This window comes from Numenius arquata, chromosome 5 (assembly GCF_964106895.1).
Source record: "Numenius arquata chromosome 5, bNumArq3.hap1.1, whole genome shotgun sequence".
Classification (NCBI taxonomy): Eukaryota; Metazoa; Chordata; class Aves; order Charadriiformes; family Scolopacidae; genus Numenius; species Numenius arquata.
In genome coordinates this window covers 54600983-54745161 of record NC_133580.1, presented here as the reverse complement: position 1 = coordinate 54745161, position 144179 = coordinate 54600983, and the positions used below count along the sequence as shown (strand labels likewise).

The following is a 144179-nucleotide window of genomic DNA, read 5'->3' as shown; positions in this document are numbered from 1 at the left end:
CTTAGTAAACTGGGCAGAAAAGCTTAAGAAGTATTCCCCTGTTGAACTGTCAGTTTACTGCCTTGTGATCACAAGTTTCTAAGATTTGGTAACCCATGAGTCATTTGAGAGCTCCACATTCAGCGTCGGAATAATCACTGGTATCATACTGGGACATCAGGTCAGGTTGGGAAAGTGTGGGGCCAGGTGTATTTCCAGTGCTATAGGCTTCTGGCAAACATCTGGGTTTCTTCTAATCTGCTGTTGAACAGCCTGACCTTACTTAATTTATGAGCCCCACTAGGTTGCAAAATAGTGTGTTGTAAGGCATTCAGGACTGCACAGCTGAGCCATGAACAACTTCTTTTCACAGGTGAATGCTGTTTCTAAAATACAATAGTAATTTTTTTTTTTCTATAATGTCTTATTAAATCAATGACACTGTTATATATACCAGGATCATGCCAAGCTTTCTTTGTCTGTCTTCAGTATCTTTAAATGATTTGTTCAGAATATTGTAATGATAATAATGACAACTAATGAAGTACATAAGAATTTTCTCTGCTGTGTTTGTGTAGAATTGCCTAGCTTTGGGTGATGCTATTATATCATAGTTTTCTGTACATCACAGATTTGTATCTGTGCAAAAAAAAAAAATCACAGAATTGTAGAAAGGATGATGTTGGAAGAGACCTGTGGAAACTGTCTAGTTCATCCCGGTTTCTCAGGACCATGTCTAGTCAGGTTTTGAACGCCTCCAAGGATGGATACTCCTCAACCTCTGTGGGCAGCCTGTGCAAGTGCTCAGTCACCCTTACAGTGAAAAAGTGTTTCCTGATGTTCGGATGGAATTCCTTGTATTTCAGTTGTATCTACTACCTCTTTTGTTCTCACTGGATATCACTAAGACAAATCTGTCCCATTCTTCTTTCCACCCTACTATCAGATATTTATACACATTAATAACACCTACTCTGAGCCTTCTCTAGGCTAACAGTCTCAGCTTTTGCTGTCCTAATATGACGAATGTTCTGAGGCCTGAATCATCTTTGTGGCTCTTTGCTGGACTCTTTCCAGTATGTTCATGCTTGTCTTTTACTAGGGAGTCTAGAAGTAACTTTTTCCATAGTGTAATGGTTGTGTTCGTATTTTTTTGTTTGGTGTGCTTTTGGTTTTTTTTCCACCTCCCTGCCCTAAATGAGCTCCCTTTCCTTTTTTTTAAGTACTTTCATAGGCTGTGTTTTTTGAAACCTCCTATTCTTGTTTCTTTACTGCTCCTTCTCTATTTTGAGATGTAAATCTTCTGTAAAACTTGATAGTCGGGGCTTCAACTAAGACAGCAAGAGCGCAGTATGGACTAGAATGCATTTCTGTGGAAGCTTATGTGTGATCTTGTTTTTATTGTTATGACATTGGCTTAAATTCGGTTGATGTTATGTTGTAATTAGCTGATCCTTCTTTGCATTCCTCATTAATTAGAACCTGTTCTTCATAAGTACTTTCCACTTCGCAGTTTTGTAGACTACCATCCTGTTGTTTTTTGGAGGCTATTGTTAAGACAGTGAACTTGATGTGATGATGCAGTTGACCCAATCTTACAGCATGCTGTGACCATTTCTCACCCTCTGCCTTGGTCCCACTGCTTCCCCAGCTTTGACTTTGGCATTTGTTGGAGCCCCTGCTGAGCTGTCTGAGACTAGAAGATAACATTGTGGGGATGTGTAAGGAGACCTGAACTGACCTCTTTTCCACACTCCTTCCTGCACCTTGGAAAGCTTTTTTCCTTTGTTTCTTTTCCCTCCCTCCAGATTTGCTGATTTAAATCAGTTTGACAGTGAAAGGCCAGATGAGCTGTAGTCTCGTGCAAGAGCTGAATAGTAGCCAGCCAGGTATGTAGGAGTGGGGGAGCAGGATTCAGAGAAATGGGGTTACTCTTTTGGCAACAGCAGGTCGTTAAAGTTCATCAGTGAAATTGAGTCAGTTAATTCAAATGTAAATTCTTTTCCTGCTTTGCAAAGCATTTTTCATCCCTTAATGCAATTCATGTTTATGTGGACTTCATTTTTTAAAGTTGTTTAGAACAAGGCCTATGGCAGCAGTTGAAGCATGCTCAGATTTTAACGCCAAATAGTGTATACTTTAAAATTACACAAGAAGTTAAATGGTCTTTATCTCAGGGCAACTTTATCTAGATTGTGTTCCTTTAGTTTGTTAATAAGAATGTCACATTGGGTCAGCGTGAAAAGTTTTAGTGAGGTAAAGAGGTGGTTCTTCTGTCTTCACTAGATCAGTCTTGAGGTAGAAGAGAGTTGAACTGACTTCTGTCCTTAATAAACTACAGATGTTATTTTCTTCCATTAACTTACTGTCCTTTCCAAGCTTACAAATTTATGCTTTGTGAGTGTCTCCCCCCATATTTTTCTACGCTTTTTTGAATCTACTCGGTTCCTCATGTCAGTGAAGCAGGGTTTTTGACTTTTGTTCCTCCTAGGAAAACTCCTAGAGTTTTCCACTCTTCCATGAGTTGATATTTGGCTCATTCCGTAAGTATTCTAAGGGAAATTTTATTTGGTACTGCTGATATGAATAATAATTGGTTTTAACACTTGTTTTGATAGGCGTTTATTTCAATACCAGAAATGCACCTTTTCCAGGACATTAAGTTTCTCATTAGAGGTAACTTGTTAGTACTCTTCCATTGTAATATTGGGAAATGAACATTTCTAAAACTATGGGTTCATGAAGTCCTTATAAAGTACAATTAAAACCTTTTGCATTCTTCCATATTGAATGAGATTGCCTCAGGGCAAAAGCAGAAGATGAGGATCTGAGGGATAGCCTAAATACACACGAAGTATTGAAAGCTCAAAGCTATTGAATGATGCAGTAAAATTAATATTTTCACTTTCTTTTTAAAAATGTCAAAATCAAGAGAGCAGTTCTGGGTTGTCTTTTTTTTTTTCCAGATCCTTTATTGATGAAGGATGGGTTTTAACATATTCATATTCAGTAACTGAGACTTGTTATCAGACCACATACCTTGCAAAAGTGTTGATTCTGTTTCATTCCAAGTCTCCTTGCCATGTTTATGTGTGGGTGCATGGTGTGGGTTTCTTTTTGTTTGTTTTTATAATGAACATGAGGAAACATCAGTTTTGCTGGGGAAAATTCTTCTGGGAAAATAGCTTTTTTTACTTAGAAGCTTTGACTCTGGGTCCTTTGAATATTGCTGCATTTGCTGATTTAGTTTGTGGTCTGCTTTGGCTTCTAAAATATCTATTTGCAGCATCCTGAAGGGTTTTCTTTTCATGAGAAGTTGCATCGGCTTTAGGATGTTTCTAGAAAAGTTTGAGAGGAAGTTTTCCTTGAAGAGTAAGTTATGGCTTGCTCTCTATAATGCAAGTAGCTGAAGTCCAATGTGGAGCTATTTGTTCTTATGAATTATTGCAGTAGAGGTTTCCAGAAGGTGCCCATAAGTTGATGAAAAAGCAATATAAGTATTCAGCCTTTTTGTTGGTAGTTCCTTTAGAGATGCTTGCATGTGGTGAGAGCCTGGGGCGGGGCTGCTGCTGCCTTTGCCAGTCTTGTGTGTAATGTCTATGTGCTGCTGCTGTAGAGCATACCTTGAACAGCCTAAAGCTTTAGAACAAAACGATGTTGACTTTTTCTGTCTCTTCCATTTGCAAACAGTTTGAGAGTATGTGCAATTATGTGGGCTTTACAAGAGTTGCAGGGAGGGAGGAATATTGTCTCCTTTTCCTAAGGGAAGAGGTATTGCAAAGCTATTTGAAGGTTAACTTTAGCCTAGTGAAGCTAGTCTGCTTCCCACATCAAGGAAGTGAAAGACGCTTCTGTGGGAGACAGTCTGTAGCATCTGTAGTTAGATTTTAGTGTGACTTGCCACTTAGAAGAACCCTTCTCTCCTGTTCTTTCTGCTGACTTCTAATCAGGGCAAGTCACATTCCTTCAAGTCTGGCTTCTGTGAATCCTCCTCTTGGAATTCCTGAAGTGAGCTGAAGAATCTGCTCTCAGCATTTGAAGTAGTATTATTTTCTCTGTAGAGGCATTTTTGGGTTTTGCATATAAAATTATTTTATTTAAAATTTTAGAGACTTTGGAAATGAATCCTGGCAATCAGCTAAGAGTTTGTATATGCTATATAGCATTCCTCCAGTTTTTGGAGGAAAAATTCAAATAAGCCTGAAAGACATGCACACAATACTCAAGTTGTTTTAGTCTTTTCTCTTCTGACCTCATCCTTTTATCTTATAAGAACAGTATCAACTACCTTGAATCTTTGTTTTAAAGGTATTATGGCTTCCAAGAATAAAAAGAAAAGTTTTTTTGGAAGAGCTCTTCTAGTAAGATTTGCCACAACTTGGTTTATGTTTGAGTGCTTTCGTGCAGCTTTAGTGCCAGAATGCTGCGAATGGTAACAACTGCCTCAAGCTGAAATCAAATTACTGTCTCAGAGAATTCACACTTCTTATGGCTTATTTTTTCTTTGATGACTGGAAAATATTGCATCTATTTTAAGCTAACTTGGTTTACTTGGATGGTTGGAAGAAAATAACTTTCCAGGATTGGAATGTTGTATTTTAAACATAATACTTAGAATATATTTTGGCATTTAATTTTACAGGTATTGGAAGATAAAATTTTGTTGGTAATTTTATCACGTCTGCAGAGAAAGTTTGAGAAAGAGATAGAAAACAAAGATAACAATCCTATGCATAGTTTCTCACCCAGAGTACAGAATCACAGAATCGTTGAGGGTGGAAGGGCTCTCCAGGGGTCTTCTGGTCCAACTTCCCTGCTCAAACAGGGCCATCTAGAGGCAGTTGCCTGGGCCAATGTCCAGGCAGCTTTTGAGTACCTCCAAATGGAGACTCCACAATTCTCTAGGCAAGCTGTGCCAATGCTCAATCACACTCAGAGTAAAAAAGTTCAGCGGGAACCTCCCGTATTTCAGTTGGTGCTCATTGCCTCTGGTCCTGTCACTGGGCACCACTGGAAAGAGTGTGGCTCTGTCCTTTTTGCACCCTCCCTTCAGGTATTCATATACATTGATTCGTCCAGGCTGAACAATCCCAGTTCTCTCAACCTTCTCTCGTAGGAGAGATGCTCCAGTCCTTTCATCTTTGTGGCCCTTTGTTGGATTCTTTCCAGTCTGTCCATATCTCTCTTGTACTGGGGAGCCCAGCACTGGATGCAGCACTCACCAGTGCTGAGTAGAGGTGAGGTATGACCTCCCTTGACCTGCTGGCAATGCTTTGTCTAATGCAGCCCAGACTACCATTTGATGCCTTTGCTGCAAGGGCACATTGCTGGCTTATGTTCAACTTGTCTACTATGACCCCCAGGTCCTTTTCTGTGGATGGTGGCACAACCCCCTGGTGTATCACCCACTTCTTGCAGTTTTGTGTCATCAGGAAGCTTGCTGAGGCTATGCTCTGCCGCATTATTGAGATCATCCATGAAGACATTTAACAGGGCTGGACCCTATATTTTAACCCCTGGGGTGTACCACAGTTACTGGCCTCCAACTAGATCGCACCACTGGTCTGGCTGCTGAGCCAGTTTTCAATCCACTTCTCTGTCTCCTCATTCAGGGTGTACCTCGACAGCTTGTTTATGAGGATCTTGTGTGACACAGTGTTAAAGGCCTTACTTAAGTCCAGGCAGACAGTATCCACTGCTCTCCCTTTGTTGATCCGTCCAGTCGCTTCACTGCAGGAGTTCATCAAGTTGGTCAAGTATGGCTTCCCCTTGATGGATCCATGCAAACTACTCCTGGTGAATTTCTTCGTGTTCGTCTGCCTGGAAAAGGTTCCCAGGATTAGCTGCTCCATCGTTAGATTAAAAGGATTTGTGACAGATTCTTCTTAATACTAGAAGCAGCCAAAATAACTTTTTGAGAAAGGTATTTATGGTTGTCGGGCCCTATACAACATGCTCTCGGTTGTCATCTCTGAGCTCTTAGCAAAGGAAAGGGATCATTGTAGTATGCCTTATAGCATGAGTGTGGAGTTCATATGGGTTAAAGTAGTTACCAGGATTTTGTCCAGCTTCTCCTGGGGTTTCTAGTCCTCAATATATTCATTTACATTGCTTGTGGTTGGTTTGGCTAAAGCTAGCAAGGGTCTGCTGATCTATTGCACTTACCTTTTTGATCGTCATCTGTGTAGATGAATGTCACATAAAAAGGCACTTGTAGACATGGCCAGCTCAAGACTCCTGCACAACTTGGGCCTTTTCCTAAAAACAAAATGACCTGAAGTTGTCTTGATTTCAGTATTTTACAGTACTTTGTGTTCATTTAACTTGTAAACCTTGACGGTAATCACCCTGGGGAATAATTCAGATTGTGCGAAGTGGCTGGAATAGCCCCTGTTGTATCCCCACTGTCTCACTCTTCTGAATATCAGCCATGTTTGAGTTCTAACTGATATTTTTAGCAGCAGCTTCTAAAAAATTGATGAACTCGAGCATAAAGTCTTATGAGAATGGGACACAAAGCTTGCGTTAGAGCTTGAATTAACAGTATGGTAAGCCCTCAATTTGTCATATGAAAAATGCAGAAATTTGCCTCTTAGATGTGAATTAATCTGATAGTAGATTACTAATTGCTACCTATGGGGTCTGCTTCACTTCTGCTTTCCCCCTCGGTAAATTTAGGGTAAAATGTAGTTCTGTTTTTGCTTTAGGAATGTCTTACCTACTTTTTTCATGAATTTAATTTTCTCCTGAATGGCTTTAAAATGATCAGATCAGCCCTTCTTAATAAACGCAATTTCTTAAAGAATCATGGCCTATTCCTTTCTTCCAACAAGACTAGATTTACCCTAGTATAGCACGGGATTAGTGCTAAATTGTGCTAACAAATTAAAAACAAAACCACAGAAAACAAACAAACCAACCAACCAAACCAAACAAAATTAAAAAGAAACCAAAATAAAAATCAAAACTGTTTTTATTCAGAGTGATAATCCTGCTCTTCTTCCAAGTCAGAGGGAACTGTTACTCGCTTCACTGGAGGTAAACTTCATACCCAGCTGTTGCAAGGTATTACCTAGGCTAAGACTTTCAGACAGAGGTTGTTTGTTATTTTGTTTTATTTTATTTTATTTTTTCCCGACTAAACTTTTTCCAATGTGACTAGTTAAAAAGCAGTAACAGAACATTTGGAAATGTAATCACGGGGGTAATAACATCTTTTCCTATATTTGGGCATAAGCATGTCTGTCTAGTGTTTTCTTTATTCATTAAAAAAAAAGAAAAATAATAAGAAACATTTGTATGATCTACCTGCCCTGTCACTGAGTTTTCAGTAGCCTTTCTGTCCCTTACATGATGTCCCTCACACAGCTCATGGGAGATTTGGTTCAGCCAATTGGAGTATTTTGCAATTTAGCAATTTGATAGCATCAGCTAGTGGCGGTGTGATGTGGAGAAACAGATTCTACAAACTGTGGCAATTGAACAGCTTCAGTTACTCTCAGAGGTGTTTTCTAATAATTGATGTAATAAATCTCTTGGGTAGTTAGCCTGCAGTATAGTAATTAATTTATAAAATCACTTAATATGTAAACTGCACACCTTAAGTGGAGGTTACTCTGACAACTGGACATTAAATACTTCTGAAATAGTTCAGCCAGTAATAACACTTTAAATCAAACATTCCAATTGTTTTCTCACTGCCTGTAGTATGTAGTTGCTCGCTGAAAAGCACTGATCCCATCACCACTTGTCTGAACAAATTTCCCTAGAAAGAAATTTTAATAACTTGTAAAACTAGAACATTTGAGTGTCTTGCAAGAGTTTACTTAAGTTTACATGTTCTTTTTCTCAATATATAAATGGCAAAATTGCTTTCTTGTTGCAACATATGAATTTTAACATGAATTTTTCCTTATAATTAGTGAAAGAAACGTTATACATCCAAATGTATATAAGCCTTTAGTGCAAGGGAACCAGGTAACTTTTGGAAACAGCTGAAAACTACTTTTTGCAATTTTATGACTTAGAATTTTAAATACAGATTTTAGCAGGCTTTAAGAACGTGTTTTAATACAAATATAATACAGCAGGTAGAACCTTGAATGTTGCTTTGGTGTTTTAGCAGAAGTTTTACTAGGTACTATAAACAATATAGAGTTTTAATACAATAACCTCATTGAAAATCAGTCAAACATTTGGGGTTTTTTGTTGGCTTGTGTTTTATTTTATTTGAAATTGTTTCAGCAACTTTTCATAAGTGAATCTCTGCATGAAATTGTTTTTGTGTGGAATTAATACAGGCAGCAAAGACTGCAGGGGAGTGGATAAAGATTTTTTTTTTTTTCTTTGCCTTCAAGGCTTTACCAAGTTTGGTATATATCTCATTATTTGTTTTAATACTATTCCCAGGTATAGAGGTGTCTGTGAGTGATAATTAAATAAGCAGCATAACCTAGCAAATGATAATCTGCATATTGCATTGCTTAAACAGTTCACAAAAGAGTTAGGTAAATTAAGATTCATAAATGTTTAAATTTATGATGAAACTGATTTCTGCTACTCTCTCCTGGTTTTTTTCTTTCTGAAATGTTTAGTTGAGCAGCAGATGGAGATAAAGAGTATTCATAAAGATAAATTATGTCTTCGTTATATTTTTTCTGTCTAAATAAGCAGCGTATATTTTTATAGCTGGTTAGAATCAAAAATCTGATACATGTGCAGTGTTAAAGGCCAGCTGTTGACAAGGTCAATGTAGAATGCGTTTTTGTGTGTTGCGTTCTCATACTGCATGATGTTTTTAATAGTGAAATTAAAGAAACCAAAACATCACACACACACACACCCTGCCTCTTCACCCTCTCCCCAATCCTTCATTTGCAATTTTTCTCTCTCAATTTTTTTCTTTGGAGAGCTCAATTTGAATTTTGTTGATAGCTCCTGAGTCTTCTAGGCAAGCTCTACAAAGCGTCATTATATGCCGGACTGGGCCCCAAAACCTGGTATCACTACAGATAAATATGAAATATCACAAGTGACTAAAATGACACCTTACATTCCGATGTTTGAGGGACCACAGTATGCCTGGAATTTTCAAGCACATGGTCACAGTGTAACCTGTGGCAAAGTGCATTCTTCAACATCAGCCTTTTTTGCTCTTTTGTTAGCAGTAAGATAAAGCTAGTGCTGTGGCAGGGTTTAAAACACTACTGAATTTGTACATGGGCATAGAAATGAGGAATTCTTGAACACTGGTGTTGCGTCTTGTAAAAGATGTCATTACTTGTAGGCGAGTCATACAAAATCACTAACTCGTGTAAAGGGATGATGATCTAGCACTTCTGGGAAGAAAGTTTACTAAAAAACCCAAACCAGATGAGCTGTTTAGACTTTTCTCCTTAACATGTTCTAAAAGCTTCTGTTGAGCAACAAAACCGCAGACATAAGATCTGCCTTTCCAAAATAAATAATAGTGACTAGGGAGAATCCTACCTCTGAGTAAATTTTATATGAAAATTTTTGATAGAATAGGTTTCAGTAGGTAAAAAAATAAATCGGTTTTGTTGAGATGTGTGCAGAATTTTTTTTCTATATGCTTTCTGACTTTGTTCTTTTTGGCTTTCTCTGACCTTGCTTAATTAATAATTAAAGCTTCTACCTGTTGATGGTTGGTGTCACATAAAAGATGACTTGATATTATTAAATTAGAACCACTGAAAACTTTCACAGTGTTATCAAAGCCATTTTTCTTCAAATGTGCTCAATTTCAGTTTAGGCATTTGTTTTGGGTGGTCAAACCCTCATGCAATCTAGGCATGTCTATTTTACTTCTGATAGCAAAGAAAATTGCTACAATACTCTCATCGTTCCATTTTCCTCTGGATTTTAGGTCAGACTATCTTTGTGTTTTGTGGAGCACATTAAGAAGACAGTAATTAGTTGTAATTTAGTAGTGGGCTGTATTTTTGACACAGTATACAGGAGCTGTGTATGACACTTGAAACAGCTTGTGGGAATTTGTACTTCAGAGCACCTAATGGAGCTCCTGCTTGAGCCTGTGCTTAGCAGAACTGCTTCATATGTGATGGACCAACTTCTAGAATACTTTCAGATGTTTTCATACCAGCTCATTATTTGGAAAATGTCCAAGTTACTATTTCACTTAAAATGTGCATTTTCTTTCTTAACTTCGATTTTAATCTGGAAAGTTGATAAGAAGATAGAATCATTTAGGTTAGAAGAAACATTTAAGTTCATCAGATCCAACCGTTTACCTAGCACTGCTAAGTCAGCCACTAAACCACGTCCCTCAGCATTAAATCTACCCGTCTTCTAAATACCTCCAGGGATGGTGACTCAGCCACTTCTCTGAGCAGCCTGTTCCAATGCTTGATAACCCTTTCATTGGAGAAATATTTCCTAATATCCAATCTAAACCTCCCCTGGCACAACTTGAGGCTGTTTTGTCTTGTCCTGTTACTTGTTTGTTGGGAAAAGGGACTGACCCCCCACCTTGATACACCCTCCTTTCAGGTAGTTGTAGAGAGTGAAGTCTCCCCTCAGCCTCCTTTTCTCCAGGCTGAACAACTCCAGTTCCCTCAGCTGCTCCTAATAGACTTGTGCTCTGGACTCTTCGCCAGCTTCGTTGCCCTTCTCTGGACACACTCCAGCACTTCAATGTCTTTGTTGTAGTAAGGGGCCCAAGACTGGACACATCGTTCAAGGTGGGGCCTCACCAGTGCTGAGTACAGGGTGACAATCACTGTCCTAGTCCTGCTGACCACACTTTGATACAAGCCAGGATGCTGTTGACCTTCTTGGCCGGCGGGTCACACTGCTTGCTCGCATTCAGCTGGCTGTCAAACAACACCCCCAGGTTTTTGAACATTGGATTTTTTTTTATTACAAGAAAAAGCCAGAGGTTTTTGATGCAACTTAAATTCTTCACAGTTCTAGTTACTAACTCTGCGATTATGCTACTGTGGTTAAATCAGTGACTATATGGTAAAAAGTTATAAGGGACAAGGGTGCAAGGTGTTTTATAAAATAAGCCATGGTCTATTTTGGATCTTAAAGTTCTATGAACAATTTCAAATACTACATTAAATATGGACTCTAACACAATTTCAGTAAAGAACTTTAATGACTTATGTGACAGCTGTTTCAGTATATTGGTGTGTTTTCCTGCCTAGAAAACTATAGCCATTTGCCTCTATGTGATTTAATTTGACTTTTATAACCATACTTAGTTTTTCAGAAGTGATGGAATTTTTTGTACATGTTAAGTGTGATAATTCCCTGTCAAGAAATCTAAGTTTGAATCCTGCTGTTTGAAATAACACTGTTCAATACAGTGTGTGAAGCTGCAGGTAGGAATTTGGTATGAAAACTAACTTACCTTTTCTTGCCTGTCTTAGGCTCATCTGGGATACTTCGTAAAACCTTAATTGTGTTGCAGTTGCCTTGCAGTGATACTTCCAGTATGGAAGCAATGGAAGAACAAATATGATCTTTGATCAGGAAAAGACCAAATCTTTCTGTGTTGTAAGGGGATACTGATCTGTAACAGTGTCCGCTTTTTTCTTTAAATCTTAAATATGCCTTTTAGGTTGTTTTATGGAGGAGCAGAAACTAGCAGTGTTTCAAAACTTGAAAGGATAAAATTTAAAGTGATTATGAGAGAAATAGTTCTCTTGGTTATTTAAAGAAAGAGCACACACATACAAAAATCATTCAAACGTAAACCTGATTGTTCTTGTGCTTGGTTTGTGGCTCAAAGGTGTGTTCTTGTAAATTCTGCTTTAAATGAAGATTTTAAAATGGACTAAATAGGAAAATTGTTATATCTAACACAGTTACTTTTGTGTAAATAACTTTAATATTATCTTGCTATTTCTTAATGTTGCTCATGCATAGTGTCTTGTATTTATATTGTAGCAATTACTGTGAGGGGTTAGAGTTGTTGTATTATTTATGTTGTATTTGACTTGTATCCTGAAAGTAAGTTAGGAAACTAAACTTTGAGTGCTGTGAGCTGCAGAGATGCCCCTTGCATGGTGAGATGCGCTGGTGCTGCTCAGCCCTCTCTTGGAGGGTTGTCCGTGCTCAGGGTGAATCAGGTCACAAAACTGAATCAGTGAATGACTCTTCAAAGGAATGCCTTTTGCAAAAGATTACTTGAAGTAACTGTAGAGAAGCTGCATTTTTTTATGGACATGCTGTCTGTAAAGTCCTACCTTACCACTGTTGTCAGTGACACTGCAAGCCAGCACATACTGCAACTGAATGATTAAACTCAAGTCTTGCAGGAAGATACAATCATTCATTTGCAATAACTATTACCTACCATTTTAACATTGTGAAGAGAATTTTTTGCCTTTTTTTCAGCAGTAGCTTAAAGACTTTAAATAGCTTTTTAGTTCTGAAATAAGCCTTGACACTATGTTAATGTTTTCTTGCAAAGGTTTTGAACCTTCCACATTTTTCTGCTATTGCATGTTCTGTGCTTTCAGTGTTTGACAAATTTGACAGACTTGGTCTGGAAGAGAAGCCTTGGAATCAGCAGAACAGAAATAGACCTGTTATATGCCTGTTGGAAGGTAACATATGTAACAAGGGTTTGCAAGGGTAGCCTAAAAGTATCCTGCCATTCTGAGTTTTGTGTGCTGAGAGATTGCATCATGGAGCAAGGAATAGCATGAGATTGGTATATTTTTTCTTTACGGATTAAAGTATGTATTGGTTACCTAGTCTTTTTCTAATTTTTATTCTTAATGTCATCACTGAATTAACTTTAGTAATGTTTTTTCTTGTTTACTAAAGCAGGTGGATGAGATAATGTGAAATTTCTGGATCATTTCTATAGTGCACTAAAGCATAAAACAAAATAACTGTAGTGTACCTGCAACTTAATGGAAACTATTATTTGAAGTTTTTTAGGCACATCAGTTTATTCAGCACTGTACTCCAAATGTTGGGATAATAGGCACATCAGTGTGGCCTTCATTTGATTGTTTTCAGTCAGAATTTAACTTAAAAATGTGTGATATGTTTCAAATGTATGAAGGGAAGGGCACAAGGTCTCACTGACACTATATTTGCTAAAAGATGGAGCAGAACTGTCAGGGATAAATGACTTTGAAACCAATGTGAGGCGGCTTATTAAGGCTGACAGCACCAAGAAAACCATGTTATCCTTAGGCAAGCTATAGTTTTGATGTGTTAATACAGTATCAAGTAGTCTAGGAGATGCTAAACCTTCTGTACTAGTTAGAGAAAAATATATCACCATAATTCTGCTGCCCAAAGGGAAATGACCTGTGAATACTCCAAGAGGCCGTGGTTAAACTTGTTTTTAAATCTTTATTTTTTTTAAAATGTGTACCATATGGTGCACTGAAGGCTTGCCTTGTGTCAGTTGTTAATCTGCACTTCTGCACAGCTGCAAAAGGCGTGGGCTGGAGGCTTCTACGGGGAAGGATAAGTTCTTGAATAATGTGTAACAAAAGCCAGTGGAGAAAGCCAGCATGTAATTACCAGCAGGCAGTGTCCTGCTTGCAGGTGTTTGAGAAGGATGGTGCATTCTCCCTTAGAGAGGTTTTTAATGCTGTTCTTCCTATAAGAAAAAAGTGCTGAAGTTTCTACTTTCTCAAATGTTGTATTTTTATATCTTCTACAGTTTTACTAATTATTAGGTAGATTTTTATGAGATGTTAATGCTCACTCTTTTATGATATTTAGTATGTCTAAGGCATTATCTATCCAGTCACATTAAGAACAGTTGATAAAATTAAAGGTGAGAAATTAATGCCTGAAAGTTCAAGTGCATTATGCCCATTTGCAGAGGAGAAGATGGCCTTTGTTTGAATTTTAGGTTGACTTTCCTGAAGGGAATGTCCTTACAAGAGTTTAATGTACTTTAATTTATGTGTGCTGATGTAATGCCTTTGGCTAAGTTGTCTTTCTCTTGACTCTCCCTGCTTAGGTGATCTGTTAGTCGTGTCCTCTCAAGGCCAAACTCAGGAAAATAACAGCTTGGCTATCAGATATTTCTTGTATTTTAGTTTGTGCTATTTTTGAGAACATTTTGTACCTTTTCATTTATGCTTAGGGCTTTCTACGCTGTTCTGCTCACTTCCAATTTTGTACAACATGAAGAGTGTGGGAAAATATGTAATACTGCCTTATGTTGGTCATTTGTACTATAATAATTCTGATCTTTTTTTCTTCTTGCATTTGTACAAGTTGGTCTTCATGGCAAGAAGTCATGTGATGGAAAAACTATTCTCCAAACCAGGAATCAACTCTATGGCTGTCATTTGCTATGGGAAGCTCTTTGTGGATGTGATTGTGTGGTTCTAAGTGCCAGCTGTATTCTGCAAAACTCCATGAGCCCAAGATGTGCAGCTTCTCCTTGGAGCTACTTCGCTTGGTTGCAACTGGGATACGGGCTCCTCTGCAGAGTTCCTTCTCCTGAAGGCTGGGCTTTCCAGGAAGAGACCCTGCCTTTGGGAAAATCTCTGCATGTGCTGACAGGGATGCTTGATGCATGGCTTCAGTCTGCTCTGATGCTGCAGGAGGAGGTATCACATCTCACCAGCTAGTTGAAACCTCTTGATTGCTGGTGTGCTCTGACTCTGTGGCATACTTTGTCTCTAACTCTCACCAGAGGTCCATTCTGGAGCAAGAGAGCTTGGACTGATTGCGTTCTATGAAAGAATTTGCTGACATGCTTAGCTAAATATTTTAAGTCTTTTGAGTTTAGCTGTTGATATATATTAATCATTGCCAGGAAAAAGCCCCATAAAATTAAAGGGAAGAGAATATAATTCAGAGCAGTGAATGTCATAGCTGAAGCTTCCTCAGCGAGTGAGTGACAGCACTAGGAAAAGGGTATAGATAGTTTGGCTTTGAGCTCAGTTTTCTACTCAGCAGACTTCTTGTGTTAAATAGGATTAGAAGTGGAAGAATATCTGTGCCCATAAACCATGTAACCTAAAAATGCTGTGCTCTTTTGGCATGGTTTTCTTAAACTTTTCTTTATATGTTTCCTTTTTAAAAAAAATACATGCGAACTATAGACTGGGGGGGGTAGGGGTGAAAGCGACAGTTTGTCATGAAACTTGAGCACCACATTGCATGCTTGTAGCCACCTTGCTTGTAGCAAGGGAGATGGTGAGTACGGTCACAGCCACTCTCCTCATGCTGCTGTTTCACTGTCTGCTGGAGAGTATGTTTAGCAAAGTCATACCAAAACAGTGTTGATCATCTGCATGGTTTGAGAAGCTGATAGCTGCTGAACTTTGTGTTCTGTTCCCACCATAGATAAAAGTTTGAAACAGCAACTTTAGAGAATTTTGTTCCTGTTGATACCTGGTATCGGTAGTGGAGATAGAAAAATAAGTTATGTTTGTGGTCACTAGTCACTTATTCTAGAAAGTAATCCATCCAAGACCTAAGAAGAAAAAAACTGATAGGTAGTGTTCATAGGAGTTGATTGCGCTGCCCTCTGTTCCTTTACCTAAGAATAACTTAAATTAGTAGTACAGTGTCGTTCTGGAGTAGGTTTTCTGATACAGTGTAATTTTTACAAAAGTGTGATAATGGTAAATTCTGTAATTTGGAATTTTGATTCCAAAATATGCTAGCTGTATGTAGTTTATTGAAATATACATATGGCCTTCTTGGTTTGACCTGAAGTATCAAATTGTATGTTCTGATGGAGTACAGAGTGGGGTGTGCCCCATCTAGAGCTTGTCTCCTGTTCTTTAGTGAATATTAATACAGATCTGTTAGCAATTTTTCAGATTTCTTTTTGTATACCAAGGAACTTGATGTCAATGCTTGTATAACACTGGTCGTTCTAGACGATGAGAAGTGATATTACTTTTGCCAGGTGCTATACTGAAATGAATACTGCCCATCTCACTGAATGTAGTTTAGAGCTAGATCACTTCATCCCAACCACTTAGTAATTGGTATAACACTGCTTCCTAGTGGAAGGAAGCTGAACTCTTCTACTGGCAAGTTCTACTTTAGGATGTTGTATTGGCTTATGTTCATGAGGTTGTTCAAGATTGGGGAGTTAGTTGGTCTTTCTGCTGTGTGGAAAAGTGTTGGAGGATTACAAACTCTTATTTTTTCCGTTCAGATGTTAGTGTATCTTTACACATACTCAGAATTTCTGTTCCTAAGGCGGTTTCAGGGTCTCGTGTTAATCACGACTATTTAACCTCCTTGTATTTTTATCTTCCCTGCACCTCACATCTCTCTAGTGATGTTGCAGTTGAACTGTGCTGGAACTGAAGTTGCAGAGCAAGAAGAATGGGGTGGGTGTTGAAGAAGAAACCAAGAAAATAGTGAGCAGGAATATTCCTTAACCTGTTACTAACTTTGAAATTATAAATTCACACTAGAATCTAAAGGTATGTTAGGCATCTCAGGTAGCTTTCCACCTGTGTTCTGGTTAAAATAAAAGATTATAATGTCTGCTTAAGTCTTAGTTTAAAACAAACAAAACCCCAAAAAACAATACCCCAACAAAAATTATGGTTTAAAAAGTGGGAATCTCCTCATAAAATTCAGTGCAGTCAACATACTCGAGATAAGTACTTGCGTACTGCTATTACTACAGTTTGCAGCAATTTTATATATATTTATAACTTGTTTTTTGCATACCTGATGGCATGTTTTATTCAGAAGGTGCTAATGCTGTTGCTAGAGCTCAGCTCTGACACATACCACCTCTTGCCGGTTTTGGCTCAACTGCAATAGAAGCTTGGATGTGAAAAATATTTGACCAAAAAGCCACCCTTCAATTTTATACTTGTAAATTACAAATGAAATTATTAACACTAGTTAATAACACTGTATTTCATCACAAAACAAAACTTTTTTGAAGAAACGGGGTTTTTTCATAGCCTAAAATTTCACGTGGCTGTCAGAATGGCCTTACAAGGAATCATGTGAACACAACTGAGAAATCTAATTGCTAATTTTCAAAATAGACTAAATATAAATAAGAATAAAGATACTTCTACAGCATATAGCTCCATCAGTATTTATCAGAGGTGATCCAATATACGTAAGTAACATTTTTAGCTTTTGCTTCAGTGATAAAAGGCAAGACCTTTATAGATTGTGACATTGAAGAATCAAAAGAAAAATAGGGATCTTGCTCCAACTGGAAGTATTCCTCTTAAAGAAGGAATAAGATAAAGTGTTATAACATCTTTTTGATTGAAGATTTGGACTGTTACTATATACTTTTTCTTCTAAAATTATCCCTGGGGGAGAAATAAATTCAGACAGTTATAAGTACCTCATTAGTGCTGCTTCTCTGTTCTGCGTCCTTACATGTAGAGATGTGCTTTTTGCACACTAGTCCCTCCCATGGCAAAAGATGACAAAAATAGTTCCCTAGGAAAGGAAATTCCATTGTCTTCTGTTGAGATTTACTTCTTCCAGTGGAGTGTTACCTCTCGTTTGCACTGTATTGCTCAGTTCTGGGGGTTTGGGGTTATCCTTGGCATCTGTCTGCCTTTCTGTTTGCAGAGCTGCTTCTGTTGGTCTGGGCATCCTTTCACTTTGGTTGTTTGGAAATGCCATCCAAAGTGTTGCCTTTCTCTTGTGTCTTCCTCAGGTGCATTTGGTTATAGACGTGTGTGTATAGGTGTACGCACTTATCTATAGCCATGCCGTAACTACATTGTTAGTTTTGTACTAAGGGTGTAGTACTTGGACTGCTTGTGGAATTGTGAGGCACACTTGAGGTGGACTATCTACTTGAAAGCCTTTTCCAACCCTAAGTAACTTTTACCTAATGATCTGTTTCATTTATAGCTGTATGTATAATATACTGGAATTTTTTATTTCTCCTCAACTGGAGTAGTTCCACTACCATCAGATGTCATCATGCTACAGTACTTGTTATCTTTTCAGTACATGTTTTCAGAGCCCATATTTTTTGGGAAGCTTAAGCAGACAAGTTAATCAGAAGATTAAAAACCTTGGTATATTAACTGTTCAGTATTGACTTTTGAAAAGTGGACAGCATGATTTCAGGAAACTTTTATTTTTCAAGGAAGGAGTTCTCATCATGGTTAAGAAATCGTATGAATCTGTGTGAGCTCTGACCTGGACTGTTTCAACAGTGGCCTCTTAGGGGCTCTTCATGGCCTGTATCTGTGGCATTTGGTGCCTGGGCTGAAGGAGGTGTCTGACTGGATGAGTAGTAACCATCCCGTGCAGGTGTGTCTTCAGCTCATGTGGAAAGGGTGTGTAAGTGCTTCAACTCAATGAAAAAGAACTTCCCATTGATGCAGTTGTTACCAGCCAAGAAAGAATGTTCATTTTCTCAGCAAGAATAGTTTTCGGTATTGTTTTTCTGCTCAAATAAGAGGGTTTCCCCTCTTCTGGTTTCTCAGGTCCAAGTAATAGCAATACAATATTGCACATGATCACATTTCTAGTAATTCTGGCAACAGTGAAGTTATTTTATTTAGCTCAAGTATCTTATATTGAGTTAATCTTTACCTCTGCCTGGCATTTGCTGCTGGCAAAGAGTGTGCACAGAGGTCACGGTAAGCCAGATGAGACAGTAACTTGTTTGTGTCCCTAAACTTTCAGCTGCTGACATGATTTTTATTTTTTTTTCCTTTTCTCTTCTGTTATGGATCATGGAACCACATCACAAATTGACTGTAAAAATTCCAAAAGAGAAATTAACAAATACACAATATTAACATTTCACTGGTGACTTGTTTTTTTTGGTTGTTTGTTTTTTTTAGTCTTTTCTTTAAAAAGCTTAAAAATAATAATAGGTCTGTGAAATACTTGTGTTTTTAGTCGAAGGAGATATATGTATTGTTTAGAAGCTTTCATTTCTGCTTGTAGAGCTTATGTTCTCTTGACTGAAGTTACAATTTGCTGTTGGGAACTGAGGATGCTTCGGGAGAAGCAAGACAGGAGAAACCACTTTAGGGTTTATTCACGACTTAAAAGAATGTGGCTTATGTGGTGTGTTGGAGGCTTTGAAGCAGTGACTCATTATGCATCATCAGTATCAGGAAAGAGTGCTTTATATAACATTGATTTTTGTGTCTTGGGTAAAAATTTCAGACAAGCAGACTAGATTTAGAAACAGTGAATGTGATATTTGAAGAAACACCAAGTTGGAAGTTTAAATGATGCACATTACAAGTAACTTCAGTAAGCGGCTTTACAGGAAGAGGAATTTGTTTTTTTATTTATTCCAGCTTTGACTATTATAAGCAATTTGTACTTTCATAATGATTATAATTTTGATATGGTTTAAGTACAAAACAACGGTTTACAATATTATTTATGTCAGATTCTGTATTGGATTTATCGTGACTGTTACAGTGACCGCCTTTTGCTTAGCTTTGTGTATAGCACGAACAGCATAAAGCTTCATAAGCTGGAGCCGCTTTGGGGGATTAAGTGCTTTGTAAGACTGAGACACAGAAGACAGTTTTAATTGTGAAGTTGCCTCCACTGAAACTCTGACTTACCCAAATTTGTAGTATAATAGGAGCTATCATCAATGTACTATATCATCACAAGGGTGTTTTCTGTCATTCTCACTTTAACTCTTCCTATGCTTTCTTTTATTAAGAAACAACATAGCTGTGACCAAAAAACCCAAAGCAACAAACCCCAAACAAATAAAAAAACCACATCACCCTTGAAAAACTTGTGAAATTGCCGGATACTTCAGTGCCGCAAAAGTGCAACACAACAATGGAATAAAAATAACATTTTTGGAATCCTGAAACTATCTGTTGGATGTGTTCAGCAAGTTCATAAAGAAACTTACTGAGTCTCAAGCAGATGTAGAAGGGTAGTGCAGGAGTTGTGGATCCCCATTCAGGCCATACATGCGGTAGCATAATGTTTATACCTGGTACATTTCCTGTCTTCTGTTCATCTGCAGTTAATGCAATTGTTCATAAGGACTCCCAGAAACAACTTCTAAAATAAAAATTATTTGTGTTATAGTTGTAACAGTACTTAAACTTTGGTCTGACTGATCAGAGATCACATACTTTGAGTATTTCCTGTGGTTTGTTTGGGTATTTTTCTGACCTTCCACCATTACTCTTAAAAGTGTTTAAACTGTGATGCTTGGGAGAACATCATGCAAGGTATTATCCCATGCTTTTCTTTGCATTCTAGGTCTCAGAAAAGTCAGGTGTGGTTCAGTGCTGGTTATACCTTCCTCTGCATCTTGTTCTGATTTTGGCTTCCATGTCACCACTGAACCTCTGTCCTGCCTTTGTGTTAAGGATTCAGGGGATTAAAAAAATCTTGTTATTGATATAAGCTGTTCATAACCTTAACTTTTTTTTTATGGAAAATTTCTCTTTTTCAAGAGAAATAAATGTGTTAAACAACTAATTTCAAAAGGTAAGTCTGCAGTAAAAATAAGCAGGTATACAAAATTCCTGAAGTTAAATGGGTTTTTTTCATGATTGATGTTGGCCTGCCTGGCTTAATTGTTTTAGTTCATGCTTTAAGGAAGAATGAAGTAGTTCTTTATTCTTCCTTTTCCTTAGTGGTCTGATTTAGTAGGATCTGCTTCTTAGGGTAAGAGAGAAGTCAGCAGTCTTTTTATAAAATTCTATTTTGTGTATTGAGACTTCAGTTTGGAGTACAAATGCATGCAATTAGATTTGAAGAACTGAATCCCGTTTCTTGTGCTTTCTTAATGTACTTTGGAGGAATTAAGTTTTAAACTGCACCTTATTGATTAAAACCTATGCAGTATGTCTCCTGTCAAGAGCTTTCATATCTACCGGTGAAGATAAACCTAATCTCCAGTGGAAAACTGAAATGGATGTTAAAGGACTTGCTAAAAGCTGAGCTGAGACTGTAACCTGCTTCTCTCAACCCAGTCTTGCTCAGTAGTTACTCTTCTAAATTGACTAGCAATCTAACTTCCTCCTCTGTGGGTTGGCTGATGGAAGAATTCCTCTGGCTAAAATCTTGTGTGTTGCTTGATAAGAAAAAGCCCTTTGGTAGGAAAAGCTTTTTTCCTTGGAATTTCATATGCTTATCTTACGATGAATTCTATGAACACTAAGGTCTTTGTGGAACATACACATTGCAGTTAGTTATAACCATCTCTTTACAATAATGGTGCACCATATGATCTTTTTCATTACATCTGAGACCGTTTTTATGGCTACCTTTTTAATGTGTGCGGTGTTTTGAATATTGAATAGGAGGTAAGTACAAAAAAATTGACCCTCATTTTAGGAAGCAGGCTGGTAAAAGTTGGCAGACTCAAAGTACTTGTAAAAAGTCCGTGACATTACTATGGCCTGAGAAAAAAAAGATAAAATTATGGTTCCACTGCAAGTATTTAATAAAATAGTGTTTAGAATCATTCTAAGACAATATACTGAAAGGCTTGAAAGTCTCCTTTCCTGCCTTTTCCATGTCTCTCTTAAAAATAGCCATGGTTACTTTTTTGAGGGAATGAGAACGTTTGTGAATGCTTGGTTTTATGTTGGGTTTTGTTTATAACTAGCTGTGAGAGGGTCTGGAAAGGATACATTTGGTCCAGTGAATAGGCAAGGAGATTACAAAGGCTTATGAAAATTCAGGTATATTAATATATTGTATGCCTGACTTAGTCTTAAAAAGATCCTGTTCTCTAGATATGTGTTCATCTTGATTTGAAATAAAGTCCTTTTAAATACGTCAGAAGTTGACCATCAAAAAATAGAGGTTTCCCAAGTCACCTCTTCTGAAAACGCTCGCTCAATGTGTTGAGGATTCAACTTCTCTTCATTTCTTTATTGATTAAAGGTACTTCTCTAAAGTATTCAGGAGCTCATTCTCATATTTTGATTTTTGTATTGTGACAAAGTAATCTGTGCTAGCAATTGTTTAAAGGGTTTGAATTTCATAGAAATATATCTATAAGGAAACTGGTATCTTTAATAGAAGCAATATCCATGAACCTTGAAATGTGGTTTTGATGAAGTCCAAAAGCCAGGCAGGTTTTCCCTTGTAGGTGCAATGTGAATATGAAAGCTGCAAAATACTGTAAATATTACTGTAAAATAAAGCTCAGCTTCACAGTAGCTTCTGCTCTGTGCTTTTAAAAGCATACGGTTACAATAAGTTGTCATAAAATCATCATAGCTAGCAATAAGCTGGAGATGTTTGTGGAGCAATTTGCTTGTCTCTTGACTTTCCCAGAGGTGGATATTAGCATGCCAGACTTCATCGCTCAGTTCAGAATTATTACTGCTAGAACTGCTTGTAATTGTTTTACATTTTAAGAATTCCTTTTCTTTCTAAAATTTTTTTTCTTCCTTGCTTTAATGTAACTGAACTCCTTCTGTTTAAACCTATTTTTTGGGGGTGCAATGAGATTGCTTACTATGAGAGATGCTGTCTGAAAAATACTGATTTGCAAGTTTGCTCTGGAGAGTTGTGATAAATTGAAAACACCAGTATTATAATGGAAATACTCCTGAAATTCCCTTAACACTAGCAGATAGTGTGGTAGGTACTCTGTAGTGTAAGGTGGAGTTAGTCTTTTTGAACAGTCCAATTTCTCTACCAATACAAAATAATTTTATTTTCTCTGATTTTCCATTTGTGGTTCCTGGTACTATATAGTTTCTTGTATGCACCTTTACAGGAGTTAGGGGTATTCTCATCTGCAAAGCTCTATTTTTCTTAGGTTCAGCCCTGAAGGCATTTTAGAAATATACCTGGCACGTTATACTCAGCTATAAGGAGGAAATTTGACTGTATTAAAAAAACCCTCTTGTCTTAACAGCTTTTTTCTTTAACAGTTTTTTTATTTTTCAGTTATTTTATTTTACAGTTTTTTTATTTTTCTTATATTTAACAGTTCAATTCACTGAAAAGATGCAGTTAAATTGATTGATAATTGATTGTAGGTGAGATGTGGGGACAGCCTGCTCTGCTGGAGAGCTTGGTGGTGGCATGCCTGCCCCAAGCTCTGAGCTGCTGGGAGAGGTGGCACAGGAGGCAGCTGGCCCAGGGAGGTTGATGCTAGACCCACCCTTGCTCTCTGCTGGTAGTTGCTTTTCTTTTTTTTTTTTTACAGGTGTGAGCACCATTAATGAAGAGGCAAAGAGACACAGGCAGCTGTGCCACTTTCAGAAAGATCTAGAGCTCAGATTTAGGAGATAAGTCCAGAAGCCACTGTGTTTTGTGGCTGCAATGAGGTTGATACTATGCTGAATGTGAATGCTGGAGATAATCTGGAAAGGAAGAGGATGTCCTTGCTCTAGTTGTCTATTGTCTGTATCTTTTTTTGTCCTGGGAAGAGGATGAGTGAAAAAAACTATACTGAGAAAAGTTTCTTAAGCATTTCAGTTCAAGTTCAACATGTGTCCAGTACCTTGCAGTGTTTTTCTGTGTTAGCTCTTGCTTACCATGTTTCTTGATCTTAGTCCCAACAGACTTAGATAGTCCCACCATCTTGATTTTTTCCTTTGATTCTCTCTGCTGTGCCATTTCAGACTCTGGGTAGGCTTTGCCTCTAATGTGTGTCTCTTTTTGCAAGTGGTTTTGGCATATCATCAGTATGATACAGCCTTTCTGTACATCCATGGGTATAAAACACCTTGAGCAGACTGCTGTCATATTTTTCTCTTAATTCAGTACTTTCATTGACTGTACCAAATTCTTTTCTCTCTGTGTTTAGATTCATTCGGTCACTCAAAGTAATACCCTTATTGGTTACTGTGACCATGTATACTTATTTGGCGCTGTTTTCCACTGCCTCCCTCTTCTCTGTCATAAGACACCTACGCTATTTCCTTCATTATCTTTGTTTTCCTACCTGAGCTACATAACCTACCTAACTCCAGCATATGTAGGAGGTTTTGTTTAATATGGAAAGGCCAGCACTCTGCAGTTGGACAGTAATACCCAGCTTGTGTTGTTTGTTTTCCTCCCTGCTGCTCCTTGATGGGGACTCCTGGTTGTTTTTTTTCTCCTGCTATGTAATCATAAAAGAACTTGGCTGTAGCTAACCTGCTCATGGGCTGAATTAGCATGCTAGACATATCTTGTTCTCCTATTTATTAGTGGAAATCCTCAAGCTCTTTCTCTCTCCAAGTATTCCGGAAGCTCAGATGAATGTACAGCAGCCGTTGGGTGGATGATAGGTTGGGAGAGAAATGGACATCCTGAAGAGGTGAGAGATGAGCACAAGCACCGCAATGAGACAAGTACTGTTAGATGGGAGAGGAAATTTATTCTGTGTTTTTGTAACCCAAGTTATGGAACACGACCTGAGTGATGTCCAGGACAAAGGGGATGCTGATCTTTTAAGTGAAAGAAGAGACCTTGCTTGCTTTATATATTTCCTTTTCCTTAAACAAATAAACACAAAACCCTTGTGAAACTTAGGTGTCTGACCGGATAGGATCTCATAGAATCATTTAGGTTGTAAAAGACCTTTAAGACTGAGTCGAACTGTAAAACTAACACTGCCAAGTCTACCACTAAACCATGCCCCTAAGGGCCATATCTACCTGTCTTTTAAATACTTCCAGGGATGGTGATTCAGCCACTTTCCTCGGCAGCCTGTTCCAATGCTTGACAACCCTTTCAGTGAAGAAATATTTCCTAGTATCTGATCTACACCTCCCATGGCACAACTTCAGGCTGTTTGCTCTTGTTCTATTGTGGGTTACTTGGGAAAATAAATGAACCCTCCCACCTTGTACAACCTCTTTTCAGGTGGCTGGAGAAGAGCAATAAGGCCTCCCTGAGGCTCCTTTTCTCTGGGCTAAACAACCCTGTTTCCCTCAACCACTCCTCCTAAAACTTGTTCTCCAGGCCTGTGATGACCTTCATTGCTCTTTCTTGGACGTACTCCAGCACCTCAATGTCTTTGTTGTCATGAGGGGCCCAGAACTGAACACATTATTTGATGTGGGGCCTCACCAGTGTCAAGTACAGGTGGACGGTCACTTCCCTAGTCCTGCTGGCCACACTATTTCTGATAGAAACCAGGATGCTGTTGGCTTTCTTGGCCACCAGGGCACACTGCCAGCTCTTACTCAGCTGGCTGTTGACCACACACCCCTCTCTCCCCCTCCAGTGCCTTTTCTGCTGAGCAGCTTTCCAGCCAGTCTTCCCCAGGCCTGTAGTGCTGCATGGGGTGGTTGTGACCCAGGTGCAGGACCTGGCACTTTGTCTTGTTGAACCTCATGCCATTGGCCTCGGCCAGTTGATCCAGCCAGTCCAGATCCCTCTATAGGGCCTTTCTACCCTCATGCACATCAACACTCCTGCACAACTTGGTGTTGTCTGCGAACTTACTGAGGGTGCTCTTGATACCCTCATCCTGATCGTTGATAGAGATATTAAAGAGAACAGGCCCTGATGCCAAGCCATGGGGAATACCACTTGTGACCAGCTGCCAACTGGATTTAATTCCATTCATTACAACTCTCCGGGCCTGGCCATCCTGCCTGTTTTTTAGCCAGCAAGGAGTATGCTTGTCCAAGCCATGAACACCCAGTTTCTCCAGGAGAATGCTGTGGGAGACATTGTCAAAGGCTTCATCTTATCCCTTCTCATCTCTCCCAGTGTAGCCACAAATATTTATGAAATTTTGTGGTTTTTTGGTTGTTTTTTTTTTCTTTGAAAGGGTAAGATTCTGTGGCGTCTTGTATCATGCTAGTAATACTGGTATTAAGATATCGCCATTATAGTAGTTTCCTGAAGCCACGCACATTGTCCCAGTCATTTTATTTAATGCTGTTTCAAAGAAAAAAAACTGCTTTCCAGTATTCTCAATATAGACTGATTCGTACTAAGTTATGAAGGCTGGGAGATGATCGTAGATGGTGATAGTTGTTAATTGTTGTGTTTCACATAAAGACAAGAACTTAGGTCTTGTAATGGATAAATACGCAAGTCATAAGTTCCTATCAGCATTTTGCTCATGATGCCTAAACATGTAGAAAGGTAGTAAAGCAAGATGGCTGTTAGCTTTTTGTGTACATTGCAGGTTGTTTATTCTGAGTACCTTTATCCCTAGTTATTCTGTGTGGCACACGTGTATGTTTTTAATTGAGAAATTTGATATCCAAATATTTTTTGGTGGTTTCTGCTGGTGCCCTCACCCACTTCTGACACCAGTCCCTGTGAACTCATACATCACTTCTGAAACCAGCAGCACGATGTTTTGTAGGAAACTAGTCTCCTTTTCTAATCTTGGATGAGTTACTATTTGTGATAATTAACGTTTTTGTGAAGTCTAATATTTCAGTTATTTCATGTTGCTTTGGAATGGGGTTTGAATAATTTAATTTTAGTCCTCTAAAGCAACTTATGAAGATATATTTAATGTAATTTTAGTTAGATGTTATGTTTTTCTCTTTTACTTGTAGATTATAGATACAATTGAAGTATCACAGTGCATGTAGATGCCATTAGGTGAAAATGTGCCATTTAAATCTTTTGTCCAAGAAGCTTATGGTATAGATTCTGGTTTCTTCTCTTTAGGTTCTTAAGATGATGATAACTGGTGTTTTCTCTGAGCAGGACTGAACACTGCCTGTTGTATCTTAAATGATATTTTTCACTGTCAGTGTAGGCCTGGTTCTCTTAGGTCAATAGAAGATAGAAAGTAGATGCAGTGCAAACCTGTGAAGATGAATGGAAAAAACTAGTTTGTCAATATCCCCTGTATTGGGGGAAAGCTATGGATGCTATTTTTATTTTTACTGGGGCACTTCAAGGCTGTATTCCTTCCCATGGCACTCCAACTGAAATAATTTGGCTTGAAGGTGAATGATATTCAGGAGAGTATTCTCCAGTAGTTCCTTGCATGGCAGCCACAAGTTAAACTAGATGATCCTTATTTTTAATGTAAAATCACCATTTTAATTTTCTCCTATCACTCATCTGTCTCTGATAAACTAGCGGTTCTGCTTTCCTCCAAGCTGTCAGTCAACTTGGATAAGCCTTTCCTTTTATATTTTAAATGGAAACCAGTTAAATTTTATTTATACTGTTTGCTCAAATACCAAGGCAGGAGTATATGTGAAGTTTTTAATAACAAACTGTCCCTTTCATGATGAAAATAAAACCAAGGAAGGATATTCAGAACATCAATGGAGCAACCTCTTAAATCCTACCCTATCTTAACAAAGAAGATCAAACAAAAATTGGTGGGCTCGTTCAATTTTTGAAAGATTATGCTTGACTTCTTTTAGACTGACAAGGAAGGTAATTACTGTGTGCAGGTTCCTCCTGAGCATGTTGCCTGTCACTAAGCATTTGTATTTTGGAAGCCCTGGTTTGAACACCTCACTTCACCCTATTACTGCAGTGTGGTGCAAGAGTAGTAGCAGCCTCCTGCAGTAATAGTGCAGGGCTCTGTCAGTGCTTTGAAAGTACTAGGCAATAAATAGGAAGTCAGGATGTGTACCTAAGAAGTAACTTATTACGTAGTTGTTGTAATTAATGTCACTAGACGTGTTCAGCTGTGCTTGTCTTGCAGGGGTCTCCTTCAGTTCCATCATCAGCTCTTCACAGATCTCATAGCACGGAGCTTCTTCCACAGAGTCAGGTTTGTATCTTTTGCAGGCTTCCTGTGTCAAGTAGTTTGAATATCAGGTTCACACAGATGGCTTCTGCATTGCACTCCCGTTTGGCTGGGCTGCGATATCTGTTCCTTTCTCAAACCTCGTATGATGCCAACCAGTGTGTCTGATACACAGGGCTGCAGTGCAGGGAAGAGTCAATTGCACCCTGGCACCCCCTCAGGTAGCCTGAAGGCTTACTCGGAATCTTTCCCATGTATCATCCCTTGACTGTCGTGCAGCCTAACATATGATACCACACATTAAAAGTGAAGGCAATTGAAGATTGTGTGATTATTTCTTTTTATTTTTTTTCCCCTTGACTTTGATCTTGTATGATCTGACACTGTTCTGATGGAAGGCAGAAAAAGAAAAATCGAGTTAAATCTATTTTATAGAAGTAGTCCGATAAATACTGTTTTGAGGTACTGAAAACATGGGACTCTGCATGTTTAAGTAAGATTTCCCTCAAGGTTTATTTTGTAGCTCAAGAATTCATGTTTTGAGATTTTATTATTAACACAACATGTTCAAAAATGTTTTACTTCTACTTGTTATTGCTAGAAAAAGCCTTTTGAATTTTCTTCTTTATATTGAAAGAAGTGATACTTTCATTCTCATCTTGAAACACTCTGGCTTTCTTTTGAGTAATAAAACCAGGCTGGTTTTGTTCATTTTTCCCCTTCTTGCTTTCACCAGGAGTTAAACAAGTTTTCGAATTTCCTTTTAGAATTCCACTTTCAGAATTTCCTTTCCCTTTCTTTCTTTCTTTCATGTCCCTGCCCCTCTGCTTATCTCTGTTTGACCTTATAAGCCTTTTTCACTCTGTTCTATAGTTTTCATTGTTGCAACATTTTCATTCTTGTTTCCTTAAGAGCTAAATAAACCCCCAAAAGGCAGTTGAAATCTCTGGGAAGGCTCAGGATATGAACTTAATGCACAAAAGCATCCTACAGTCTAAGTTGTGTTGTCCTTTTTTCTTCTACAGGTTCACTCTGTCTAGTTTTTCTCCTGTGAATTTGCTTAGTGAACTCCTCAGAGAAGGATCAGTTTAGTTTTGCAAAGTGATGAAGCCCTCCCTGTATTTTAAATCGAATATAATTTTAAAATAAATATATCTTCATCAGTAAAATAGTACTAATCTATATGTTGATATGAACTAGATAAGTTGTGCCTCATTTCTTCGTTAAACTTCAAGGAGCAACTGCTATATGCTTATTGCAAGCTTTTATATTTATTTGATTTAATGTTAAAAAGCAGTTCTTCCTTTACTGTTTACAGCTGCTCAAGACTGTCTGATTTTGCTGGGCTGGAACTTAAGGGAGTGTTTGGCTTGCTGCCTGGTTTTCAGCAGCTTGTCATGGACAGATGTTGTGCTGTCTCCTTCCGAGTATTTTAAAGCTGCTCAAGTGAATTCTTCAGACAGCACTTATAAATCCACATGCAGGCTAATAATTTAAACTGTTAGGGTAAAAATTTAAAATCTCAAGTGGCATATTCGACATGCTATTCAGTGAGAGCCCACATTAAAAACCAGTGTCAGCCTTTGCTAGTTTAAAAAATATACTTAGGGGAAAAAAACACAAATTCTAATAAACTCTGGTAATTAAGATTATGAAACACGAGAATATGTAACTCCTCAGTGAGAGGAGCATGTTGCTCTACTTTGCAGTGTGTCCGTAAGATATAACTTTGAATATTCACATTTTGAATGTGCGATTGTCATAGATTGACTATGCCTAGTTCACATAATTCCAGATTAATCCATATAATTGAAAAAGTAAAATGATTTGCATGTCCATAACTACTAGGAGAAATTTGGAATATAAATCAAGTCTGACTGCCATGTCAGTCATAAAAGCTGTCAATGTTTCATGTAATTATAACTTCAAAAAGAAATTGCTTGACTCTACTGTTCTATACCATACTGGCATAAGGATATTTTCAAATGAGTAGTAACAACTCTGGTTGTTACTGGGCTGAAAAAAATTCCAAATAAGACCAAATCTACTTTTTTATTTCATATCTGAAACTTCTCAAGATGTGAAGTTGACCACAGGTGTGCTTGGTACTTTTTTAACCTTTTGAATTCTGCTCATCTAGAGAAATTGCTGTGTGACAGAAGGGTAAGATATATAAGTAGTATTTAGAAACAGTTAATGGCTTAAAGAATGGAAAAATTCACTTAGCCAGTTTTGGTACTAAAATATTCAGAAATGAATTTCCTGTTCCATCTCTCTCATCCTATTTTCCTTCAGTGGCACTTACTGTCCTGATAACGTGTGTTTTATTCTGGAGGTTGACTGTAGCTGCACATCAGCTGCTAAAGCAAGGCTCTTGTCAAGCTGTATATTGAAAGGACCAGACTGTTTAAGCTAATGTAAGTGCAGAGGCTCCAATAGAACAGAAAATACTTTCATTAGAAGTTACAGCTTGTTTTTCTTTTTTTTTTGCCACTGGTATGCTTCTTGAGTACATCTTGTTTTCTGTAGCTATTCCTTTCTCTTTTTTTTTAACCCAATCATAGGAGGTCTAGGATTTTATGTCAATGTGCTATGTGTTCTTTAGTGTTCACTGGAGGCTGCAGGAAAAGAAGATAGAAGTGATCCCAAACATCCTTTAATTTGCTTTTTGTGTGTGAATAGACATGAAAGATGATTCTGAAGTTGAACTAAACTGAGTAATGTGGATTTGTATTATGTGTGGTCCCTTAGAGGGATTTAAAGGTACTTGTGGGTTTTAAAAAAATGCATTTATCCTTTAGCAGTTTTGTTAGTGGGCTCTTATTGCCACTGTTGCCCATGAAGAACTGATGTATAAAGCAGCACAATATTTTGGTTTACCTTTTAGCAAGTTTTGGCACAGTGCATTGAATTGCAAGGTTAAGCTTTAGTGTGTTTACTAAGGGGTGATCCAGAAGCCCTGCAACAACTTATGCAGAGACCAGAATATATGTAGCCTGCAAACAAAATAAGCTGTTAAACACATATTTGCACTGATTTAGCATCTATCTTTATGATCATGGTCTACTTAATTTGTGTTTGTTTCATTATACCTGAGACCTCAGGTACTGAATACTTGATGGCTTAGAGGCGAGATGCAGATATTTTTGTAATTGAAGTCCAGTAACAATGCTGTTACTGAATGAGGTGGAAGAAAATCCTGTTCTCTATCTCATAACTATAATTTTTTTAATTTTTGTGATAACATAGAATAAACTTTTTCAGTTAACATGTTCCTTGTTAGATATGCCTGTGTACTTTTAGGTATACCAATGGATCTGTACATGGAGCTGAGGAGGAAGATAGGAAATTTTTAATTACTCTTTTTTAAAACACTTGTGATGTGCTTCTGGGAGTTGCAGGATATGTAGGTTGTGAAGGGGTGTTTGGTGCTGTTCCTACCCCAGAGCTTAGTGAAACAGAATGGGGGGACTCAGACTACCACAAAATGTTCGACCATTCCGACTCAGACTACCACTGGTGACTACCACAAAATGTTCGATAAATTTATCTTGTTTCACTTTGTAGTATGTTCCTTTTTCTTGATATTACTCTATGGAATGTACAGAGCTTTTATTTTTCAATGTACAAACTCAGGTCTGGGGCTATGTTATTGGTTATGTGAACATTCTATACAACCTATAACTTTTATAGTACTTTAGGAGTTTGTAAGTAGTCACTGCTGGGATAGGGACCTGTTGTTGTGGACTAAAATGTGTATCTTGCATCTCTTCCAAATTTTCAAATGCTAACTAAATTTGAATTGCCTCTTTTAATTTATACATAAGAAAGTTACAAATCAGAGTTCATCAGTTTGAGTCATCCTCTACTCATTTCCTGATTTCCCCTAAGAAATCTCTTTCCCTTACATACTTCTTTGTGCCTTCAAACTTGTACAATTACAAATGTTGTTGATGCACAATGAGATGTATTAATGCAACGGTACGTTTTCCTTTACAAATGTAATCCATGTAGGATAATGAAAAGCACAGGCTGATCTCATTCGTGATATATGTGGTCTCTCTGGCAAGAGATCATTTCTTCTCCTGTCCTTGATGAAAATTAGGCTGTCAGATACTAGCTGTCCCTGTGTTAGCAGATGGGTTTCCTTGGCTCTAAATGTCACCAAGTTTTATTATGGTAATGACTCAAGGAAGAAATTGTGGAGAATAGGTTGTCATTAGCTAAGCAGAATTTAATAATGAAGAACCATCCTGACAAAATTTATTTAGAAAGAAGCCTCATCATCTCACAGTTTGTCTTCTTTAGGGCTTCACAGTTCTGTGGAAGAAAACAAAAGGTACAAAGATGCATTTAAAGTAAAACCCCCACCTTCTACTTCATCTTTAATGTCCATTATAATGAAACCTGCCTGAAGTTGGTTAGTTTTTGTAGCAGATAATTGATAGTTTTGATTAAAGAATTTTCTTCCAAATCCACTGTAATTAAAAATCCTGGGAATTAACTAAGCCAACTGATAGCAAGTTTGTTGATATAATTATTGTAGTTTAACATGAATATTGGCAATAAACAGTGGGGTTCACTTTAAAATTAAATCTGTCCTAGATTCATAGTAAGATGTTTATTAATTCTGATCTTAGATGGTGCATAAAGATATTGAGATATTCGAGGTGAAGCTTGACGAGGCCCTGGACAACCTGGTCTAGTTGGGGGTGTCCCTGCTGACTGCGGGGAGGTCGGACTAGATGACCTTTGGAGGTCCCTTCCGGCCTGGACCAATCTATGAATCTATGAATTGTCTTCCAAGTTTTGTTTAATTTTTTTAATTAACATATCAAAATATTCTAAGGTGACTCTGAATCTGAATGTTACAGATGGTTGAGTCTCCACATTCCTCCTATCATGTAGGAAGCATTAATATGTAACTTTAGTATTGAATACAAGTTCTTAATATCTTCTTCTGAACAACTCCTTCAAGTCGGTGACAGCAGGCAGGGTAGCTGAATCTGAGGAACAATATGTTTTGAGAGCAATGTGTACATAACCAAATAAGACTGAGTGTGTACATCAGATTCTGTCATATATATAGGTCCTCTAGCCAAGAAATGCCTGTACAAACTTTTTTCAGCATTCTTAGTGCAGCACCAATGAGGGCATAGATTTGCAACCAAATAAATACACATCTGGGGTGTCCTTGCTCCCCAGAGGAGGAGCATTAATGTTAAAAAAAATGTCTCTAGCTTTGTAACTTTACTGTTGCCCTCCTGCTTCCTCTAAAACCCAAAAATACAACCTGAAAGTTGTCTGAACTGACTTACACAAAAGTGATAGGACTGGAAGGAATGAATAATGAAGCTTTACTATGCAGTATCTTGCATTCCTCTTTTGCTTTCTGCCAAGTAATGCCTAAGTATCTCTTGATGAATTTCCTTTATAGTTTATCTTTATGGTGGTGTTTTGGTTTTTTTAAACTAACCAAATAACTCCTCCAACAAAACAAAATACACACACAAGAAATCATGTGTTACTTCTGTGAGCCAGCTTTTTCTCTTGAGCCTGCCTCTGCCATTTGGGGTCCTCTGGTCTCTGGTAGGCAGGACATGAAGTGACTTCAAGAAACCATAACTGACTTTTAGCTAAGGAAGTCATGCACAATTAACATGTTAAAAAAATTTGAAAATGCCTGTCTAAAGATGGGGAGACCATTTTAAAGGTCCTCGCTTCCCTCTCCTATTTTTCAGGATAATGATGGAAGGTAATTTTGTAGTCAGGATTCTGGGACTGAAGAAACTGGTCTTACGATGGTATTTGGAACCTCAGAGACATCTTGTAATAACTCTGTACTGGGTCTGGCTGGGATGGAGTTATGATACTAACTTTCTGCAGAGCAGCCTGTATGGTGCTGTGCTTTGCATTGGTGGCTAAAACAGTGCTGGTAAGGCAGCAAAAAAGGTGAGTAGGCTAGGGATGGGCAAAGGATTGGGAGGGACACAGCAGAGACAACTGACCCCAGCTGACCTAAGTGATAGTCTATGCTGTATGACATTGTGCTCAACAGTGACAGACAGCTCGGGGAAAGGAGAGGAGGAGGGTGTTTGTGGTTATGGCACTTGTTCTCAAGCAAGCATGACCTGTGCTGAGGCCTCACTTCCCGGGAAGCAACTGGACATCTGCCTGCTGATGGGGAGCAGTGAAATGAATTCCATTTTGCTCCTTCCAACCCTATGTCATTCTGTGATTCTTACTGAAGTATTATCTTGATTCATGAGTCTTTTTGCCTGCCTTCTATTTTTCACCCCATCCCCTGGGAGAGGGGAGTGGGTGTAAGGCAGAGTGCCTAGTGCCTGTTTGGCTGCTGGATGGGGTCAACCCCCTGTAGACTCTTTTCATGGGACAGTTGATATTGGATAGGCTCAAAAAGCCATTGCAGGTGGAGGATAAATATGAAACAGGCCATACCTGTTTTTGTGAAGTAAGAGGACCTAGTGTGCTGCTCAGAAGGAGGGATTTACCAAGAGTGTTGCAAGGTAAAGGATGCTTAAGCATCTTCAAGGGGTTTATTTAGCTGTTTAGGATGCTGGTGATAGAAACCAGTATGTGTGACTTATTCTGTGCTCTCCAGCCCTAGTACTGATCAGGCTGGTGGTGGTGAAAGTGCAAGACAGGGTTTTAAACTAAGTTCAGGACCTCTTTGGAAAAAAAACAAAGTGAGGCTGTGGGTTTTTTTAGAGCAACTATGAAAAACAGGTGGCTGATGCTAGTGGTATCTGCTGTTGCTTTTTGGAAAGGGTTTGTATAATGAGCTTATGTCACACTGACTTTCAGGCTGTTCTTGTGCTCAGCTGAATGGATAAACTATTGGAAAGACTATGTTGTAAGATTTGGAAATTTGTATCTTTGGAATATTGTGTCTATGTAATGTGTATTTAAAGTGAGTTACAGAATGAAAGAATTCTGTATTAATCTGTCAGTGGAGGATATTATTATTAATTACAGACTTTCGTGAGCAAATTGATATAATCTGACTGTGGAACTGTTTTTCTGCATGGGTAAGCAGAAGCATTAAACTATAAACAAAGATGTATCAAGGCTTCTACTTGAACATGGGAGAAATTAAAAGTTAAAGTTGGTTAGCAGGTTCAACATTAAATAAAATTACCCGGTTGTCAGATAAATGTTTAATGCAGAATGCAGATCATCTTCATCACTCAGTGTCTTAATGCCTCCTGAGATAAATAGGATGCATTTCAGTGCTCTGTTCAAGTTCCCTTTATAATGAACCAGATGCAGCTTCATCAGTTTTTACTTGAGGGAGTTATGGTACCATATTGCTACATATCAGCATAATTAGAGATGTACATTCAGTGAAGTTAAAATTGCATATTTACAAGACGTAAATGCAATTCTATAGTCACAAAGTCCAGGAATTAAATAGCTGAATTAATCTAGCAGAAGCAGAGTCAAGAGAAATTATTGAAAGCCAAAGTATGCAGAACACTTTCTTTATTGCTTTAGTTATAGACAGCCTGTCACTGATTGGCAAACAGGGCAGTTACAAAGGCTCCGATTAGCCAGGGGGAGGGCTGAGAGTTACAGTGAACAAATCTGCTCATCAAATGAGTCCATAACAGCTAAACAATAGCATAAATATTTTGCTTGTGTTTCTGCTATTTACAGTCAATATCTTTTACATATTGATGAAAAAAGTCACTTTGCAATCTGTAATCTCTGGCAGGTTTATTAGTGCTGTAGTTTAAAGGTGTGTGTAATGAGAGCATCTGGGTAGAATGTTAATAGCCAGCCCCAACAAAATATCCCTTATCAAGTGCAGTGTTCAAAATACAATGTTTTATGAATGTGAATGATGACCTGGTATTTTTTTTAGTGACAATTAACTCATAAAGCCAAGAAAAAATTCCTATTAGATACTGCAGTCACAGGTAATACTTAAACATAGTCCCAAATGAATCTTGTGACACTTTTGTTCAGACTTGGACTGTTCTACCCATCCTAATAGCACACAGAATTTAAATGTTTACTGTGAATTAGGAAGATTCTCACCTGCTCTTGAGCTTTCTCTTTCAAAATGGTATTTATGCCATCAGTCAGCATTAGTTCTTCCTCTGTCAAAGGGTTCTGCTTGATAGTGTGTTGACCTGCCTGAGAGACTGTATCTCCGGATTTATATTTCAGTTTAGAACTAGTTTTGACAAATGTCATGTCAGTGGCTTTGGATGTGTAACTCTAGGTTGAAAGCCTTTGAAATGCACAGCAAATACCTAAACCCTATTTGACACCTTAAGGAGGTACTAACAGCAAGAGTCATGAACTGATATTAAGAAGGTTTAGTTTGCTTACATAATTACAGTGGGAGAAAAATTATGGAGATATAAGAGTTAAGATAATGTGGGAATAGGTTGCAAAGTGTCTGAAACTTTTCAGGCTTAAAACAATCTATCTTAAAAAGTGGTAAAGGAACTTTTAATGATGCATCTATGCACGTGGTCACTATTCTCAAAATGCAGCAGTCTGCTTTCGCTCCTACCTACTTTTTCTCCTCCTTTCAGAATTAATATATTAACTTATTGGGAAAACAGTATTTCTGTAAACTTCATGCCTTTGTCTTAAATTTTTATGAGTTTTCGTGGTTTATTGTAAAGAGATCAAATTAATAAGATTCTTTTTGTGGCATACTTGTAACTTTAAAGATTTTAAAAGGTGGTGTGTATCTGTGCCATATGGCTGAATTTCTAATTATATAATGGTTGCTAATTTCTAATTATAGAATGATTTTATGGATGTTGTACAAAGATAAAAGAAGGTAGCAAGAAGGCACTGGTCTTGGACCAGTGGAGCTGCGTTTTATCTCATATCCACCCTTGTTTAACACAACTCCCAGAAGCTTCAGGTGCGTTGTGAGCTGTCAGTATTCCCCTGTTGTACCTAGTAATTGTGCTGTTTGACCATGAGCAGGATGCTTAATGATTGTGTGCTGGTAGTTTCCTAAATTTGATAGCTCTGATTTTTCTTTGAATGGAGACCTGTAGATACCAAAAGTTCAAAATATTGTTCAAGCTTTTATTACACAGATGCTTTTTTTTTTTTTTTAGAACTTTAAAGTCATTAACCAATTACACCAGAGCTCGGTACAGCTTGGCTCATTTAGTGTGTTCCCAAGGCAAAAAAAAAAAAAGCAAATTGCTGCTCATGCATTCAGCTGTAGTTGAGTGTGCATTAAACTCTGCTTCACCCCCTGTATGCTATTCTGAGCTTCTGCATGCAGACACATACGGGGTTCAGCCAGGTACAGCAGCAAAGCCTGTATGTCCTGGGGATGATGGCTGTGATGGGATGAAATCACACACCCTGCTGTTATAACAAACACCAGAAAAAACTTTCTAAAGAGTTTGGAGAGGGTTTCAGGGGAAGAGCTGTGCTGGTACAGCTTATGACCTTTAGTCTGGCTAACAGAAACAGGGCAAAGAACATTTTTTTTTGGCCAATGTACTTGCGCTTTTATTACAGGAATTAGCAAAGGCTGAAATACAAACTCAGTGTGAGAATGACTGTTTGTAAGTAATTTCTGACTCTGACCACTTCTAGCCAAAAGCCCTACTGGCAGGTGTTATATTGCCACTTAACAGCTGCAACCACAGACTGGTGGTTGAACTATGCTATTTGATTGCTTTAAGTGTCCCAGCAAATGATAAAGTGTATTCATAGACACAGGAAAGCCCACACCTATGGCTGTTAAATGAGTTGACTTGTATCTGGGAATAAGAGTTTCTTCATTACAGATTCCTTTCCAAGTGTTCTGAAATAGTCCTGTGGTGGCTGTAGGTTTCTATGACTTAAATATGAGGGTTTGGTTTTAATAGCATTTTGCTAAACTTGGTTAGATGGGAATTGGTTTTATTTGCTGAGTGTTGGCTCTGTGAGCTTTCAGAAAGAAAAAATACACCATGCAAGTTACCAAATTACAGGATTTGATTTTTATGGCCAAATGCCAATTATACTGAAATCAGGTAATTAGATCAAGTATTTTCTAGTACTTCATGTGCCCAGCAGTGACTATGTAGTATTTATAGGCGAAAGAAAGTAACTGATGAGTCATATGATAGGATCCATATCATGTATTTCCATAGCTGCTTCTATTATAAATATATTTTGTTTTTTAGCATAGAACATAATTAATTTTGTAGTCAGTTTTTATACCAGTTTTCAGTTGTATACCTAGTAGTTAGTATTTGGTACATGCTTTAACTATTTTCTTGTTTCTAAGTTCATGTAGTGCTTGAGTGCATAAATAATCTGAGTTTAAGGCAGTTTGAGAGGAAGAAGTAGTTAAAACTAAACAAATGAGTTGGTAAAACAGTGAAATATGTTTAGCAAGTCTGATCTTTTTCTGAAAAGAACAATGAGGCATGTTTGAAAAACATAAAGCATAACATGGAATAATACAGTATCCAAATAGATGCAGTATGCAGTAGATAATCACATACTGTGCATCCTTTGCTATAGTATTGTGTAGTTTGGCTATTATAAATTCTATTTGTACCTAAAGGAAAGATATTGTAAGAGTAAACACCAACGAAAACTTATAAAATTCCTTCTTCTGCAGTCCTTAGCCAGGCTTCCTCAAGTTGGGGGTGGTTTTGGGGGTGGTTGATATTAATGCTCTGATTTAATGGGACCCAATGAACATGCACATGAAGTGATGCACAGTAGAAATCAGGAGGGAAATGAGCCTTTAGATTTATGCAACAAGGAATCTAAATGCTTTGACTGGTCGAGACCCTCGCACTGAAAAGCTGCCCTTTCTTTACTGTCACTGCAGGGGTGTTTTAGGAAAATGCGAAGCTGTGAGTTGCTGCCGGCAGTTTGAGTGCAATGGGATTGTGTCGTGTTTCCGACAAAAGCTTTGCTGTGCAGCCACATGACTGCGGCATCCAGAAATAATCACATAATCTCGCTGCTAGAGGGCCTGCATTAGACTCGCAGCAGAACTCCGTGTTTGGAGCCTAACTCATCTTTTCTTTATATTTTTTTTAGCTGAAGATGGAAGGAACTTCCCAAATGCACCAGGCCCCTTATGTTACTTGTCTGTTTTTTATCTGCCAGACATTTTAGAAAGTGAGTTGTATATTTACAGATAATTGAAATTGTACAAATGCATAATAATTTTTTAAATGGATTTTTGCTTTGGAGGGAGCATCTTAAAATTGAACATAATTCCAGGTTATTGCTTGTGAAAAATAATCTATCTGGTAAAAGTTGCAGATAATTGAATTTCCATTTTGTTCCTAGGGTGATGTTTGTTACTTCTGGTGGCATTTCTGAAAATCTCAGTAATTCTCTTATGTAACTACTGGCAACAATAATATGCTCTTGAAAAAGCACAAGCACCCCAGTTAAGGCCAGGATAGAATTTAATGCTTTAAATAGGGAAATCTACTGAGCAACCTGATGTGGTGAAAGATGCCCCTACCCAGGGCAGGGGCGTTGGACAAGGTGTCCTTTAAAGGTCCCTTCCAACCCAACCTATTCTAAGGTTCTGTGAAATGTTAATATGTTCAAACTTTTACCTGTTTTAAAACACTTGCTGTAACTTTGGTACTTGCCTTTCCTATTTAGATAATGAAAGGAGGAAGATGTTATTTGTAAGATCTACCAGGTTTTTACCTGAAGTGTGCTGTTTGTTTTTTTTTTTCGGATTCACAATTACATAACATTACATTTAAATAGGCTTCTGTGTTTATTTGGTTTGTTTGGGTATTGTGTTTGGTTTTTTTAGTTCTGTATTCAGCATGCCAACTCACTTTCCCTGTTGTATGCAACCTTTAGAAGACTTGGGAGGGATGCTTTATTTAGCTTTTGTCAGGGTATGTTTCTCTCGTCAACAGAAATTAAAAAGACAGGCAGTTCTTTTGTTTTGGGTAACCAAAAAAGCAGGGAGGCAGACAGGCTGCCCAGAACCTGGCTGTGTAAAAGCTGAAGGCTTTTGTGTTTGTGCAAGTCTTGCAGGTTCAGTTGGGGTGGGGTGGGAAGTCATAGTGTAAGGCTGGTTAGAATTGCCACAGTTTTATGTGGTCAAGTGTTACCAGCTGACTGACGTAAATCAGTATCTTCTGTCTTGGGTGGATTTTCTGCTTTCTAGCATCTAGCTTGCTCAAGTCAAACACACATTTGTGAACACTTACGGCTTGAACCATGCAGCCACTGTTGAAGGATGCTTCATAACCAGGTATCCAATGCAGTTAACTAAATGTGGTGTGGCATATGTAGCCATTGCTCCCTAGGTTATCGTATTATAATTTTGCCACCTTGTTGCTCTAGCTCCAAGCTTCTAGTAAAAGTGTAGAAAAAGTGTAGAAAAAGAACTTCCCCATTCATTTCCCCAGTTTCCTGTAATGTTTCCACTGAACTGATTGCTGAAGCTGCTATTTTTCAGACACCTCTTGATGATGAAGGCAAGTTAGGGATAACTTTTGATGCTCCCAAATTATGCGGTAGCTGATGTGTGTAACTCCTATTTTCATTTTTATCATTGTCTTCCCCATATTCAGTAATACCAAGAGTCCCATTTTAAACATAGTTGTAGTCTTTCTAGGACAAAAGGTAATGTGTGTGGATAGTTGCACAATAAATTCTTGATGTCAGTGCCTTCTTATACCCATTTTTCTTTCAGTATGGAGACCATTACAATGTGTTTATAGAGTTTCAGATGTAGTGGACTTTAAAATGTGAAATATAGCTCTTCTGCTGTATAAAAAGGTTGCTGAATACATGAAAAATTATTTCATAAAGCTTTCTGGGCTCTTTTAACTTGGGTCACAAGTAATAAAAACCAGATGATAATAAAAACCTTGTGGACAGGTGTTCACTACTTTATTTGAATGTCTAAGTAACCTTTCTTACTGCTTAGTCATGATATTTTTTTCTGCAAATATTGATTGTTTAAAATTATAAAAAGTTATGGTAGTAATACTTAAGCTCACTGAAGCGTTACCATATTGATTCCTAACCTAAGCGAGGCTGAAAGTTTCAGATCTAGTGTGTCTCAGCCTTAGTTAAATAAGAATGCTGCATTTCCTCAGCCGCAATAGTTTCAGATTTGTCACTTCAGGCAGGGTTGGACTTCGAAATTAACTTGGATTCTGTCCCTGCAGGCTCGTGAAAGTGGGGAGCATTGTAGCGGTGGTAATGTGTGTGGGGTATGAGCTCTGTTAGGGAAGGATGCAAAACACCTCCAACTAGTTCAGAGTCACTTAATTTTTAATAAAAATATCTTTTATCCAAGAATCTCCAAGTGCTTTGTAAACATGGCTTTGTTCTCACAATGTTCTTCTGTATTGTGTTACTTTGCAATAAGGGAGTGCTGTGAAAGTGAAATGTTACCTTAGTTTTCTGTGTGTGATGGGCGTGTTACGGGTCCAGCGCAACAAATGTTCATGATAATGTCTTGTGTGAGTCATAGGGCAGACCACAGTTTTATTAAACTTAATCATACAGTTGCAGGCTAAAATTAAAGGCTGTAATCATATTGTTAAAGGCCTAGAACTGTTTCATGGTCACAGAGGGATTTAGCGGTAATGTTGGTAACAGATATTCATACAGCAGTCGGCAGTGTTGCTAGGCCCAAAGCTGTGATAGTTTTCTCATCATTTGCAAGACATGAAAATTAAAATAGAATTAGGATCAGAGAGGCCATTCCTTATTTAATCCAGTTGTTGACTCATTCCACTTTTTCATCTTTTGATTTTTTTAATACTGTTTTGCACAGCTTCTGAGTAATGAAAAAGTTTGTAAAATGGCTTTTTGAGAGCTGCAGTGTTTAATAATTTGAATAGAAAATAAAAAATGGAAAGAAACACAGTGAGAGAAAACACACAAATAAAATGAGGCTACAAATCTCAGCTGCAAGAACTAAGAGGATGCAAGTTGTGCTCTGTCCTTGGGGGCCTCCTCGTTTCTCTTTCTATTTTCCTTTTTTCCATGTCTTATTTAATCAATATAGTTTTCAGCTTAGTGCTTTTTTATATCATGGCTCCCTAGCAAAATGTCACTACCCTAGCAATGCTTCAGGTTACAATCTGTATCACAGCAGCAGCCTAAAACTGTAGCTGGAGTTACTTGGTTTTGTTTGGTTTTGGATTCTAATTTCCTTTACCAGATCTGGTTCCTCTTCTGCCTTTAAACCTTATTTTCCAAATGTGTATGCAGACTTCTCTTAGCCTTTTTGCCCAAAGTATTTTCTTTTTTCAATTCTTCCTTTATAGTCACATTCCTCAGAACGAGTCCAGGTTGTTTTGTTTTTTTTTCTGGTTTGGCCTATAGTGAGGAAAATGGGATTGTTCCAATTCTGCAGTTTGTTGGCAATTCTCAGTTTCACTGGTTTCTGTGCTAAAAATGCAATTTTCTTAGAATGTTAGATGTCTTGAAGGTCCATTTCAATTCAAATATGTGATCATGGACCAAGATTGTGCATTAAACTACCACACATTAACTGTGAAAGTCCACTTCTTACTGTGTTTTCCCGAGTCGTGGTTTTTATTTCACACTTTGAAGCATGTAACAAATGCTGCTGCAAAACACTCAGTATGATTGCTAATAATTTGTTTAAGTGCTACTCAACTCCAGGGGTAAAATAACCAAGGTGTTAGATTCATGGTGGTTTCTGGTGGTTCATGCAGGCCTTGCTCAGGTCTTTCTGTGGGCTGACAGTCTGGCTGGGACTGCTCTGAACGCTCCAGTGAAGTTAGGCTGAATGGGCATCATTTCTCTGCTAAGGCACTCAGACTTGTCCCTGCTTAATTAAAGTTTGTGTGTTGTGTGACTTGGACTTAACTCAAAGTTGACATATGCAATGGCCCTTTGAGTCACGAATTTTTTCTTCTATGTGGATAAAAATCTTAATGGGTTCTATGCTTTGTATACTGTAATCTGTTGTCTTGATTTCTTGTTTTTTTTTTTCCAATTTTTAGTTTGCGAATAAAAACCTGTCTAAGTGTCAGAGGGCATTGGTAAAGATAGGTTACCAAAACAGACACTCTCATTGTTCTTAATTTTTTTGGCATTTGGCCCTCTCCAGCCAATAATGAATGTTGTGTGTGTTGTCCCCCTGTCTGTCCCGTGACCCATCCCCCCAGTACATAGACATTTACAGAAAATTTGTAACAAACTTCTGGAGGAAACCTTGAGGCTCAAGGATGCTCATTGATATGCTGAGCATGCCAGAGAGCCTTTTAGGCTATCATTAGTCACTGGAAGATGCATCTTCATCAGCAAGCGTTGCTGCTTACACCTTCCGTCCCCTTTGGCACTTGTCTCTGTTTCATTGTGAAGATCCTGTATGCTAACAGGCAAACTCAATGCAAACACCTAGGTGAGGCTAATCTGTTTAGCTCATCACTAGCTCTAAGATTTGAGGCAAAACACAGGAAAGAAGTGACATAATAAATACTTCTCTGAGAGTCTTGTGGTGAGCGGGGAAGACATCAAGATTTCTTCTCGTAGTACAAAAAGTAAGGGGCATTGTATGAAGCATGGTCAGAACAAACCAAAGATTAATGGTTTTTCTTTAACACATGACTGACCCATGGAGCACCTTCCACTATGAAGCTGCGGATGCCCAGTGTTTACAGTATTTTCAGGAAGCAATGGGACAAATGGATTGTGATGAAGTCCTAGACACTGCTCTAGTTCAGAAAGTTGCTTAGCCTGCAGGTAAATGCTTGTAGTTTTCAGCTATCCATGTAGTCTTTAGGTATCTGCTATGATCCGCAGCTGAAAATGGGACCCTGGGCTAGATAGACACTTGTTCTGTCTGTGCGTCACTGCTTATTATGGGATCAAAGCTTGTCCGTGGCATTTGGAATGGGAACACACTCATTTACAATGCTCTAAAAATTCTGTCAACTGACATGTTTGAGTGAACCTGTAAGAAGATGCTGAATTTGTTTGCAGAGTTCGTAACTAATAATTCTCAGCTGTTAGTTGCGGTTTAATGCTATGCATCACGGGTGAGTACTGGGACTGTAGACAGAACCTGTTAGCAATGAATGTTTTCTCCCTTTCCTGTGTGAACTGACTTACGTAGTTATGCTGTTGTCTTGTCTCTAACTTGCTGATCATCATTGAACCTATGAACCTGACATCAACTATTTGCTAAATGCAACAGGAATACAATGTTATATTTGGGTTTTTTTGTGGAGAAGTTTGAATAAGAACAGAGGTGATTAACTCCAGGCTGTCTTTTTTTGGCTTGTTCTGCTTCACTGTTGAATGTTGAAAGAATAACATGCCTGTAGCCACTTGATGTAGAAGTCAAATCCAAATCGTTACTTGTTGATCTGCAAAAAATTGTTGTGAAGACTACACACAAGCAGAAGCCAGCTTCTGAAAACAAAACCTCTTATTAGGTTTCAAAATATGCTGTTATACCTTACATTCATATGTCATACAAAAAAAAAAAGTCTATTTCTGAAAAGGAGGTAAGAGCAAATCTGAATAGCTGAGCAGGTAGATATGGACTTCTACCAGTATTACAGAAAGGCAAGGGAGGGAAAGCAATGTGGGGCTAAAGCCATGTTACAGGTCTATTGAGCGAGATTGTTGCTCACCTTCTGTGTGGAGTTCTCCCTTCTGTTGGTTTTTTTTTTGTTCCTTTTTTTTTTTTCTAAAGGCTGCTGTGAGTTTGAAGTCTTGAGGCTAGAGATGGTTTCTCAGGATGATTTGGGAGCACTGCAGCATAACCAGATCATAATGAAGCCTGTTTAAAACTTTGGTAATACAAATATTAAGGTTGGTTATTAAACTATACAAAGGGACGCAGCAGTCTTTTGAAAACTGTAATTACTTAGGTTATTGCCAAGCTAAAATGAAATTAGGCTTTTTGCTAATAACCAAGAGATGGAAGATAAGAATTATGAGAGGTTGCATAAACCCCATGAATGTCTGCTTTTTTGCGATTAAGAATTTGTTGGCATGTCTACCTTAAATGTGTTGAGAGAATTGTTTTTAATGCCAGTGACTCTTCGTCACTCTCTCAAGATGCCACTGAAAAAGTAGTTGTTGCAAAATCATTTTGTTTACATGAGATAAATAAGATAAGCAAAGAGTTAAGAAAAAGTTTTATTTCAACTTTTTAAGAGGATGCATTCTGTTTTATCAGTTCATTATCAGCAACCAGTTCAATCTGTCAGTTTGGTGCTTTATGTGAACTTTTCCAATGGCAACCAGCAAAGATTTTCTTCCCCCTTTGTATATAAATCTCCAAATCTGTCAAATTCTGCCTTCAGCCTGGCTGTTCATCCATATGCTGCAGAATGCTGAAAGAACAGGAATGCAGCTATTTCTTATAGGCAGAAGTATTTTACTGTGCTCTGGAATGCTGGATGTGAAAGCTAATTAGCATTTTTTGGAAATTTTTTGTTGTTTATTATTACTTGGTGTAAAATTTCTGCATGTATGCAAACAAGTTCATATTTATCTTAGCACAGTACTATGATGTCTGAATGGCAATGGCTAACAATTTAAAAATGGGATGCGTTTCATTTTCTAGCATCTTACAAAAAGTTTCTCTAAGCAGTTTAACCTTTCCTCTGTAAAGCAGTCACTGGAGAACCGTATGTATAATTCTACGTTTTAATATGTTCTTACACAGAAACCAACTTTAAACACTTTTTTTATTGTGCTGCAGTGGTTCAGTAACTTATTTTTAAACTGAGCCAATATAACCATAACAGCTCTTTGTGGGTGTAGAAACCAGATGTCGAGATTCTCGGCAATGTCTAAATGTCCTAATACTAGTATTTGAACTTCTACTGAAGCAGATGTGAACTGTGTTAGGATTAGAGGGTCATCTCATTATCTAAAATGAAATTGCAACTATCAGACTAGAAATCTATATGTTAAAATTTTTCTGCTTTTTATGGACATGTACATTCTGATAAGAATATGCTAGGATTTTGGTTTTAAGGAAGAAATCTTGGGACCAACAAAAGAATAAACTTGATGGTATGTGAAAACTCTCTTCCCTGTTAAACAGAGCTGGTCCATTTCTCCTTCCTTCTCAGTGCTCTGAATTTGCTGGAGCACAACTTTTGCCATCATGTCCAGGAGACTTCAAGGCGTTGAGGAAAAAAAAGAATCCATCACCATATATGCTCAAATGAATGCATACTTCAGTATGTTACCACTGAAACTACTTGCACTTAGTGTAAGTAGCTAAAGTCCACTGACTAGATTTTTTCTCTCCTGGATGGGAAGTGTCCTTTTCACTTTTCTGACTTTCTGATAATAAAAGCAACCATAGGAATAATCATGGCCTGTTGATTTTTTTTTTTTTTTTTTTTTTTGCTTGATGAAAGAACGTTGGTGTTGTCTTGAATGAAATAATCCCTACTTATATGTTGGGAATAGGTTTTTTGGAATGCATTTAGTATATTTAATGGAGCTGTATTACAGGCAGAATGGAGTTTTAATCTAATGTTTTCCCATCAGTCCTAGCAAAAAAAGAAAGATAATTCTTACCTCGCTGCCATAGTAGATGCAGTTTCCACGAGATCCTTTTCTCTCTGTTGTTCTGCCCATTTCTCTCTGTACTATTGTCCTGCCAGTAGTTTGATCTTGATTGGTTTGATCTCAATTCATAGGCGTCTTATTTATATTTGGTGCAAAGCTACCAGGGCAAGTTTATGGCATTGGCCAACAAATCAGGACATCTCTCTCCTTAGGAAGTGACTACTGATTCTTCTTGAAAATAACCTTGGTTCTTTACATGGGAAAATAGGTAAGATGTAAGGTTTTTTGGGGGTAAGTCAAGGCTGCTAATCCATGTGTAGTTTGGGGCCATGAAGTATGATAACTTTTCCACTTCAGTCTGACATGTCAGCAGAGGACTGCTTCAGCAGCCTGGTCCTAGAGGACAAAAGGGGGAAATCAAGTAGCATGAGCTTCCATGAATGAATGCATCTTGTATTTCAGAAGTATTTTGGTATAGCTAAGCCATCCGCTGCACAGAACTGAAAGGTTTTGAAGGCAATATTTGCATATGTTGGTTCCTGGCTATACTTTACCCTTGCAGAACTAGTTTTTTTACTTTGTGATCTTGGTCTCGCATGGGGCTGGGCAGCCTTTCTCTTGCAGACATGCAGTGTCTTTGGATATGACACGTGAAAACTAGTCTGGATCCTTAATTCTCAGTTCTCAGGGCAATGTGGCATGATTTGACTGTACCAAACTTGATTTTTCCGTTGGACTGCTTACTGTTAAGCTTTTTTCTCTCTCTCCCTGGGGTTCTGTGGCTGTTTATGCCTAAGTGAGATTTTTGCTTGGCACAAGCTGACAGATAAACCTAAGAAATAGTCTGTAAAAACTGCTACTTTTGACTCTCTTCCCAGCTAGGAACTGAGCTGACTTTATGAATGGGGAGAAAAGTCCTCAGAGCATGTTATCCCAGTCTGGGTGTGTTTCTGGACGGGCTGGATAAGGGTCTAGAAACTTCTGCAGGGACTCAGTAAGTCAGATGGGAACACGAAGCAATAAACTACCAACTGAGTCAGGAGACCGACAGATTTAATTTCTCACTACCAAGCACGTATATTCATATGTCTTCAAAGTATGTAAAGAATATTAGTGATCAAGATGGTAAACTTGTGATAATCTGTGATTGAAAACTAAGAGCTTTGTAGAACATTGAATCCAGACTTTCTTTTGGCTTAAGAGAAAGGGGCACCCCGTGTTCTTTAAACAACCAAAGTATAGATACTAAAATTTTAACAGTATGCTGCCTTCTATTCTCTGTATGTCAGTGATGCTCTGACATTTAGGATGTGTCTCTCCCAAAGAACATCTTACTTATCAGTTCCTGTACAGGAGATGTACTTAGTGGAAGGCCACTTTTGTGTGTCTAACTACCGGACTATATTTTATTTTATGGGATTGTGCAAGCTGCTGTCTCTGGTTAAGCTTGTGTCTCCCTTAGGAGTCAATTCATCTTGTTTGCTTGCTTGTTTGTTTTGAGTCTTTCTAGTAATTTTGAGATAACTGGAGAGAATAATACAAAGCTTGATACAACCATATGTAATGATGTGACAGAAATTGGAGAGAACTATACTGTTTTATGTTTTGTTTGGGGTATTTTAAATTGCAAATTACTGTGTTATTTTACTTTGTCAAGTCCTTACAGTACAAATGCCTTGTTTCTTTGAGGAGCAATATGCTGTGTGTTGGCAGGGTGAAGAAGGTTTGGAAAATAGAGTGCCATAGAAGGCCTTGAAGATACAGTCCAGGAAGATGCACTTCATACATGCAGAGGGAGATGGTTCTGTGAGTGAGGAAGACCAGTCTGCCCAAACCAATTCATGTGTGCTGTGGCTGCATGTAGTCTAGTTGCATCTGGCTTCTAGCAGCCTGAGAGAGACTTTGTGGTGTTCCAAAGAATGAGAGAAAAGCCTTATATAGTTTCAACTCTTTTGCTAAAGTATTACTGTTAAGCAATAAATTTTAATGATGATTATATTCTGGCTCCAGCATTTTTGTAGAAGCTGATGTGTTTGAGTTGGTTTGGTAAGGGCAATGTCTCTTTCCAAATTGCTGTCTCCTGTATTGAGTGATGCTTGTGGTGAGGTACGCTAAGGCAAGGCTTCATGGTAACATCATCCATTGCAAGTCAGAGTAGAGCCTTCAGTGTGTGAAATGAAATGTGTGAGAATCACATTGTCTTCTGCTACAGTTCATTGCTGAAGTGTCTAACCATGCTTTCCTGGAGAGTTTTCCCACTTGTTGCAGAGGATGATACATGGGTACGAATATTGAATTGGTGTTGGCCTGGGCAGAATGACCTTCTTTAAATTCTGATTTTTTTTCAGATTTTTTCATACAGTGTGTCTTGCTCTAAGTGCTGTACAACAAGTTTTTATGTAACAATATGTCCAGAGAGATATTAAGTGTATAAGAGAGTTCTCCCATATACTGGGCTGAGTGCAGGTCCAGGTGGGCAGTAACACAGAGCCACACGTGTACTACATGAGTAATGAATGGCACCCTGATAATGGTGGGGTGGCAGACCACAGCCTGATTGGGCTCCTTGGTAGAAATTAGGGGTATATAAATCAAGTTTTTAACGTACATGTCTGCTCTTCACAAGTGATAACAGCTTTGTGGTAAGAAACATATATAATCATTAGGAACTCTAGGAGTCTCCTGTTTTTTCATGTTTTGTCTAATGAAATTATTTCCTGGGAAACAAATATGTTTGTAAAGGCTCTTCTGGTAATTTGGCAAGTTTCACTTCACAGGTAATGCAGTTTTTCCTTTATGGAATAAAATAACTTGCATAGCTTTCTTGAAATTGTCTTTTACAAAGGCAGTTATATATATAAGGGCTGTTAATGTAATTTTTATAATTCAAGTTGCCTCATTTACTCAAGGACTTATCTTGTTAGGAGGCCTGCATTTGTCATAGCTTTAGAAGTTAGCTTTGGGATTTGATGCTCAGAAGTTACCTGTGAGGAGAAGGGCTGGGTTTACTATGGAACTTGAAGATGGCTTTCAAAGAGGTGAGGTTTGTGTTGGGCTTATAAATCCATTTCTTCAATTATATCTTTTTTTCCTATATTTGTCCTGCTCTTAACACTAGTACTGGGTTTAGCTTCTGTCTTAGCCTGGGTGCTTATGTTTGTGCTTTTTTTGTATCCTGTACTTCATATTTTTGTTGCCTTCCTCATCACAGTACTTAAGCATTCAGTGACATGTTAAACAATGACTACTATATTCCACATGTGGATCTTGTGTAATTTAAATGCAGAAACTGCCTGTCCCAAACTGGTCTTTCTGAAACTATCTGCATTCGTATACCTTGTGGAAGTTAATTTTTGCCATAATTTTTAGTAGATGATTTTGCTGTATATGGAATAAATATATAAATGCATATCCATGAAACGAGTCATCATGTTGTAATCAATTAGTACCTGTACCATCTTACAGGAATTATACAGACACACACCCCCTCCCCTGTATTCAATGGCCTTTCCTTTATCTTAGGTTGTATTGGGATGTGACTAGTCCTTAGACTGTTGTAGGTAGTAACATGAACAATCAAGTACTAGAGCTGCTTGGAAAGTAGAAATACAATGCCAGCTTGATTTACATTGCTATGTTTTCAGTCCATTTCAAAAACAAAATTATGCTTTGCTGAATATAAATAATATTTGATACCCCTCCAAAATATGTTCTTCTGCCTGTCATCTCCAGTTGATAAATTCTGGAGTTTTTTTCTCTCAAATAAATAAACAAAAAGTAAACGAATAAAAATTGTTTCTGAACACATACTATAATTATGGATGTTAGTCATGATTTTGAATGGTGTTTGTGTTCACAGTGCAATTTTGGGATGTGACAACATCATCCTCTGAAGTTAATGTATCTTTCTGAACAGAGCCTTTAATATATTCCATTTTAACCTCACTTGTAATGATTTTCTATGTATATCGTTGATAATTATAAATAATATAAAAACTGTATCAAGGAAAACAAATAGGTACAAAAAAAATATCTGAGTTATGTTACATTGACATAGTATAATTGCAGTTGAAAAAAATCCCTATCAGTCCCTAAAACACTTGCTTTGGAAGAGAATGCTTTATTTCACCTATAATTTTGATAAAGAAAAGTAATGTATCTTTAGAAGTTGTAAAATATTCAGTACATCAGGCAACTGTTGCCCGATATGATAAGTTAACTGCTTGGAGGAATAACCTAAAACATTTTACTGTAAGACTTTGCAATTAATTGCTTTGAGTGTGTTTGCAAGTTGCCACAGAAGTACAAAATATGATTCTCCTTTATCTATTTTTCCACAGTTGCTTGGATCATATATATTAAAAGCTTGTTTTCTATGTTTAGTAATGCCTTGAGATTATTTTTTTTTTTTTAGATCATCTTTGGTAGTCCCTGAAGTTCTGCAGGCATTGGTGTTGGGGATATGGTGTAGGGAAAAACTTTGTAGTGTAGGGTAGATGGTTGGACTCGATGATCCCAAGGGTCTTTTCCAACCTGAATGATTCTATGATTCTATGATTTGCAGTCTGCAGGCTTGCCCATTTCATCCATGCTGGGTATTGAAAATTAAAGCAGAGCTGTGGCTTGAGTCTGGTGCAATGGTAACTGCTACTGCAGGGAGCAAAACTGAAGAGGCTACAGGTACTAGAGCTAAATTCATATGTAAGAAAGATTGTCTCTAAGGTAGCAAGTAAGGGCAAAAAAGAGATTTTTTTTTTTTTTTTTTTTTTTTTTTTTTTAGTTCAGTAGGTGTAACAGATGTCTCTGACCTTCAGAAGGAAATGGTCCCACAGTGCTCATGGCCAATCTGGAGGGGTCTTTCTGCAGCTCCTCTCTTTGAACCTGGAATGGAAAAACAAAGTATTGATTGGGCTGGAGGGAAACTCGTCTGGTCAGAGCAAAGACTGCAGTGAGAAAGTACTTCTAAGTTCTGACCTCGGCTTTGCATTTGTTACACAAAACAAAAAGACTTGAGCAGGAAGAAACTGAGGAGTGGGAGATAACTATTTTCTAATCTGTTTTAGAGCAAATTCAAATGTTTTCAGCAAGTAATGTGATCACAGCTGTCTGACTTAGTCACACGTAAGTCAGGCTGGATGTAGCTGTTACCATCGATTTTCAGAGTAGTCTTGAAGTTACTGATTGATTTCAGAAATGTCAGAAAACTTTTTTGACACCTTGATTTCATGATTATTTTCTTCAGAAAAAAATGAAGTTTCTCAATTGAAAGGAATTAATAGCTTTGATCCAAGACTGCATGTACACTAAACCTTCTGTTCAAATGCAGTATTCATAGTAAAACCAATGTAACTTTTTAACCTAATATGCCATTGCAATGTAAGCTAGAGCTGCTCCAGCAGGAGTTCTTCCCTAAGGCTTTGGAAGTGCTGCAATTCTTTGCCCCATTACATGCGAGAAAAGTCCTGAGTCTGCCTCTGATTTTTGTATGGACTCTAGTTAGTCTTCATTTATGGAGTTCTACTGGGGTGTGAAGCCATGGCGGTAGAGAAGGAAGTTTAGCTGTGGTGGAAGATAAAGGTTACTATTGTCTCCTGATAAAGATGTGCAGGTGTCATCTACATTGAAAATGAAGTTAATTGTACATGTATGAGTTAATAATTTTGCATTACTTCAGCATCCTCCATTTTTCAAAGATTACATTTTTCTTTCCTTACTTGGTGTCTCTCTAGTACTGTTTTTGATACTATTATCAAATATAACAAAGGAAAACTAGTTTGAATCCTGTTCTTGCCAATGCATTTTAAATATTACAATAAGCATTTCCTTGCTTTTAACAGCAGTTTTGCAATTAATGCCTTTGTCTCTTTTTTGTCATTTCACATACTAGAAAAAATATTTGGCATTGAAAAGTTTGCTGAATGGATTTGGGGAGAACCTGAACATGTATGGTTATAATGTAAAAGTGATATTGCTGGTCAATAAAAAGTAATGGGCAATAGGCTGTATGCGTTGTAGCTTTTCTGAGAACTGCTTTTGGGAATGTGGGAAAAGAAGCATCTCTTTATTAAATAGGTAGTACCATAATTGTGTTGATTTTTTTATATTTACCTAAACGGGCAGCAAACAGGTCTGAGTAACTTGATCTTGCCGGAAGAGACAACAAATTATTTTTTTAAATCTTTGTATGAATCACTAATACATGTGACTAGAGGTTTGGGGGAGTTGATTTTTGTTTTTTAATTTTCCCTCTCAATGAATATAGAACTGACTATCTTAGGAAAATACATATAATCATAGAATCATAGAATGGTTAGAGTGGGAAGGGACCTTAGAGGTCATCGAGTTCCAACACCCCTGCCATGGGCAGGGACACCTCCACTAGAGCAGGTTGCTCAAAGCCCCGTCCAGCCTGGCCTTAAACACTTCCAGGGATGGGGCATCCACAACTTCCCTGGGCAACCTGTTCCAGTGTCTCACCACCCTCACAGCAAAGAATTTCCTCCTAATATCTAATCTAAATCTCCCCTCTTCCAATTTAAAACCGTTACCCCTTGTCCAAATATATATATAAAAAATATTATATATAATAATATATGTTATATTATTATAATATATAATACACATATATAATAATATATATAACACACATATGAAACACATATATAATATCTATAAATATATATAATATCTATAAATTTTATATATATAAAAATATATACCAGAAAAAAAAATATACACACCATTCATGTTTATACTTCTGCTTAGTTTTTGTCCCTTCTGTGTCTTGATTTAAAAGGAACTGGGGTAGGGGGGCAGGGAGGGGATAGCTGAAGACTGCTACAGCTTGTCCAACATGCATGATGATGAGAAATGGTCAAACTAAAACTGTATGCTGATCTAGCACAGAAAACAGGAATAGCTGTACAAACCCATTTGTTTCCCAGGAGAGATTTTCTGCGTGACCAGGAAACCAAGGACAGACCTTGAGGATATTGTCTGAAAAGACCCAGGAATGCCCAATTGAGCAAAAAGATTCAATTCAGCAGGGGGTGGGAGCAGGGATGTGGGTGAGCCTTCTTCCATGCACTGTCATGCAGTTAGTTTACTGTTTTCCAGAAAATACATGCTTTTTGTGTACTTGAATATATTCTTTTGTTTTTGATGGAATGTTTCAGAAGTTTTGAGTTCTATGCAGTCCTGCTCGTTTTCTGTCTGGTGCCTTTCTCCTCTCTCTTCTTGGCCATCTTCTGATAATTTTCAAAGCCACTATTCATGTTCAAGCATGCCTGGAAAAAGGATACTAATCTCAGTATCAAGTCCTTAAAAGCCATGAAGTTTCTAAAAGTTCCCTAAAACTTCAGGTAGGTTCCTACATAAAGGGAGGTGGGAACTTTCTGCAAAGAGAGGTGATATTAAATGCTGCGACTGAAGGACTGTGTCTTGAGAGCGTTTCTTATTAGATGAGTCTCCAGAGATAGGTGCTGTGGTGAGCACAGAACAAACATCAACTGAAGCTTGCTATTATCTGGAAAACAGAATAGGAAACCCAGTTTGATGATGGCACTTGGAAAGGCACTTGTTTATTTGGTTTAGCTGAGATAGTGGAAATAAGATCAAAAGATTTACTTACGCAGACATTCATTTGAAGTTATTGTCAGAAGGCAGGAGCTGGGAGAAGTTTCTGTGCTGAGGGCCATAAGAGCGGTTTCTTTCATCACTAGGCTTGAACAGATGCATTTCAGAAAAAAGTTCTGATGAAATCTTTGTTGCAATGATTGATTGTGCTTGTGATATGATGCCAAGGTAGTTAAATCCTGAACATCTGCCAAGGTGTTCAACCTGAGCTTATTGAAAGCCTCCTACAAGGCAAATGAGGTTATGTATGAGCAACTTCACATAGATGACAGTGCTTTTACTAAAATACGATGTGGAACACCTCAGACTCATCATAAGCAAGTTTGCTGAGGAAAAGAAAAATAAAGATGCAAGATGAAGGAACCTAAGGAATGTGCTATGCCTGTTACTACCTGAGAGACTATGGAGTAATTCTTATCGTCAGCAGGCTTGAACTCATTGCTGGGTCAGGTTTCCTTCTTGTTAGTTTTCTTTATGCCCTGATTAACTAAGACATTTATTTCATGATCCAGAAGTAAAACGCTGTATATGGCAGATTGTTCAAAAACAGGTCTGTACTGAGCAGCAAGGCAAAATTGGTGTTCTACCAGGTCTGCTAAGCATGAGTAAAATACTGGAACTACAGATCTGGAGGAAAAAAAAAAAACCTGTTGGGATATGTGCGTGCTAAAACAAGGTGGAGCTGGTAAGAGCCTGCAAAGCAATCCTTCAATTGCACAAAGTGGGGGTTTTGAGGTTTTTCTTTGGTTTTTTGTTTGGGAGTTTTTTGGTGCAGGTCTTTTTCCTTAGAGCAGATTTATTCTGAAAGGAAGAAAGGATATAGGAAACTAAAAATTGGAAAGACATTAACATTGAGGAGATGTCTAAGAAGAGGTCATTGCATCTGTGTAGGAATTGTTATAAATATTTAGACTCATCCATAAAACATGTTACAACATAATAGTGGATTGAAAAATTCCTCTAATGCAGAAAGTTGTGAAGACATGCAGCCTAGTAAGATGCAGGGTTTGCATTATTGGAGGAAAAATAGTTGGGTGCCATTTCCAAATGCCACACCATTCCTCTGTGTAATGGGGAGCTGTGGATCTGGAATTGAACATATTCAATCAACAAGCCCAGGCAGCTAAATTTGGCTATTTTTCCCCTGATAGATAACAAAGCACTAAAAACACTGCAGAATCTATTTTGTTTGAAAAGATACTTAGTGTAATGTTTAAGTTTAAAAATCTAGGCAAATCTGAAGCCAACTGCATAAAAGCATTTAAAGAGTGTTTTGTTCATTTCAATATGTATCCTGACAAGCTGAATTTGCTGTTTCTAAGTCAATATTTGTCCTTTAAGCTTGATGTTCTTGCAGCAGCTGAGAATAAAATATCTTAAGGTCAAACTCTTGAGAGATTAGCTGCAGGAGGAGTCTTTCGGTAAATGTTTTACATGTTCAGTGGGGTGGGTTGTCCTTGGCTGGCTGCTGGGTGCCCACCCAGCCACGCTGTCACTTCCCTGCTCAACAGGCTGGAGGGAGAAAATAGGACAAAAAAGCTTGTAGGTCGAGGTGGAGACGAGGACATCACTTACCAATTACCATCATGGGCAAAACAGACTCAATTTGGGGACGATTAATTTCTTGTTAATTAAAAACAGCCTGCCATAGGCTGAGGAAGAAGGTAGCATTGCAGGTTACCCACTTTTCACACGGAAGAAGTGGCTGCTCCATCACTTCTCATGCCTGCTTACCATGTTGACTTACCCACAGCAAAACCTCTTCATCTTCCTGAAGTCTAACTTCTTATGTAGAATTTGAAGCTGCAGTTCAGCTGCAGGCCATGTGTGTTCAGCAGAGTGCATGGCTGAAAGCTTAATAGCATCTGCCTATGTACTTCCCCCAGAAAATAGGGATTTGGGCACGTGCTTTTCTAGATTAGTATTATGAACACTCAAAAATAGAAACTCGGTATGGTGACTTAATCCATGATGAGTGAAAACCAGCTGCCTGGCAGTCTCAAGTATTTGCTACTCTAGTTCAGCATAACCACTATCAGATTTTCCTTTCTGGGGGGTTGGTTTTACACCCTTCTGTAGAGGAAACAAAGCACGTAAATGTGTTTGGGGAGAGTGTGCTAGTATTGCAAAAACTCATCCACCTGACTTTCGTTGTCTAATAAATCATTATCTCACTTTTTTTTTTTTTTTTTGCTGCTCAAGGTGCTGATAGCATTTTACTGTGTTAACAACCTGTTAACCTTTCTTGCTTGTCTAATGATACTCTGTAGATAAACACAGAGCAGCTGGCAAAGCTTTAACCAGGCTGTAGCTTTTCTCACAGTGCTGTTTTGGTGTTTTGTTTGTTTTTTACGAATCGTCATGACCAATTACCAATCTTTGTATTCATGTTGGAGTCCTTTTTCTCTTTATGCATGTGCAATGCCAGTTTGAGACTTAATTACATTCTACAAAATATGAATGCTGATGGATTTTTTTTTTTGCCTTTTTCCTTAATTGATAGCACTTCAGGTAGTCAGTAGATTAAAAGAAAAAAAAAAAACCAAGCAAAAAAACAAAACCAGACAACAAAGCCCTCAACTGCATAGTTGGAGTGGCAGAGTTACTCTTTCATTTAATGTGAAGATATATTTTTGCTAATAAAAGCCATGACATTTCAATTTAACTATCAGAAATTTTGGCTCACTTGCCTTTTAGAGAATGATTGTTTCTTATTGTTATTTGTTAGCATTTTGAAATCAATGGAAAATTCAAAGGACCTGTCCAAAGGAAGGATGTGAGTACATTTGCTTACATGGGAAGTGAAAAATGAACTGATCTAACAACTTGCAGCATCCTTTTCTGAAGAAATACCTTAAACGTTTAGAGCTTGTCATCTGCCAGTTAAGCCTACTAGTGCAAATGTGACAGGTGTAGGCAGTTTTCAGTTGATGTAAGTTTGTCACTGTAAGTCCATTATTTTTCACCCTGGCAATGAATAAACCTGGGACTTTGTGCGTAAATCCTATTACGTTTGAACAAAACATTTTTTCCTTCTGATAACGTTATGTAAGTCCTAGTCAAGTTTAAATACCTTAACGCTAGTTACGTGCCACACCAGTTGTAAGCTTTAAAAAGACTATATTGCCTAATCGCTGACTGTATTTAAAATGCTTAGAACCTAATTCCACCTTGTGGTGCACAGAACACGTTGTCCCCTCATACATGAGTTGTTGTTTTCCAAAACTGTTGGGTGGTGTTTTCTGTACACTTCAGAGTAGGAGCGAGTTCTTAACCTGTAACTTCTCCAAATGCCCAAATGAAAGGGAATGTGCTTTCACTTGTGAAGTCCCTTTTCTGATTTCTGTGTAATGCAGTAATTGTTTGTATTTGGCACTGTCTAAAGGTAGCATTTATTTCAGGGAATGGAAAGTTTGAGGTTGACTGTCTTTTGGTATGTGATGATGTGCTGCTGCTTCCTTTTCCTTGAAAATATAGAAAATACATATTTAAACTGAGAACAACTAGGCCCTCAGTAATAGAGACATTTATACCACTCTTTCCTTTACCCAAGGGGGAATCAAGGAAGCTACATAAATGAAAGACAGTTCCACTGATGTGAATGCCACGGCCTTTATCTAAAACTTTTCACTTTGGCCATTAGAGTTGTAGCATCAGTTGTATCAGAACGGGAATTGTTGAGCAGGCAGTTGATGTTTGTTAACCTTCCTGGCTAAGGAAGAGTAGAGACATGGGACACCTGCAGCAATTGAAACTCTCGCATGTAGACTCATCACTGAATATTGTTTGTGGATGCAGTTGCTGCAAAGTATAATAAAATATATGTACGTGGGTAAAAATAAACTTTTTACTGTTACCAAGTACTACATGAAAAGTTACCCTGATAGATGTAGGTTTACTTTGTTCCCTTGTCAAAAAGTGATCTGGATTTACCATTGGCAAAATGCATATAATTAATACTTTTCTGTATAGTTTCTTTCCGTGGGGATCAGGTTAGGGTTTCTGAGTGTGTGGGAGAGATGTAAATGCTTGTTGCTGGAAAAATGCCAGCGAACAAGGGAGAACTGGAGCCTTTCATCTCAGGTCCATGCTTTTTATTTTAAGCAGGGTTGGGGTTTAGCTGTTTTTCTGAAGCTGTTAGTTAGATCAGCAATTCAAAAATGATGAATATTTTCCAGGGGATAACTGACAGGCATCAAAAGATAATTATATCACTATCTGGAATCTTGCTCATCTGTATGATTCCCTTGCTTCAGTCTATTCTTTGGCTCATTTGGGATGATGATGTCTTCTGACTCTCTAGTGGTGGGGGTGGGCTCTGTTCCTGTTGCAATGTCAGCAGAAGAAAAAGCCTGAACAGTTTCTTTACTTCCTTACAAAGGATCACTGGAACCTGGGAGAAAAGTTCCCTTTTAGTGTTCAAATTATGGGCTGCTGTCACTTATAGGATGGTACGTATTTTATGTGTTAGTGGAAAAAGAAGCAGTATTGAAACTTAAAAGCTGCTGTCAAAAGTCACAAGACACAATTTTGTTTCAAAAGGAGAAAATCCTCCTCTAGAACAACCCTTATTTCTGGATGTGATTTTCAAGGTGATAGTTAAATTCCAGGATTACTGAATGGCTTGAGATTGATCTCTTGCCACCCTGGCTTCTCTTCGTAGTATCAGTTTTTGGTCTAGTTGTTTGCTTCTGTCCTGTGTTGAGAAGTCGGTGCTAGAATTTCTTTGTTTCCCAGTTAATTGACACTCTTTTAAGTAACAACTTCTGGTTTTGATAGACCAGCTTGTTGACAGGATGTGAGAACACCATCTTTTTATCTCGTATCATGCAGTAAGTAATCTTATAGACCTGTTATTTATCTGATAACCTGTAGCTAACAGGTCTTTTAAGATGTTTTATTTTAACATTCTCTTATAGTCTGTATAAATCCTGTTTGAAAAATCAAATCAGAATCATTATGGCAACAAACTGAACTAACCGAATCCTATTCATTGGTAGGACTTCCTAGGCAAAAATCAAGTGTAAACAGTTCAATAGTTAATGCAACTTCTTCACATGGACAGTTTTATATTGACCTTGTGTATGTCAGGTAGTCTTCTGATTTTTGATCTCTGACCTAATGAGAGTGGTACCTAATAAAATGTAAAAATCATTAAAAGAAATACTCAGTGAGCGATCTTTCATAAAAAAAGATTAATGATGTGGTATTACATGACATGGCTAAAAGTTTTTTAAAAAAAAAAAGACAAGTAAGTAACTGATGATGTGCTGCTTCCTATGTTTGTACTGACTGGAGTGATAGTCAATGTATATCTTACAGATCAGGATAATAAGTTATGACCCACATATGAAGTGATAATTTAAAATCTGTGGAGAATGTGCTCTAGTGGTATGTTAAATTATGCTCTATTGTAGCTGCACAGAATAACCTGGATCATTTGGTGAACTGGATCCTTTTGAATGTTGTAGGTGGAATATAAAATGTTAGAAGGGAGCTTACAGAATGAGACTCCTACCTGTATAACTCACATGTGGTAGGGTGTTGGGATGATAACAGATTTAAAAAAAAAAAAAAAAAAACACCACCACACGCACAAAAAAATCCCTCCCAAAACTGACCAAACAAATCTACCCACCACCCCCAAATCTGCAAACCATATGTCCATCATACAGTGGTGGTGTGGTACAAGGGGTACTGCACTCTGGATACAGAAATAGGTCAAATAACATAAGTACTTGAAGCTTTAGTGGAAAAAGGCAAAACAAGAGCAGTATCTAGAAGTTGAAGACCAGCAAATCCAAATGAGATTAAATGCATTGATTTGATGGTAAATGTGATTAACACCTGAAACAAACTACTAGGGTAAGTGGTAGGTTCCCTGTTAGGTGCTTTGAAATGAAGTCTTATTTGAGCAACTGAGGATGAGAATTACTAATTCTTATTCTGCCAAAGAGTAATAAGTAATTTGGGTGGAATTATTTGTACCATGTTTTGAATAAACTGAAAGCAGAAATTGGCATGAGCATGGTGCATCTCTTATTTTCTGCTATCGATTGGAACAAATTGAATTTGAAAGTTGTGGCTATTTGCTTTAAATGACCCCCAGCTAAGAGATTTAGAGTTTCATGCAGCTTCAGTTTACCAGGGACTGCATATGATTGACGCAATTAATCAAAGATCACGCTGCTAATCCACACCAAACATAACACAGTCGAGAGAACTCAATTAAAACTTTTGTTCCTCCAATTTAAAAGATCAGCCATGTGGGAGCTAAGTATCTCAGTATCTCAGCCTTACTTGTTTTGCTTGAGACCAGCCTTAATAAATTGCCTTATTTTGCTTCTGCACTGCAATTTAGATGCTTATAATTTGGCATTCATGCTTTGCCACAGTTCCACACATGAACTCCTGCATCTTTGGTTAAAAACTTTGTCTAGAAAGTTTTAATGGATGTAGGTGAATGCTGAAGGAAAACATAAAAATCAGAGATCATCTAATTAATTGGGATGGGGAAATGCTGAAAGAATTGCTTTACTAGGCCTTACTTTATAAGTATGGAAATTGAGAACTTAAAAAAAATAAATAAATTAATAGTTCAGTTATAGGTTCTCCCTCTTATAATTAATTTTGCATTTGGTTTTTTCCCTGACCATGTAGTGCAAGCTTTATCCTTCTCCCTGGATACCTTTATATCAGTGCTATAATGAAGACATTATTCAAGACTGTAAACTTTTGACGCCTTAGACTAAGGATATTGAAACTGCTTAATAAAAGACAACATTGAAAGCTTATGATTGGAAAGGCTCTGTATTTTGTAGAAAGTGGTTGTTTAAAGAAGAAAAAACCCTAAGACTTTTATTACTACACTTCAACTGCCTGAAAAGATGTTTCATTTCTGACTTGACTCAGAATTTGGGTGGTGGGAACTAGTGATTTAAGAAGCTGCTGGGCAGCGTGACAGCTTACAGCACTGTTAAACGTAGCCTTAAATACACTATATTCATGCACAAATAAGGCATATAGGAACACGAGTCAGTGTCTGTTTTTGTGGAAGACTGTTGTTAAGTTGCTGACTGAGAACCAATCCAGCACCTAACACTGAGGCAGTGTTTAGCATCACTTAAAACACTAAATGTTTTTCCTTACGTCTTATGGCAGTAAAACACTTGCATTAGTTAACTCATTGATCCTGTCAGGTGTGGAGGATGTATACTGCTCTCTTCAAAAGGTGTTGGTGCTCTGTTGTTCCTTTTCAGGGACTGAACAGCTGTGCAGGTTTTAATGCTGTTGTACTATAAAGGCATGAAAGAATTTTTTCTGCAGGAGGTGTATCTTGTGGAGAGAACAATTGGGAGTTTAACAATATTTTGTGATACCGTCTGTTGAAAATAATTTTTTTTAAGTATGAAGCAAAAATAACTGCTTTTTTCCAAGTATTCCTGATGGGCATTTATTGTGCTCTCACCACTTCTGAGCCTGTGTTGCTTTTGGCAGAGGTTTGCTACTGATCTTTATATGTGATTGCAAACAACTTGTGTTTTCTGGGTGGGTGCTGCAGGACTGGGTGTACATGAGGCACGAGGTTTGGCTATCTGGTGTACCTTTATCATCTCTATTAGTGCTTTAAGCCTGTGGTTTGCTGACAGTAGCACTTCTGATCCCACTGCCTCCCTATACCCAGCCCTTAAGAACTTCAGGATTCTATCCTTTTACAGTAGTGGAAATGTTTTGTGTTTCAGATGGAAAATGTTATGGTTTGCAACATAAGCTTCCTCATTATATCCTCAGTGTTTTTATCTTTTGCCATTTGTTGCATTTGGTAATGTTGTCTTTAAAATTGTCTTTTCTGTTTTGCTATTGATCAATTTCTTCACTGTATTACACTTGTTTCTGTTGGTACATGTTTTGCTCTGATGTACTTATCTTGTACATCTTAATTAGTTGTAGTTTAAAATATGTTCTTTCTTGGTAATTTCTGTTTTTGCTATTTTTTTTTTTTAGCTTACAAAAGCAATGCTTTCTTTTTACATGATAGTTTTCTTTACCTGGATGTTCTTTTCTATATTATTTTTTCCCCTGATGTTTGAGACTTTAAATTATTTCCGCGCAACTTTGTATTTTCACTAGTTGTATATATAACCTGGCCCTTCTGAAAGTATTTTTGCGCTATTTCATTCTTCAGTGCACTAAGAATCAGTTTCAGATACTTTGCAGCTATTTTTCTGTGTTATGAGGTGTTTGTTCTGTCATCTAGTGACAACTAATTCTAATTCCCAGTCTGCAGTTAGTGTTGCCTTAAAGTTTCTTACACAGTGATTAAACCCAACTGTTTTCATTCTGTACCCAACTCCTGCAAATCTTGTGTGTGTTTTACTGACTGCTTCTTTCTAAAGAAGCATATAATATGTCAATATGCTTAATATTAATAAATAAAATTATAATAATATAATTATTAATAATTATATATTATATATTAATATATTATATCATACATTAATATTATATATTAATAATAAAAGTATAAATAATAGAAAAATAATAAATAATTAAAATATATTAATAATTCATATAATATTAATATGAATAATATGTTAATATTAAAAAAAGAATCCCCTTTATGGGGTAAATTTTTATTATTAATGTTTCTCAGTATTTTTTGACAATACATTCCTTTATTCTTCTGTTCTATTATAATTGCTGGTTTGTTTTAATGTGGCCAAAAATCCATTGTGATAATTCTGTTCTTTGCCACTTGCAAGACTTGTGGTATAGTTTTCTGTCTGTAATGCCGTGTTTAGTCATATTATTTGCTTTGTGAAATCTTTATATCTGTTTGGCCCTCCTAACGCATCTGGTAGACTCAGTACTTTTTCCCTTCTGTGACTTGATTCCTGTGATCCTTTAAAGTGGGGGTTCTGACCAGATAACAATGTGCATCATGTTGCAGGGGTTACCACATTGCTTGAGAGATTATCACATTGCTTGGTAGGTTTTGGGATGTTTGTTTTAACTTGGAAAGCAACTTTGTGTTGTACAGAACTGAAGTATACTTCTGTTTAATAAACAAAAGTGATTCATTTAACTCAGCTGAATAATTATGCCACAAGTAGTGAGAATGCTGGGGTGGTTTTTGGAGGTAATGATAGCTGAGTAATGCCCCAAGTTTGTTACATGACAGATTTTTTTTTCTTCAAGGTAGAAAAAACTTGTAAGTACGCGTAAAAGTCTCGAGATCATTCTTTTCCATGCTGCCACACTACTTTTCTAGCTTAAATGTAAAAATTCACAATAAATATAATTAGCTGCAGTGTGGGTTTTTATTTGTGAAAATAATGTGATATTATATATGTCTCTGTCTTTAATGCAGAGAACAGACCCGCAGCTCCTTGCTCAATTCTACTACGCTGATGAGGAACTAAATCAAGTAGCGGCTGAACTGGACAGTTTGGATGGAAGAAAAGACCCACAGAGATGTACACTGTTAGTCAACCAGTTTCGCTCTTGTCAGGTAATCATCATGGCACCTTCCTGATTTCATTGACATTTTTGTGTACATAAAATGTATTATTATTTATTGTATTAATTAGTTTTTATTGTCAAATCCCTTTAAAATGAACTAAAATGAGCCTTTGGTAGATACATGCCTTTCTTTGGTGTAAAGGGTATCTTTTTGAAAATACTACTTAAAAATTAAATCTACTACATATCATTAAGTGTGCTAATGCTTTTCCATAAATAAGAACATATATCAAAGACTTCATTTCCTTTCTATAAAATAAGCACACAGAGCTTACTGGAACATGAAATATTTCAAAATTTCAGGCAGTGTAAAGTAGCTGTGTCTCTTGTAGATGCTCAGCTTTCAGATCCCATGAATCTGATAGCTTTTCCTTAGTAAATGAACTATGTGAAGACACCTGGTACCTTTGCTGATTTTTGAAAAGAATATTATCTGTTTCATGTGAATTGTCTTGAAGATGAGTGGAACTACTAAGGAACCAAGCAAAAGAGGGGTTTTATCTGTAAATTATTTCAAAAGTATCAATCTGTCTCTAAAGTCCTGTTGTATAATAGAGTTCACCTAAAAAATATTTTCTGAGAGTATTTGATGGAACTATGACTGTGCTTTGAGAGAGACTTGAAGGCAGAAGAACCAGAGACTGCAAAGATCAATTCAGCTAAGTATAGCTCTCTAACTTGGATGGTTTTGTGATTTGATTTATGAAGAAAAACAATTCCGAAATTGAGAAACAATCTTTTCAGACTGTTTTTTTTTTTTAAAGAAGGGTTTTCTGATAATAAGGATGGAAGGACAATATCGTGGCTGCAACATAATCTCCTTGTTTGTTGCTTTAGCCCTGGAGATGACAATTTATTCCCTGTTTCTCTGCAGGTGCACAGGCTTCTGGTTTGTTACTTGTAGTATAGGCACACCTGAGGAGCTGTTCTGTTCCAAAAGTAGCTTTTCTGAATGTTTCACCTCTAGTAATGCAAGAAATGCAGACTCAGCTCCTTGGTCAGTTTGCTTGCCTTGTTATATGGTGACTCACCACCTTGTGACTTTCAATACTTTCTGATGCCTGGTAATTTCTTCTTTTCATTTGTCAAACAGATTGTTTTAGTAACAGCAATCTGTTGCTATAGCTGAAAGAAAAAATGAAGATGGTTTTATTTTTTCATGTAGCTATTTTTGCAACTTCTAATTTTCCAAGTTCTGCAGAATAGGTCAGATCATCGTCAAATGTCATGTCAAAAATGGCTTTGCTAATTAGGATTTACGTTATTTTATAGTACTTTGTGTAAAAGCCATGTTTTTTGTTTTTTCCTTTTATGAATTTGCCTTGTAAATGCCAGACAAAAGAAGGAGCAGTATTTTAGTAAGGATTCAGACTATAGGTATTGGCTAATCAGATGGTAAGAGGGAAAATAATTTCCAGCCTACCATATGGTAGAGTTTGAGAAAGATAGAGAACCAACAGGGTGGGGTCAAAATGGTTGTAATGGAAGGTTGTGTGTGTGAAAGTAGGATAGCAGCTACGTTGTGCCATATCTCTGTGACATCTGCAGCACTCTCACAATTCTGAGACCTTTTTGTTTTTAAGAAATGTGCTCTTTATGACTCTTGAACCGAAGCTTTTGAAAAGGAACTTGTGATCAACGAAATCATTAACCAGACTCCCAGTCTTTGCATGATGTCTTTATTTGCCTATTTTGTCCTTGGTTTTCCTTGTTATTATTAAGGTTTCCGGATTTTTCCCAATTTTTTAACTCCATAAAGTTTGCAGTGGCACAGTCCTCCTATCAGCTTTCAGTGTTTTCTAGTGGAAAAGACTTCTAAAATCCCTTGACCTTCTGCCTTTTCATCTGATTTCAAAATTAACTGATTGTTCCTGGGTTGCTTGTTTTCAGATGATTTATTGATAGTATCTAAGGCTTGATTAACAAGTGATATTTTCAAAAATTGTATTGTTTTATTAGAGGAGAGAAATGTTTTTAAGTTAGCGTGATTTTTCTGAAAGGCCAAGGAGACATACAAACTGTGATCCTTTTTAGAGAGGTTATATTCTGCTGGATTTCAACTATATCTGAAGTGCTAAGTTTTGTATCTTTGTCTGTTTTCCACTTTTGGTACTATTGTTAAAGAGCTCCAAGTTTACTGTGGTATGTGAACAGATTCAGACAAAACAGAAGGACTCTGCCTAAAGGATGTAATGCTTTGTAGTGGAAATACTTTGTTTTCTATCTTAACAAAACTGGCAGTATTAGTCAAGGCAAGTTGAAGGTATGGTGCAGTCTGGTGTTCCCATGGCTATGCAAAGAACTTCAGTCTTCAGGACAGTTGACGCTTCCTTAGTAAAGAACTGCAACTCTGAATGTTGTCATATACTGTTTTGCCTTAGTACTATTTGATGATAAAAATCACACTTTTAATACTAAATTAACTTTTCAAAACTTTTGAAGATCTTGCAACTTGGATTTCAAATGCTGTGAGCTGACTGTATAGCATGATGCTGAGTAGTATGTATCTATGAGTAAGAGTCAAGGTAATGGTTTTGAAAGCTTCCCTTTCCACTTCCACATTAATGCAATATAACACTTTTTTCCAGTTGTGGTAGCCTGTTATAAAGATGACATCCCTCATTTTGCTTTGGTGTTTGCATGTCAGTGGTAGAATATTCTACGAATATAACATTAATACAATATCTTGGATTTATTGTGTGGTTAATACCTATCCAACAAAATAAACCACTTAACTCTAGTGGTTTCTGTTAAAATTATCAATCTAAGTGTGCAGAGAGGTGTGATGAAATGATATGTAAGTTTTTCTTAAATGAAAAATAGGGTGGGTACTACCTAGGTCATACTGTGGTTTGCTGAACTTCATTGATGGTAATAGAGGGGAAGTACTTTTTTTTTCTTAAGAAAAACATGTTTGCATCTGTGCATTTTAAGTAACATGCAATGCTAGTTTGTCTGGGGTTTTTTCCCTGCAACATGAATAATTCATTGAGGTATTATTATTTTAGGTCTGGGGTTTTTTCCCTGCAACATGAATAATTCATTGAAGTATTATTATTTTAGGGTTATAATAAGGTGTCCTTTTCTATGCTGCTCCCAACATCACATGGTATTGAATTTTATAAGAAGTAATAGTATTTTGTGTATGCTTAATTATTCACTTGTATTTGTGATCATTCTCTAAATTAATTTGCCTTGATCATTGTTATTTTCACATTGATTAATATTTTGTTACTTGTTGATTAACTGGTTTAAAACAATTTTTCAGCCAGTTAAATGGAATTTGATTTAATGTTACATACTACAGAGTTTAATTGGTTTTGTTTAAGAGTAAAAAAACACCTTTGTTTCTAACCCAGAGATTTTGTCAGGACTTGATAGGTAAACACTGAACCTGTGTCTAAGTGCTTAACACCATGAAAGTGTTTTCAGGATCATAGTATTTGCTGTTTCAGTAGGCTGAGAATAGCATATGAGTCAGTTCCCAACCTGGTTTTATCAAAATTATTCCTTGAACTGCAGATTGTGTCTCAGCGATGTCATTTGATCTGCGAAAGTACACTAGGAAGGAATTTGCCCCTGTCAGAGCACTGACCTGAAGCAAACTGCAAACTGTGCCAGAGTATTAAAATGGGGGATTTGTAGTATTTGTGAAACATGATTGTTTCTGGCTCACTGGTAGGAGAGATTGACACTGCGTTGACTGACTGGTAGCATATTATACTGACTCTTCATTCTTTTCCTGCTATTTCCTTGCTTGGGAAGCACCTCTTGAATTACTGCAATTGGCAGTCCAGCATTTTCAAGTCAGCTATCAGTGTTTTCAGTTTGCTGTAACATTAGGCTTTAAAATGTAGCCTTAATGGGCTGCTTAATGCATAAGTCGCTCCTCTGTATAGTGGGTGAGAAGCAAATACCTATGAATCTGAACCTTATTATCTATCACAGTGTAAGCTAATGCTGCTGAGGAAATGGAGCCCTTAGAGAAAGCTGAAGCATATTTCAGTGTAGTGTTGTTATCACTTGTCTGTCTCAGTTTCTGTAGCAATATCAAATGTGGTGAATGTTATAAAAAATGCTGGGTTTCAACTAGACTTACCTCCATATTTCTTCCAGCTCAATGTATCAACTGAAAGCATGATGAGATGAGATTCAAATGTCCATGAAAACAAAGCTTTGCCTTTACCATAAAGGAGTACATTTTAGAGTGGTTTGAACCTACAGGCTGGAGGAGCCTTACCCCGTAGGGTGTGGAAAGAGGGTAAAAATGGGCTATGGGAAACACTGAGTAATAAGATGGAAGAGGGTAAAATACTGCTGGGAGCCCTTCTGGGGAAACTCCTTTGTCACAGTGGCATGCTAAAGTCATAGAATGGTTTGGGTTGGAATGGACTGTAAAGATCATCTCATTTCACCCACCCTGTGGTAGGCAGGGGCACCTCCCATGAGAACAGATTGCTCAAAGCCCCATCCAGCCTGGCCTTGAACACTTCCAGGGATGGGGCATCCACAGCTTCTCTGGGCAACCTGTTCCAGTGTCTCATCACCCTCCCAGTGAAGAATTTCTTCCTAATGTTTAATCTAAATCTATCCTCTTTCAGTTTAAAACTGTTACCCCTTGTCCTATGGCTACACTTCCTGATCAAGAGTCCCTCCCCATCTTTCCTGTAGGCCCTCTTTAAGTACTGGAAGGCTGCTGGAAGGTGTCCCCAAAGCCTTCTCGAGGGTATACAACCCCAGCTCTCTCAGCCTCTGTTCATAGGAGAGGTGCTCCAGCCCTCTCACCATCTTTGTGGCCCTCATGTGTGGACCTTCTCGAGCAGGTCCATGTCTTTCCTGTGCTGAGGACTCTAGAACTGGATGCAGTACTCCAGGTGGGGTCTCATGAGAGTGGAGCAGAGGGGCAGAATCACCTCCCTTGACCTGTTGGCCGCACTTCTTTTCATGCAGCCCAGGCTGCAGTTGGCTTTCTGGTCTGCAAGTGCACATTGCCAACTCGTATTCAATTGTTCATCCACCAGTACTCCCAAATACTTCTCCTTGCCCAGCCGGTATCCGTGTTTGAGGTGCAGGTGCAGGACCTTACATCTGGCCTCAATGAATCAAAATTTTAATTTAAAAATAAAAATTAAACTCTTAATCTTTGAAATACGCTTTTTGTGGATCTTAAAAGCTTAGAAACGTTCTTTGCTTTCTGAAGCTGGAGATGGATGGGTAAGACAAGTCTAAAAGTGAGTATCATCTGATAATCTTTAGTGTCTTGTTGAAGCAGTGATGATGTTTGGTAATGAGTTGCTTTAGGAGGTGGTTACCAATTTCTGCCTGATACAGGGAAACCAGTCCAGTTGCCTTTCACCTCAGCTTGCACCATCTATGTGGGTAGACTAGATTCTAGATTGCTTTTTTTCTTTAAAAAAAAAAAATCAACCTACAAAACACCACCACTACACACAATGCTGAAGTATTGGCAGGGTTTGCAAAATGCCTAGTACAGTTTCCCAAGGAGAGGAGAACCATAACTGAGCTGCAGAGAACTGTCATAGAATATGCATGGATTTCTCTGTAGTGGGAAATGGAAGGGATCTTCAGAGTGTGACTTTTGATTATTTTTTTTTTTTAATATATATATTTTAAAAGAAACAAAACTTGGTGTAGCATGGAATGACAACACAGGTGGCAATCAATTATGCACGAGGATGAAACTCAAGCTGGACTGACAAGTCACTAAATAATGAAAAGTGAACTTATCTTTGTGTACAAAATAAAATAAATTTTTTATCAGTGAAAAAAGATTATACTAAATAGTGCATACTGGGGAAGCTATAGGTTGTTATTGAAGGGACTGTGATGTGAGGTTATGCTGCACCATCTGCTCACAATGACCGTATTCATTGCTTGCAAACTCCTATGGAAAAACATGGTCTTTGGATGATGAGGTAGTCATCCATTGAAAACATGAGGAGCTAACAGGAGAGCAAGATTAATATTTTATCTCTAGTTCAATTAGAAAAGTATTTTTTTTTTGTCCAGATGTCACGAGTTCTGTTCAAATTAAAAAAATATGATATTTTCTTCTTTGTGAAAGAGGAGCCGGCTATTGAAAGCTCTTAATTTCGGAGGTTATAAAATCTTCTAACATTCTATTTAAAAAGATAAGATGATGTTTCATTTCTTGATGCATTATTATCCACCCTAGATCATACTTTTATGTTAAGAAAAATTGACATGTTGGTGTCTTGACTGAATATTGACATAGTGAACCTGAGACACACTGGGGTAATGCCCAGAGCATTTGAAGGCTAAATGAGGACAGTAGAGCTAGGTCATTTTAAAACTGACTTTTTTTCAGCATTTGTGAAGTATGAGACTATATCAGACCTGCTTCTGTAGGCATTAATGTAATGTGACGTGTTTGACTATCAGGGGCTTTATAGTTCTTCCACATTCTTCAGCGGTGCCATCAGAGGATTCGTGTCAGCTCTGCTATATTTCTCCTTTTTAATTTTTTTTGCTGTTGCAAAGAAGGATAAATTCTAGTATCATCCACTGAATTGTTTATGTAGTCTCATGACTTAAATATGCTGCAGTTTCCCTTCTTTCCTCCATATGCATGTGGTACCACCATGTTAGCAAGATTAACAATACACCAGATTATTTGGTGATATTTCCATACGTGGGAATTAAGTCTGTCTTCTTCCGTTAGAAGCTTTTTCACTTAATCACATAACCAAAAAAAACCTCTTTCTTTCATTTAATTTCTCTTTAATGCTGGGGAAGTATGATAAGAAAGACAAGAAGGCAAATTATTTTTTAAAGACATTTTTAAGTGGTGGAATTTAATTTTCATTGTGACCTTAACATACTTAAAAGTTAAAATAAAGGCTGACTTTTTCTATATGAAATAATGAATAAATCATTAACTACTTAATTTATTTTCAACGGATATAACACCAATATTATAACACTGTGTCTATATATGTATTTCAAATATGAATAATGGATCATTATGAAGAATATTTTGTGGAATATTGTGCCACCTTCTTTTCTCATGTTTCAAGTTGTAATAAATAAGTTTTCATTAAACAAAAGGAAGTCTTTTAGGTGTTTATCTACATATATATATATTATGCATATCATGCACTGGGCGCAACAGGGCCTTCTACATATTAAAAGGAGGGATTACAAAATATTTTGGAGTTTGAGAGGATAGATGAATTTCAGACTGCCTTATTATATTATTAATTATATTATTATTATATTATTATATTTCAGACTGCCTTATTATTATACACTGTTAGTGTATAATTTAACAGTAAACTACTAATTGAATGGCTGGAGTTCAAGGTGATGGGAAGAAAAGAAACTGTTACCCATTAGGGTAACTTGTTCAGTCATTGTAACTTTATAATTAGAGAGAAGAAGCAGCTTAAATAGTTCAATCATAACTCCCAAGTTCCTTTTTTGGTGTAAAGATAACAGTGACTGTCCTCTGTCTCAAACTTAGGCTTTGGAAAGGATTTGTGTTGGCTCATTGCAGCACAATGTTCTTGGTGGAAAAAATGCAGACTTTGAGAGTCATATAAAGAAAATTGTTCATTTTCGAAAGAATTTACGTGTATTATCAGGTTAGTATTGCTTCAAAGAAGTTTGAAATGGTTGATATGAAAACAGCTTGTGATAAGGAAAGTTTGTTGGAGAGAAGGCTTAGGAAGGTAGGTTTATCACTAAGTGCTTGTGCACTACTTGCACACATAAAAATTTCCCTATTTAAAGGTTTTGGGATATAAATTCTTGTGTGAAATGAATTGTGCAAAAATTCTGCTGTGTTGGTTAAGAATGCTTACCTTTTTGTTTATGCCATCTACTCTGGATGGACAACAGCAATATTACCACATGTATACTGTTCTTTCTGCTGTGAATCAAATATAGCTAACTTTTTTATATGCGAATACTGGTCCTTTTTCCATAGTTCACAAAAAAGCCCAGAATTTAATTACAAAAATGTAATGCACTTGATATAACTATGATGTACAAAACATAAATTCTTGTATTTGCCTTGAGAATACATTGTAATTTCGCAAGGTGTCTGTGCATGAAGATTACGTAAGCAAATACCAAGCTACCAAGATATTTGTATTCTTTGATTTCTCAGGTGCCCCACGGTATCTGTAACTACTGCTGAAGTCGTTGTTCCACTTATATAGGGCTCATAATACAACAGCGTAGTAGTTCATGTAGAAACAAAAGTGATCATCTTCAGGCTGCAAAGCTTGTTGAATTGATTGTGCAACTGAGGCACAGAGATGAACTGTCTTATTGATGTAAGATCTTGTAATTTTTACTTTATAATTGTTGTGATATTGTGAAAGGTCTGGGGTTTTTTTCTGGTTAGGTCTTATGTGGTCTCATAAATAAACAAGGCTTAATTCTACCAGGCTTGCAGAGTCATGTCTACTTTCAACTTGCGTGATAACTGGGATTAAAAAACATTTCTTATTTTTCAGCCATTCCTATAAACCTATGGCTTCTGTGTCAGCCCTGTTTATTATTTGTACTATTGTCCTTCATAGGGATTTTGCAAATTTGATTGGAAAATAATTTCACCCTGTAGATTGAATGTGAAGAGTTCTCTCAGTAGATCCAATTAACATGTTTGTGGTTGTCTGCCTTATTCTGCAATGCAAATAAGAGTCTAAAAGTATTTTGTAATTGAGAAACTAAAATGTTGAGGTCCTTCCTCGACATGGAAGGCAGCATTATATTTATGGAGATTTTTTTAGGACATCCTTAAATCACTCATTTAAAACATACAGATAGTAGAAATGATCCTAGGCCTGAACAGAATAGAGATCTCCAAAGATTTGGGCTCTGCTGTTTTGAGTTGAGCTATTGCTGAATATAACTCTTCATTGGTGGTATAATACTGTATCGGTCTGTCTTTTGTCTACAGCTGCAGAACTCCAACATAACTCTCCCAATTAACTCTGTATTCAGTGAAATCAGATTTTCTGTTGTTTCTTAATGTCAGGGGTATTCTTTCTCTCCTAGCAGGTAAAGGCTTTTAAATCTACCAGTGCTCTGGGTTAACACTGCTAGGTTTTCTAACTGTCGTAATGGAAATGCACAGAGTGATTTCCGGGGGGGAAAATATTTATTTAAATTTGGGTGGTTTTGGTCGGAGTCCTACGATAACTTTAGCAGCTGTGCATGTGGATTGCCCTGTCTTGGATTCCAGCAAGCCCTTGGACGTGTGGTAGAAATGTTACAAACATTTTAGTTTCAGTAAATCTCTCCGTTTTATTGCTTGCATATGTGGTTGAGTATGGGCAAACGAGGTATACAAACTTTGATTTCATTTTAAAATATATATCTGCACAAACATGTATTTCTGTGTTATCACACACAGTTCCTTAGGCATAACTCCTTTGGCAGTGTCAATTTAAAGGTTTTCCATTCCTAGTTTATGCTATTCTTGTCCTTATAGCCACCCTTCAGGATGGCACCCCCCTCAAAGCTCAGCTTCTCGTTAGCTTAAACTGATTTGAGACTGTGCTGCCATCAAAAGAGGTAGCCTTGCCTGTCTGTCTGGAACCCGGCTCCTGTTCTAGTAGTGAGTGAACAGCCACGGAGTGGGTGGGATCACCTGGAAGCCTGGTTGTAGAGGAGGCTTTGGTGGGGTCACTCTCTCGGCCAAATGGTCACATCGATTCCCTGTCCATGTGGGTGCACGATGGCATGAAGTGCTGACATACAGCTGGAGCAATCTGCAGATAGGAGCAGAGGGAGAGGGGTGGGTATATAGATCCTTATCCATAGCCAGCTAAAATAAGCTGTGGTCAGCTTCAGATCTCTAGGAAAGCACATCTTCAGCTGTACTGCTGTGTATTTGCAGAGTCATTCTGTGAACTTTAATAGCAAAATGACCTGGATTACTGTGGATCAGTGCACTGAAACCGTTCATATATGCCCTCTGTACAAGTAAGCGGACAGTGCTGCTGAGGCAGCCTGTGACAGCCTGGAGATGGGAACAGAAGCTGCGAAGTAGGTGAGACAAGGGTCTAACTTCTCAGCTTGGCCTTGCTGCCTAACACTCACACTGCAAAATGGCCTTATGCCGTTTGCTCTCTGTCTTTGAAAAGTGGCTTTCTGTTTCAGGTGTCAAAGAAATTTGTCTGAAGGTGTCTCCTGTTCCTTGATAAGTTTAAGTGTCATGAGAATAAGGAATCTCTAGGAAAAAAAATATGCCCTTTTATTCTGTCCTTTATCTGAATTGTATCCATGCTGAACAGAAAGCAATTTTTAAAGAGAAAGTCAGCATTAATGAGCATCCGTTGATGAAGAAGGTATCTGTGAAGAGCTGTTAAATAACTCATAGGACAATGCCGGTGTCATAGTGGATTGGCAGTGAGTTACCTAAGAAATACTAATTGTATTCATTAACATTCTTGACAAGAGCAAATTGGGAGTATGTACCATAATCACTGTGAACAATGAGGCAGTTCAGAGGTGCGCCGTTTTCATATTTGATTGCATCTGTCCATCGAAGAACATTTTCTTGTAAAATTAGACAGAAATAGATCTCATTAAAAGAGATGTTAGACTAGAGCTGTAAGAAACTCGTCGCTGGATTCTGAAACCTAGTGATTGGTTAGAAGTTGTCAAGAATCTATTCCTGATGTTTTGTTAATTGATATTATGGTTAAACTGTGGATTGAGCCAGGAGTACTTTTAGCTAAAGTAATGGCCAAGTCTTTCTAGCCTGCTTAATTTGCAACCCTTGAGACATTATATTAATTGTGTTAGTGGAGGTCAGTGAAGGAGACAGCAGTGTAATTATTGAGGGAAGAAGTTGACTGAACGAAACCTTTGTGTTGCTAGAGTTTAGAAACTGTAGTACACAAAGATGTTTTTTAACAGTAGAGGGGGAAAAAAAGTAGGAAACAAAAGCAGATCCTCTGCAGCCCATTCAGTTGTATTGGAATGCTTGGGTGTTACTCATTGATCTGCAGTGAGGAGGGAATCATGCTTGTTTTCTGAATTGTACCAGTTTGTGAGGCTTTTTCTAAAATATAACAGAGCTGGTGGGGTCTAGAGAACTTCTCAAAAGGCCTATATTTAAGGGACTTGACGCAGATGTAGGAAAGCCAGAAATTTGTGTCGGAAGGGTTGGGCAGTTGACTGATGGGAGAGTGAGCCAAATCTTATTTAAAGAAAATTATTGTTTTCTATACAATCTCTTTCAATTTCATTTAAGTGGGGACAATGCCAGTTTAGAAAAGAAAGTGAAATTGAGAAGAAAAGCTTTTTTAAATTTAAATAATGATGTGAAGGTAAACCTTAAATTCCAGACAACACGCATTTCAGCTGTACTGGTTGTCTGTGATAATAGAGCTTGTAAGATGGTGGGGTTTTTTCTATAGAGTTTAATCTCCATTTCAGTTGTTTTACAATTGATTACAACATTTGTCATTTCATTACTCCTAGTAATGATTAGTTGTGTGAGTTGCATTGCTCCAACAGATGTCTTCTCTGTGCTGCCTGACATCTTCACACAGTTGGTGTCAGGTACCTGTTTGCTGTTTGGGTGTGCAACTGAGTGAAACGTCATAGCGGTTCTTTTGAAAACACACATGCTTGTCAACACTTCCATATGTTTTTATTGTTCTTCAAAGCACTGTGAATGAAGAAAAAGAACCTGAGTGTAATTGTGCTAAATATGCTAAACAGCCTGTAACTATCAGAAAAGTTGATTTTTTTTTTTATTTTCTGTTGGACTCAGGCTATGAATGCTGATTTTAAATTTACCTTTTTCCCTCCAGAAGTTTTAAGTCATCAGTGGAAAGATATAGCTAGGTAAAAAACAAATGTCCAGCATTAAACGTTTCTGATTAGTAACTAATTGTGTCTTTTTAAGTCTTGTCTGTTTAACAGCTTTTCTTCATCGTTGTTGGGAAACTTTTGTCAGTTATTTTTCACTATGGAATGATTAGCATGACGACTAGAAAGTATAAAATGCTTGACTGTAAGTTGGGCCATCAGTACAACTCTATTGACTAACAAGAATTTTATTTCCTTTCTGCATTTTGGATTCATATTGATTCCAGGGAGTGATTAATATTGCAAGATATTTTTTCTTGGAAAAAAAGGGTCGTAATAGCATGTCCTATTGTAGTCTTAAATTGTAGTTTCCCATGTTAACTAGGTTTTTTTTTTGTTTCCACTTGCTCATATGGATCAAATAGGTCATTTGGAGAAACTGCCTATTATCTAAGACTGGGAGCAGAGAGGATTGTAAATGCTGTGCACTCTAGGTCAGGGAATTAATTTGCAGCGGAGAACCATAGAGAGGAACGCTGGCTGCACGCCAGCTCCGCACTGAATGTGTTGGGGATGCAGGATGCTTTCACTCCGCAGCAGGGGAAGGCAAAGTGAAGGTGGCAGTAAGACACCATTACATTGCCTCCATTCTGCTCGTGACCTCAGGTGCGAAACAGCTTCGGAGCCATATGAAGAAGGTGCTGCCAGTTCTGTGCCAGGCTGAAATTCTCTCATGCTTGGGAAACCTTGATGTACATTTTAGGGTAGTTTTGGGATCACTGCACCATGGTGGGAAGGTAGTTGCTTGGTACTGGTGGAGCAGAAAGCCCTTTTTATATTTATCACAGCAGATACCCATGTTCAAAACTAGTGTCTCTTATTTTTCTGTTGCTCTGATACTATGTAAAAGGATCTGTTAGTGTATTAGTTAGTGGATTATTTTCGAGTGTCTTTTAATATAAAACAAACATTTTAGAGTCTCTATAGAAAAGGCTTAAGTATGCAGACACTGCTCTAAGAACATGTCAGTATTCACAACGTTTTTCTAGTAATATTTTGAGTCACTGTGGACAAAGTTCTTAAGTTACCCTTAACTGATAAAGGGAAGCCTGGCTGAAAAGCTCTCTACTGAGAACAGTCTTTTGTTACAAGTTTGGGTATACTTCATTTTCAGTAAAGACAGTCATGTCTAATATTAGTTAATGGCTTTTTGGTGTGGAGGAGTAAAACAGGGTTGGTTTTTTTTTTTTTTTTTCTGATGGTAGCAAAAGGAACATTTAGATTTTTGAGACCTGAAAGTGTTGTTTTCTGCTGAGAGAGGATTATGCCCTGTAACAATGTTGTATTTCATGTAGTCTCTCAGGTTGGTATTAGTTATAAACAGCCCTTCTGTAAATGAGGATTCCTCTTTTATTTACTGAGAGCTATATTTGGGCGGGTAGTAAGAAAAGAGAGAAATGAATTCCATGATTAGGTCTTTGTGTTATGGAGATGGAGATGCTCAGAACAGATTTAAGTTAAATTTACAAGTAATCTGTCAAAAGAGTGCACACTGGCTTAGTGAAAAATATCGTTTTAGCCAATAAATAAATCCTACAACTTTTAAAAATATTTTTAAATATTTAAATTAATATTAAAATATTATTTTAAAATATTTTTAAGTAACTGTTTTTATTGGAAGCTGTGCTCAAATATCTGTGACCTCTTTTGTTTGAAAATTGGTGGGCCAGTGTTCACCACTTCATATGTAACAATTGCTCCACTTGGGGAGATGTAATTATTCATTGTATGCATAATCAATTTTGAATATATGCAGGAGGTAAGATTGAAATTTCCATTAATAAATCTGTGATATTTGAAGTGTTTAGTGCCCTCATGAGAGTGCATGAGAGTTCAGGAAGAGAAGTCTTGATGCTGCAGTTCAACACAAACTGCAGCAATCAGTGCTGCACTTAAATTGCTAGAGATCCAAGTTGCCTTTAATTCCTGATGAATTTTGGTACTGCTCTATAGTGGGCAAGATTAAACTAGGATCTTCCGCCCAAAGTTCATACACAGCAAAATCTTAAGTTACTTTCTGAAAGTGGAGCATTTAGAAGTTGGCAGTGGGAAATAGTCAAATCGCTGATCATCAGGCAGGAAAGAGAGACTGAAAGCCCAGCCTTTGGGATCTGTGCAAGGTGGGCTGGAGGAAAAGAGGGGGAACTTGTTGCTGCCTGGAGAGAGACTTTGGATCTCTGATGGCTGAAACAGTCATCTGTAGAGACCCTGCTAGGTTCTGAAGCCAGGGCTTTTGGGTTTTCTTTGAAATCCTGTTACTTATATAAAAGAGTATTTCTCCTTATTATTGGTTTCTTCTGTTAATGAAAGAAACCCATAAAAACCTGACTACTAGCTAATTGTTTTAATTACAACAAAATACTCCTTTATGTTTGGCCTTAGTGCTCATCAGTTGCTTCTACTTGTCATAAATGTGTTGTTGGAGGTCTGCAACTTAATGTTAAGCCAGAAAAAGAAATTAAAAATGTGAAGGATATATTTAAATGAAGAGACAAAAATATCCTCTCTTAAGCTCGTGATATCATCAGAGACTGTGTTACCTGGACTAGATTTTACTGATTATTCAAAAAATGGATGTTTAAGAGGTACTGAGCGACTCGGGAAGTTATCTTCCTCTGAAGAAATCTTGCAAAAGACCTCAATGTTAAATTTAATAGCATGGAAGAGCAACATGGATTTTATCAAGGACATGTGCAAAAGGGTAGATAAGTCTGCCTTTTGTTGATCTAAATATATGTTTTAGAGCATAAGTAAGATGAAGTTACTGGCTTTTCTTTTTGTACCTATTCAGAAAGCTAATGCGGCAGTTGCTGTTAGTTTTATGCTCTGATTATTGAGTATGTGGCCAATTACTGCTGGGCCAAAAATAAACCAATTTTTTGTCCTCTGCTGTGGCTGACTATATACATTATCTCACTACCACTCATCTTTCCTATCAAAATAAAATATAAGTGCCCTCCGTTACGTGAAACACTGAGCTGTGTTTTCCAGGAAATGAGGAACTTGGAGTAATTCCCAAAGCAGAATCTCTGCCGCAGCTGCCTGTTGTGCTGCTGAAGAACCTAAACAGAGCAGCTGAAACAAAACTCTGCTCATCCTGGTATGCAAATAACCGAAAGATAACGGATAAATCCAGAGGCTTTTATGTAGAAAGATGGATCAAGTGAAAGATTTACTACTTCAATTCCAACTAATTGATTTCTGTTGCTTAAATTAGAGCAAAACCTCAATGCTGCCATGTATCTGAACCTATTCGTTCTTAGCTTACAAAGCAGAATACTGTAATTAACTAAATTGAATGTTTCTTGAAGCTCTTTTAAAGAAAAGACTAATTTGCTTACAATGCATTGGATAGTTGGTCTAAATTGGCTGGCATCCTTCCAGTTTCAAAGTAGCTGAGATTTGAAATCATTATGGGAGCAAGTATTCCAGATTTCCTTTTTAGATTACTCTGCTCTGGGTGTCATAAGAAGGAGGAATGGAAGAGGGAATGAAAGTGATGGAGAATTGTTTTTTTTTTCTCTGTAGTAGGATAAAAGAAACCCTGTAGAAAACCAGAGAATTTGGCAAATTGCACATCTTAAAACAGCAAAAGCAATTCAACTTCTAGAATTCTTTCTGCATTTATACATTAAGTGGCAAAGTACATCAACTATTCTTTCCTTAATCCTCCAGTATCACTGACAGATTATGTAGGAAAAGTTGTTCATTTTTTTAATTGGCTTTTTCACTTAACTTTTTGACAGAATGACCAGCTGCCTATGTGAAGCCAGGTAACTCTTTACAAACAACTTCTACTAGTACAGAGATTGAGCTATTGTGATTTATCTCCATTGGGAAGTGTATGTTAAAATTTTAATTGCCTATGGTTTAACTTGCTAGTACTCCACAAATTACAAATAACTTTTTTTTTTTTTTAAACTGACTCGGTAAGTTTGGTGTACATGGAGATGTGCTGATACATCTTGGGTGCTCTGGAGCAGAAGCATGTAGAGATTGTAGGAATATTGAAGACATGAGGAAGAATATTAGATGTCATTTAGGTGGCAAAAAAATGATATTCAGAAAAATTAGTATTATACTTGCATTGTAAAAAGTTTAGTTATCTTTATATTATATAGTATTACCTTCAGTTGCAATATTTGATTTGAGTGCATTAAGGTACAAAATTTCATGATGCTTATAATAATAATTGTCTCCTGTGATGATTTAGACAGAATCTTGGTACATTTCTACAGATATAATAAAGAACAGAACAAAAATACGGAACAGCTGCTTCGTGCCAGCTATAAGTCCTGTTGCTTTTCTCTGCTTGCCTAAATTGTTCCTTGATATATCAGGAATTTTGAGTATGTATGTAAGTGATTATAAAAGGGGAATTCAATCTGTCTTGTAGCTGGTGGAAAAAGAAAAAGCTTGCATTTGAAAAATAATGTATTAAAGTAAAAAAAAAATTCGGGAGGAAAGCTTTTCAATATGGGCCTCATCCTATTCTGTGTAGCTTTTTAGAAAAAAAGAGATTGAAAATTAGTTTTTTCCATATTCAAGTTTGGTGGCAAGTAAAATAAATTGGAATATCATGTCCAAAAATAAAATGGAATTGGATTATTTAAAATCTGATATTAGATTCAAATATAATTCTTAGGGTTCCCAGCCTTAATATTTCTTTGTATTTCCTGCAGCTTTTGTAAAATTTAACTGGCAGGATAACTTCTTAGCACTACCTCTCCAACACTAAAAGATCTTTGCAAACTTTTATTAATTCTCTGAAAACAAGAATCTGGCTTTTTCATCCCAATGTGCCAAACTGTATTGCTCTGGTGATAAAGTGGGAGCTACAGGCAATGCATCTGATCGCAAAATAGATCAGTAATAACTAATTTAAAATATATCGTGTGTGACTTGTGTCCTTTTACAATTTAAGTATTTGAATCCTTATTTTCGTTCTTTGCTCTGTAACTTTGGGTAGGAATTAAGTGGTTTATGAGTTGATTTTCTTATGGGACTTACATTCAAAATATTTTGGTTCCCCAGCTAGATTTATCTTAAATAATGATGAGAGAAGTATACTCAATACCAGGAATTAAGAAGTGAAAGGAAGCAAAAAATAGGAAACTTGCTGTTAGTCTGCTTTTTCTCACCCTAAAATGTCATACTCATTTTCATGTGATTCCTTCACTGTCTCCATTTTAGCCTGGAGAGGGGAGATGGTGGCAGTGAGTGGTTCAGGATGGCAGTGCCGAGACAGAGTTTGGGCATCTTTGCTCTGATGTGTCTTCTTCCAGGATTTGAACTTAAGTTCCCCTTGTAGTTACACTAAGGGTTATTGAGAGGTTGCTGTTTCTCTCCCTTTCTGCAATGAGCATCTCTTTCAATTCCTAGGGATCCAGGTGCCCCACTCATCCTGGCAGTATGTTATACCCAGCAGAGTGAGGGGTACCTCTCTAAAATTAAGTATTTTATATGTCGGTTTTCTTGTCTTTTCTTATATTTGCTGGCCAAAGTCTGTGATGTCACGGAGGACCTGCAGAGCATTTGGTTTTCAGATTTGTTTCCAGAGAAGATGGTTAAATATTATATGTGCCAGTGTGTTTTAAATGTATTGGGTGTTGTTTGTTTGTTTTTAACAACTTTATTGAAATGAAATGTGTTACCTCATGACAGACTTACAAAAAATGCACCTATGTAAAAATGTTTTAATGTTAAAACAAAGTACCTTATACCAATGTGTAATAAATATTGCCAATGGTTTACTTATTTATTTGGGATGATAACTGTGATTACAGCCTTGATGTTAAGATTATTGTGTGGCGACAGCAGTTACAACAGTCTGCACTGAAATTACAGAAAATGTGAATCATTTTTTGTACCTAAAACAGGTTTTGTCTTTCTCACTGGGGAACATACTGAAGGGGCCAGGTTTCTTCAAAATTCCTGTCTTCTATTATTTTTTAAATGCAGAGGAAAATAAAAACAGTGAAATGTAGACTTAAAGCAATTCTGGCTGTTAAACAGTTCTATACAGACAGATTTGTTTTTATTTGTTTTAAAAATATTTTAAATAGAACATGAATTCTGTAAATAGTGGAAGAAGTATGAGACAGACAAAACATCTTTAATAAAAGCACTCAGCCTTTTTCATGCTCTGAATCTACATTTATTATGTTAATCAAATTCCATGCAGTTCCCAGCAGGGGTATGTGAAAATTATCTTTTCAAATAAATGAATACAGATTATTTACTGCATATCAAGGAGCTGGTTATAGGTCTTTGATCTTTGTCCTGGTGAAGACGTAGATCAGAGCAGTACTCTAACATTAAGACTCTAACTTATCCTCCTGGATGACTGGAGGGTGGGATGGCAGGCAGATGTGCCAGCCTTTGCCCACTGGGCACTCAAGTGTGGAAACTACCTGCTTTAGATCCCCAGGATGAGTTTAAGTCTGTTCAACTCCAATGGTCCCAATATAACTCAATTTCTAAAAATTTTTAACACCACCAGGGTACTCTGTCAGGTATTCCTTTGGGAAAGAATGAAGTGCATATCTGCACTTTGGGGCTGGTGAGAGGAAATGAGAGAAATCTAATTTACTTGTACTTCTAGCTTATTTACTGATATTTTACAGACAGATAGCTGGAGGTAATGAGCTCCAAATCGTGCCTCCTCATCAGAAGTCCCACTAACGTAGTCAAAGTGCAGTGAATCTGAGAAACAGTCTCTAGGAAAAATAGAAAAAGTGAAGTTTGTCACTCTTCTATGCAGTATTATCTTTTTCTCTGTGTGTATGATGACCATAAGAGTTAAATACTGCATTTTCTATCATAATTAGTTGGTGCCTCACTATTAAGTTCTTTTAAAAGTTAAAAAAAAATAATTGTGGGATTTCTGTGGGAACAGTATATATGCTATGCTATATTTTGCTTCAGGATAATGTTTTGAACATCATAAATCAAATCATGGATGAATGCATTCCACATGAACGGGCCAACCGAGATTTTTGTGTTAAGTTTCCAGAGGAAATACGCCATGACAACCTTGCAGGACAGCTTTGGTTTGGAGCAGAAGTAAGTCTCTCATATTTCTGTTTTTTGGGGTTAATGGATAATTTTGTGGCATAAAGCCAGACATTTAAAGTACGTCTTGAGACTTTTCTGAAAATGGTACATATAATTACAGAGCACAGTAAAGATTCTGAGAACTTGTTCCAGATGCTCAGTGAAAGGGGATTCTTTAACTATGGTTTTGGTATTGGTTGGGCTAACGGCATACAGGTTTATTTTCATAATTGACTGCTGTCATTATGACTGCCTTTTAAAAACTATTCTTTTGTGAATTAACATATGATTAATATTTTTATGTTTTTTATTCTGATGGGCCATCTTGTATGTCATGCTTTGAAAATCATAGAAACAAAGATACGTAAGGGAATTTTATTAAGATAAACTTTTATCTCCAGCAAATATAAGTGCATGCTCTTTTATTTTAATGGCTATATTATGCTATAGCTCATACTAAGCATACATAGCTTTGTTGAGATGACATCTGTTGCACATAATTCACTTGTTCCATTTGTATGCTAAAAATATGATGGTTTCTGTGCAAAACACTGAAGTCCACTCTTTGCGTACCTGAATTATCTCAAAGACCTGCTTCTACAGCAACTTGTAGGAACAAAGGGTTTTTTGAGTGAATAAGCTTTAATTAGTTTAACTAAGGGAAGCCTGAAGTGTCAGGAAAGAAATGATGTAATATGTAAGTTATTCATTAGTACTGATGTCTATTGGCTTAAAGAAATAAATCATTGTGGCATCTTTAATGATACTTAGTGTCTTCAGGTTTGCTGGCCTGAAGGTTACTAAGCACCATGGGTTTGTTTAGTGTTAGAGGGGGGAGTACTCTAGACATCCCACCACACGAGAGCTTGTTGTGGTGGTGTTTTAAGCTTTGCCTCTCCTGTGTGTGAAGCAACCCTTTGGCTCCTGTTGTTATCCATTCTTTTCTCTACCAGTTCCTCTTTTCTTTTGAAAGTGCATCAATAGTTCTGATCGTGTTCGGTCCAATGTGCCTCCATGTGTTCTGTTTCTGAAACTGTCTTTGACAGTTGCTAGTTGTAGGCTCCTCTGAGACAGGAGAGTCCTGTGTAGAATTTGCAAAATGAATTTGATAATCCTGTCCTCAGCAAAACCAGCAGCAACCTTTTTTTACTATTGTGTGACCTTCACTGCTGTTGTCCAGATGACTCCAGGCTCTGTTCTCAAATGCTGAGAGTCTGACACATGGGATTTAATGGTGCTTCCTTGGTAGTTACACAGGAGAAGATGGGATAATTCTTTGTGTAACCATCCATAATGAATGCCTGTGAATTCCCTTACCCTTTCTTACTCTAAGGGACTAACAAGCTAGGATTACAGCAATGAGCAAATGGGAGAAATGCTAGTCAGTGGAGTAACTTCTCCTTGCATTGTGGAAAATGCTTGAGGGAATTATTGAGACAACCAGTATCTTCTAGGAGAAAATAAAAATGCTGCCCTCTAGCTTATGTAACATAAACAGTGAATTATGTTTTTACTGTCTCCAAATCAAACCAACAGGCTGAAGAGACCTGTTGGTTTCAGAGGAAGTAGTGTATGCAGTGATGAAGTAATGCCAGCTCATACTACTGCAGACACTGTCCTCCTGTAAATTCCTGTAGTAAGGAAGACTGTGTGGACTGTTATGAATATACACTTATGTGTCCTTGTCAGTGCAACCACTCTGAGTTTTCAGATTAAGAGTACCTATCAGCAGGTAAGGCATGCCCTATCCATAGTTTTGCACAAGTTCTCCTTTGGCTAATAAGAGTTAAGAACGTGATTTTCTCAGAGTGCCCTTAAAATGTGGATCGGTGCATCAGGCTGCTAAGCAAGGGCTGAGATTGCAGGTCACAGAATCACAGAATGATATGGGGTTGGAAGGGACCTCTGGAGATCTAGTCCAACCCCCCTGCTAAAGCAGGTCCACTTAGAGCAGGTTGCACAGGAATGTGTCTAGGAGGGTTTTGAATGTCTCCAGAGATGGAGACTCCACCACCTCCCTGGGTGGTGCAGAGCTGCAGAAATGTTTCGTTTCCAGGGGAGTGCAGGAGAGAGGGGATTGATACAGAGCATAAATGGAGATTAAAAGAATGTTCAAGTCTCAAAGTTCTCATTTTTTTTTCAATCTTGTGTATTTTCAGTTAATAAAAATATTTCCATTAATACAGTGAGTATGATTTATATCAGTGCTCATTGTCTTCTGAACGTATCCATAAAGGAATGAAGTGAGCAGCAGAGATTATTAAATAGCTTGTTTTTAAAAGCAAGATTTTTAAAAAGTTTATGATGTGCTACAGTAAAAATCTAGTTTTAATGCCTTTGTGAGTTGGTCAGAGGGAGTCCAGTTCCCTTCTGAAAGGGAAAAATCAGTCTGTTACCTGGTCTTTATGTTCTTTCCTATAGAGTATATTCACGGCTTCTGTGGGAGGCAGGATACTGGTCTAGCTGGATCCCTCTTCTGTCTAGTGAGTGTGACCAGTTTTGATGGAAAAGGCATCGCAGTTGCAGAGTTTCTGTTCTCTTTGTACGAAATGGAATTATTTTTACAAAAATCAAGCAATCCATCCTGAATCAAAATGGTCCCTTGATCATGCTATAGCTAGTTTCACATACCTTTTATGCAAAAAAGCCTTGCACACATAGAGTATATATTCTACCAATATTTATTGCCTAACTAAAAGAAGAGCTTTAAGTTCTTATGTTAGCCCTGTGGGTTTTGCACTTGACCCTTCCACTGTTCTCATGTGTCTCTGACCCAGCTGCTCCTTGACCTTTTACATGAAGGCTTATGACTCAGCAGATCAGTCTTAAATCTTTCACTTGTTTAATAATTTGCAACAAACTGGGGCTAAGTACTGCTCTTGTTCAAGGTATTAAATATCACATCTTGTGCTTTTTTTTAAATATAAAAGTAACTTTGTAAAAATATTTTCTGTTAATCTATTTCATAGTGTTTGGCTGCTGGTTCAATTATTATGAATCGTGAAATTGAGAGTATGGCTATGAGGCCGTTGGCCAAGGATCTGACCCGAAGCCTAGAGGAAGTTAGAAATATCATTCGTGACCAGGCCTTAAGGGATTTGAACCTCTACACAGAAAAAATGAAGGAGTCACTCAAGCATTTTGATGTCCTTTTTGCTGAATTTGAATTAAGGTAAAAGATACGAATGTGTTATGAGCATTGGCTACTACAGCTGTTGTGTGGCTTGTTCATTTTTGGAAGTTGACTGTTTTGTTCTGTTTTCTTTTTCTGGAAAAAGTATGTAATTTTTTTATCATGTATTTGAATTCTTCAGTAATTTGTTGTATTGTTAGATTTTTTTTCCCTTCCAGTGTAGCAATAATGAAAAGAAAATTAAAGAGCTTTTTAGCAATCAACATTTGCTCTCTTCAACTAAACTATAATCTTCCATTTGCATACTGGCATATGGCATTTTAGGGAGGCTTTTCAAGACACAAAAGGAAGCTGTAAATCTCTTCCCTTAATGTTTTCTTTGTTGGAGGAAAGGCGGCAAGTAAGAGACATTAAAAAAAAAAAAGTGTGATAAAAATAGTCTAGAGATTATGAGGTTTTGTTCCCTTGTGCTTATAGATAAAAGCAAGATGCACCCAGCGAATTTAAGAAGGCAAATTGAGATTTGATGAAGGAAGTGCTTCTACAGAAGCCATAATTAACTGCAGGAACTCACTGATTTAAAAACTTGTGATTGAAAAATGGCTTGGAGGTTTATAACAAAAATAAAAATAACTCCTTTTGGGGTGCGAAAAGTGACTGCTTATTGCATCAGAGCTCACGTTGACCAAGTCTTGCATTGTGCTTCCAACTTAAAGCCAGCTTCCTGCATGTCTATTAGATATTTGTGGTGCTAAGCATAGTTACAGACATGATACTGGACAACATTATCTACAGATCTAATATAATAAAGCCATTTCTACCTTCAGTAGAACAGGTTTCTTAGCATTGAACAGTGTTTTAAATTTTTCTTGGGAATAATCCGTAGACTGTCTTGTCTCCCATTACTGTTTACCCTTCCTTGATGTTCTTTTCTATTATTTCACTCAAGCAACTTTTCTGATTCAGAAAACCATAATTATACTGGTACATTGAAAAACATTTTCATTGAGAACATTAGTTAAAACCATGTTTTTAAGTGTGGCTTTGAGTGCGCACTCCAATGACAATCAGTAACTGCACTGTGGACAGTGCCTGGGCACAGTTTCTGGCCTGTCCGTACCAACTCTGTGCACACATTTTTCTTTGCCATTGTTTTGCAAACAACTTTTTCCTTTCTTGTGTTACCTGTAGTCTACAAATAACTAATTAAGTAATACGGTGACAGAAAACCACTTACTATACCAGTGTTTCTTACCTTGTGAATTAGTGCTTTTGCATGTAATTCCTTATATAAACAAGGCCAACTTTTAAGTCTCCTAAATTGTCTCTGCGGGGTAGTTGAATTTCACTAATACAATTTAAGCTAAAACTTTTCTAGAGAAAATGTACATTTTAGTCGGGTTTTTTTTTCCTTAAGGAAATGCAGAGTTAACTACTCTATCTTCAAGATGCAGCAATAAAGATCCTTTTAGGACGTACCTCCCTGTGCCCCACAGTATGGAGTTCTGACTGCTAAATGTGTGTAACGATATTTCTAAATTACTACTGAGTTCCACTGCCTCAGTCTGCAATAAGTAAATCAGCTGCTTTTCTTAGAGATTTTTACACTGTACAATTTTCATGGCGAGTGCTGTCAAAATAAATACAAAATGGTACAGGCATGGTTTGGATTCTAAGATGATTTGTCTTAGGCTTGTTTTTATTTATAATCTGAATTGTTGAAGCATGTAAAATAGTATGTTATTTTATAATCTTTGTAGTTATGTGTCGGCCATGGTACCTGTGAAGTCTCCAAAAGAATATTATGTACAGCAAGAGGTAATCGTACTTTTCTGTGAAACTGTGGAAAGGTAAGCATTTTAGTTAAGTACTAAATTTTAATTTGTGTTTGCTTTCAGTCTGAGCTTTTGTAGAAATACTTTAACTACAGTCTTTAAGAAGCATAAAACACCAGGTATTTTGCTTTTCTAGTAAGTATCCAAGTACAGAGTTGAAAAGCGTTAAGCATGCTTGCCAGGCAGAAGCCTATGCTCTTTTGTTTTCTAAACCAAAAAAACCTCAAAAGTTAATAAACCAACAATAACTAGGCATACAAAAATGTTGTTATAGATGTATAAATGAAGAATAAGCATTTAAATAAGCTAAATCTGTTTAAGGCATGAAGACTTAATCATATTTCATTCAGGAATACATGGGGAGATGATTCAAATAATCTGTGAATCTCTAGTGATTACCATAAAGAACTTGTAAAGGCCCTTTAAAATCTTAAAGGGCTGGAACCATGACTTCATATGTATGAAGACATGATGTTAAAAAAACCCTGACAATCCAGCAATTCATAAGTTCTTTTAGGAGTATAAGGTGATAAGAAAAACGGGAATTTGTTTGGAAGTACTATGTTGAACAACTTTACTTTTCCCCTGTGACAGAGTAACTAGCCTAACAGCTGGCCAGTAGAGGGGAACAGCGTGTCAAATACCCAGCTTGAGTGAGTCTCTCAGCAGTGCAATACTGTTCTCTAGAGGAAACTCTTGAACTGTAGTCTGGGTGAAATTATTAGAGACCAATTGACTGTGGAATGCACTTGGACTAAGTGTTGAGTTTACTGTCAGAATACGAAAACTTGTGAAGTAGGACCCTGGATCTAGTGTAGTCTGAAGAAAAGGGAGGTCAGGGAGCATCTGTCATTTGTCTCAGTGGCCAGTCTGGCCCAAACCACCACAGCTTTCATTAAGGAGTGAAGGAGTACAGAGCACACTGCCACAATCTGTAGATGACACCAAGATCAGAGGTCTTTCAGGCACTTTGAAAGACAGGATTACAACTCAAAGTGGTCACAACAAGTAGGAGGAATTATTTTCTATCAGTTAGCTGCTTCATATACACATATTTGTCCAATAAGAGGAAAAAGATAGTTTCTCATTTGCAACTTTGGATAATCTGGCAGTGGACTCTAGGAAGGAACAGGGAGTGATAGTGGGACATGCACTGATGACTCTATCTACCATTGGTACAAAGCTGTGCTTGCTTTCTGGTCATTTTGCTGTCTACCACCAGCAGTATTGGCAAGACAAGTATTGACAAGGAACAAGAGAAAGTTATTTCCATTCTTTTTGGGACCAGTCAGATCTCAGCAGGACTAGTGTGCAGTTTTGAGTCTTATCTTAATCTTATGCACTGATACAGACAAATTGGATAAGAGATTTGAGGACATTATGAAACTTAGGAGAATATTAAGAAATTGTGAAGAAAACTGGAAAACATAGCTGAGTGACAAGCCTAAAGAAATTGGGTTTTAGTCTAAAAGGGGCCTAAGATATTTGAAACATTATAATAGGACAATGGAGTGACCACCAATTACTAAATCCTTAGACTTCAATAATAGTTGCTGTGTAGAATTGGGTTTTTTTGTAGTTTGATTTGTTAGTTTAGGGAGGGTTGACCTAGATGATTATAGCAAGTTTTATTTGAAAATGAAACCAGATACTTTCCTCCATTACTTTAAAAATGTTTCTTTTAGTTGAAAAACTCTAAGCATGAGTAGTTTTCAGTAACAAGCTGAAGCTTGGCATGGAACAGTAAATAAAAAGGGAAAAAGGCATAAAAATGATGTTGGTTTTAGATGGCTTTAAAAGCTTTAAGTATTCAAACATTTCTTTTTTCCTCATGTTTTTTTAAAGCAGTGACTACAGCAGTCACTTCTATACACAGTGTTTTAGATTGTACAAAAATAGTTCATGAGTTAAATACTATCAATTTGGTTTGGCTTATAACACTTTTTTTTCCAAATTCTTTCCTATTGAAATGTATTCTTTGAGAGTTTGATCTCTAACTCTATTGTTCTGCTTAGAGCCTTAAGGCTTGGATACCTCACTCAAGATATGATAGATGACTATGAACCAGCTTTAATGTTTACAATTCCGAGATTAGCCATTGTATGGTAAGTAATTTTCTTAACTACTCTCCACTCTGCCTCACTGAAAGATATATTGAAAATCTCAAGCTTTTTTCAGAATTTTGGCATGTTTTCTTTTACCTGAGTTTGCTTGTACTTTATTTAAAAAAAAAAAAATTAAAAAAGAGGATTATGTTTTGTCTTCCGTTTTAAATCAGTACCAGTTTCATGTAGAATATCAAGAGGGGAAAAAGAAAAGAGAAGGCAGAACTCAAAATATAGAAGGAAGGAACCTGGAACAATTGATCAGTCATCTTCCAGAAAGAAACTAAAAAATTAAGAACATCAGTCTATGGAATGTCACATTGTCAGAAATATTTTTTGAAAGCACATATTTTCTGTCACTTCAAAAATAATATGACGTAAGGATACGAGTCTTGAAACCCCAAAATTTTCAACAGGAATTGTGTTTTTTTTCTTAATGACTCTAGGTTCAAAAGGAATTGTTGTGACAAACTGCATTGTGACTACTGAGTTAGGCTTAAATCTTTTTCAAGGAAAGTATTAACATGTATAACTTATGTATAGATTTGTGCCCTGTATTGACTATTCAAGACAATTAAACTAAAACATTGCTTTTGCTTCATGCAGTTTTTGCAATATTGAAGAACTAAGATGCATTTTTCCTAATGAGTCTTCATATTTTAATTTAAAGACAGCAGTTTCTCTGGAGTAAAGCCATCGTATTTTTAATATTTTACCATTGTGAATGTTTTAAAGTTAGCTAATGTAAGTAGTATAATTGAAGGAAATAAAAAAACCTCAAATCCTGAGTGTAATACGCTTCTCTTCAGGATATCTCTGTGGCCCATTGTTCCTGTTAAATAGCATATTGTCTGTAACTGTCATTCTAAAAATAATAACAGTAATTATCTGATTATCAAAAGACAACAGGAATGTGAGAACTCAATTTGAAACTGCTGGAAGACACAATGAAGTACAATATGTCATGACTAACTGGAAAACCAAGGAGACTCTGGGAAATGCACCATGTCAATCCCAAATTACAAAAGACAGAAGGTGAAGAGAAAAAAGTTTAACTACTCCCAAGTATCCAGTGGTTTGAAAATAAATCACTGCTGTGTGAAGTTCCACAGGAAAAAATACACCAACCAGATATAGTGTTGTCTGGAAGAAATGCAAGCCTTTTATCTGGACTGTGAAAGGAGAAGCCTTTAAATGAAAGATGGATGCAACGCAGAGTTGTTGTGTTGTTCCTCTGTATCTTAATGAGAAGGATGGGTCTGGGGCAAGGAGATCCCCTCGGTCCTCTAATAGCAAAGCTTTAAGCAATCCTTTTCAGACTAATTTTTGTCTAAGGTTTCTTTTCAGACATGAGTTTACTATACATGTTACACAGTGTATGTTGCCTAGTGTGTTAACAGGTGTCGGCGATCTTTGACCTAGTAGGAAATACTAAGACACACTTTTCCAATTCTTAGTTCTTCCCATGTTACAACTATATTCAAGCTTTGATTCAGAACTCTTTCAAAGGTCATACATATACAGAGGCCATTTCATAATTGGTTTTTTGTAGTGCTCTAGCCCGCTTCTCTTTTTTTATTGAGAGTTAATCTTTATGGAAAGCAACCTACCTGAAAGCCGAAGGTATGGTGTTTTTTTGCATCAGTTGGAAGTTTGGTGAGAGCATCCACAAGCTCAGTGAAGAAGTAACGTTTGTTTAGGCAGAATATAGGACATGAGTCAGCAATAACCACTTCATGGCAGCCTGCTTGTTGAAGCCCATAAAGCTTAGAGAAAAAAACACAAACGTATCCTTGGTAACAGCACAGTTTGTTTTAAGCCACAAAAAAAAAAAAAGTTGACTTGCAAGAGTTTCTTGGACCCTCTGTGACCTTGACAGTTCTGAACTTTCTGATGGCCATCTGTGGTGGGTTGACCCTGGCTGGATGCTAGGTACCCACCAAAGCTGCTCTATCATTCCCCTCCTCAACTGGATGGGGGAGAGAAAAAAAAAAAAAAAAAAAACAAAAACCAAAAAGCTTGTGGGTTGAGATAAGGACAGGGAGAGATCATTCACCAATTAAGTCATGGACAAAACAGATTTGACCTGAGGGGAAAAAAAAATAATTATTTCCAATCAAATTAGAGTAGGATAATGAGAAATAAATCCAAACCTTAAAAACACTTTTCCCCCCACCACTCCCTTCTTCTCTGGCTTAACTTTACTCCCAAGTTCTCTATTTCCTCCCCTCAAGTGGTGCAGGGGAACAGGGTATGGGGGTTGTGGTCAGTTCATCACATTGTTTTCTGCAACTCCTTCCTCCTCAGGGGGACTCCTTGCACTCTTGCCCTGCTACAGTGTGGTGTCCCTCCTGTGGGTACGGTCTTCCATGAACTTCTCCAGTGTTGAATCCTTCCACAACTACAGTTCTTCACAAACTGCTCCAGTACAGGTCTCTCCCATGGGGTGCAGTCCTTCAGTGACAGACTGCGCTAGTGTGTGTCCCCCAGGGGTCACAGATCCTGCCAGGATCCTGCTTCAATATGGGTTCTCCATGGGGTCACAGCCTCCTTCGGGCATCCACCTGCTCTGGTGTGGGGTCCTCCACTGGCTGCAGGTGGATATCTGATGCACCGTTTACCTCCATGAGCTGCAGGGGGACAGCCTGCCTGACCATGGTCTTTGTCACAGGCTGCAGGGGAATCTCTGCTTTGGTGCCTGGAGCACCTCCCCCTCCTTCTTCACTGACCTTGGTGTCTGCAGAGTTGTTGCTCTCTCATATTCTCACTCTTGTCTTGGACTGCAATTGCTCAGTTTGTTTTTTTTTTCCCTTTCTTAAATATATTGTCCCAGAGACACTACCACTGTTGCTGATGGGCTCGGCCTTGGCCAGCAATGGGTCTGTCTTGCAGCTGGCTGTTGTTGGCTCCATCGGGCACAGGGGAAGCTTTTAGCAGCTTCTCACAGAACCACAGCTGTTGCTCCCCTGCTACCAAAACCTTTCCACACAGACCCAATAGACTATCTTCCAGCCCAATGGGAGACTGCAGTACTATCTTGCTACCAGTGCATGAGCCAGACTCTGGGTTTATAAACAGAAGAAAGAGACCAGTATTTCCCAGATAGTAAGCAGAGTCTTAAGTGGTTCTTTCTGCGTGCCCTCCCCTTCCTTGCCCCCTGATACTTCGGTGGGATTAATATAACTTGTGACATCAGCCTTGCTGCTGTGTCTCAGAGAGCCTTTGGTGGTCACACAGGGCGCTTGCTAGTGAACAGCTGGTGAGCAAAGGACATCAACAGTCCTGTTAGTCAGCTGAGGGTCCCCATTACTCTGGATGATTGGGACCCAGAGAAGCTAGAAAGCTCTCTGAAGCAACATTTATTTTGAGTGTAAGAAAAGGAACATACCTTTGAAATACCTTGGGTAACTGAGCACTGACTGTAAGGGCAGGAAGGGGAAAATGGCCTGGGAAAAATAAAACCTGTGTCATCTCCAGTGTGAGAATGAATGATCCATTTGGCTTTGAGAAATGTATGTTGTTTCTGCAGTGGGCAGAGAATTAAACGGTTTTAAGCAGAGTGGTGCCTGGTGTGGGTGGAATACACTCTCAGATACAGTGCGCTATGATGCAGCAGATACGGTGAAGAAAGTGACTTTAATTAAATTCCTGACGCACAGGTTTGGACAGAGTGATTTGATCAGGAGGAACTATCAAGATATCTACAGTGACATACATGGAGGCTTTCAGGGCCATGAACTAACCTCTTTTCAGGGAAATTCTTAGAAGTGCTGAGTTGATTTAGAAGCACGGTATTATCAAAATGTGTTTTATGGGATTTAGCAAAAAAGAAAGAAAAAGCCATTTACAATCTCTCCCAAGTCAGTGGAGTTTCCCCAACTTAGTTGATAATCTGTTCCTTGGGGTTTTTTTTAATGGGTCAGCCACAGCAATGAAATAAATGTGTATTCTTCCCCTATGCTTCCATTGCCTCTTCTCCCATGTCTGTGCTGGGGGGGGGGTGTACGGAGGGGATGATCTTGCTGTTGCTTTAAATAGCATTTGATTCTGACTGTGGGTGAATAGGACAAAAATAAGATAACAATATGTAACGAGTATAATTCTAATGTTTATGTGGAGTTGCTTTTCTGACTCCTTATTCAGTAGTTGCTCCATGTAATGTAAATTTCATTTTTGTGTGTGTTTGTGCCTGTGTTTGAATTACAGTGGCCTTGTTGTCTACTCCGAGGGACCATTAAACTTGGACCATAAACCAGAAGATATGTCTGAACTCTTCAGACCTTTTCACACTTTGCTAAGAAAAATAAGGCAAGTAATAAGATGGTTGTAACTGCTTCTCTTCTGAAGTAAAAATCAGAGGCCTAAAAAGAACACATAAATGCTTAGAAAAGTATTTGTTGTGTGTTGTGGTTTAACCCCAGCCAGCAACTAGTACCACACAGCCGTTTGCTCAATCCACAACCCACCCTCACCCACATCAGTGGGATGGAGTGAAGAGGGAGAAAAAGAAAAAAAAAAAATCATCTCGTGGGCTGAGATAAAGACAGTTTAATATAACAGTTACAAAAGAGAAAATAATAATGGTAAAAGAATATACAAAAGGAAGTGATACAACACTTCACTCTCACCACCTGGTGAACAATTTCCCAGCCCACCCAAGCAGTGGTTGCAGATCCCTGCCTACCTTGGCCAACCCCCATTTATATACTGAGCATGATGTCTATGGTATGGAATATTCCTTTGGCCAGCTTATCCCATCTGTGCTCCCTCTCAGCTTCTATGGGAAGACAAAAAAGTCCTTGACTTAATACAAGCATTACTTAGCAACAACTAAACCAATCTGTGTTATCAACATTATTCTCATACGAAATCCAAAACACAGTAGCTACTCAAGGTAGAAAATAAGTTCTATCCTAGCTGACACTGTTAACCATTCTGTCCCAGAACACTGTTAACCATAAAGTGCATTTTCCTCTAATCTGCCTGATATACCCATGAAATAAGTAGATGTAGGTTTTAATTTGATGGGAGTTTTAAGAAACTCAAAGATATGAAAAGTTTATTCTTTTCTGAATATCATTTTATTACATTTCATATTTTCCGTATGGTTGGATGAGGCCTGAAATACTAAAGTTGAGGTTATTTAGGGAGATCCTGTTTCTAATTAGCATCAGTGTTTCTGTTTAACTAGGCTTATTACATTTTCTCTGTATGTTAAGATGCAATACTCGGATCATTCTTACTCTAATATAAATGATTATGAGTTTCTCATATTGTGGATCTATTTGTACAGGATGGATCATTTTATATATACCTCTCTTTCACAGTGCTTTCAGTTCTGGTAACCATTGGAGATCTGGGTTTTGGCTCAAGTTATGTATAAAGGGCAATCAATCTTCTGTTTTTTCTTAGTTGAGGTCTTTTTGAAGACTGATCTGTTGCTTTGGAGAAATTGAGCTATATCTTTAAAGGATCTTTATATCGAGTTTATTTTATATTCACTGTTAAGGTATTTTCTCTGGGTGTTAAAAAAGCCCCTATTTTCTAAATCTGTAAGCCCTATTATTTTCTTAGAATTCAAATGTATATACCAACTGCAAATTGTGTTCCTGGAAGTGTCTAGAGATAATTTGGCTGAACTTTTTCTTTCCTGTGTTTAATTTTCACCTGTTTATCACCTTCCCTGTATGTCATGATGATGGTTTGATTTAAGAATAGTTTTCATGTAGATAAGTTTATCCAGATTAATCTCCCCTCAGCCGTTAGAGGTGAGGCACCTCCTGAGGGAAAGTAGGAGGTATGTTTCAGAGAGGAACCTATTTCTGAAGTTAGCTTTTATGAATATCCAGATGACATCCTTTTGTGTCCCTTGGAGATTTCATAGTATTTCTGTCTAGAAGTGATAAAGTTGTATTTTTAGGTACATTAATGGAATTCATATCGAAATCTGAGATTTAAAATTGACACATCAACATGTTTGGGGTTTTTTGAGTGATTAAGGTTTTATAAAACACTAAGTAAAAAAGGAGGACATGAACTGAGGAGCAAAACTTAAGCTAGAGGAGAAAAAAAATTTAATGATACTGAAGCTTAAAAGGTTCATGAAGTTAACATTAAAATGTCTTATTCCTTATATATGACCATCACAGAATTTTTCACCAGCATTCCACTGGGTGACTAAAGCCAAAAGAATATTTAAAAGCTGAATTTCACTGAATTTCACTGAATTTTTTTAGAGTTGGAAGGGACCATAGAGATCATCTAGTCCAACTCCCCTGCTGAAGCAGGATTGCCTAGAGCATGTAGCTAATACAGTTCTCTTAGTCTGTACTTTCTGCTTGCTCCTTACATTTCACAAAACAGAAAATGAAAATCAATGAAGTCGGTTTATTGCTTAATCCATTTAATTTTCTGTTACTCTGAACTTAATGTGTGGGTTGAAAACACAGTAGTGAAATGCTTGTTTGTTCAATAACTACAATTTTCAATGCAAACTTCAAAAAAAGAAAAGACACTCAGATTTGTGTGTTGAAAAAGTTCTGATATACTTTAAGACATATATTAAGAAATGTGATTTTAGTTGTCTAGCAGGCAAAGTTTGAAAAGTGTTCTTGGTGAGATAGCATCTATCAGACCAAAAATTTAATGCAAGTTAAGATGGCAGTCTCTGAAAGAATGTCAAGGGACTTCAGTATTTGAAAGAACTGGGCTCAAAAAGATCCATTAGTAATATTCTTGAATGAAAAATAACATTGAATGAAAACAACGAGATACATGAACTACACACTTAATTGTAGGATAATTAAATTACTTTTAAAAGTACCTAAGATTTCTAGATTTTCAATTTTTTTTTTTTTGTATCACAGGTTAGTTTTTTTTTTTAACTCAGCAGGCTACAATTCCTACTCAGTGAAAATGTTCACAAAAACCTGTAAGGGAAGATGGAATAAGATATTTGAGCTCATCCCCAGCAAAAGGCGATAATTTTTTCTGGGAGTCTTTCTCCAGTCTCCATCACCAATAATTAAGGCATGAAAATAAATTAAAGGAGTCCTTTGGGGAAGGAGTCCTTTCCCTAGGGAACTACTGGAAAGAGTCCAGCGAAGGGCAACAAAGATGATTAAGGGATTGGAGCATCTCCCTTATGAAGAAAGGCTAAGAGAGCTGGGACTCTTTAGTCTGGAGAAGAGAAGGCTGAGGGGAGACCTTATTAATGCCTATAAGTATCTCAAGGGTGGGTTGAAGGAGGAGGGAGCCAGACTCTTTTCAGTGGTTCCCAGTGACAGGATGAGGGGCAACGGGCACAAGTTGGAACATAAGAGGTTCCACTCGAATATGAGAGAATTTCTTCACGGTGAGGGTGACAGAGCCCTGGAACAGGCTGCCCAGGGAGGTTGTGGAGTCCCCTTCTTTGGAGATTTTCAAGACCCGCTTGGATGCAGTCCTGAGTAGCATTCTCTAAGCAATCCTGCTTCGGCAGGGGAGTTGGACTAGATGATCTATACGGTCCCTTCCAACTCTAAAAAAATTCAGTGAAATTCAGTGAGATTTGTTAAAATAGTTACATCTTGTATTGTAGTTGTGTGCCTGTTGTAAGAATATAGAACAGCATTCTTACTGCAGAATATGATCACATCCCAGTAAATTTCTCCATAAAGTTCTACAACTTTTTAGCCAACTAAATATTTTAACTCATGGAATAACAATAATAAATTTATAGCTGATTATTTTGTAGAATTACAGGTAATTTTTAAGCTCTTATTACCATAAATCATCCCTCTTGTTAAAGGCAATGATAAGCACTGTATTTATGTGGATCCACATAATTAAATCAGAACTAGCAGAGAAAAATACCTAGTGGCTAGGAAAATTTTTGGTGGCTGGCAACCTCAAAAGTAATAGAGATTGTGGAGTCTTTGTGAGCAAAAGCAGTAAGGATTCTTGTTTAGGTTTTGGTGAAGTTGAGCAGCAAACAAGGACTTCGAATGTTTTAATACCTACGCAAGGTGCTCGTGCTTTTTAGTTTAGATATAAAACATCAGCATTGGTGTTTTATACATCTAGCAATGCATAATTACACAGTGATGTTATCTCCATTCCTTTTAAACTAAAGTATTTGAACCATTTCTCCCAAACTACTGTAATCTGCCTAGGAAGTATACAAAGCATATCATCTGGTATATGCACAGATATTTAATTTAGATGCCTGTGACACTGAACATTCTTGTGATAAAATATTGCCTATACTATGTACACATTTGAGGCTGTTACACAGAGATTTTCAGAGGTTAGCAAACTTGGAATTTTGCAGTACTCTTATTCTGACCTTTCATCAGAGCCCTCTGCTTGCCTGGTCCTGGTTTCTGGACCGTTACAATTGATGGCAGGGTCCCTACGGATATTGGTGGTGCAGAATCAAGCAGATTGCAGATGAAGTGGTGCAGAATCAGAGTATCATACTGTTTTAAGTACAATGAAACCTTTCTGATCAATGACTAGAAATCCAATGCAGTATACCTGTTGTCAGTATATTAAAGAATGGGGGGATTGGGAGGCTTGTCTAACTCATGCTTTTAAAGTGTGCACAGTGATTTGGGGAAAAACTGGTCAGTTTTTCCAAGATGGCTGTGTCTAAAACTTTGAGTTGATTTAAACTGCTTGCAGTAAAGGAGTACAAGTGATATTTGAAAATTGAAATTTGAAACTTGAAATTTGATATTTGATCAGTGGTTTCTCAGTGTTTATGTATCAGATCTGTGGACTTTGGTGTGCTGAACTCAGCGCAGCAGGAGCAGGAGGATGCAAATTGCATTCCTGTACCTGCATCATGTTCTTATGGTGGTAGCTCGGTAAAGACAGCTGTTTATGCTCTGTTCAGAGCATGAGCTGAAGCACAGAGTGGCAATAATGATGATGCTGTTCTCTGAAAACAGAGACGTTAAAATTCTAGTCAGAGTAGGAGCAAAGTTAATGAAGGAGGTTTGGAGAATGTGTTGAGATCAGTGCACTTTGGGTTTTGTGGCCCTGTCCTCTCTTCAGCTGAATTTGTCTTTAAATGGACATCTGGCCTCAGATCTTTGAAGAAGTAATTTCTGCACCCTGGATATTGGCAGTAGAGTAAAATATGTTTATTGGTTTTGCAGTAGGCAGGGTAAATTTCTACTACTGCTTGTAACAAGCAGAGTGCATCTTAACAACTTGCCTTGTTTTTCTGCCAGGGTCTGTAGCCACTGGAAGAAAAATGTTCCTCGTATTTTCAAGGCTAGATTGCTGTCCTGTGGTGCTATGCCAAAAAGAGTAAAAGCAGGTGGAACCTCAACATGTGCCTTTTTTAAATTCAGTGTTTTCTAAAGCCTCAGTGAGAAGGAAGTGCATGACCGCTGTCAGGGTGCATTGCAGAAGTTCTTTACCTGCTGCTTCTGAATACTGAAAGCAGAGGGAGAAACTCTTATTTCCATACACACAGAGCACTTGCGTGGATCCAGTGACAAGTTACAGATGCTTCAGCAGAAAGGAAATGAACCGTGGAAGTAGCTACAGCTTAATTAAACCTTATGGTTTAATAATGATGCCTGGTGTTTAGTTTTAAACTTGCAGTACTGAGATTTAACGTTTCTTTCCATATACTGGTTGACGTTAATTTTATTCTCAATATCTACATAGGCATTTTAAAATGTGCCATGTAGTGAATCCTGTATAATCTAATATACAGTGTATCAAAAAGACAACTGTTGATTTTTCACCTTGCACGGAAACTTGCATTTAAAACAGCCCAGTGAATCTAGGGTTTGTTTTTTTTTTATGCAGAGAAGTGAACGTAATTGTCCAGATCTTTTAGAACAAGCTGTATCTGTTAATAGCAAAATTTCTAGTGTTTAAATTGGGAAAATGAGCATATTTCCTTTGAATTTAAAGCAGGATTATTTCTCTACTGAAATAACAGGGCTGGTGGACTATCACATGTAATCCAACTGATTATGAAGAGCAACTCTTGCACGGCAGCATGGATCTGACTCACTTAAGACAGGACTGTCAACTGATTTCATTGGTTTTTTGGTTTTTTGAGTCAAGCTTTATGTATCCTCAAAACTGCACACTATTGTTCTTAAATTTTGCTACGTTTTTATTGGTAGAAACAAAAAGTTCATTACTCAAGTCAGTGAAGCTAGCCAGCATAAAGTAAATATGCATTTCCAGGCCTTAAAGGTTTAACACGTTCACTGTAAAGTATCAGTTCTGAGCAGTCAGGCTCTCTGTGTCTTCACAAAGGAAGCAGAGCAGCTCTGGGCACCCAGACATCCATGAATCCCAGGCACTGCCACATGATGTTCTGGAGACTGAATGAAACACCAAACTAAGTGCTGAAAGTCAGAAGATTCAATCTTAGATATTCCTGGGGCCCGTTTCATTCCCAGTTATGCTCATGAGCTTGGATGTAAAGCAAATTCGTTTCAATGTTGCTGGTATAACCTGTATTTGTAGAAGTTGATAATTCTTGTCTCATGTTTTGAGAAGAGGGTATGACTGTAGTGTATGGAGAAGTAGCTGATGTTTAAGCAGTTGACTGTTGATCAGTTCCTGACATGCACATTTTCAACCATGCAAGAGAAATTTACTGAGGATTATTAAACACAAGGCTGCCACCTTGGTTCAGAAATCCCTGAGCTACAGGCTGGTAGCAGCCAGTAGGATGCACTCAGACAAGTTCATGTGTGCTTATCCTGTGCTTATGCTCTTCCTTAGAGTCTATTATGAGAGACAGGCTTCTCTACTTGATGGACTCTGGCCTGACCCAGAAATATCTTAGTTTTTAATATCTTTGCATAGGTGAGGGACAAGCTTAAACCCTTCACTGTGTGCTAACTCTGTGCTTTTTTAATTAAAAACTCAGCTATTTCTTAAATCCCACATTACTTTGTTTCTGCTAGTAAAATCCTACATCGCAGCATTCCTGTAAAAACTGAGAAACTGAAAATTCATAATACAAAGCCTTGTGGCAAAAGTCATGTTATTCTATGTTCTTATTGACAATATTGGTATAATTATTTCAAAAATAAGTGATAATGCAGCTATTTTTGTGTTGAACTTAAGACTGAAAACATTCTCTGTCAGTTTTTTACGATGTTAAAATTCTTACTTTCTTACAGACACTGATTACCATTTAAATAAAAGATCTGAGTAATGAGACGATATCATTACATACTATTTAGACAAAAGAAAAGAATGTAAAGGTATTTTAAAATGTTCTAGTGTGCCAGATAGCAATATTGATTTATAGCTTTATTAGGTAAGTGGGTCTAACAAAGATTGCCCATTTTCTTTTCTTACTCATTTATGACTGAAAAAAATGTCGAACTTTGGACTCAAAAATGCATGTGGAATGCTTTAAAGAAATACTGGCTTCTCTATTAGAGAATGTGGAAACAAGTGGAAAGGGAAGGTTATGATGGTGCAATTGTTCTTACAAGGTACTACTTCTACAGGTTTAGAATTTTTTTCAGGGTCATATAACTATTTTTAAAAAAATCATGCTTTTATTTAAAAGGTGCTAATTGTATGGAATGTACAGAATCATAAAAATGTACATTCGATGCTTATTCTGACTTAAGCATGCTTATCTAAACTGTTACCTTTTTTAAATTTGTAGGGTAGTGGGTAAACAAGTCAGATCCTAGTGATATTTATGGGCAATATGATCTCTTAGTAATAGTATTTGGAAAAATATTTGGTCTTTGAGTTAAGAAGTTAAAATGCAAGCGGTTCACTGGAAATCAAGATGTGAGATGTGTTGAATATTTCTTTAGGGTTTTTATTGGTCGTCTTGTTTAGACTGAAGTTACTCCTTTAAGGGAATTCTTTTAATATGTGCGTATTATTATTATTATAGCTTTACATCACCTGCTAACCAATGATTTCTAAACACATGAGGAATAATGGACTCCTAGCCTCTGCTTAAGCAGAAGGTCTTGCTTTTCCCATCCATTCATTTATGCTAAAATATACTTGCTGGTCTTTGAAAATCTTGACATCAGTTCCTGACAGGATGTTTTTGTGTGGTTTCTAATTAAGCATATTGTAAATCAAATTCAGACCTAAAATTACATGCTGCTGTGTCTATGGATTTATTTTAAAGTTATAAAGCACTTAAACATAACAGCCTCAAATAACACTTTGTTTTTAGGTGATTGGGGTCCTAAACTACAATACGGAGCACACTTGATAACATTCAGGATGCTGTCTGTATCTAGAAGACATAGTTTAGTAAATACCTAAATTCTTAACGTAATGCAGCAGCTTAGCTTGCTAATGACTGAGTCAGGTGTTTGAGGCAGGAGAGAGCCAGCTTCCAATCCCTATTGCAAGACATCAGCGTTGCATAAATGATGCTACTATTTTTAATGGATTCTCTCTATCTGACAAAATAATGATGTGAAAATTCTGCAGTACTCTTTTGCAGAATAATTTTCAGAATCTAGTACAAAGGATGACAAATGGCTAACGAAGTCAAATTTGTGAATTAAAAAATTAAAATGACAAAATATATCTAATTGTGGGTAACGCCTTGACTATATATAGATGGGGAGAGGGAAACATCCTTTTTTGAGTGTGTTTTGATTTATTTTGGGGCTTTATTGCAAGGATGTAAGTAGCTTGGTGCCCTGTATTTGCATGAGTAATCTCAAATTCAGGCATTAGCAATCACATGTGTTCTGAATATGAATGTCAAATGCACCTTGACTTACAGATCTGGAAGTAGTCCGTGCCCCCAGGTTCTGTATTTCTGTATTAACAGTAAAAGCTTTTTTAAAAATCTGTAACATCTGTACCTCCTATGATTGTAAATGCGAAGTGATGCATGTATTTCTTCATTTTCAGGGATCTACTTCAGACATTAACTGAGGATGAACTGCACACACTGGAGCGTAACCTCTGCATCTCTCAAGATGTGGATTTTCCTGTCAGAGCGGATCCTGAAGTACCCTCTGTCATTACACCAGGCATAACTGCGACTTTGCCTGCTAAGGAGCTTTCGGCAAAAGCTGATAACACAGAGGCTGAGCTGGCTTGTTCTATGCAGTATGATGAACAGGAGCTGGAACAGCTGAATAGGATGGTACACAGAGTCGGAGATGAAATGTCTTCTCTGCTTTCCCCTCCAAGCATCTGTCAGTCTCCAGCTCACAGACCTAGCCTAAGAAATAGTTCTAGCACAGAAGCTTCACCAACAAGACGCCATCTTGACAATTTAACTGATGATGAGGACAGAGTGTTTTTTATGGACGACTTAGATGGAGCAGGAGAAGCTCTTGCTGGGTTGGATTCAGTAAGTGATACTTTTGCTTGGGTGAATAACCCTTGCCATGATTCAAAACAGAACCTGCAATATAGAGATGCTCTGCTGTATGAGAACGGCCATCAGATGGAGGAAACTTTGCTTTTAAAAGATGCTGAAAGTGACTTGAGCAATAATAACAACATTGAAGACAGCAAACAGATGTCTGGCATCTCGGTTCAGAATTCATGTAGCTGTCTAGAAGGTCCGGACTCACAGTTATACCTCAATGGCTGGGATGCGTATGCTGATGATGCAGAAATGGCAGAAGTGATAGCTCACAGGACAGGGGGAATGAAAATATCTGCTACTGTGATATTCAATCCTAAATCTCCCTCTAGCTCAGAATCCCCAGTAACCACTCCAGAAGCAGCTATTAGTTGTGTTCCTGGATCTGCTAATCCATTAGCAAATGAGGAGGATGATGAATCCCATAAACTCAGTATAGCTGCCACAAACTGTCTAATTAATTCCTGTGTGTGTTGTGGCAGCTGTGAAGACAGCAGGGAGGACAGTGTTGAGGGTTTAAAGACTAAACATTCTGCAGGAGGTGTTGTAAATGCTTCATACACATTAGTAAAGTCTAAGGAAATGGACTATGTAGATAACTCGGACAATTCAGTCCCTGCACAGGAAACGTTAAAACCCGAAACTTCTGCTTTGTTAGCAGAAAGAGACTTTGGCAGAGAAGAGCCAAGACTGCCGATCTCCTCTAAGTGCCTGGCACATTCCTCAGGTTCACAGGTAGGAGCAGAAAACGACTCACAGGGAGAAGCAGAAAGCATCTCAAATCAGCAGAAGAAGTGGGAGAAGAGAAAACAACTATGTGAGAAAAAAATGGATAACAATGAAGATGCCAGTAGTGAAAGGACAGCAAAGGAAGATGTAAAGTCAAGATCTAGTTCAAGGTAAGAGCAACTTGATGTTTTGTTATAACTTGAATGTAATTAAATTCCTATATTTACTTCAGTTGTACTTCAGGGACTGGTGTATAATTAATATTGATTTTAAAGAAGTGTGTTGCAGGTTAAGAAATTTTTCAATATACGTTTTTTAATGCAAGTACCTTCTTATTGGACTTCATCAGCTTCTTTGAAAACATTTGGAGAACACCTGGATTTTAATCGTGTAATGTCTCTACATCATTGACATCAAGTGCGCTAATCTTACCAGTTTAATGTAACAAAGAGTGTATTGCTGCTGAACATTACGTGGGTCATTGCTTCTGTTGTACTCTGCTGTTTTTACAGGAAAAGTGTGTCTGGCAGACATGAAAATGTTAACTTCTGCATTAGTGCACAGGATTAAATTGGGATCTAAACACATCTTACCTTAGCTTCATTTGAGAGAATGAGGTTGATCTGATCATGTTGCCTGTGGGCACGAGTGTACCTGTGGATGCCTGTGTGCTGAAGGAGCCTAATAGAGTGCAAAAGCAGCTTTTAAACCTATTGGACCGTTTCAGCCAAAGCTGATAGAAGAATAGAGGTCATGGATTAAAGTTCTGTGTTCTTTGTTAAATGTGTATAGAGTTCAGGATAACACAGTGGGGGTAGCTTGAACCATGAAATATTACCACAATATAAAGGCTACAGAAATAAGTGTTAGTTTAATAACATACCAATTGAATTATGAAATATTTTACTGGTAATGGAAAAAGAATCAAGAGTTCTTTGCTCTGGAGTTAATTCCTCTTACAGGTAAAACACAACCTAGTGTGCACAAGACTCGACTTTTGAGAAGATAATTTCATCTCCCTCATTATTCTGATTATTTGCAATCTTAAGCTTGCAAGTATGATCATATGCAAGACCCTACCACAGGGTTTCTGAATGGACTTCATTTTAAGAAGTCATTATGACACCAAGTTGGGTGGGAGTGTTGATCTGCTGGAGGGTAGAGAGGCTTTGCAGAGGGATCTAGACAGGCTGGCTGGATGGGCTGAGACCAACGGGATGAGGTTCAATAAGGCCAAGTGCCGGGTCCTGCACTTGGGTCACAACAACCCCAGGCAGCGCTACAGGCTTGGGGCAGAGTGGCTGGAGAGCTGCCTGGCAGAAAAGGACCTGGGGGTGTTGGTCGACTGTCGGCTGAACATGAGCCAGCAGTGTGCCCAGGTGGCCAAAAAGGCCAACAGCATCCTGGCCTGTATCAAGAACAGTGTGGTGAGTAGGACCCGAGAGGTGATCGTCCCCCTGGACTCGGCACTGGTGAGACCCCACCTCGAGTACTGTGTCCAGTTTTGGGCCCGCTACCACAGGAAAGACATTGAGGTGCTGGAGCAGGTCCAGAGAAGGGCAACGAAGCTGGTGAGGGGTCTGGAGCACAAGTCTTACGAGGAAAGGCTGAGGGAGCTGGGGTTGTTCAGTCTGGGGAAGAGGAGACTGAGGGGAGACCTTATCGCTCTCTACAACTACCTGAAAGGAGGCTGTAGAGAGGCGGGGGTCGGTCTCTTCTCCCAAGTTACAGATGATAGGACAAGGGGTAATGGCCTCAAGTTACGCCAGGGGAAGTTCAGGTTAGATATTAGGAAATATTTCTTTACTGAAAGGGTTATCAGGCGTTGGAATGGGCTGCCCAGGGAGGTGGTTGAGGCACCATCCCTGGAGGTATTCAAGAGAGGAGTTGACATGGTGCTCGGGGATATGGATTAGTGTTGGGTGGTGTGGTGGTGTGTGTGTGGGTTGTGTGTGGTGTGTTGTGTGTGTGTTGTTTTTTTGTTGGTTTTGTTTTTTTTTTTCATTGGTTGGACTAGATGATCTTAAAGGGTCCCTTCCAACCTAGGTGATTCTGTGATTCAGAAATCTCTAACATTTCATGCTTTTGCAATGCTTAAGTGGAATATTGCTTAAAAGTAATTACTTTATATTTAATTAGTGTCTTCATATATCATACATCATTTACAATATTCAGACTACTTGTCTACTAATTTTTGTCTTGGGTAGGATATTAAGTGAAATTTCAGAGAACAAGTCTGCAAAATATAATAAAATTATGTGTGTAAGCTTCTTTTGCAGCCTCACATGGTTTGTGGATGTAATAACCCCTTTTCCACGTACTTGTCCAGCCTCTGTTAATATTGTGTAAAAACTTTGTGTGACAATTGTCCTTTTACAGAGAGTTCTGTAGGTCCATGTTCCTCTGTGTCCTTTTGTTTGTTCTGGATCTGGCTCTTAGGAGCTTCTTTGAATGGGTCCTAGTTCCTGCCTGGCCTCTCTGTGCCAGTTGTGATTTTTGTAGACCTCAGTCACCATTCGCCTATGTGGTTACTTTCTCAGGTTGGAAGAGTCACAGCCCACTTTATCAGAAGTTGTCCACAGCTTTGATCATTCCTTTTGTCTTTCTCTAAACCTTTTTCAATTATACTGTTTCCTCTTAGCAATAGATGAATCAGAACTACAGTTACTTGAGATGGATTTGCTTAGTGGCATAATTATTTTCTGTTGTTTTTCCAATGGCTCCCAATATTTGACTTAAGATTTTTTTGCCAAGAGGTGAGCTGATGTTTTTTGAGTTGTCTAACAAAGCCCTAAGATGCTGCTTGTGAGCTCAGAGGCTCTCATTCTATATATGATGCTAAAATTGTTCTCCCTGTTGTGTACCAGTTGAATCTCATCTTGCCATTTTACTACCTGTTATTCAGACTTTAGGATCCTGTGCAGTTCTTCAGTCTGCTTTTGTTACTATTACTCTGAATAATTTTGTGCCAGTAGTGACCTCTCAGATCTCATTGCTCTCTGCATTTTTGCAGGTCATATGTGAAAAAAAAAAAAACCCCAGGGTCCTAAAGATCTTCAGCTGTGACACGCTGCTCTTATGAGATGTGGTCATTTAACAGCTCTTCCCTATTTATGGTTCAGAATTATTTATCCAATTTGGGCCCCTTCTTAAGCTGTAGCTCCTTAGTTTTCCTAAAAGCCTTTAGTGAGGTATTTGGAACTCAGAGGCTGCCAGCCAAATCACCGTTCTTCACAAATGTTCACACCTGTTCACAAAGCTCCCAAGAGATCCCTTCTGCAGAAGCCATGTTAGTTCTTCCCAGGCAGACCTTCGTATTATTGTCTACCTGTTTTAGCTTTTGATATATTCTGTTAAGTTGCTTGGTATGAATATCAGGCTCACAGAACTAGAGTTGTTTGAATCCCCTTGGAGTTCTTTTTATTTTTAGAGATTGACGCCTTTAAGCTCCAGGCATCAAGGAAGTTTTAAATGAGAGGTTAATAATTCATCTGATTCATTCTTGAGTTCTCCTAAAATTCTTGGGTGAATATTTCTGAATATTTTGTTAACAAGTTAGTGAGCTTTGTCTGTTTTCACCATAGCCTGTTCCACAGTTACTTTGTTGATTACATCTAATTCTTTCTATTCGTTATTGAGACTGCAGTGCGTCTGTTATTAATTGGCAAGTATTTCATCTTTGCAGAAGTGGAGAAAGAGGGATGGAGGTATTTTGTTACTAGATTGTTGTTCCTTTATTTGGAAATGTTCTGATACTAACTTCAGTGCAATCTATGAGAGATGGAGTTGCTGAGGATCTGCTGAAGACTAGATTAAAAAATTGTATGAGCGTAGATCCTTAGTTTTCTAATACATATGTATCTATATTTTGGTTTTGCCTCTGAATCACTAGTCATGTTACCGGTAAAAGAGAGAATTCAGTTACAAAACAGAACTTTGTGGACCTTTTCTTACTCATGCTGCCTGAGTGGTGACTAATCACTGCTTTTTCAATGGTATTTTTAAATTGGAAGATCACATTAGGCTTCTGTGACTGCTCCCTATTACATGCTTGTGAATGCCAACTTAACCATAGGGGAAATGTTGGAGGCTGTAGATTATTTTCAGAATGATGGACCCATTAGCTAGAACAATAAGCAATCTAATAGACGTGGAATAGCTGCGGGATATGCTCATTCATCAAATTGATAAATGTATTTACTTTCTAGTTACTATAAGTCACCAACTAGGAGAAGAACATTTTCTTTGCCTTGTCTGAGTCAAGCAGCTGTCAAATGTCTATGTGATGACACAAACTGTTTCTTTTAGTAAATCAGTTCTTATGCTATGCAATATGATGTTATTTATAGGTATAATTTTCAATGATCCAGTCAGGTTTACTGTAATTAATCCTTTAAGTCTGAAAGGCCTGATGTTTCAGGCTTCTCCATCTAGCCTTAATATTCAGTGGAGTTTAAAATACAGATTAAATACTCTTTTACTTTATTGCTTTGGTTTATAAATCATAGCTGATACCATGTCTTTCTCTGTTATTTGCTTGTAAGTATCTCGAAGACATAAAATACCAAGGTCAACAAGAGTCTTGGGCAGCAGCATTAATGAGATGCAAACACAAGAAAAGTGCTAACAAAGATGTAGTCAGTGTCTGATCTGCTGATGGGACAATGTCATAAGAAAAGCCTGCCATGTAGCAAAACAAACTGTTAAAGGGGGGAAATAATGTAAGAATAGTACAGAAGATGATAAAACTATGACAAAGCAGCATTTGGTGTTTTGGGGTAAAACAGGACATAAGTAAACACCAAACCCAAGCTGTTCTAAGATCTGTATCTAGTATTCCTTCTTTTTCAACTGGAAGCAAGCCATGCAGATTTTTAAAATGCCCATTCTGTCATCATATTCTGCCTGCTTTTTCCAAAGGGAAAGAAAATTATGAAGAGTGAAGTTCATGTTTATTTTGGTGTTTTGGAAATACTTGGTGCTCTGTTCTTTCCAGAGTTTAAGAGTCCTTGTAAAACTGCCAATTCTTCTATAGGTTTTTTGAAGTTTGGCAGCTTGTTTCATATTGTCACGCAATGCTAGTGTTTTTGTTTTAATATTGAATAGCTGTTTCTGTTGTGTGTTTGTTTATTTACGTACTGACCTTGCAACAGTACTGATATAAAAAATTTTTCTTAAGCATAGTTTCTCTCTTTTCTCCTGCAGGTCTATTGTGTCTATCTTAAATTATACAATTTTTTTTTTTCATTTTCCTTCATCTTAATTTATTTGGTGAGTGTAGTCTTGATGAAGTCTCTTACAGTGCACCTGAGAATTGGCAAAAGGAGCTGAAATTGGTCAGGAGGAGCATTTACCTTCACGCTTTCTGCAAGCTCTAGCTGTGGCCATCAGCTGTTAGATGCTGGTGCTGTTCGCATTTATTTGTGGGGGCTTAAAAAATAGAATATTTTGCCATATGCTTTTGCAGTGTAAGGAGGAGGAATGAGGCATCCTTGGAAAAGCATGTTTTGCTGTTTGCTGATCTGTATTGCAGTTCTAGGATAAGATGAATAATATATTCTTCTCCAGCTTGGTATTCAAGTTGTTCCATTTCTTAGTGTTGCAATTCTGTAGTCAAAAATTGTATATATTGTAATACATTTATATACTACAGTAGTCTATATTGTAATATATTGAAAATTTTATTTCTTCAGCGTATTAGAATGACTTTGTAAAAAGATGAGCACCTGTTTTATGCATTGGTTTTTATTTTTGATTTTTCTGCTTGAATTTTATTCACTCCTTAGCAACATTGTACCTGTGATCATATTTTCAATACAGCAACTTAAAGATTAGTCATTCCACCTTTATAAATGAAAGCTTTATAAAACAAGCATTTTTATTTTTGGGATGGCTAGCATTTACATTTAAAAAAAAAAAAAAAAAAAACCACACAAAAACAAACCTGCACAAATTATCTTTGTAGCTTGTCTTTTAGTTTGTAGCACATGATTCTATAAGTGCTCCTTTATGAAAACTAGATTGATATTGCAATGCAAATTAACTTGATTAAATGTCTTAAATTCATGGTTTCCCTATAATATTCCCATCACAGTAAGACTTAAAGAAATTGTGGTTCCCGTTTCCATAAAAATCAATGGACATCTGTGCGTGTTCGCATAAACAAATACACGTCAGCTTAGCGTCGTGTATTGATTAGTCTTTTAGCTAGCTATTCAGGAATAAGAAAGCTTCTCGTCATCAAGAAGGAAATAGTAGTTGATTGGGAAAAAAATACCAGCCTTTCAACTGCAAAACTTCCCTTAAGCAATCCTTTATCTGGCTTTTGATTGCAATTCCTCTGTTCCCCTTCTGGTGTTCTGTTTCTTTGTGCAATCAGCCAAATTCAGATTCGGTTTAAATGAGGTTTTTTTCAATCCTTACACCCTTTCTTTCTTTTTTTTTTTTTTAACAATACAAGTCTCAAATTAAAAGTGGCAGTGTGTGTTGTTTGAACCCTGATTTTGTGTGCTATCCGATAACTTGACTGCTGTTATGAAGTCTTAGTGTGTCAATAAAAGGTGTCAGAGTTTTGTACCAGCTTCCCTTTACTAGGTTCACATATCAAATGCAGCCCCAGTGAACTGTTAACTCTCAACATACAGGTTCTTGAAATGAGTTTTAAAAGCCACTTATTTGAGTGGATTTGGTATAGCTGAGCTGACATGTGAGGCTTTAGAGTTAGCACTCGCGCAGTGTGAGATAGACAGAAAAGAGATGATCTGTGCCAATTAACTAATGTAACACAGAATGTAATTGTAACTCAAGTAATAACATTCATGAAGAAACCACCCCCTGAAACAACCAGAGGTTTAATTACATGTAGGAGGCTGGAAACACATTCCAGGAGAAAAGAGCACACAAACCAGAATAAAGGTGGCTTTCAGCTCGTTTTTTTACTGAAAACAGTTACCAAAAAATGATGAACACCTTTAAATAAAAGATTTATTAGTTCAGTCTGCCAGTATTCCATGAAAAGAGGCAGCCACATCACCCCATGTCACTTTGATCTGTTGCCTTGAGTCTTTATTCTATATTTTTATCAGAAGTGCTGAAGAACTCTGTTTTGAGTGTGGATGCTGGTTTTATCCCATGTTAGAATATAATGTTTAAAATAGCACTGTAGGTGTTTAAGACCTCACAAATGAAACAAACTTTTGCCACCTTACACAGTTTAAACAGTCCTATGAATCCCAATCCAATATGGAATTAATTTCAAATGAGCACAAGATGCGATGAAGTTCATGTCGCCTGTGGGCTGGTGTGGGAAGAAAGGGTTAGCTGCTATTAGCTATAGAATGTGTCTGTATTCACATACCTTCTTTTCTTATAATTGTGCTAATGAACACATGCACTGAGCTACCATGAGCTGATAACAGGAATCATGAATTGGGAAAAGCAGGTCAATTCACCTCAGGATCTACCAGCATCTTAGATAAGCTGAGCAGATCTTCAGGCAGACAGTAATGAGAATAAAGTTCTACAAAGCGTTATCCTGAATCTGTGTGTACTGAGAAACAATACAGTGAGGATGTCAGGAGTCTCTTTTTTGTTGCTGTTTTTTAGAAAAAAAAAAGATATTTAGTATAACATTGAGAAGGTATGAAACAGAGTTATTGTTATTGGATTCTCATTTCTTGGTACTAAATAAACACAATTTCTTACCTGAAGAGTTACAGCCTGAATATGAACCAGAAATAAACATTATAAATAATAAATATTATTTCTGGTACAAAAATTCATTCTGTATTCATACACAGGAGTGAGAAAAATGTTTACACATTGTAATGGTCTAAACTGTACATCCTTTACTACAAAAGACTAACCTCTGTGGGCATGGTTTTGTGTCAAGTGTGTCCAAGCAGTTTACGTTGCCAAATGATGACTGACCAGATGGATATCTAATCCTGAAATCAGCAGATGGCTCAGCATGGCCAGGTTTGTGCATAAAGATGGAGTAGTGGAAAATGAAGGCATTTATGAAGCAGTTTAGAATGGCGAACAGTGTTTAAGACAAGGTTTACGTAGAGGTGAGATAGTGGAATAGATGAGAGTGTTACGCTGATGGTGACTGGTTAGAGGTGAGAGAGGATTCAAATGATGGGGTAAAAAGTATGGAAAAGAAGTATGAGATGAGGCTTGTAACGTGAACAGAGAAACATCCGTGTCTACTCCACAGAGTTAGCGCAGGATAGAACGTGGTTTTATGACTTGGGACAATGTTGACAATAAATTTTGTCTACTCTTAAGGGAGATATTTTGATTGGATTTCAAATATATTGGGCAGAGCTTCACAGAAAGCCCTGAAGGACAGCAAACCTGACATTTTTCAGAAAAAGTGTTGCTACCCAAATCAGCTGGCAGGTTTGTTACACTGGAAAAATCTGGAAGTGGCAGGGAGGTGAGAGAGGATAAAAGAAGGTGCTGAGTTTGCTAGTTGTTCTTGTTTCCTGGTTCTGCTGTTCAAAGATTACTTTATTCTGAACAATACGTTTCATCTTTGCAAGACAGCTTCTCCTGCTCAATCATGCTGTGAAATCACGTTAATGGTTTTTTAATATCATTTAGCTGCCATAAAACAGATAGTAAAAGTACATTTTAGTAGCATGACCATATTGTAAGATTGGATGGGTAAAGGTGATGAGCTATAAAAGAGTAAGACTTTGTTTAAATGCATATATCTCTTCATAATGAGCAGAATTAGCAAGGGAAATTATATAAAACGAATGAAAGTTAAATAGATTTTTGTTCAAGTCTGATAAAATTATTTTCCAGTTGCGACGGCTCGCCTTTCAACTAAAGCATAGTACATTTGGGATTTATTTTCAAATTGGCAATCAGAAACGAGGAACATGAAGGGGCACATTTTCCAAGTGATTAGTGGGAGGTATGCAAACAAATCCTATTATTTCTTAGTGGGATTAGAGCACATACCTTCCGTGCGCTGCTTTGAAGAATTCCCCTCAAGCGTTCTTCCAGACTCTATCTGCAAAAATAGCTACAACAGTAAATTTGGTAAAAGAAAAGAATTTGGAATGTAGCTGGTTAGAATACCTACCCCACATATGCCTACAAATCCAAAAAGCATTAAAAAAAATATCTGCTAGTAATTGTGGAAAAGTAAGGTAAAATAATCCTGACCTATATAATTATATCTATTTTAACTAAAGACATTTTTTAGGTTTCTCTCTGTGTTGTCCAAAGATCCCTGTTGACTCAACATTTGATTTCAGCAGGCTCGAATGATTCTTCTGCACTGCCTAGAACCAATGCAGCTTTGATACTTCTGCCTAAGATCACATATTTTCTTATCTAGTATAATTTAATTTTTTTTCAGCTTGTGGAATTTCCAGTGGCTGAGCAGTAAACTGTTACTGAAACAAAAAATTGGTCTTGCCAATGTGGTTCTGTAGTGCTTATGCAACTATAATTTTCTAATCCTAGTTCATGTTGATGGTATGATTTAAGATCTAAAATGATGTGTCATTTAAAGGCTTTTCATTAACCCAGGGATGTCAGAGACAACTTCTACACCATTCATTTAAATTATTCATACCCTTTTACTTAATAGATAGTGGATTTTCGCTAATGAAGTGTCAGTAGTTCGCCATGGGACCGCTCCTTCCTGCTCATCTGTTGGCTTAAAGCACAAAATGTGAGATGCATATATGGCATTTTTAAGGAACTGAGCAAATTTAGGGGTGGGAGTAGGTACATTATATTCATTGCTTTCACTGAAGAGCCAGCTTTCTGCTCTCTCACAGACTTTGTCCTTCCCTTCGGAAGAAACTTAGCTCAGACTTGTCACGATATTTCAGCAGTTCTTGAAGCTTATTGTTTAGGATGTTTTGGCCTGAAACACACAGTGACTTTATGAACTTTCAGTTTTATGTCTTCGTTATACCATTAAACCACACTTAGCAGCGTGGGCATGCTATTCTCTCTATACCCTATGAAAATGTAAGATCCTCGGTTCTTTCCTGAATGTTTTAACTGTATGACATTAATTAAATCGAAGGTTTTTATAAAATGTTTGCCCTCTGATTTTTGCCACATTGTCTGTCCTTTTGGGAAGAAAACAGATTAGGTTTGTATAACTTTCTGAAGAGCAAAAATACAACTGCCAGTTTACTCTTATTTCTGTATAACCCGTGACAAGCCATGAGTTATCGCAGTGCTCTGTTTTTTACCTTTGTTCGCTTCAGCAGTTCATTTTGTTTCCGTATGTTTTTTCAGTTCTCAAGATGGCTTACGTGATTCCCCCCTCAGCTCCATCTCCAGCAGTGACTATGAGAGTGTTTCTGTCACTACATGTAGTCTCTCCAGCATATACGCTCTGAGGTAATAACATCACTTCACAGTCAGATTTGACGAGTGGTATTGGGTTATGCTTGGTTAAAAATTTTCATTGAATTAACAATCAAGTGACAGCAACACTTCTGAGTATTCTTCCTTTTGAACAGCAGGTGCTTTTTTTTTTTCCCAGCTGTTTTCTTCAGTGCTGTGGCAATTGAGAGGCAACTATTTACGGAAAAGTTTTAATGCATACAGCAATTATTTACATATGTCTGTGATCTCACTTTTATTTGTCCATGCTTCAGGTTTTAGCTTGAAAAGTACCAAACGTTTGTTTCAGCTAGGTCTTGGCTTTCTAGAAAACATGTTTTTTTCCACTTTGTTTCACTTACTAACATGCGGTAGTGAAATGATGGGAGCATTCCAGTTAACAATAATTTAACTTCCACAGTGGTGTTGGCCAAAATTGGTAAAAATACTAGTTTATATTCTCATCGTCTGAAACTGCATGAGAGTTTTAACTTGAATTAGTTAAGTTCAGAGCACTTAATGAGAATAATAGAGGAATCGATTTGAGGGCAGAAAAATGTTACTAAAACAGAAATGTGAGTTCCCTGCTTTTTTTAGGGTATGCATAACATCCATGTCTGTGATGTATTCACACGTTGTATGCAATAATGTTATTAGTCAGCTACAAGCAAATTGAAATACCACTATTTCGGTCAAAATAGATATTCCATGCTCTTTTTGATCTGTTTACCTCTATCCAGCACTTCATTTGAACCTCAGAAATTCCCAATTTTGTCTAGGTTTGGGGATAGCAAGAGGGGGGTGAAAAGGTCTTTTCTAGCAGCAATAGAGGAAATAGTACATATAATAATATGTGTTTTCTTAAGATGTGCACATCTTCAGGCTCAATTTTTTTTAGTGTTCCATATTTCTAAAATAAGGACAGAAAGATGTGACTAAAACTAATTTTCATGGTTTTAATTTAGAAATACATTTCCTTTTCACTGTTCTTCAAACAAAACCCAATTTACTTGCATGTAACAGTTGCTGCCTTCAGAGAGACAGTTTCACACAGGGCTGTCTGAACGGTCAATAGAAGTCATCTCAGTTATTCTTCAGGAGGTGCACCACCTTTCTTCTCCTTACTGTGCTGCCTTTTGTGTTAGTATTGTAGTAGCCACTGTATTGATGCTTAGGTAAATTAGTTCTGCTTTATCCTTGTTTTCAGATTTTTGTTTTCCTTGTAGTTTGATTTATAAGGCAGTATCTATACATGTGCATTTGTGCTTTTCTCCACTGAACTATAGCACTGTATAGCACCTGGTTTCCATGCAAGAAATCTAAGTTGCCCATTTTTCTGCATCGGATTGATATTACTAGAGATCTAGCTATTGTAGTTTATGGTCCAATAAAAAAAAAAGCTCACTTGACTATACTGATGTGAATATCCCCTTTTGAAATACTTTCTTTAAAAAAGTTTGAAGTCCTTTTAACAACTTAATTTAATTTAAAAAAAAAAAAAAAAAAAACAGAAAAAAATCTCAGAAGTCTGACTGCTTCACAGTAATGTTCCTAGTTCTGTATGCATAGAAATGTAATGTTCAGTACAACTATTTGTATATTTTAGAATATGCTATTTTTAAGGGACTCCCCTGTTCTTTTATCTTGTATTACCTAAACAAGCAGCATGTTCCTTGCAAAGGCCATCTCTACAGAATGTTCTTATCTGAAATAACTAAGTTCTTCCTGATGTCACGTGCATATCCAAAATACTACCTAAATTGGTTTTTTGATTGGTTTTTTTCCTCTGAAATATGCCATTTTAATGTATTTAATTTCTTGCAGTTTTCACTTAAGAATTAGAAATTTAAATGTAACATTTGCAATTTTTTCTGAAAAATAAGTAGCGAAACATAGAATTCTTGAAATGCATTTATTTGGCCTTTCAACTTTCCATGAATCCTAAGTAATTCCTTTGTGCTGTTAGATAACCAATACTGAGGCTGAAAGTTGTGTTGTCAGGTGGTGGTGTGTGTTAGAAATACCCAAGTGACTTCAAACAATTCTACTCTGGTAGCAAAACCAGCTTAGCCAGAATAGCACAGGGTGTTGAATGAACTCCTAGTGTGTCAAATAGCATAGTCTGAACGGATTTGAAACAAATCAAGTACTGCATATGTGGAATTCTATATATATATACATTTATTGTTTTCCAAACAACAATACAGGGACCATTCAACCCATGGGTCATTGTTTGCTGTTTTGGTTTTTACTGGAAGGAAAAAGCTGTTAGGACTGTAGAAACTATTTGGTTCCTGTTAAAGGAGGCTGCTTCAAATCAGCCTGTGATTTACTGTCTTAGATTTTTTCCGTCATCAACTAGTGCTGTGTAATTTTTTTGAGCTATATTCATCCCACCTAATTTTAGGCACCAAACTGATATACTTCAATTAGGAGTTTTGCTGCTGTAGGTTCTCTGTTTAGTCAATGGAGAACAGTGGAAACCTCAGTTAAGCATGTAATTTGTTGAAATGCATCTGGGCCAAAGATTTTCAGTCTTAAATCAGAACTATGATTGCATGCTTTGATTACTGACTGTGCTCACACAGTAATTTGGAAAACATTTCAAAACCTTGCTCAAGGTTTCTAGAGCTCAAATTGGAGAGGGGAAAAAAAAAAGGTACAGAGAGCTTCTTAAATGGTTTTGCGAAGGAAAGGTTGATTATTTCATTGGTACCTGATCTCAGGAGGTTTCTTCTCCTAGTCTCAGAGATCTGATGGTCAAGAAGTTAAATGTTCAGCCCAGTTCAGAAGACGATCATTAAGCGATATCTAGGCTTGAAATTCATCTGTAGTCAACTTTCTCAGCAAAGAATAAATGTAGTTCAGAAGTTTTCAGAGAAACTGTGGTTTTGTGACATGGTTTAGTAATGTGTTTTTTTGTTTTTGTCAGAGTTAGGTTGATGGTTGGACTAGATGATCTTAAAGGTCCCTTCCAACCTAGACAATTCTATGATTCTATGGAGGCTCACAAGAGTATGGGAATTTTGTTATATCAGTGTGACTGTTGGATAATACCTCTGACTTGAGTGAAAATGTGTATAACTACAGAAGGGAAGTGGCAATTGGTCCATTGTTTATATTGGCTCCAGGGAACAATCCATCCAGCTTTTTAATTTTAATGGCTTCTTTTTCATAAATGTAATTTTTAGAACAACTTTTAGTATAACTATAGCTTACTGAATTGTAACTAGGCAGCTAATAAAATACGCTGCTGGAATCTTACCCATTTCAGTGTTGGAAGCAGTAAAGCCAGTAGCTTTTAAAAATAAACAGTGGGAATTTGTCAGCTTTCAACATGCATTAAAATTACCGGGCAAGATTCTGAGAGGGCCGTTAATTTATTGAGTGGAAACATAAGTGAAGGCCATTCACACAATAACAGAATGAGATGACTTGATATGGCTAATGCCAAGAATGAGCTTCAGTTCTTTGGAAGATTGGAGCTAAAAAACAGCAAGAAAAGTGTTGGTTTGGGAATGATGAGAAGAAAATAAGTGAGACAACAGAAGAACCAAGTAGTTAAGATTAGCTGATTTCAAGCTTCATTGGAATTTTTGGTGTAAGAGTCCAAGGGAGGACGAAATACTGATGAATCTGTATAAAAACATTTGCCTGCCTCAGAGTACATGGTAAAGCCTATGTTTTAATCTTCAAGTTATGATGAGCCAATAAGTGACAACTTTAAATAATAACTTTTAAAACTAACCCTAAAGATACAATAGATGCCTTCCGTGGCCAGCAGTCACTTTTTATTTTAGATATGTCATAGTGGCTTAAATATTGGTGTTTTGGGGTATAGTCTACAGTTTTAGGCAACTACAAAAATTGGTGGTGAAGTTTCAGCCTGTGTTATTTACAGTCTGTAAAAGGAAGTATCTGAAATGTAATGTGACTCAAGTCTATGCCAAAACAGCAAGAGTCTGCCAGCAGTTAGAGTGGGATATTTACCTGACTATTTCTGTTAGAATATCTATATTTGCGTACATGAGGGGAGAGTCCAAGGTCATTGGCTTGCTGGATATAGTTGAAAGATATCACTTATTTTATTGCATATTTTGAGTATATTCCTGTTAGTATAAACACACATGTGAAACAAGGCAGGGAACATTATCTTAGTATGTAAGTGAGATGAAATTTTCATTACCTGCTTCAGAAATAAAGAGTGTTTTGCAGGATACTCTTTGAAGCTACCTTGCCAGTCAGATCATAGAATCACAGAATAGCCCAGGTTGGAAGGGACCTCAAAAGACCATATGGTCCAACCTGTTGTTGGAAGGGAAGCCTAGATGAGATTATCTAGCACCGTGTCCAATTGCCTCTTGAAAACCTCCAGTGGCGGGGACCCTACCAGATCCCTGGGGAGGTTGTTCCAGGGATTGACTGTTCTTAGTGTAGAATATTTTTTTCTTATATCAAGATGAAATCTATCCTGGTATGACTTGTCTTCTCCATGTGGCTCCTTGTGACAAGAGCCTCTGTCCTCTTTGCAGCCACCCATTACATACTGGAATACTGTGATGAGTTCCCCCCTGAGTCTTCTCTCTCTTCTCCAGGGAGAAAATCAGTCTCTCCCTGTAGGACAGGTTCCCCATTGTCTTCATGGCCTTCCTTTGGACCTTCTCCAGTGTGTCTGCCTGTCTTGAATTGTGGAGACGAGAACTGAACACCACAGTCCGTGTGTGGCCTGTCAAGCGCTTGGTAGAATGGGATGATCACATCTCTTATCTCCACTGGTAATGTCCCTGTGGATGCAACCCCGGATCCAATTTGCCTTCACTGCTGCAGTGGTCCACTGCTGACTCCTGTGCAGCTTGTCCACTATTGCTCCCCACCCACAGAGAACCCAGCCTGCACTGGGCTCTCGGTTTATGTCATCCCAGATGCAGGGACTTGCACTTGTCTCTGTTAAACTCCACACTGGTCTTGCTGGCTCACTCTTCCAGCCTGCCCAGGTATGTCTGTTTGATGGCTTTCCCTTCCGACGCCTCCAGCTCACCACCCAGTTTGGTGTCATCAGTGCTCTTAGTCCCATCATCGAGATCATTTAGGAAGATGTTGAACAGTGTGGGGGCCAGTATTGATCCCCAGGGGTTCCCGCTTGTGACAGGCTGCCAGCCTGAGTAAAAACCATTGATTACCACTTTCTGAGTGTGACCTGTGAGTCAATTTCTTGCCTGTCTTGTAGACCAAGCCAAGTTCTTATGGGTAGACAGTTTCTTACAAAACCAGGTTTTATACTGTGCTTTTTCATCAGTAGAATTCAGTGCCTTGAAGAGGATGCAAGAAGGAAAAATAACTTGGTCATTCAGCAGGACTGTGAATTTTATTAGGAGTTCTTTCATCTCGTGGTCCAGATCATAGCATTCATCTATGCTGTTAAAGCTACTGGACAGACTACATGCCCACAAGTTTAGATCACAACTACTCTGGGGATCTTGTAGACAATAGTGTGAAGGACAACAAATACATTAACAATGTATTTTAACTGATGTGTCACAGTTTACCTGATCAGCTGTGTCTCCAGATCTCCTCTGTTGCAGTTTTAGTATTGTTGACCTGTTTGGGTTCTATTCATTTAAGATAGGAAAAATGACAGATTAATTCTGTATTAATGTTTGTTACTGTGATTTTTGTTTTCATTAATGCATTACTGTAGGTTTTGTTTCCCTTTTTTTCCTGTAGAGCTCTTCTTTATAGAAAGACTGCTTATAACCAGAAAACGGCTGGTGGCAATGGCTTTGCACCTACTATACTGGAATCACAGAAATAAAGAGTTCAGTGAGAAGATTTGTGGGACGCGAAAGGGGTTTATACTTTGAGCAAATCAGAATGACTCCTGGAATAGATGCTATTCCTGCCTAATGATTTTGAACTGCAAACTGTGTATGTTTTAGGCACTGTGAATGTGTACTGTTTTGTATAGCTCTGTCACTCAAGCAGTGTGAGGGCAATTAATATGCATATTAATACAGTCATAAACAGGCTGCTGTGTACAGTCTTCTTGCTTTGCTGCTAAATCCCTTGCTGCAACAACCAGCTGAGTAGTACCAGCAAAACAAAAAACGTCAGTGTTGATGAGGTCTGTCAGCTTCTGCTTATGATTTTAGTCAGTGAGACATATGTGACTGAAGCAGATGTCTCTAGTTTTTCACCGCCAGGATTCTTCTTGATGTCTTTCATGCCTATCTTGTTCCTCACCCTGCAAGACATAAAAATCAAATCTCCAAATGTTGCAGCATTTTTCAGCTATAGTGTTCCCTTTTAGGAAATTCCACAAGGTATTTTGGGGTGTATTATATGCATATCTTTATCTTCAGTAACGAGTAACTGATGCAGATTATATTTTCTCAAAGAATAACCCAGGCAGTTTGTTTGAACTACTTGTTAAAAAGTGCTTGTTACAGTGGGAAGGTGAAAATTGAGTTGTTTGGGGTTTTTTTTGTCTTTCCCTATTAAAATTATAAACTTCATATTTTAGTGATGTTAAAATATCCAATATGGTTGAATATAAATTTAAAATATACATTTGTTCCTCTGTGTGTAAATCAAGTTAAATAGGGCAATATTTTAAACTGGCTAGGATCAATAGAAGAAGAAACAATTCTGTTCTAGCAAAACTGGTGGATACCCCAAAATTTCCCATTTGGGGGGTGTATTCCAGGTGGCATATAATCTGGCTGGAGACTACAAAACTGATCATAATGGGTTTGTGGTGTTCTTTCACTTTTAGTAATTTGTCCACATTTATAATCATGTTCATTTTAACGCTGTGTAAAAATCTGTTGTTGAATGTCACTTGGTGTTCTCTGTGCTACTAATAGAACAAAAATTACTAGCTTTCAGAAACTAGATTTTATTTCACAGATTGTTTTTTTTCCCCCCCAAAAAACCCCTTAGAATAGCATGTTTGGGAGTTTTGAGATTATGTGTAATTAACTAAAATCACTATAGTAACAGCAGTTTTTGCAGAGGTTTTGGCGATTGCTAAAACCAAGATATATTGTAAAACCACAATTATGTTGGAGGAAATAAGAGAGGATTTCCTCATACTTTCAGTGGAATTGAAGGTGGAAAATGAAGAGAATGCTTTCTTTTCTAATTAAAATCTTAAGGCTCCACCTAATACTTTAATTAGCTTTTCTCAGCTTTGACTCCCACGGCTGCATACAGAATCCCTGTGGGATTCTCCTAGACCCTAGGATGCTTTAATGCTTCAGCTGGTTGCTCTGTATTATTTTTTGAGGGAACTGATGGAAGTGATATGAAAACATTGTGCTAATAAGTTTCTGTATCCCTCAGAGTTCCTCTTGCTGGAAAACATTTTTCATTGCTGCTTCTCCATCTCTTTCTGCCACACACAGGAGTTACAACTCTCTTAAGAGAGTATCTGCTGGAATTGAATGCTAAATTAATTCACTTTTTACTATGCCGTACAGAATAGTTGCTTGCATATTGCAGAGGACATTGCTAAAGAGCTATATGAAATTATTCTTTTCCCGTGGAAGTATTTGTATCTGGAATCAGGTATACAGGTTCTGTCTGTCTTGTGTCAAGTTCTGGATAAGTTGTAAAAGCTGGAACCGATGTGTTTCTATCCCTGTATGAGATACCAGAGCTGATATTGCATACCATTTCTTCATAAGTGCTGTACTATTTCTGTTTTTCACTTTAAACTTTTCCAGTTAAGGATTATTTTTGAAGCTTAAATATTTCTGTGTTCTAATCTGATATTATTTGTCCTTTTGCAGTGTGTGAACTTTAAATACATGTTTGAGAACTTCAAATACATGCTTCATTACAAGGAAGTGGTAGGAAAAAAAAATCGTGGTGGAATTGAGAAAACCTTAGTAGAACCTAAGCAACCTTCTAGCTTCTTACATTTTCAGTTCTATTTTTTCTTGAATTTTACAATATCCTTATCTTACAGGTTTTATCCCTTTTTTCTTTAAAATTTTAAGAAAAGCGGTAAATGTAGTACCTTGCAAGTACCTGACATGAAATTTGATGATTAGAAAGGAGCCCTGTTGATTACTAATACTTTTAAGTTATTTGTTCATACGGAGTCTTATAGAAGTTTTATCTATAATGACCTAAAAAGCAATTTGGGAGCGAGCACTGTTGAAGTTGATAAATCCTTCACTGGCAATGTTGTTTATTTTAATTCCCATTTGAAATAAAGTGCCTTTGCATTCTTCTGAAAACCTAGGCCAGAGTGGTGATGAGTTCGAATAAGCCAGTTCTCTAGATAATTTCTTATGGTGGATCTATTTAGCAAGATGCTGCCTCAAAAGCTGTGTGTTTGGTTTTTGGTGTTTTTTTTTTTTTTTTTTTAAAAAAAAAAGTCCAGCATGGTATGTACAAGGAGAATGCTCTGCAGTTTGAGGTTTGAAGAGCTGAGGAAGGATTCAAGATGATGATCTTCCAGTGGAGTAGGCAGCTGCAGAAGCTGCCAGGGTGTGGAGCAGAAGTTGTGGCTGTTGATTTCAAATTCAGCAGTCTTCCATGCTTAGGAATTTCTTCAGATTGAAGATACCACTTAGGACATGTGGCTAATCCCATTAGCCAAATTACTTATTTTAATCAGCTGACCTCAGGTTGCCCACATCTCCTGGGGCAAAATGGAATGGGCTTCTGCAAATCTTTCAGTATATGAAAAATAATTCCCCTACTGTGGAATTCAAAAGGTTGACAGCAGATGGGGCTTTTAGCACATGTCCTACCGTGTATGGAGCTGGGCATTGCTAATACATGTGATAATACTGTTGTCAAGGCCACTCCTGGTGGTGCCTAGCTGGATTGTTCCTGAGAGGGATTTGCGTGCAGTTGTATTATTTGGTTCTCAAATCATACAACTTTGAAGCCTTGGGAACACTTTATGGGTTGGAGGGGTTTTTCCCTCTTTAGCCTTTTCTCTTAAAATAGAAAATACCTAGGGGATTGTATTTAAAAACCCTCTTGACTTAATAAAATATTAGGGTTAAAAAGTCAAGAAATAGAGTTCTGAATTAAAGCTTTTTTGTTAGTCTGCTTTAAGTGTAGCTTCTGGGGTCATTCCTTAAAATATAGTCCTTAGCTAAATAAGTATATGCTATTAGTCAAATAGTAAGACATGTTCTGCATTTGGTTTAAATGACTCTAAAATTCAGTGTGTAGCCACCCCCTTCACTTAAAATAATTGTAAGAAACCATTAATCTCACTATTTTCTTTCCAACCATATCAAAACTAGTACATGTTAGAAACCAAGGGGTCTTAACCTGCTGTTTATTGTGTTTCTTGTGAGAGTACCCAAAAAGAAATGCCAGAGGTACTACAAAAAGCGGAATGGGAAGTAGTGATTTTTAAAATTTTTTTACTGTCATGTAGTCATACTTCTCTTACCAAACCCCTGTCATTTTTCTTTTGTCATTCCTCATGTGTGCAACCTTTGGCTTTCCCCAACTATTGTCTGATCTTTTAGATGGCCTTCGGAGCAGTTTTTTCTTCTCCATTCTCCATCCAAATTCGGATGGGAGAAAAAAAAAAAACACTTAGATATTGTAGACAGGATAAAAAATGCATATTACTGATATTGTACAGGGACCATAAGGTGGCCATTGTACTAAATTCTGTATGAACAAAAATGAAAGCCAAGGAGCTCATGGTAATATTTTTGAGAAATATTGCAAGAACTAGAATATTCAAAATATTATATATGGAAATTCATGTGGATGGTATAGCTGTTCATGTATGTATCTTTATCTTAGTTGCTCAAAATGTGGCATTTTGGATAATGGGCATGAGATTCATTAAGGCCAGGTAGTGCAAATGAACTGATATCATTTAAGTCCAAGGAACTGTACTGGTTTATACTTTGTGGGCAGTCTCTCATCATTCTTTTAATGAACTATAATTGATACTTAAGAATTGGATTACTGTCCCTTCGTAAAAACTTTCAGCGTGGTTTACAGCTGTAATGTCCTTTTGTGTTAATAGGAATGTGTGAAATCATAGAAAACTTGCAAAATTGTCATTTCTTTGCTGTAGAAGGTATCATATTTGCTTCCATATGGCATGTATGAAATTTTCCTAAAAAGCAACTTGGTCTCTAAGTTCATTGCTCTGGTTTTGCAAAGTGGGTAAACCTTTGCATCAGGATAGTACCATTTAATACAAGGATTTTGAATTCACAGTAAGTGGGTTCACAGGCTTTGAATTCACACTGCAGCAGGAAGGTGTTAGTTCTTTTCCTGCAAATCGTTGCATGCCGCTTCTGCCTATGCATGGTGAGTTTGCTGGACATTTCCAGAGCAAGTGGATAGTTATCACTGGTATCACAGGTATTTGAATAGCACAAATGGTGTAAGAATAGTCAGTGAATTATGCGCTAACACTTTTCTAGTAAATATTTGTATTGTTCACAGAAGTTTTAAAGTGTTTTGCTCTTAAAGTTCACTGGAGTGAGTTCATCTTACTGCAGCTTGAGCCTTCTCAGTTTAAAGGCACCACTAACAATCTCCTGAAATCTGCACCTGAGAACTAGTTGTAATCTAAGACCTTACCTGAAATCAGAGACTTAGAGGGTGATCTTACTTTCCTATTAAATTTGGTGACATAATTGCATCCTTTATAATAGAATAGATATGTTGGGGTTGCTCCTTTGCGAATAGTGACCACTTTTGATCTAAGATTTCTAAAAGCAGACAAATAATACAAAATCACTTTTTAAAAAATTTTATTATTTTGAAAACCTAATTAATTTGATTTCTTTGTATTCATTATATTCAATCCAGTGAACTTTTAAATTCTTTTTATCTGCCAGTGCTGTATATTTAATGCACACTTAAGATGCTCTGAGGATTTGTTTGTGAGTAATGAGAAATTCTTTGAGAGAATCTCATGCATTCTGCATTCATTTCAGAGCACATTTCAGGTTTAATGGACCAAATACTTCTAGACAAATTTTGAAAGAAATAACTGTGAGTGGTCACAGATTTCTACTGCTACTGACTTGGTTTTGAGCAGAAATGTAAAATATTTAAATTTGGGCCAACTTTGAACCAATTTACTTTGGTCATTCGGTTTTAGACCTTGCAGCTTTCACTGTTTTTGGATGAGTGTCCGTGCCCAACAAATTCAGCACAAGGCCTGCAGTATCACAGATGGTTACCTAAAATGACTCTCCATGTCTGGAAGTCAGTCATAATCTTGTTGCACAGCCCTGATTTCCATTCTATATGGATACTACTGCTTAACCTGGCTCATGGTATCCTTTGGAACGTAAAAGCTGTAAATCAGATTGGCTCCACAGGTGAAAGATGATATTGTGAACAATTGTATTATTGGGTTTTGTTTGGTTGTACATAATTGACTAAATTCAACTTCAAGCTTTGACACCAGACAACTGTTCTGGAGATACTTCTTTAAAGTGCTGAAAGAGTCTTGCTACTCTTCTAATGTGACAAATGGAAAGTAGTTTTAGAAGTGCTAGCCAAGTTAGATAAAAAGTTAATTCATTGTATCTGCCAGAGTTTCCTAATGTATAAGCAGGTTTACTGTTTGGAGTCAACACTTATCAAGAAATAACATGTTATGTTATTTGCTCTCAGACATATTGACTTTGTAATGTTTTTACGATATGAAAAAGAAATACATGATAAGCATTGTTTATATGATAAACATTTCACAAGGGGAATTCCATGCTTATTTTGGTCCTATCTCTTCTTAACCTAGTTCCTTGGGTAATGCAGGATTCCCTTCAACCAAGAAGTTGAGAAGCTGAGGACTTGTCTCTGTGGCTTTTTATATTCTGTAGTGGTACTTGATTCTGCAGTTATCGGCAGTGAAACATTCCAGATTTGAGTGTAGTCTGACATTAATGAAATGCTTCCTACACATCTAGTATCAGCTGAGGATTTTGAGCAAATTTATGGATGTTAGATAAGCCAAGTAGGAATGATATTCCTTATAGAACTAAAAAAATAACTTGTTTGAAAGAATAACTTGGAGAAAAGGTAAGGTGAACTAACTCTGTAGATAAAAACTCAGGTTCATTTTCTATAATACCAATTTAAAAAAATCAAGAGAATCTTTAATATTTGCATAGATGCAATCGCTGCTGTTTGGGATACCCTGTTAGAAGAAAAGCTGTCTCTTTTGCTGATTATCTAAAACAATTGCTGTGCTTCTGTTCTTACAGTATTTAACTGCTTCTACAATACTAATTTTCCGGCTTAATTTTTTTAACAGTAAAATATATTTTCAAGTGTAGAACAGATGGTCATTAGACATTCTTTAAGAGTCATTTTCAACTAAATCTGACTTGATCCTGTTGGTAATTATTTCTTACTTGGTAGTCATTCTTAGGTCCAGTTCTGAAATTTTCACTTTTCTCTTTGCCATAAAATCATAGAATGGTTAGAGTTGGAAAAGTGACCTGAATACAAAATATCCTCTTTTCTGAACCTCTTTTTTCTGAACCTACTTTACATGTGACTGTGCATATGAAAGTATGTTATAAATGGGCGTATGTATACATGCAGACCTTCCATCCCACAGCGGTGAAGTAATTTGTATGTGCTCTGTGCTATGGATTTTTAAGACAAAAAAATTCTCTCCAGTTTTCTGGTGGGGCATGACCAGTCTTGACACACCACAAAATCTAACCCAGAATAGCCTGAAACAGAAGTAGGTCAAACCACATTCCTTGGAGGAATTAGGAAGTAGGTAAAACTGCATTCCTACAAGTTGGAGAAGACTTGGAAAGGCAAACATTATTATTAGAATTGGTCAGAGCTTGGTCAGAATTGTAGAATGAGCCTTTCTTTCTTTTGCAAAAGGGAAAGTACCAAGCAGTTTATATTCTTGAAAAGCACTCTTCACAGCTCTCTGCCTGCTTAACACCTTACTTTGAAATATTTCTTCAACTGTGATTTGGAGGAAAGTCATCCTTGAATCAGCACCCCTGCTATTGCCTGCACTAAGAATTTTTCTTATTGGGAGCGTCAAAGTGACCATTGTATATAATTGCACACACAAACTGATTTTTGTCTCTGCCAGGAGGTCTGTGCTTGCCTTGGAGAGCAATTTATAGTGCAAATGTGTATATCACTGTAAGATCAATTCCTTTAAAAACAACACAAAAAAGTAGACGTATTTGGCCATATTACAAGGCAGATAAAATCCTTTATCTGTATGTATTAGCATTTGTGCTTATAGGCAATCATCTGCCACATACCATTGCGAATCGGGGATTGCTTCCTGGCTCTTGCTGCCTTTCAGTTTACTCCTTCCTAAGCCACCTTCTTACATGACCTTTTCATTGTCTTGAACACAGACCTTTCCACACTGACAGGCTTGCTATTATAATATATGTGTTATATCCCCTAAGGAAAAGCAAAGGAAAAATTGAGAGATGGAATTCTCACTCGGTTCTCAGTGTCTTCAATAAACCTACTCAATTGTGCAGAGGGAACTGTAAACATAGAACTAACATCTTTTTACAGGAATTTGGTTTTGTTCATAGCAATAGATAACATGAACAAAATGAGTATCTTGCAAGCCTACTCCTTATTCTGCCTTTGAAAGAAGGGAAGCCAGTTAAGGTACTCATGCTACATGTTCTCCATTGTTATTTATATCAATAAGTAATGTCCAGTATTTATTTATTTTCAGTTCTGTTTTTACTAGGGCTTTTAAGATTGTGTGGCCTGATAATTTCATTTTTATATTTGAATGGATTATCTCTTTAGTCTACAGGTAGGATTTCGGAACTATATCCCATAAAATCTTGTTACAAATAATTATAAGTGTTACTTATGTGTCTCATTCTGCAATAACTCTGCATGCATATTGCCATAGGGGTGGGATCTATAAGATGGTGAATGTTTCAGCACCTAATAAAAACAGATTGAACTTGAAATCTCTTAGAAACTACTTCCTTCATTATGCATGCTATTTATGCAGTCAGTAACTTTTTTTTTAACATAGTAGTTGCTTGCATAGTAGAGAGTGCTGGAGTTTTGGACAGCCAAAATGCGATTGCAAGTAAAATATTCTAATTTTTTGTAATCATTGGTGAGATTAATTTCTTTCTAATATGTGGGGAAAATGGTTTAGTGTTCCTCTGTCTCTGAACGTAGTAGAGTAAGAAGGCATTTCTCCGTCAGTCAACACAATGAATCCTTAGGACTTCTACGTAATTACATCCTGTGCTCTACTCCCAGTTAAAGGTTTTACCATTGGCAAAGTGCTACTTTTTCCTTAAGTACCTCTTTAAAAAAAAAAAAAAAATCTTGATTTACAAATCAGGTTATTCCTGATGCTTGAAGCTGGATTCCCACCAAGGTTTCCCTGTGGTCTTAGGTTGTTTCAAGCTTCCTCTCTATGAATAGCTGGGGGTGGGAATGGCTGGCAACTGTGCATCTGGTTTTTAAAAGAAATTTTAAATTTCTAGTAGATGTTTGGTGACACTTTTTAATCTCTTTGGAGTTGATGAGCCATTCTGTTACAATAGTTTGACATTTCAGTAATATCTATAGTTAGGTATATAAGGAAACTAATCTACCTCTCTACTCTGTAAATTATATTTTATCACCCTTCTTTCCATTTTTTTCATGTAAGGTTATATTTAGATTCTATTTTAAGGCAACATAATTCAGAAGTTCTTTTTTTTCAAATTAACTTCCACATTAATAAATTTCTAAGTTGACTTCAGAACTGATTTTCTCATTTTTAGGTTGATATTCCCCTTTCGGATTTTTGGTGGAGTTATGGTCTTAGGACTCAGCTTTTAGAAGAAGTCAACATGAAAAATGGCACAGCAGTTTCTAATAGCTAAGGAAAATGCAATAGAATACAGACAAATGATTTTCTGCTTAAATTTTTTGCAGCTATGTCACAGAGTGGAAATCAAACATGATGGTGATTGATTGCATGTTGATTATCTTCAACAAGAATTTATAGCAATTAGTTCCAGTTTGCTATAGAGTCTTGGCTGAGTCATAAATCCTTTAGGATTTGCTGAACATCCTTAACAACTGAGTAGAGACTTACATTACTTTTCTTTACATTTTTTTTTTCTCTGACAGTAGTTTAATGACGAGTTCTTGTTCATCTGATGACATTGATCAGGAAGAAATCCAGCTCGCATTGCAGGCTGCTAAAATTGCCACCCGAGAAAAGATCAGATCGAGATTTCATGGCAGTAATGATCTTATTCACCGCCTTTTTGTCTGTATCTCAGGTATGAGATTATCCTTTTGATCTGAAAGTTAAAACTGTTCATCCTTTGGGTTTTTTTGGCACACATAAAATTATGGTAGAGCAGACTGGAAGTGAAGTTGCAGCAAGACTGTGTTTTGGGGCCTAAATTGCAGACTGATCTAGAAAGACGTTACCTGATGGAGACGAACTTACAGAATCAGAGACGCAGACGTCTTACACCTGTACTGATGAAGAGTTTGGGAATGCAATAGATTTGACTTAGAAGTGCTTCCTTTTTCTTGGTGATGCCCTATGTCTTCAAGGAAAGAAATTTGATGCAGGAGTTGTATTTTGATGCAAAAGGAATCTCTTGGTGTTTTCTGCCAAAGGATAAGGAAGATATGTATCAAACTGCAGGTAGCATAAAGGCCAGAGTATAACTTGGCCATTATTGAAAATCAGTTTAAATATTTAATTTTTATTCCTAATATGAGCAAGTGATCCCCTCAAAAATAAATATGAGGCCATTACTGGTAGCAACAGAGAAATTTAAATACTTTTTCTTTTTTAAAGGTTGGTGTAATAGTCTAGTAATGGTTTACCCATTCTTTCAAACTCCTAGGTGTTGCTGACCAGCTGCAGACAAACTATGCTAGTGATCTGAGAAGTATCTTAAAGACCTTGTTTGAAGTTATGGCGACCAAACCTGAAACAGAAGACAAGGAAAAGCAAAAGAAAGGTAAAGAGATTTAAACATTTGTTTGCTATGGTGAATTTCTGCAGGTAGCCCCATGGGCATCCATGAACATTTGACAACAATTTCCTTAATGTTTTCTTAACTTTTTGACAGTTCACTGCACAGTGATTTGACCTATGTTTAAAAAAAAAAAAAACAAACCCCAAAAAAAAACAAAACAAAAAAAACCCCAAAAGTAATGTAAACAGACTGTAAATAGGCTGAAGTCACTGGGAGTATAGGTACACAGGAAAATGTCTTGAGGCAAATCTCGAAGAGTTAAAGCCTTTAGAGTTCATCTGCTTGTTTCCATATTCTGATGTATAACAGAACAGTGTTTGTAGCCTGTATAGTCATAACATAATATATGCAGGGTTTGGACTTCCCCCCAGGTGTTGTTTCACACTGGACACCTTTTAATTTACTGAGATGTGCGCCTTTGATTCTGAAGCTAAAACAGCTATGTAAAAAGAGCAGACTGTAAGATGAGAATGCTCAGTAAGATGCTGAAATCTGTCTTGTGGAAATCGCAGAATGCTGAATTTGGCTTCAAAATACAAAAATATCCACTTTTGAATTCTAGATAATTGAGAGAATGGTACCAGAACTAGATCATGAGCCAATGCAAGAAGTTTTTTTTCTGTCACCATTTTGATTATTTCTTTTTCAAAGACGCAAGTCTGCTACCTTATCTAAAAATAACCGTGTCATCCCACCAAGACTGCAATTACCTTTGTCCTTTATTATTATTAGAACTATCAGCATCTGAAGGTTATCAGAGAGTTCTCTTTTTTTTTTCTCTCTTTCCACATGATTGAAAACTTTGACTTTTCCTTTCTCCCAGTTTCATTTAAAAGCACTAGGGATTTTACATGACACACTAAGTTAAAAGTTGGTCAAATTTAGCAGAAAAACCTCTAATCCAACTCAACTCTGCAGTGGGATAATGCACAACATGCATTACAGTCATCTATCACTTGCAGTTGAAATTTCCAGAACATTTTTATGGTGGTGGGATGTCATGATTTGAAAAGAGACTGTTTTTTTCTTTGACAAGAAAAAATGGTTGGACAGAATTGCTAGAGAGAGGATCAAAGAGCTCAAAAGTAATGAAGAAACTGGAGCTGTACAGAATTATCACTAGGAAATATGTTAGTCAACAGTACTTGGTTGGAATACTTCCTAGTGGATGAACTATTACATTTAAAAAAAAAAAAAGGTGCTGACAACAGTAAACATAAACAAAATGAGTGAATAGAAGTCCGGGACTTTTGGGATGAAGTTTGTCTTTGATATATGGGATTTGATGTTTGTGATTCACCTAGGGAATCTCTGGTTGTTTTTATAATCTGCCTCTTTGTAAAGGATCCAAGTTAAGAACAAGGAAATAAAAAGTAGGATGCAGCTAAACTGGTAGAGGAGGACTGTATGTCCTGTAATAACAGCATTTTTGATGTCTGTTGTCATTCCAAAGAAGAATAGAGGAGATGTTTAAATCACTGTTTGTGTTGAAAAGCAAGAACTTTAAGGTGGTACATATAGATGCTACTGTAATCTAACCCTGAAGTCCTAATACTAATATTTTAAGTGCAAATTGGAAGAATCTGAATTTCAGTACTTTTTGGTTTGTTTTGCAGTTAATCCAGGTTTAAGGAATGCAGCATTGGAAGACTGTGCTTTATGTCAAGAAAGTATATCATCCTCAGAACTTGCAGCAAAAGCCAGAGATGGGGACTTTGAAGGTACTTTATTTTTTCTGAGAATTAAAACGAGACAATACTGATGTATTAAAAAAAAAAAAATCACTAAAATGAAGACTCTTTTAAATTTTGGCTTTGGAAAGTAACTATAAAATGTTGTCATAATATGATTTAGAGACGAAGTTAGATGATAAACTGAGAATATTTGTTTGAAATTTTTTTCTAGCAGCCTCATGAAACTGATCTACAAATTGTCATATTCAGTATGAATTCCTTTGTATTAGTAGAGAAAGGTTCTGTATTGTGAAGGTTTTAATATAACCTGTGACATTACATGTGACAGGTTTCAGAGGGCTGTGTAAGATGCAAAGCTCTAAAGTCTTCTCAGCCAAATCTGAAGAGATCTTTTGTGTCATTTGCTGTATGTGGAGGTGATACTTTTTCCTATGGTAGAGGTACCTTTTGTATTGTATTAACTTTTTTCTTTGATAAAAAGATTTTGGTTATTATTTTCATATTCTTCACCTTATTACTTCAAATAAACAGTTTTAGGTAAGTCGTCTGAGGTTACTTGAATCTCACTGAATACATAGTAAGTGTGAAGAAAAGTGCATATGTAAGTCTCAAAGTTTTGGTTAGGATTCAAGTATTCTGAGAGCTTAAAAGTTTTTGTTTCTCTTTTAATCTGAGCTGCTGTGGGGGTGCTTAGGAGTCAGTTATGGACTATAGCCTGAGTATGGTAAACATTGTATAAAAAATGGATTAAAAGATATCAGAGCACTTGCAGTCAAAGAATAAGAAAAGGGTAAGTAGATGTATGAGATGGAGCAAACAAGAAAGCTATCAGCTTTCATCTTCAGGGCTAAGTGGTGGTTTCAGCACACCAGGAGCCCAATTATCAGAGTGGTGGTGTCTCTGTGGTCAAGTGAAATAAAAGACAGCAGTCAGCTGTGAAACTGTATCTAAGCTTCCCAGAAATTGAAGTGTGCAGTAATTTCCCTGTGCTTTAAAACTTTGATCTATTGTTGTCTATTTGTCCACATACACTACTGTTCTTCCAGTGAGAGGTTTGAATGCAAGGTGACTAAGAACTGAGTGGTAAGCGGTGTATGTCTCTGCTTGTATGCAGAGGTGGGTGACCAACAGAAAAGAAATGTTGGTTCATGTCATTTGTAATAAGGATCAGAAATCACAGCGGGAAAGAAAAAAACCTCTTAAAGATTAGGTTTTAGAGTAATGCTATGTATTTACAAGTTATTTTGTGCTTATATAAAACCCATGGTTTGCTTGCCTACCCTTCTGAAGCTGCAGGCTAAAGGATCTCAAATCTAATCTATTTATTTAGAACAGCAGGGCTAATTCATGTATAATGCACTGCAGAAATATTATCTCTTCTGGAGGAAGATGATTTGGTGGCAGATAAAGAACTATTCTGTAGTCATTTTAATTGATTTTTCTATTGGGCCATAATTCAGAATGTCACAGAAGGTGCAGTAAAGAACAAATCTTTAAGCAAAATCCTTACCTTGTATAGGCTGTATTGGAAAAGAATGCAAGAGATTATTCATTCTCCACCATTGCACTTCATATTCTTTTGTTTTGAATCGATGCCTGATGCTGTCAGTGAATTTGACTTACAGAACTTGAAAGCAAGTTATTCTGAACTGCAGGTTGCTGAATAACTTTCTCACAGTGGATGTACATTTTGTCACGACAAAGTCACTTCACTTTCCTGGTATTCTATTCAGCTTTTAAGGTTCTTCAGCTTTTCATGGCATCTTCTATTGGCAGGGGGAAGGTTTTATGTTTGCAGAAGTGCAGCCTGTGGCTTGGGATGTTATTTATTGAAATAGAGGGCAACAGTCTGGGTGCTTAGGTGATGTTATGGCTGCGTAGGTGTGCAGTAAGAGGGGATCTTTGCTGTTTCAAGGGCCCCTGCAGCACCCAGGTAGTGTGAATCATTTCATCCCCACTCTGAGCGAATGGTAAAACCCAACCTGTAGTATTAATAGCACATGCAGATAACTACAGCAAAAAACAGCCTCCTGCCTGCACCTTTGTTCCGAAATAGCAGGTGTTTCATGTATGCCTGTGTGATGGAAAGCAGAGTCTTGTGGGATAACCAGGTCCCTTTTGAATAAGTAGGTGTGGATGCCAGAATGAGCTTCTCTGCCTTGGCAGAATGTTTTTCCATGCTAACACATCCTCTAAACAGAGCCAGTTAGCCAATATTCCTGCAGGTACTCTGCTTTTGATACCCATGCTTGCTCACTGGGAAGACTTGGGCATGTCTGAATCAATCTCCTTGCAGGCTTTCTCCGGGAGTCTAACTTGGCTTGTGTATAAGTGGTTATGCTATAAATACCTACTTGAACAAATCAGTACAGCTCCTCCAACTGTGTAAACTAACTAGTGTAGTCTGCTGTTACTTAGCTTTCCGATTTGCTGATGGGCAGGAATTTTTCTGTATCACAAAGAGATAGCAAGGAGATTAGCTCCACCTTCCAAACCAGAACAAACCACAAAAGGTCTTCAAAAAGGAGCATGTGAAGTGGGTCAATTTGTTGAATTTGTGGGAACTGCAGAAACACCCATTCTGTCCCCTCTCCAATACATTCCAGGCCTCTGCCCCTTCAGGTCACAAGTTGCCGTTACTGGTAACGCTGTACAGACTTTTTTCTGCTGAAGTATGGAGTAATAGCTAATGGGATACATGTTTTTGCTATCCCTAAGGCTTCCAGCATGTGGCATAAATGTACAGCAGTTATTTTAACCTCAGCAGCCCTGTGCATTTTCCCCCTTATAACATCTCCCCACCTACCTCATTTTTGCTGGCCACTGTGGAAGCAACAGCCCCTGACTTTGTGCTGAGTGATGTTTGGGTGCAGATGATGTCTGGTGGTTAAGGCAACCTTTGCTGCCTTATTGTGCCCTGTTTCTTGCAGCAAGCCTGATGGCCCGAAGAACAAACCCAAATCTGGGCCACAGGCCACCAACAGGAGTACACCGCAGTTATCACTGTAAATGGATTCAACTCAAAGTCTGAGAGCGTTGCACCAGTCTGACAGCATTGCACCAAAATTAATTATATCCTTTTTTGTACATCATTTCTACACTTCAGGTAACTCTTAATGATTTCAGCTAAAAGTGAAAACAATTTAAAGCAAATGAGTACGTCAGTAGCTCCTCTCTTCTGCCATCGTGGCAGAACATGAGCATGTATCAAATTGAGAAAGTCGAGCAAGCGACCTGCCAGGAAAGCTTTTTCCAATTATCAAATAAATCCCTTTTACCGAAAGTACTGAATGTTTAAAATTGTATCCAATCAATGGTAATAAAAAAAAAAAAGGCAAGAACAAATAAATTAATAGTTTTAAGATTCTACTGAAGGTTCCAGCTTCTACTCGGATTATGAAGATGAATCACTTGTTTTTGTCAGATTTCTCATTCTTACTGTATATTAAACCCACCAGCTGGTCTGGGTCATAAAACAAATATGAATGTTTATTACGAGCCAACTGACATTGGCAAGGGTGTAAGAGTTAAATCCTGTGACCTTCTGAAGGCTGAAATACAATAAACTACAGATTAATTGGCATTCCAAAACAAAAGCATTTTTGAAAGTACAGGTGAGCCTATGGTGTATATGCTGTCCTAATGCTCTAGGGCTTTTTTCGAGGAAGCATATGTATTTATACTTCATAGAGTATAAAAAGCACTATATTTTTATAGGGAGAGAATGTAAACCTAATACATTTATATTTTCCTAGGATATAAGATTAATATATACAATATTCTGTAAATGAGTTTTAAATGTAGTAAAACTTCATGCCCTGATTGTATGATGGAGAAGATGGCCAGCAGGGACAAAGTTCTGCGTATAAACTCAAAGCAAGTTGTAGTGGCAGCTGCTCAGGAAAAAACTGATTGGGCTCTTTGCTACCAGTGGTGCTTGCTCTGAATTGCAGTAACAGCAGAAGGGGCCTGTGTCTCAGGACCTTTTGTGGTACTGTCGTTTTCCTGGTGTCCTGGTGAGCTACCAGCCAGCACAGGGAGAAGGTTATTGGGAAGTTCCTGAGCTCCAGCTTGGGAAAAACCACTGTATAAGTTGACCAAGAAGTTTGCCTGGGACTGAGAGTGGGCAGCATGGGTCACACACGAATTAAAGGAAGCCTCCACATTTGAAAATGTAAGACAATTAGTCTTATAAATATCTCCCCGCTGGGACAGGGCTGAGTAATTATTATTACGTATTATAGCTTAAAAAATCCCAAACATCAGGGAAGTGTAAGTTTGATATCTTTCTGCCATTTATGCATTTGGGATGTTGTTTCCAGCCCCAGCACAAAGCTTGCTTTGTATTAGCTAACAGTTTCCCATATATACACACATGAATATATACACAAACACACAGAGTAACTTTTTTTTGGTATTGTTAAGGATTTTTATGTATTCATTTCTTTATCAATCTGTAAATGTGACCAAGCATAAGTCCCTGCTTACCATATTTGGAAGCATTATGTTTATCCTTGTGAGCTTGATGATTTTAGTAGTGAACTTTGGCAAATCTGAGTTTTGACCATAGGTGTATTTCGGGGTAATATGTTACTCAGATTACTCAGGAAGATTCATCTGTTGTGGTTGAGGGAAGGTTAATATTTTTAACTGTCATGAAGTTACAGTCTGGCTAAGAAAGTGAGTTCCATGTCTTATCTAGGAATAATCATGAAACATCTAAAAATCAGAAGATTTTCTCAAGGAAAACCAGAAAGCATTATGAAGCTCTCGGTGCTCCATGAAAATACTTGCTTTAGCATCTCAGCTCTTCCTGTAACCATGTGTTCACTTTCACTCCTTATTGCTCTAGCATCCATACAGAACTGCCTTGCTTTCTGCCACCTAGTTGTAACTCCAGCCATAATGGATTTGCTGTGGCTGCCAGTATAAATAACTGTTATTGCCAAATGGCGTTAGCATCTGTTTACTGCACAACAGCATGCTACTTCTCGTTGATCCCTTTCCATCTCATAATGTTCCAGCCCACCCACTTTTGTCTAGTCACAAGCTCTCCAACCAGCAGCACGAGCACAATTCAGTAATTTATGGTCCCAAGACTCATGCTCTTGTTCTTGTTGCAGTAAGAAGTCACAAGGTCAAGAAAACCCACCCATGTTACTGTATGTGCAGAGTCTAATCACCGTGAGTCTAGAATTAGCTGTCAACCTTGTCTGAATGCTTCAATTTTTCTGTTGTCCTCTACACACCTATGGCTTCTCTATTATTTATAATGATGACCAGCCCTACTTTCTAAATGAAATAAGTTAAATTGTTGCAGTTCAGTGGCCAAACATACTATGTCCACCTAACTTTTTACTTTTTCCTTATTCAGCAGCTCTGCTTACACTGTGTGAGAGAAGAATCTAGCATCAGGTTTTCCATAATGAGGCAATGTTTTCTAATCAACTAAACATGTTTAATCATGCGTATAAAATTACAGGATTTTGAACAGTTTTTAGGTTGTATTGCAATAATTTGATCTGACTTATGTTTTAAGAACTTGCTCAGAGCCTTTTACCTTTTCAAAGACCATCCCTCTCTGTCAGTACTGTGTGGAACTTGTTGAGGCTTCTTTCCAGGAAGAAAAAACATAAGTACTGTAAAGCACAGGTTTATTCAGCTCCACAATGATGTAACTGGGATTTTGATTAGGTCTGAAATTTTTTTCCTAAAAACATATGTATTGAGTTTTCTTCTGGTATGTAGTATGTAGATCTACATTATCAACTTGCTTCTAGTTTATAATGGTTTGTAGCTCAAGACAGGTTGACATAGTGCTTAGTGACATGGTTTAGTGATGGTTTTTAATCAGTTAGGTTCATGGTTGGACTAGATGATCTTAAAGGTCCCTTCCAACCTAGACAATTCTATGATTCTATGAAAGATTCAAATTATATCCTAGTGGAAGTCAATGCTTTCTATCAGAATTGTTCCATTTTACATAATTATTTTGCCTAAAGAGTGAGTTGCTGATCATGTACCTGTACAGAATGGACACAGGATGCCATCATGTTGAATCAGGCAGGGCAGAGGCTTGAGCCCAGGTCTGCAAAGCTCTACGCTTTGGTGAAAGTTTTCTAGATTTGCACAGAAACTCCATTCCAAGAGAGGTGTTTGACAAGAGCTGTCTTTGAAACTAATTAGTCTGTACCTGTGTTTTCCCCATCGCCTTCAAAATTTTCATCAAATAATATTGTTTGAAGCAGAAATTTTTATTGAAAAAATTCAAGCCAGCTGTAATCAACGCTAAATCTACTGAGCGAGGGTAATTACTTTGGTACAACTGCCTCCTAGGAATCATATATAAAAGTCAGAGATGCCCCAGAATGACATGCAGAAAATTGTGTGATAAGGGACGAAATGGTCCATCTTACTGTGGCAGTTGAAGTGAGGGGTAAAGTCATGTCACCTTGGTTCTCTACTTCCCATACTTGAAACTGTGAGGTTTTACAATTTCCTGCTTTCATCAGAAGAGCTACAGCAAGCCCATCTGACCTTTTTTGCAGCTTTGAGGATAATGCACTTTGATGGCTGCAGCAGCGTAAGTTCCATGGGCTGCTGTAGGAACACCCCTCTTTATCTTACTTTGGTAAAAGTATAATCAGGGTTATGCACTATGTGCTCTAAAACCAAATACACATTGATGCAGGAGGAACTTTCAGTTTGAGTTCTGCATTAGGAATATTTGATTAAAATCAAAAGATGCAGAAAGGGTCTTTTCTCTGGATTGTCTGGCCGTAATGCAAACACCACCACAGGCTTAAGGTCGCCAGGGAGTCATGGGGTGAATGTTTTCTGATTTGTTTTCTACCAGAATATAGATTTACTAAATTAGGTCTTCTGCAAGTTCCAACAACTTTTGGGACTATTTTCCCCCACCAGTGCAGCCTCTTGTGTCTCAGCGCCATTGAATGAACTTTCTAGTCTAATGTTGTTTGAATGAACACTCTTGATGGATCCGGGTCCGGGCTCTTTTCTCCTTGTGTTCTGGGACACTGAGATGTTCTCCTTGGTTTTGTACAATTAGATAGGACTGCAATAGATCTATTGCACATACTTAAGAAAAATGAATGTGTGCTTTTTGACAGTTTACTGCATCTATGATTTTTATCATCATTGTGGTTTTCTTAAAGCTCCAGCATCTTGGACTTATGTGAGATTGTTAACTTCTATAGACCAGAAAACTTTTTTAGCTACTGAAGTTGCAGAGACATGTAAAGGTGCATTCTAAAAACTACAGCATAAAATGAATATAAAGACTGTAAAATTTCATGATTTCTGGGAGATTGTAATACAAGATTTTTGAATAGTTAAGAGTTGGGAATACTGTTTCTCCTTTTTAAATGTCTTTTTCAGTCCTCAGTATTTATCTTGTGCCTTTTCCTTTCTCTGAACTTGTTTCTTACTCATTTAAATACTTGTTTCTCTGTCTTTGCCTTTTTTCTGTACATGCTTTTAATGTTTTCTTCTAAAATTTATTTCTGTAGTCTTTCTGCTTCATTAATCCCTTCCCTCCCTTCCTCCTCCTCTTTGATGTTTGTGCTGTGGTCTTCATCCGTTTCCCAACAGGCTTCTCTTAACTCTCACTGCATGATAAAGCAGTGGGCCAATTAGCCCATGAACAAGGTTTTCCCTCCATTCCTTGTACAAATCCCTGAAGCACAGGGAGGTAGTGCTGTAGAGACTGGATGTTTCCATTTGCAGCTGCATGCAGAGCTAATGGAGCAGTGTAGCCTGGAGAAGGACTATAACATAAAAAGCCTAGAGGTGTGGCGTGGCTGCCCTGCTTCCAGCACGTCTCCAGGCTAATGCTAGAGGTTTCATTTGTGTAACTCGCTCTGTTCCTCATATTGAAGCTTTATCCCCTCGTGAGACTGCTCTTCAGAGAATATTTCAAACCCCAGTTTTATAAAAAGCCTGATGACTCAATCGTTCATATATGTAAGTCAGAAAGGCTGCTCCCAAGGTTGAGCGAGATGAGGCATGTGAAGGGGACCTGGGGTGTGATCCCGTTGCCGCTGGGGCTTGCATGGGCTCAGAGAGACCGAGTCGTTCAGGGCTTCATCCTTCCTGACACTGTGAGCACTCAACTCCAGTCCAGGGTTGTGTTTAATTTCTCAGCAAGTGCATACTCTCAAAATGAAGCCTCCGTGTAAGGAATCTTTCAGTCGCAACTGGAAGCAAAGGCATAGGCGAATGGCCCAGGATTTCTTCTTGTGAATGTTATTTCAGGACTGCACCACCGCATGATTTTGGGCAAGACATTTCTCTCCTGATTTCTCCCCACACAGACTTACCGACTGTAGCTGGGTGAGGAGGATTAAAGCAATTAATGTTCGTACAACATTTTGCATGTTAAAAGCCACCGTGACATAACTGTTACTATTTGGGGGTCCGCTGCAGTGCGGCTGAGCTTGGTGCGAGCAGTTGGGAGGTCAGGAGGGGGCACTACAACCCAGAAGCAATGGGCTACGCACAGGGCTGGTCCAGTAGCCCTCTCGAAGGGCCATACTCTTATTAAGTCACTGTCTGGGGGGGTAACGTGCCCTTTAGCTCATTCTACTGATGCGCTAATTTAGTGCATCAGCTGATGTGACACCAACATGGAGGCAAAGACAGTCCCTCTAACGTGGGAGAACATTTTGTAGAGGGGGTTGTACTGTTTCTGTACGTTGAGGACCACTAAGATGTGATTTATTTTTTCATGCAATTATAAAAACAAAGTTTGCAGATGAATTCATCTGGCAGCCAAGTAATTCTGTAAGCATGAACTATGGATTATATGACTATTACTAGTTTAGAAGGTCATTATTTATCAAAATTAATTTGCTGTTTCTCCTGGGGTTTTTTGCAATTTTTCTTTTTATTTAGCACTGGAGACATTTAAATCCATACAAGGTCAATTAAAAAATAACTTTTTCAACATTGCACTTAAAGGGCCACAACAGAAAAAAACCCAAACAAACTAAAACCCAAATGGTAAATACCTGATAAAAAAACTTCTTTTTGCTGATGAGCTCCAGAAACTTTGTGGTGAGATTGCGTTAGCTTATGATGTGTCTGGACTAACCATGGTCTAAGGGAAGGAGTGATTATGGTACTAGCTGCTGTGGAAGCCATAGTTCATATTGGCGTGCTGCAGTTTGTACAAAAAGGGTCTGTGTTTTGTGGCGGTTCTGTGAATATTAAAATTAGTAATTAACTGAACATGGTAGCTCACATTATAGTGCAGGTAACAAAGTATCAGTGGTGAAGTAGGCATCTTACCAAACCTGCTTCTGCCAGCTCTGTGTTGATTTGGGAGGGAGACCTGGTGACACAGAGCTTGAATAACTTCCTAAATTGTGCTGTCTTTAAAATTAGTGAGAATCAATGGGATGGCTAACTCCCTGAAAACATAATAAAGGCTATCTAGTCTAATGGCAAGTTTTAAACAGGAATACGCTTCTTGGCTTAGTTATTTTGTTTGGAATATATGTGATAACCCAAGGAACCTCTCTCCTGTGAAAGTGATGCTCACTTTTTGAAATCAACGTCACATTAGGAGTAAGTTTCACTGGGCAAGTTACATTTAATAGTTAGGGAGGTTGCGGAGAAGTAAAAGAATGGGAAAGGAAAATCCCTTGGTTTTATTGCTATCAATGCCTCACCTTAAGCTGCCACAGGAAAGCCTGCTTTTGAAGTAAAATTTTGTAGCCTTGTGTCCCCACAGAACATTTTCCAGTGAACCGTTCCCAGGAATGAGGTGAAGGCTGCTAGGCGTAATCTCTTCTTTTTCACCACTTCAGTCGCTTCTCTGCATACGGGCTTTGGTTTTGGTTGCTGTTCTATAGCTGTGACCTTTATGAGACCAGTCTGTTCATTAAATGAAAGATTGCTTCCTTAAACTAGTTTAACTTCCAAAATAGTTTAGAGGAGCCCATAAAAGCTGAGTCAAGATTTGAAGGTCTCTTTGTTTTTATTAATCTGCTTTTTAAACATTTTCTGCATTGAATGTTTTATCCTTTTTTCTTTTAATTTGACAAATGTTGCAATGTGACAAGCACATCAAAATTGGTCACGGTTATATTTGAAGAATACACTGGGTTTTCCATCTAATTATCTTTCTTGCCTGTAGCTGTAGCCCTCTTGACCTCTGCATTAACTGCACCATATATTTTGTTGTTAGGTAATATGCTCCTTGAGGCAGGGATCTTGGTTGTCAGGTTTATAAATCAGCAATAGCATGGGTTGCATACTGTAAATAACACTTGGAGAGAAGCTGCATACGGGGAACTTGGGTAAACACATCCAGCGGTTCATGTTCACTCTGTCCAAGGATTCCTTCTGGCTAGAACTTGCTTTGCCCTTCATTAGATTTTTAACAACTTAATTAAGCAATCAGCTACATCTTTTCTACACTCATAATTTTAGATGTTCTGGGGGTCATGTCTGCCTGTTGCTAGCAGAAGCAGCTCAACAGAAGTGAACCCAATACCTTCTGCTTTGCCAAAACCAAATCATTTCCCTGCTTGGCTTTTATGAGAAGTTAGAGAGCTCACAGGAGAAATAAACAACTGAAACATGCTGTTGGGGATAATGCTCAAATTCTTTCTCTAAAGAGATTTCTGCTAAGTCTCGTACACTTGATTTTGTGGTTTTGTTGTAGTTACTGGTGGCTTCCAGTAAGAGTTCTAATAGCTTAGCAGACAGTAATCAGGCTGCAAGTTTATTATCTGTAGAGTTGCTTGCCTCATGGCAGAAAAGCAGTCAGCCTTTCTGTAGGGAGGGCTGAGGAGGCTGGGAATGATCTCAGCTCTAAGCTTGTTTTGATGGCTGGCTGCATTGACAAAACACCTGTGTTCCAGCTCTGATTTAATAGTCTCTTGTCTTCATACTTTATTTTGCTTATCTCCTTTTCCCTGCCACTTTCACTTGAATAGGATATATTTCATTTTGAGTCCAGAGTTGCCGTGTGCTGTTTCGGTGCCTGCTGTGCTCTGCCCAAAGGTGGGTGCCTGGCAGAGGAAGGGGGGGAGTTGAGGCCTCTTGGGCATCCTCAACTCACCTACCTGCCTCTTTGCAAAGCACCTTGAGAAACTCAGATGAAAGCAGCTGCTGTTATATTTTATTCTCCTTACTCCCTTGAGGATCCGGTAATTGCATGTTTGTTTTTATTCCCTTTTGATTTATGTTCCCTTTTGCTGCTGTGTTTCTGACAGATCCTCCTGACTGGGTTCCAGATGAAGTCTGCAGCTACTGCACTGCGTGCAAGGCTCCTTTCACAGTCATTCGCAGGAAACACCACTGTCGGAGCTGTGGCAAGGTAATGAATCGGTTAAACGTGTGAGAAACTGTCTGCCAAAGAGAACAGCAAATACATGTATACCGCAGAAACTCAGCTGCATGGCAAAATGCGTAAGCTTGGCCAGGGTTTTCAAGGCACAAGTGTTTTTGTATGTCTTGGCTGTCAACTGCTCAGCTTAGGTTTAGAAAGTGGGGGGATGGTCTTCACTGGTATACAGAAATAAGGATTTGTTTTCTAAAACGCAGAACTCTGTTGAGGTCCTGGAACAAACACCATGGATCCAGAGTCACTCTGGACGACTGCTCTGAGCTTTTACGAGCTGCAGCAGCCCTGCACTGTGAGGGGTGATGCACAGCTCAGCTGCGGGGACGGTGTGTCCCTTTGCTTCTTTTTTTTTTCTAAACCTTTGCAGGAGGACTGCGGTGTGTAGGGCTGCTGCTTTGCAAGACTGTGGGGGAGGAAGAGGGAGTGAGAGAGAATAAAGCAGTCATGTGCCTCAGGAAGCCAGAAATCTGCAATCCTATTTCGCTTGCTTGCTGGTGTACAAGTTAAAAAGGAAGAGGGTAGAGAAGCTGCTTTTGTTAACTTTATAGTGGACTTGCAGGAGTAGGAACTTTGGAGACATTCACATATATTCCTCTAGACTTTCTTTAAAACCCATGGGGAGAGACGCTTCATTTCCTCTCTGGTGGAGCTGCCTTCCCTTCTGACCTACAGAGATACAGGCTTGCCTTGGCTAATGTCAGTGCTTGGGCTCCTGTATCAGAGAGGCTAAGCACAATCAGATTAATTAGTCATCGAGCTGTGAATTGCCTGCAGAGGGCTTTCACTTGCTGTGCTGAGGAGGGTGGTGTTGCTGATACACAAAAGCCCAGCATGTACAATCTTCTTTCCCCTCTCTTGAAATCAATTTTTATCCCATCCAGTTTTTCAAAGGAACTAAAGTGAAATCTCCCTCTTGTTTTTCAGATCTTCTGTTCCCGCTGTTCCTCTCACTCTGCTCCATTACCTCGTTATGGTCAGATGAAGCCTGTCCGTGTTTGCACTCACTGTTACATGTTCCATGTCACTCCTTTCTATAGTGACAAAGCTGGTATCTGACATATTAAACTACTGGTGTGTCTTCTGGAGTCTTACACGGACTGATATATTTGACCTAAGCCAAGAATTAACTTGAAAGAGGGACCCCATGAGGACATGTAGGCTTTGACATCCATTATTATAAATTTTGTACAGACAGTTTTTATTGCATTTTACTAAGCTGCTAAAGGGAAGTATGAAGCGTCTGTAGCTCTAAAGCTACAGTACAGTCTTCCATAAATTTATAACATTAATGTTACGATGCCATATGCAGAACAAATGCACTGTGTGGAAGGAAATAGGGCTCAGAGAATTGAAGAGGCATTGCTGCTTATCTTACATGCTAGGAACAGAGTAGCCGGTCAGCTAGTCCATCCCAGCAAATCAATCCCAAAGCTCGGACACTTCTGTGCTCA

The 144179-nt window shown here is 37.7% G+C and overlaps 1 protein-coding gene across 2 annotated transcripts; it reads left to right on the top strand.

Annotated features, from left to right (window-relative positions):
• The first annotated feature begins 63092 nt into the window (after positions 1–63092).
• ZFYVE28 (zinc finger FYVE-type containing 28) lies at positions 63093–143784 on the top strand. 2 transcript variants are annotated; one of them, XM_074147731.1, is made up of 13 exons: positions 63093–63227; positions 82043–82180; positions 85141–85343; positions 87065–87154; positions 89155–89244; positions 93451–93552; positions 102121–103485; positions 113591–113695; positions 128804–128943; positions 129526–129642; positions 131277–131381; positions 142598–142701; positions 143653–143784. In XM_074147731.1, the coding sequence occupies exons 2-13, from the start codon at positions 82073–82075 to the stop codon at positions 143782–143784; spliced, it is 2661 nt and encodes an 886-aa protein (XP_074003832.1). In that variant the 5' UTR covers positions 63093–63227; positions 82043–82072. The 2 variants fall into 2 exon arrangements, with proteins under 2 accessions (XP_074003832.1, XP_074003831.1); XM_074147730.1 differs by having other exon boundaries at positions 128789–128943.
• The last annotated feature ends 395 nt before the right edge of the window (positions 143785–144179 follow it).

What these genes read in the sequence shown, in the direction of transcription:
- ZFYVE28 (XM_074147730.1), top strand. Translation starts at nt 82,073, where the DNA reads ATGGATGAATGCATTCCACATGAACGGGCCAACCGAGATTTTTGTGTT. An exon ending in TCCAGCATATACGCTCTGAG is followed by an intron (nt 113,696 to 128,788) that starts GTAATAACATCA and finishes TTTCTCTGACAG; the next exon opens with TAGTTTAATGACGAGTTCTT. An exon ending in CAAGGAAAAGCAAAAGAAAG is followed by an intron (nt 129,643 to 131,276) that starts GTAAAGAGATTT and finishes TTTGTTTTGCAG; the next exon opens with TTAATCCAGGTTTAAGGAAT.